At 36.1% G+C, this 110,264-nt stretch overlaps 7 protein-coding genes across 8 annotated transcripts in view; 3 read left to right on the top strand and 4 right to left on the bottom strand.

Annotated features, from left to right (window-relative positions):
• The first annotated feature begins 8,384 nt into the window (after window positions 1–8,384).
• On the top strand, window positions 8,385–29,062 carry LOC108664677. Its single transcript, XM_018151342.2, has 7 exons — window positions 8,385–10,021; window positions 11,060–11,205; window positions 19,998–20,165; window positions 23,288–23,422; window positions 25,357–25,496; window positions 26,422–26,498; window positions 26,922–29,062. Exons 1-7 carry the CDS (start codon window positions 8,599–8,601, stop codon window positions 27,635–27,637), a joined length of 2,805 nt encoding a protein of 934 aa, XP_018006831.1. The 5' UTR covers window positions 8,385–8,598; the 3' UTR covers window positions 27,638–29,062.
• A 6,747-nt stretch (window positions 29,063–35,809) lies between these two features.
• LOC108664676 (transmembrane protease serine 9) lies at window positions 35,810–51,497 on the top strand. Its single transcript, XM_018151341.2, has 14 exons — window positions 35,810–36,082; window positions 40,067–40,191; window positions 40,981–41,127; window positions 43,004–43,139; window positions 43,874–43,998; window positions 44,753–44,844; window positions 45,446–45,554; window positions 45,995–46,091; window positions 46,486–46,582; window positions 47,608–47,791; window positions 48,412–48,577; window positions 49,374–49,588; window positions 50,011–50,219; window positions 50,740–51,497. The coding sequence occupies exons 1-14, from the start codon at window positions 36,045–36,047 to the stop codon at window positions 50,905–50,907; spliced, it is 1,908 nt and encodes a 635-aa protein (XP_018006830.1). The 5' UTR covers window positions 35,810–36,044; the 3' UTR covers window positions 50,908–51,497.
• A 682-nt stretch (window positions 51,498–52,179) lies between these two features.
• Window positions 52,180–63,667, bottom strand: LOC108664672 (putative ammonium transporter 3). Its single transcript, XM_047884770.1, has 10 exons — window positions 63,430–63,667; window positions 62,985–63,264; window positions 59,971–60,128; window positions 58,442–58,583; window positions 57,830–58,005; window positions 56,887–57,018; window positions 55,553–55,609; window positions 55,033–55,145; window positions 53,961–54,141; window positions 52,180–52,361 (listed from the first exon to the last, which is right to left on the bottom strand). Exons 1-10 carry the CDS (start codon window positions 63,665–63,667, stop codon window positions 52,180–52,182), a joined length of 1,659 nt encoding a protein of 552 aa, XP_047740726.1.
• Window positions 63,668–67,720: 4,053 nt separating this feature from the next.
• LOC108664671 (putative ammonium transporter 3) lies at window positions 67,721–75,152 on the bottom strand. Its single transcript, XM_047884769.1, has 10 exons — window positions 75,130–75,152; window positions 72,993–73,186; window positions 72,314–72,593; window positions 71,680–71,808; window positions 70,730–70,905; window positions 70,324–70,455; window positions 69,886–69,981; window positions 68,884–68,972; window positions 68,536–68,716; window positions 67,721–68,022 (listed from the first exon to the last, which is right to left on the bottom strand). The coding sequence occupies exons 1-10, from the start codon at window positions 75,150–75,152 to the stop codon at window positions 67,721–67,723; spliced, it is 1,602 nt and encodes a 533-aa protein (XP_047740725.1).
• Window positions 75,153–75,215: 63 nt separating this feature from the next.
• On the bottom strand, window positions 75,216–85,120 carry LOC108664670 (putative ammonium transporter 3). The gene is made up of 11 exons (XM_018151335.1): window positions 85,117–85,120; window positions 84,307–84,543; window positions 83,829–84,108; window positions 83,476–83,633; window positions 82,993–83,134; window positions 78,720–78,895; window positions 77,691–77,822; window positions 77,249–77,344; window positions 77,048–77,136; window positions 76,282–76,462; window positions 75,216–75,520 (listed from the first exon to the last, which is right to left on the bottom strand). The coding sequence occupies exons 1-11, from the start codon at window positions 85,118–85,120 to the stop codon at window positions 75,216–75,218; spliced, it is 1,800 nt and encodes a 599-aa protein (XP_018006824.1).
• Window positions 85,121–89,583: 4,463 nt separating this feature from the next.
• LOC108664673 (WD and tetratricopeptide repeats protein 1-like) lies at window positions 89,584–101,228 on the top strand. 2 transcript variants are annotated; one of them, XM_018151338.2, is made up of 10 exons: window positions 89,584–89,703; window positions 90,654–90,880; window positions 91,953–92,083; window positions 93,628–93,739; window positions 94,173–94,360; window positions 95,359–95,566; window positions 96,260–96,347; window positions 98,377–98,568; window positions 98,759–99,080; window positions 99,519–101,228. In XM_018151338.2, exons 2-10 carry the CDS (start codon window positions 90,656–90,658, stop codon window positions 100,489–100,491), a joined length of 2,439 nt encoding a protein of 812 aa, XP_018006827.1. In that variant the 5' UTR covers window positions 89,584–89,703; window positions 90,654–90,655; the 3' UTR covers window positions 100,492–101,228. The 2 variants fall into 2 exon arrangements, with proteins under 2 accessions (XP_018006827.1, XP_047740724.1); XM_047884768.1 differs by lacking the exon at window positions 89,584–89,703 and adding an exon at window positions 89,821–89,833.
• Window positions 101,229–102,303: 1,075 nt separating this feature from the next.
• LOC108664674 (hypoxia-inducible factor 1-alpha inhibitor) overlaps window positions 102,304–110,264 on the bottom strand; it is a 9,962-nt gene continuing 2,001 nt past the window's right edge. Inside the window, exons 2-6 of the mRNA XM_018151339.2 lie at window positions 105,332–105,576; window positions 104,801–104,949; window positions 104,474–104,619; window positions 103,901–104,071; window positions 102,304–103,615 (exon numbers count right to left, since the gene is read on the bottom strand). Coding sequence (XP_018006828.1) covers window positions 103,109–103,615; window positions 103,901–104,071; window positions 104,474–104,619; window positions 104,801–104,949; window positions 105,332–105,576 — 1,218 coding nt within the window. The 3' untranslated portion in view covers window positions 102,304–103,108. The remainder of the gene's footprint in view (window positions 103,616–103,900; window positions 104,072–104,473; window positions 104,620–104,800; window positions 104,950–105,331; window positions 105,577–110,264) is intronic.

The following is a 110,264-nucleotide window of genomic DNA, read 5'->3' as shown; positions in this document are numbered from 1 at the left end:
TACAGACGGACGGACATGACGAGCACAATAGTGCATTTTTTCCATAAATGAGAAAATGCGCTAAAAATGTCTTTATCAATGTCCAATATTGCCAACTGAATCCCAATATAATTAATTTTAACACACTTAATTGGGTTTTTTATTTGATGAATGAAGCAAGCAGTGCTGAGTAGCATGGCTACAAGCCGAGCTCGAGACGTGATCAATATAATTATGAAGAACTGACCATTTTTCAGGTAATGTTCCTGGTTAACACAAAGAGGTTAGCCCAATTAGACTGTGTTCAAGCTCAAGGTAAAACTCATGCTCGTATATAATTATGCTAGAGACTTCAGTTGTTAGGGTTATGATCAGTTGTGGCGCAACGAATTTCTGCAACATGAATGAATTATTTACAAATTTCGGTCTGATATGAATTTATTTAATTTTCAGGTGTCTGAGTTTTTTGTTTGTTTCAATTTTGAATGCAAGGCATGATTTGAATGGCACCCCATATCGAGATATTAGTGTCATTTATGACTCATAAAGATAAAATTTGTCATGAGATATATCAGTAAATTAGGTACATGGAAAAAAATTATTTGTAATAGGAGCCAAGGTTCTATTAATGCTATACATGGATATTTATTACAAAAAATAGAACACATTGCCATTTCTTTCCTTCTTTAAATGATGTGTTTTTATGTTGAAAACTTTGAAATTAACCATTGATGAACCGAATTTCTACACCTATCATGATAATTACTCATAGATTTTCATTACATTTTATCATAGAATTGTGCTAATAATATTAAGAGTACTTCAAATACACATATATACAATACGTATCTTTCTATTTATTTATAGAAATGGAACAGCATGCATTTTCTCCTTGTGAAAAATATAAGACCACTCCCAACTGTCGCCAGGAGCTAAGCTCACACTAGAGTTGCATTCAGTTACCAAAAATCAACTCAAAAATATAATAGTAGAATTCAGACTTTTTTATAAACATAGTACTATTTTTTATTTTTTATAGTGCCAGACAAACAGGATTTGAGGATAAAAATTCTGTAGAAATCTTCAATGTCTCGCGCAGTTTGATTCTTGCTTCTTGTCAGTCCCAGGCATGCAAATGAGTCTGCTTGGTAGCCGAGCAACGTCATGCAAATGACAGAGTGAAACGACATGTAATTTCAATGGTGGGAACACATAGCCTTATTGCTACGATCCGGACGATTCCTTAGCATCGATATGCCTAAAGCAGTGAGATAATTTATTTTTAAAACTAATTCTAGTATTGTTATTGTGTTCATTGTTCATTTTTAATGAATAATACCAAGACCGGGATCATTCATTGTTCATCACCGACGATACCGATCTTGGCAGAACTAGATTGTGCACTCATAAGACTACCATACCCTCATAGTTATCAAATAGCATGCTAGCCCGGCTTTGACTGCGAATAATAATCCTGCAATTTTTCGGTCCCATTAGCCCGATTTTTCAAATAAAAATAAAACTTATGAAAATTAGAAAAAGCCCTCTTTAAACTCATATTCAAATACTATTTATTCAAATACTCATATGCAAATGTAGATCTCAAATTTGCCTAACGCATGAAATTAATCAAAGCTTATGAATTCTTAAAATAAAATGTATATTTATAAATTTAAAAATAAAATTAATGTATTTGGTCTAATCCATGCAATGGTCTAATCCATAGTTCTGCAATGTCTTATCATTCTCTCACAACTTTTATATTTTCAGCTCCAGGTTATATCGCGGCACGATGAGTATCGCGGATACGGGCTCACAGTGATGATATAGAGAAAATAAATAAATTCGATTTTAAATAAATACGCTATGCATTTTTAATTTTAATTTTAATATTTTAACACGCAAAATAGCCAAAACCCACATTATTTTAGCTCAATATTTTAGAGAAAATAATGCCGATTTTAAGTAAATACGCTTTATATTTTTTAATTCATAGCGTAGTAACTGCATCATCATTACGGTGTCAAGCTTCAAATACACACAAATACAGAAACAAACTTTGAAAAATACTCCGTACATGCAGGATATAAAAAAACAGGTTAGTCAAAATGATGTCAACCGAATATTTTCTAAGATAACCTTAGAAAATCAGTTTATTAGACATTATAATAAATAAATATAATTTATTCTAAAATATAGTTTCACATACATTATAATTAAGTTTAAATAAGTTAAAAAAAACTGTATGATTTTCTGACAAATTTTTGAATACGGCTGAGTCTGGAAACAAGCGCAACGTTCATTTCTAGAATTTAGTTAGCTGCAATTTTCCTATTATTTATCATAGGTTATTTTGACATTCGCTACAGGACGAAATATAGTCAACTTTTCTTCAGTCAAATCAGAACGAGAACACCACGACCCAGTTATGAGGGAGTTTTCTCGGGAATCGATTTCATTCAGCGTATCTAGGGCCAAATATGAGCTCTATTCCACTCCTGGGCCACTGCAGTGTTACAGGCAAAAGTTCCCAGTAAGATGGAAATATTTGTTCATTTGATTGTTGCTGAGGGAAATTACCGAGGGTCTCTTCATGTTCTCTAAAACTTTCATTACTTAAGCACTGCTCACTCAGGCAAATGAATTGCGTGGCGCAGTGGGAACTGAAATGCGCGCAGAGAGACTGCGCACTGCACGATTCTCTGTGCGCAGAGAGACTGCGCACAGCACGATTCTCTGCGCGCACAGAGACTGGGTATGCTGGGCAATCCTGTGCATCGCTGGCTCATTTTTGAGAAATTTAAAAAATTTTGCTTTCGTGTGCCGCTAAAATTCAGCTAACATTAAAATTCGGTAACATATTGTGAACGACTAGAAGCGCGTCAAAAGTAATCTATCGGGTTGTGGAGAATATACAGTAATAAAAAGGAAATTAACTAAAATAAATAATTGTACATCTATATTTCGTATTCATTTTCAAAATGATTAAATGGTTCGACTAAAACCAAATTTCGTTCACATAACGCAAGTATTGTTTCTACCTGCAGAAACAAAACACGTTGCCTGTCGTGTAGCTTTTACTAATGTAATAATTAGAAGGTAATTAACAGTAATCACTCGAATTATCGATAGCTTGTCAATGTCCATGTGTGGCTGCTGCTAGCCCGTCGATTAAAATAATGGTATATTGGAAAGTAAAGCATTGATACAATTACACGCAAATTAATTATATTTATTCTGAAAATTCATATATAGTTCATTTCAGCTGAGTTTTTTTTATTAGGATGCAAATTTTCAGGTTAAATCCACTAATATTTTACGCATCCACGTACTTCAAAGTCACTAGAATTGTGAATGAAAGAGTTAATTTTTTGTTCCGTGTCGATTAAGCATACTGTGGTTATATAGTTCGTCTTGGTTACATGTATGGCCTAATTTTAGAATGTACATGGAATATACTGAAAATTTTGCGCGAGTTTTCATTCGTGTGGAATATCAAACTACATTAAGAAGAGCCTTCTTTTCTGACAAACCTAATATTCAGAACGAGCCTCTCCTTGTAATCCAAGCCGAGCTCTTCGAGTCCATTGCAAGAACTCGACATAAAATGTAGAGACCTTATTTGCAGCTTCCAAACTGGCATCTTTTTTAATACTCTGCATAGAGAATTTGATCGAAATTTGTGAGAATATACCGGACTCAATTTCCTAACGCATAAATCGTTGGGAATAAGGACCTCACTAACATAATAATCTTATTATGCTTCATGTTCAAATTTTTAGGAGAAAGTTCAAGCTTATTTAGGATTTATAAAACTTAAAATTTGTTTCAGTAGCGTCTGGAGGGGCAATCGATGAGTTAAAGTTATTTTTCTGAAGCCCCACCACTGATAAGCATTTGACAAGGTTCTTTTAACTGAAAATGACAACATTGCGATCCATTCAATTAAGACGCTGTAGTTATTACGGTAAAATTATTTAAATATTAATTAACAAATCATTTCATAATTTAATAATTTATTCAATTTACATACATAATAATTCATATGTAAGCAACGTATATTACAAACAATCTAACTACATACGTATTAATCATATTAATCATTTGAAGTTCTGCAATGATGAGTAAATCGTACACATTCATGGGCGTAAAGTTGAAGGACCTGAAATACAAATCTGGTCTTGAGTCAATATGATTGGTGCCAAGTTTACCCAAACTTCCACACAAAAAAAAAGTTTTTACTGGTCATGAATTCTATTGTGTATTTATGAGAAACGATAAGTTAAAGAAGTTTTGACTAGATTAAGATGGATGGAAATGTTTTTCATATAGGGAAAACTATTCATATTTTTATATATCTAGGTGTTCTCTTGACTTTTCTCTTGAATGATTTGCATATAACTAAATATGCCCCTTTTGACCAACGTTGATTTTATTATCCAAAATTGAAAATAATAAATTTCAAGTTGATCAAAAAAATAATCATGCAGCCTCATAAATTTTGCGAGGTCTGAAGCGACACCCTGAACTGATACTAACACAAAATAAAAAAAAAAACTCAATTAAAAACACAAGTTGGAATTTGTGCTGCCTACAATATAACTGCATTATAATATAACTTGCATTATAACTGCAAAAATGCTCAACTAATATTTAATATGCTCTAGAATCGCATGATAATAATTCGCTATCAAACGTGATCATTATTTCGTGACGCGGACTTTTTTGTGCGCTTATCTCCTTATCTGCTACTAATATTTCAGACCTAATTCTACGCCAAAAATATATTTTATTTCTTACTCAATGATTGATAAGCTAACAAATTCTTTACGTGAGAATGAAACTTGGTATAACTAAACCAGCAAAACACGTGGGCGCTGTCATGAGTTCAGAGCTCCATGTGTTCGTATCGCTCACCTCATTTCGCGAAAATTGCAGTGGAAGACGAAGTCGCTTGTTCCACTTTGCCATTGACATGATCTTCACAAAGTCACGCTCCCGAACACAAAGAAAAACAAGTATTTTTCTCGGGTCAAGCGCACGAACTAAACGCNTAAAATATTCCTGCTTTATTTGTCGGTGGGAAAGAAATAGTCTTGCATGCCCCAATTTTGTTCTCGCAACAAATGAAGATCATGCAACAGCTGCGAAATGAAGATCATGCAACAGCTGCGAAATGAAGATCATGCAACCGATGCGTGTGTTCAGACGACCCATTTGGACACCGCGGCCTGTTTTCGTCTTCTTGAATTGTGGACAAAGAAAAATCATTTTCAGAATTTAAAAGGCTAGTCGGCGAGCCTTGGAGCGAGAGATGAAAATTCCGAGGCCAAAAAATGATGTAAAATTTGGCGGGTGGGGCAAGGCTGATGTTAAGTGGCCAAATAATGAAGCCTCAGTTCAGCCCCACGAGAAATACGCTCGTGAAACTTCGAACTATGCGTGCCTAACGCAATTAAAAGCACGATTAGCTCTAGGGACTTCTGTTGGGCTCAAATTAATATATTTAATCTATTATTTGTCTAGTGCCATTTGGTATTGCACTTTTTGGGTGGATGTTTCTTCAGCTGATTCAATTATTACTTTAATTCCATGCGGTGTTTTATTGTGTTTAAAACGCACCTATCACTGAGGAAATTGGATGGGTAGAGAAATATTGTCATTCATGACTTTGATGATATAATCATCGGTAATTTTTAAGCAAAGAAGAAAATTTTTATTTTCTCTTATACACATAGTATAAGAGAAAATGTTTACGTACAAGCGTACAAAGATACTCTCCCTATTCCAATGCGATCGTCCCTAGTTTATCAATATAGTTGTACGCAGCGCGCATCTGCGTATGTCGCTATGATATCACGCAATATTTATGCTAGGGTAGCAGAGCATAGAGGTAGGAGTTATAAAACAGGAAACTTATTTATGCATCCCCCTTATTCAGCCTTACAAAATTTTCAGAAAAAAGTCAAAGGGCAATGTATTAAATAGTTGTGCTGTAATAAGTAAAAGTGTAATGAAAAAACATTGATAAATTTGAATGGTTTGTAATGCCCGAGCATGCTCGATGAGAGCGGTATATCGAAACTCAAACACGCACAGGTAAACTTTTAAGCTATTCAATTCTCAGTAAATTTCAATAAAAACTGTAGGAATCCCTACCCTAGTCAGTCGTTAGCATTCTAACCTCAGAAAATGGGCGGAATTTTCAGACTGCTCACTTTACCCTACGCAGATTTTTTCGGATTTTTTCCGAGTGAAGTACACAGAGAAAAATATCAAGAATTTTACACAGTTAAATGATATCACCCAGTATTTCACTATTTGATCAATAAATATTTGATTAAATTTGCGCTCTATAAAAAAAATTGAAACAGATATGATTTTATAATTTAGAAGCATTTGCTCGAGTTTTTTTCGAAAGTAATTGGAATTTTTCGAGTCTAGTGAAGTGCAAAGCAAATCTTCAAACCTAAATTCCCAGGAAAGGAAGTTGGTTTCAAAGTCGTGTGAAAGTTGGGTAATCAGACTCCCGGAAAATTTTATGGCAAGTTCCAGAAATTTTATGGCAAGTTCTAAAAATTTTATGTCAAGTTATCGCCATTGTTTGCACTGTCACTTGCCTCCATTGAATGGGTTTTGTTCTTGTTTATTATAAAATGAATGAATATTTTCAGCAAGAGCTTTGACAATTGCAATAAACACTCGGTTGTCGATCTTAAGATAACACGTTTTATCGTTTCAAGACAGACTCATTGCTGAACACTGAGATGAATTTATTCAAATTTTAATAAAAATACATATATTCAAATCTAGTAACTTTCATTAAAGATAGCGTGAAAGTTTCACGGTAATGGGTATTGAATCAACAATCAATTGGAACATGCCAGATGGAAAATGCGAATCTGTCACTGCGAGTTAGAATTGAAATTGTAAACTTTAATTTTTTCCAAATCATTAATTATCAGTAATAATTAAAGCAGTTGTTAATAACGTAGGTGAGTAAATATTTCCTGCACATATTTTTCATGCACTTATTAAAATCTATTAATGGAACCGAAAGCGCTCTGAATTCTTCCCCTAAAAATTTTCATCACTTCAAAAATTGTCCTCCACAGCATTAGCCCGTTCTTTCGCTCATAACTTTAAATAATAAAAATACGTCATTTTAAATTAATAGTTCGTTTTAATGTCTTCACGATTCAGCAAATGAAAATTAATTATTAATTTACTCAAAAATCACATCCGTTTTATTTAATTTTCCATCACTACCGAAAGCGCTCTGAATTCTTCCCCTAAAAATTTTCATCACTTCAAAAATTGTCCTCCACAGCATTAGCCCGTTTTTTCGCTCATAACTTTAAATAATAAAAATATTCATAAGTGATACTTATATAGTTTACCGTCATTTTAAATTAATAGTTCGTTTCAATGTCTTCACGATTCAGCAAATGAAAATTATTTATTAATTTACTCAAAAATCATATACGTTTTATTTAATTTTCCATCTCACTAAAAATTATATTCGAAAAGCCATCGAAGCTCTCTATCTATGACAAAGAAGAAATCGAAAGTATTGTATGCATTTTTTAAAATCTCTTTTGAAAATTTAAATTAAAAATGTAGTAAAATTCTTACTTGGATGAGTTATTATAATGGCAAAGACGGTAATATGCTGCCTCGTGAGTTGCATAATTCAATTAAAATAAACTATTTTTATAATTATTAGAGCACCCTTAATGTGATTAGGTGGCGTTAAGGCTCTTAATCAATTATTAAGAGCATATGACGATGAAAAAATTCTGACATGATGCACTGTATTTGGTATAGCGGTTTATCAATACAAAATGTCGTGATTTCTATATGCCTAAGTGCGAAACAAAAACAATACAAATTGAGGAGGTTATGAATTACTTATGAAATAATCTTGGATGCTTAATTTAAACCTTATGTGCAGTTACGATTTATCTAACACCAATGCAGAAACTTATTTTTTCACGTCTGTGAAACTTATCTTCCTGAAAATGTTTTTGTGCAGGTACCGCGAGTTTAAATCTGTAAGTAATGAACGTGCGCGTCGTAAAAATATTGCAGTAAAGTTTCGAGTATCAAGAACTTTGCACTAGATTTACAGAATAAGAGTGATACAACTAAAAGAATGTGACTTTGAATCTCCTGAAACGAACAACTTGATTCTGAATTAAATTTTTTGGTGCGGGCAAATGAATATGTTATCTCTGAGTTAATACAAAAATTTTACTGGTATGTGCAAGTTTAATTTTGAAAGTATTCGAAATTTGGAAAGGAAATATCTCAGACTGTTTGAGAATAAATTTTATAACAATTGTCATGAATTTGATTACAAAATTGATTTTGAAAAATTCAAGAAACTCTCATTAATCTTTAAACTGAATTTAGCATATTGACAGGTTTACCTTGTTTATGAACATTTTTAAAAGATCGAAGTTTATTCCGGGATCCCAATTTCACATAAATAAAAAAAAACAGGAATACATTTATATTCACAAAAATCTAAAAGGAATGGAGGTTTTCTTCGACTCAAAATTTCAGATCCTCGAAAGAGCCGTTTGCCGATAAATTCCATCCGGATAAAGGATTACAATGTTAGGCGTTCACGACAATGACTGCAAAACGAGAAGTTCGGCGATTCTAGAACCGATTTCCCTTGGCGACGCCACAGCCACGCTCGTGAATGTTTCCCTGACAAAAATGATCAATGAAGTTCAACCTTCCTTTAGACCAAGTGGAGTTTCAAGAGACGTGAGTTTCCGAACTCGAAATCAATCCGGAGTTGAAGACTGGAATGACATTAATTTGAAGGAATCACCTATTCTCAAAACCCAATTTTTTTCAGACGTCGATCCATTAGTTGAATTATTTATGCATACAGAATATACAGATGCTGAATTGACAATTTATTCATGTTACAAAGTATGCTTCGGAGTTTCAAATTTAGCTACTTTGCAATTATCATTGATCACCGATAACTTGATCGAAATTTTGAAAGAAGTGCATGAAATGGATAAGAAGGTGCTGGATAAAAACGATTTTATTACGACAGTTTCAACCGACAAAGTTGGCTCCTCAGTCTCACAGAGTTACTTGATGAAAACTTGCCCTGCTAAGAACAATATTTCAAATAAGATCTTCTCACGCACCCCAAGTTTGAAGAGCCTGTTTGTTGCTGGGAAAAATTCAGTTCATGAAACGAGCTATGCACCTACCAGTTCATTCATCCAATTTACACCTCAGAAATCACTTTGCGAAGAATTACTAGCTGACCAATACAGTGGACACTTGGAATCAACATCCAATTCAATTGTTGTCAGTCCAAATTCATTCATAATGCCTAGCTATTCAGAGACTGGGACTCAAATGTCAAATGGAAAGGCCAGAGATTCATTTCCACGTGCACTAAAAAATTCAAAGCAATCTTCAAAGGCTGCTGACTCAAAAACAGTCGGCCCTGGTGACTCAATTACACATAAGATACTAGTGCATGACGAAACCGGATTCAAAGTTCCAAGTGCCAAAATTAAAGAGAAAGTTCAGCAGCATGAATTTTTCAACAGTGCCAACTCACGACATTGTGGTGTTCAGACAGACGCTATGAGTAACAAATTCATTAAAATTGAAGCCCAATTGGACGAATTCCATCGATATGAAGTCTTTGGGAATCACTTTCCTTGCAGCAAAGTAAAAAATACCACGTTCACTTCCACAGCATTTCGCGGAAACGATAACCGTTCTCCTGAAGCCATTGAAGGCCAAGTCAATATTACTGAAGTCCCTGCAAACCTACCCTCCAGCACCACATCGGCTGCAAAGGTCATCATCGAGAGCCGGAATCCTCCAGAAGTAATCAGCAAGCGGGCAGTGAAGGCAAATGTCAGCCCCAAGAACTATGTCTCGTCAGCCGTCAGATGGGCCGAGTTTAAGACGGTCAACACGCCAGCTTTTCTGCTCACGTTCTTCTTATTGACGTCGCTGAGTTTCAACGGAGCCATGGCGAAAATTCGATCTAGTAAGTATTGCATGACGAACGCTGAAGCGTGCCTTGAATTTGAGATTTGGTTAGTAGCCAGCGAAGACAATGGCATTCGCAGGGAACATCGGTTCCGTGTTAAAATTGAATGCTAATGATTTATTGCACTCTAGTGTTTGAATTATAAATTTTGTTGAGCTAAATTGAAGTAAAAACTTTATTAGAATAACACTACTTCGGTAAATTTGATGAATGTGCGTTTCCCTGACGCCGAGAAATCTTTTTCCCTGAGTAAATATCCTCTACGCTATAATGTTGATAATAATTAATTTCATATTGTTTTATTGCATTCATTATGCAATTAAGCAGCGGCTATATATAGCCCGCCCCCCTCAATATAGTACCTGAAATTGCAGCGAAACTATTCTCTCAGTTTTTCTTCCCTGACAACACAGTAAATTTTATCTGAGCTAGCAAGTAATTACTGAGTAAATTTAGCGGAGGCTCCCAGCTCTTTGCCTGTTATGAGAGCCATTATATACTGTGGGCCAGATTACGGACTTCCTCACGCAACCTCTTCGATAATCATCTTTATTTGCTATAAACTTTCTCCCTAGGCTCACTCTCCTGTAGATACTTGCTGATGGAAAGGGAAAGTAAACGAAAATTTGAATGGGAATGATTCCTTGCTAGAAATAAAAATGGTCATAGCTTGATATGCACTTTGTGGATTTTGATACGGTATTGCTACTTCACGCCTATTTGAATAAGTCTCGGCATGAAATATCTGATTTTTGTATTATCTGTTTTTCATACTACCACTCACTGCCTTTAAATTTAAATTAAAATTTTCAAGTATTATACAAATTACCTGAATTAAAAGATGCAGAATTTACAACGAGATTAAGAACCAACCGTAACTTACTACCGGTATATGAGATTAGATACAGGAACCACGCTATAAATGCATTACCTGCACTAAAACACGTATTGCAATAGTTTGCAATGTGTCGGTTACCATTATACGGCACGTATTGTTGTAGTTCCTGCAAAATAATTCTGAAATTATTTAACCAGGAGACGACAGCGATCCAGTGAGCAACATACGACACGTTTTGCCGGAGTTGGAGCTCGGCAACAATTCTGTTACCGACGTTCGCTTCAACGAAGGTTCTACGGCCTTCTTGCCTTGCCGATTTCCAACCTTCCCTCGGCATCACGAGGTAAGAAGAGAGGCAAGACAGCTGTAATTTTGGCTTATTATATAATTTTTATGTGGCATGTAGCACAACTCGCATTAATTGCCTCCAAATGAAATACAGACTTTGAGACAAAATTTCGCATGATTTTTTCTTCCAAAGCAGAACGTTGTATCGGGATGCAAGTCTTTGGCTTGAACTAGTCTTGAATTTCTCCTTTTGAAAAATTCAATCGAAAATATCAATTTAAATAGAATTGAAATTGATATTCGTCACGCACTCACTGTTGTTTTGTTTCAAACTAAAATTCGTTTTGCAATATGAACGACTCGTGTCCCGAACGACTCAAGAACTGCAATCTTCCATCAAGCCGAGAATTTCAACGACAAGGCTAAAAGGTTATCACATCGCAGACAATAAATCCTTGCTGATCCTTAGACCCCTACAGGATTTTTCGCCTGGGTTCCCTGACTGGACTGGAGATCGCCATAGACCCTTTATTTTTATCTACGAATATCTGCTAGCCCCTACAGAATTTTTCGTCTGGGTTCCCTGACTGGACTGGAGATCGCCATAGACCCTTTATTTTTATCTGCAAATATCTGCTAGTGGGCGGGGTCTATACATCTCCCTCAATTTAGAGGCTGGAGCATTTCCGACGAGCTCGTAAATTTCCATATGAATAACTCGGGGATTTGCTATGTGTTCGCGCTGGCTGAGCCTTGACCTTTTCCGTCAATGTTTGTAAGCTTGGATTTGCTAGAGAAACAAAAAAGAATCTGAATTTGCAATTGAGGCTATGAGTGAAACGACGTTTTTGACTCTGAAATACGATTTTAACTTCACCTTTTTTCTTTAGCATTAACTTCAGCTACACTTTTTTCGATACAAAACAACATTGCGGAATAATTTAGAAAGGCTCGTGTCCCAACTCACTAAAATTTCATTATTCTCTCCCAATAAAGAAGCTCTCGTATTCGTCCTATGGGCCTCAAAGTTCATTCACTCGATCATGTTCGACGTGCAACATGACATTTCATGTGTGGCACGTTGAAGGTCAAAGCCAATAACAACAAAATTTTCTTACAGAATACCACGAATAGAAAAAAATATAACTCAGTACTCACTGCAGTGAGTGACAGAGAGCGCATTTTCTCGAAATTTACGAAAACGTGTAGTCACGGACAGACGGACAGACGGACGGACGGACATGACGAGAACAATAGGGCATTTTTTCCATAAATGATAAAATGCGCTAAAAAGTGGAAATAACTGCGATTTTACCGCCCAATGATTAATAACTGGAAGATTAGTCGAAAATATTTAGCCACTGATATTAGAGCATGCATTCTGTGAATGAGCTTTTGCAGTGATCATAACCAAATCGCAATGATTTGAAGCCAATTACACTATAAAGTTTGCGATTTCAATGGTCAGACTCAAGTTGATGGTAAACATTAGCATCGATGTGACCACTACCGGTAGTGTTTGTTCAACGTAATGTCATCATCAATTGGAAGGCATTGTTCAGCGAATTGGTTCCCGGAATTCAACAAGGAAAAATATTTCGACAGTTGCATGAACGCGGTTCACATGTAAAGTAGAGTCAGCAGAGCTTGATCATAAAATGAGCGATCGCTGTAATCATTTTATTCATATTTAAGTATATAGACGCTACTCCTGAAAGATTACTTCAATCATAGAATTATTGCAATGATGTCATTGCATTTCATTAAGCACCATTCATAATTTCACGATTATAATTCCGTGCGACGCATATGGGTACTTATACAATATTTTTAATAAACAATGTAAGTAGGCGAAAATTTTTGATAGTTTTTTTCTGCATTTCTTTGGAGAATTTAAATTTATTTACGAATATTAAACTACTGGTTGGTGCATTCTATGTGAGAAGATCGTGGTGAGAAAACTTTCTCTAGGAATAAAACTTCCCAAATAAGAATATAAATTTCAAGTTACAACATTACTGCAAAAAAAAATACACAAGTATTTCAAACGAGAGGCAGCCACGATTTTTTTTCTTTGATCCAATGAACGGAAAGCTTTTTCTAACATGAATTGAAAAAACTCGGAGGTTTCCCGCTAATCGAATTTGAGGCTTTCAAGGGGATGAAATTATTGGATTCTTCTTGCTGTACAGAGACAACAGTTTGCTTCATGAATTTTTAAGTAAAAAATCCCGCAAGGGAGCGACTCTTTCGAGAAAGCGAAAAAGATATTGAATAGCGATCGTGAATTTTGGCTTTTGTGCAGAACGTTATTGGACCCGAGCCTTCGTATCTCACTTACAAAATTGAATAATGTAGTGCATTTCAATTGAATTTAAAGTCTATCTTTAGCTAGTGCTTTAAGCGTGTGGGAGGGGAACACATAGTTTTTCATGATATCTTTGAACATTTACGTCAATCGGAAACGATATAAAACGCTTGCAATTTATAGTCGTCGCAAAAACAGTTGCATTCTGTTCGACTTTAGATTATCTCTTTTTATGCAATTAATATCTCTCTATCTGCTCTCCTAGGAGCATATTCGCACAGCCATTTTCAGCAAGAAGCAGAAATCGGATGATGAATTTTGAATTTTCTTAGCCATTTCCTAGCAATCGACGCGTTTCTAAACTGACTAAAGTCTTTCCATCATTCCAATGTGTTCCAATGATCACAAACAAATTTAATTTAAAAATGCAAAACCCGACTATATCTCATAATTTTTCTATTGTGAAAACTTTTTTTAAGCTTAATTTTCTCCCTAAAATAAACGATGTTTACTTTCGTTCACTACTTTCACTTTTAACGATCACTTACTTTCAAACGATGTTCACTACCTTCATTTTTATTTTTGGTGTCATTACTTAGATTAAATTCAGCGCGTTACTTTACCCACAGATTTCGTTCCTCATGGAGCTAAAGCATAATAATTTTGAAAGTTGTTCTGCTTCTAGATTGAGGGAAGAGTTTATGTCTATTTCAATAGATGTTTGTCATCTTTATGATTATGAATCAGATGTAAAAGTTGTTCTCGCGCCTTCCCTCATTTGCTTCATTTAAATTCAGAATATTTTTCCCGGGAAATCTCCGTAGAAAAATTTGAATATGATTAAACAATTCGCGATCGTTGACTATTTATGCACAAAAGATAATATTAGAACACTTGATTGAATTTCCAAGCAATTAAAATTTCGAGTCATTTTTGTTATTGGAACGATTGATAGGAGGAGCAATCGGGACGTACAACAAAGTCTATGAAAATGTTGTTAAATAACGATTAAACCTTATGCGACAATTTATGAATTGTAAGTTTTAACTAAAATGAATTGCAGCTGCAACATTTCTATAAGATTTTTTAATAGGTGGTAATGAAACTCCAAGCTCCAATTCAACAAATTCAAACACTTATGAACACGAATAAAATTTCTAGTAAACTTTCAATGGTATTTTTCACTCTAAAAATTTTGTAACAAACTGATGGTATCACCAACTTCATAGTAAATCCCGTTTATGGCCCACTCCCAAACTCCCGAATGAATATCGAACAACGTGCAAAGTTGTACGACATTGAATGAGCTTTTGCATTGATCATAACCGAATCGAAATGATTTGAAGCAATTACACTTTAAAATTTTACATTTTAAAGTGTAAAATTTTACATTTTTAACATTTTAAAATTTTTAATTTTTTAAAATAATTTTTTAACATTTTAAAATTTTTTTACACTTTCAAAATTTTACAGGGCATTGACCTATCACCATTTCCAGCAATGAACACTGGAGGTTTGATAGAAAAGCGATGGATAAGTACAGCTTTGAAACAGAGACTTGACTAGTACAGTGGACAGCGCTGTATCTTTGTCATCATTTAGAGCGACCGTCATACTGACGATGCCTGGTCACCTAAATACCACCGGCAGGGAAGAATAACAGCTGTAACAAATTGCTGCGCGGAAGACATAGTGTCATGCGACAGGCTTTTTATTGGGTTTTCATTTCCCAAAGGAACCATTTATGACCTCATAAATCGTGATCTAATGGATTTAGATTACCGCCGAAAACGTATCTTCTCAAAAACTTTTCTGTACTATATAAGTAAGTTAAAAAATTGTTGACATTTCTGCTCGATTTCCTTTTTTTTCGTTTCGATAATTTTATTCCATCATCCTGAACTTGAAGTGTATTAATTACTGAACCCGTCAGGCACTACCACGTTTTATACATCACAAAGATGCTGCACATGACAAGTTGACAAGTTAAAACGATGCATTCCTTCCGGTATCTGCTAAAAGATTCATGACTTATCTTTGTGCTCCAACAACAATACATTCGTAAATTTACTATCATTGAAAATCTTGGGGTATAAATTATGCTGTTTTCTCTGAAAAAAAAAACTTTCGTAAAAGATTTTAAAAGAAATTTCAATATATTCTCGTCCGCTTGCTGATTCTCAGATAGCAATTGAAACACAAAAGCAATTTCTCATTTATTCGCAATTCCACTCGCATACATCCGCGTACTTTATTCAAGCATTGAAAATCATTTATGAACTCGAGGGCAAAGCAATCACTGAACGTATAATTGCGCGTTGGCGACTCAATCATAATTTACCGCAGATGAACGTGTCTGAATTTCAGTTCATTTTCCATCTCCAACCGATGGTTAGTATGGAAGGACTCTGCAGGCGGCGGAGCGTGAATACTCTGAATATTGCGAGAACGTCATCGCAATCAAAGCTCGTGCGATTCTCACATCGTCGCATCGAATAAAGCTTTGCGGAAAATTTCAAATATACTTTCATGAATTTGAGCACTTATTGGACGAGAAACAATACAAAGAATAACATGTATTTTAATTAGGCGAAACTTCAGATTTTTAGAAGAGGTTTAAGAAACTAACTATAAAAACATTAACAATTACACCAATGATTTAAAATGTGCTTTCATAGAGTCATACGCCTGGTAAATTTTAACAACGATTTAAAATATTTAATATATTTACTGCTTTTATTTTTTTAAATTTTATCAAATCATTAATTATAAAATAAAAGGTTATCTTTTGATTATTGCGTTCAGCGAAGTTATTACTTTTGGACTAATTTCCATCTCGCTGTATTATCCAAAATACGCCGAATCCTCAGCACTACTCTGGGTCTCAGAAATTCGATAATCTCCTTTGGCAAATATTTGTTATCTAATAACACCGCTGTCGCCCCCAATCGAATTCCGTTCATCCATTTCCGTTGTTTACGCGTCGTGAGTATTTTAGCCATGTTTGCGGCTCAAGTTTATCCGACACATCTTTTGTTTGTAAGCGTTTAACTTTGTTGCGGAAAGACTCAAGTTTCGTTCCAGTTTCCGTGAGGCCGGAAGGTGCATATCTCACGCCCGGGAAGTAAAGCTGTGTCAAGTTAGAGGTTTGTGGTGTCATGAGGATACCTAAGATTCGCGATAACAAAAGCACTGTAGGAAAACAACGACTTTGGAATGGCAGTCGTTCTCCGCTAACACGGCCGCGTTCCCGGAGCGTTCTTGACAGCCAAGTCGTTCATTTGAAGGACGCTCCACTTTGCCGACATGCGAGAGCTTTTCAAAGCGATACTCTAGCACTGCTTACACAGATACTCCAACGAAGGCGTAAGTCCCGAAAAATAAAGAATTAACGCAATAGATTTTGCTTACAATAAGATTAAACTGGATTGCACTGCGTATCTTTTTATGAGCTTGGGACTCGTAATTTTATAGCTTTTAACGTTCCAATGAGTTTGTTTTTCGATCAGCAATATATTTTGAGATATATTATGTAAGAATTCATTCAATCAGTCATTCATACATTCAAAATTTTTAACTAGAAACAAAAAAGTTAAAAACAAACTAAAATTTGCAGCTCTGCCGCTAAAGTTCAACGTGAGTGCAACTTACGCTCCTCTTAAATACAAATGCAGCGCATTTACCTCAGCCGTTTTTACCACTCTGAACATAATACGGCCTCCAGACCCTAGCTCTTCCCAGGTAATAGAAGCAAACAAGGCGGTAAAAATATGTATAAAACCTAAGCGATAAAATTGGGTGACCGAGAGTTGAAAGCGTCGTATGTACCTAAAATATAATATTCATAGAGGCTATAGTTGTAAGGTAAGATGTTTGCGTTAGGAAAGCATTTTCTGTCTAATTCATTACTATAAGTCCATGGGTTCTCAGTTCAAGTTGAAAATCGACGAATGAAATAACTATTTCTTCGGTAGAGGCATGTCCAAATAAATTTAATGAGTGGGTACCTACACTAAATTTCATGCACAATGTCATGAAAATGTAAGAAAAACAGAAGAATTTGGCGTCTGAAGATTCTAAATTTTATCAGATTAATAAATTCGGAACAACTTCTTGGTACACACTTTGATAAAATGACGAAAACAGATCATAAATCGGACAAGTCATTTGAAGCTTTCTCTGTTAATGCTTCGTCGGACCACGACTGCGTTTGCTTCGCCTCGTCGCTTTAGTCCTGATCAAACAAAGACTAATTTGTTGAACTTTCTGGTCAATATACGGAATACCGGAAGCGTAAAGTGATCATTATACAAATTACGGGACCATACAAGGCAAAGAAATACATGATTCATTCAAACGAGCAGAAGAATGAGTAGAGTTACATTGATCAGTTCAAGTGATCAGAGGAATGAGTAGAGTTGCATTGATCAGTTCACATGAGCAGAGGAATGAATAGAGTTACATTAATCAGTTCACATGAGCAGAGGAATGAGTAGAGTTACATTAATATGTTCACATGAGCAGAGGAATGAATAGAGTTACATTGATCAGTTCACATGATCATTGGAATGAGTAGAGTTACATTGATCAGTTCACATGATCATTGGAATGAGTAGAGTTGCATAGATCAGTTCTTTTTTGCAAAAGAACAAACAGAATTGCTCTGAACAGTTCTCATATGCAAAGGGATGGAATGAGTAGTGTTTCATTGATTAGTTAGTCTGCAGAAGAGTAGAGTTGCAGTGAACGGTTCTCATAAGCAGTGCAATGAGTAGAATCACATTGATCAGTTCTCATGAGTAGAGTTATGAGAAATCTAATTTGGACTAAATATAATCAGTAAGCAAGTGATCTTGACAATCTTTACATTCACAATACGTCGGTTGTGACGCTTTCTTCTTCGTTTCTCAAGTAGGAAGCTAAAGAAACTTAGGATTAATAAGGTCAATAAAGAAGAATTTATCAAAATGAAAACAACAATGGGACACCATCATGATTAATGGTACGCCTGCCAGGTATCAGGCGATGTATTGATCGCGCGGTAATTTTCCCAACAATCGACAGAAAAAAAACAACGAATCAAGAGGATGATGGACTCGGATAATGCTTAGCCATGAGCACTCAAAGATGTGTAGGGATGGTGAAGTAGAGTGAGTTAGGGTGTAGGGTGCTCTTCAGTGATGGTGCGGTGGGGTGAGGTAGGGTATAGGGTGCTATTCATGCAGGGATGGTGCGGTAGGGTGAAGTAGTACCTGAGACTTCTCAGTACAAAAAAAAAAAAGAATTATTGTTTCTTAACGTCGCAAAAATTATTAGAAGAAACTATTGCTTGATAAATTCAATAGTTAATTCACTGCTATATTTATATATTCGTAATTATTGGAAATTTATTTGACGAATTTTGAAGATTTTAAATGATTTAAAAATTTCATAGTACGTAGCTTCTACCAATAAATTTAAACTTAAAATATCTGATGTACCAAAATTAAACAATCGGATGAGCTTTTAAGGTTCATACAGTCCTGGGGCCATATTTTCAAAAAAGTTAAGAGATCGTAAGTTCATCAGCCAATCACTGACGGCCTTTCAAGCAAAATCCACCAATCGTGGAAAAGAAAATAGTGCGTAAGTACTTACGTTCACTTAGCGAGTTTTGAAAGTATGGCCCCAGTAAATCAAAGCCTATAGAGTCGCGACAGTGTGAGAAATATGCGAGTAATTTTTTTCCCAAATTGTGACACGTGTACTGCACGTAGCACTGATACGATCGGCGAAAATGGGTCTGGAAAACACTCAAATAGATACAAATTCATCGCTATTTGACCTGAGTCTCAGTCATTTATAACAGTGTTTCTTGGCCTCCAGGCAGTTGATGCTAATCTCTGCCCTGTGCTACCGGCATGATTTTTTTAATACCTCGTGAAAGATTGCAATCGATGGCGTATTTATGACCCATCAATGACGACGGCTAATTATTGGTAAAAGAAAAGGCTTACGTGATCAGAGGCCATTGGAAGCTTATTACTCACAAAATTATGTGGGTCAATTTGTTCAAATTGTGGAACAGTTCCAAATCCACAGCACGAGCACAAAGCCAAATTCACAAATTCACAGCACAATTTCCCGAGGCAAACTAGGTCAGGCCAACCCACAGAAATATGAAAAAAGTTGACAATGTCTCGCTCATTTCTCTGTGTGTATGGACGTCGGTTGTGCCGAACATGCCACCGATCAAGTGACTGATTTTATTCTCTAAATCAGTATTAAATAATAATACAGCATTACAGTTATTAACACAAAGAAATAGTAATGCCGCATTAATTTGCACACCTCATAAAATTTTTTGGTATTTAATTTATTGTTTTGAATATCATCAATCCATGTATTCTAGTTAAAATAATTTTATTTACTAACGACGTTATTCATGAAGTAATGAAAATGTCCACTTTTGTGAATAATTTCGTGAAAAGAATACTTAATTCTTCTGAGAAAAAATTCCTCACTTATAGTTACATTGACACAAGTCATTTGATTTACAGAACCGCGTATCTTGGATACGTCGCTGGGACTGGAACATTCTGACGGCAGGAATCTTCACCTACACAAACGATGATCGATTCGTGGTGTTGCACAAAGATGGTACCAACGACTGGACTCTACAGATCAAGTTCTTGCAGACTCACGACAACGGCACCTACGAGTGTCAGGTAATGCTGAGTCATCCCAGGCACCGGACGTTGAAATGACGTAGATTAGAACGTTTTTTTAATTATACAAAAATCGTGCCAGGCATCGGACGTTGAAATGACGTAGATTAAAACTTTGTTGCGTCTTGCAGACTCACGACAACGGCACCTACGAGTGTCAGGTAATGCTGACAGGCATCGGACGTTGAAATGACGTAGATTAGAACGTTTTTTTATTTATACAAAAATCGTGCCAGGCATCGGACGTTGAAATGACGTAGATCAAAACTTTATTGCGTCTTGCAGACTCACGACAACGGCACCTACGAGTGTCAGGTAATGTTGAGTCATCCCAGGCACCGGACGTTGAAATGACGTAGATTAGAACGTTTTTTTAATTATACAAAAATAGTGCCAGGCATCGGACGTTGAAATGACGTAGATCAAAACTTTATTGCGTCTTGCAGACTCACGACAACGGCACATACGTGTGTCAGGTAATGCTGAGTCATCCCAGGCACCGGACGTTGAAATGACGTAGATTAGAACGTTTTTTTTTTATTTATACAAAAATCATGCCAGGCATCGGACGTTGAAATGACGTAGATCAAAACTTTGTTGCGTCTTGCAGATTCACGACAACGGCACCTACGAGTGTCAGGTAATGTTGGGATCTTCTCAGGCATCAGACGTTGAAATGACGTAGATTAGAACGTTTTTTTATTTAAACAAAAATCGTGCCAGGCATCGGACGTTGAAATGACGTTGATCAAAACTTTATTGCGTCTTGCAGACTCACGACAACGGCACCTACGAGTGTCAGGTAATGCTGAGTCATCCCAGGCACCGGACGTTGAAATGACGTAGATTAGAACGTGTTTTTAATTATACAAAAATCGTGCCGCCAGGCATCGGACGTTGAAATGACGTAGATCAAAACTTTATTGCGTCATGCAGACTCACGACAACGGCACATACGAGTGTCAGGTAATGCTGAGTCATCCCATGGCAACGGACGTTGAAATGACGTAGATTAGAACGTTTTTTTTTATTTATACAAAAATCGTACCAGGCATCGGATGTTGAAATGACGTAGATTAGAACGTTTTTTTATTTATATAAAAATCGTGCCAGGCATCGGACGTTGAAATGACGTAGATTAAAACGTTTTTTTTACAAAAATGTGCAAGAAATCAACATTTTTCAACGTCAATTGGCCTAAAGGGATGTTGCTCGATCTTATTTTCTTATTTAAACGAGAATTATGCATTGGTTGATGATTCAAAAAGAGGATGATTTAAATTGAGTCATCCCAGGCAACGGACGTTGAAATGACGTAGATTGAAACGTTTTTTCTACAAAAATCGGCAAGAAATCAACGTTGTTTCAACGTCATTTGGCTAAAGGGATGTTGCTCAATCTTGTTTGATTGTTTAGAAGAGAATTATGCATTGGCTTGATGATTCAAAAAGAGGATGGTTTAAATTGAATAGTTTATATTCGAACTGCGAAAGCGAAAATACTGTGTAATGCCAAAAAACTGATGTGTGCTGAATGGTGACGAATGGACTTGTTTGAGTACACCGACTCACCATTACGATCGGAAAAATAATATCTATTTCTTAATCAATTTCATACTTGCGCAGATTGAACAATAAGGAAACTTGTTATTTCATTAAGAAACGGAATATATGAATCTTTGAATATTTTAATAGACTGCGATAATCGACAAACTAAAAATTAGAATTTCAGGTGCATAAGTGCAGTTCACTGGAAATGCTCAGAAAACATTACTAGCAGCGCCAAAAGTGAAATGAATTTTCTGAAACAAGAAGATATCAATTTAGTTGCTCCTACATGCAGAGTGCTTCACTCTATGAGGGTGATATTCACTCTATATGTCATCTAATCCCTTTAATATGCGTCATAAATAATTTGCATTCAGGTTCTGCGATGAACACACGACTGACACGGAAAAAAATATGCAATTATCGTAGTCGCTAAAAAATTATTTAATTGAGATGTCAAGTAATCATTTAAGTAGGTACTCCCGATCTAATTAAACGCTGCTTCCCTTCATTAAGCAAATTGCCGTCATTTGATGAAACGTCGCTGTCAATGGTTAATCAGGTGCCAGTGAACAATCATCGTTGGTAAAAATATTATCTTTACTGCCTAGAATAGAATATTTTTCACAACTTAATGCAGTTTATTTCTTCCTGTGAACTAAGATGGAACAGTGAAAATGTGTGCAGTCCCTCATATGTTAATATTTTAATATAATAATACCCATGCTTTATTATATCAGTAAAGCGCTTCGAGAATTAAAATAGATTAAGTAAGCCAAGTAAAAATTTGCTGTTTTCCCCTATATTTTTTTTCGCTGTCAATGGTTAATCAGGTGCCAGTGAACAAGCATCGTTGGTAAAAATATTATCTTTACTGCCTGGATTAGAATATTTTTCACAACTCAATTCATATTATTTCTTCCTGTGAACTAAGATGGGACAGTGACAATGTGTGCAGTCCCTCATATGTTAATATTTTAATATAATAATACCCATGCTTTATTATATCAGTAAAGCGCTTCGAGAATTAAAATAGATTTTGCATGACAAATTTACATTATCGAGGTAATAGAGGTGAATGATTGATTTATATGCAATCGATGCTCACGTTTTCAAGCTGTGTAAATCACCTAATATCATATTAATCAGGATGAAATGGTGTATCGTTTTCTACGAGAAGTTAATGTCTAGCGATTGGGTTAATGTCGGATAGTTGCTTCATGTTCATAACATGCTAATCAATGTGAACGACTTCCACCAGTTATACGCTTGGTCAGGGCTTGATTTTATCGTTCACGTTTAATTTGTAGTATGCCGATCAATGTGAACGACCGAACCAGCACGCACTAGGCTGGATTATGTCGAATATTCAGGTAGAATCTTTATAATACCATTTAATATGCATGACATGCTCCGAGGTCTGCACTGGTACGGGGTTCATGTCTAATATTTAGGCTAATCCCTATCAGGTCATTTAAATGAACGACATGCTCCTGGTCCACACTGGTTCGGGGTTCATGTATAAAATTTAGGCTAATCGATATCATGCCAACTAATGTGAACGACCTGCAACAGGTCCACACTGGTTCCGGGTTCATGTCCCAGTTCGTGAACCTACATGTGATCACCCCGCGTGCGGTGATCTTGGAGCCCAGCGAGTTCACCATCGAGACTGGACAAGACTTTTCCCTAACCTGCGTCATCCAGCAGGTGAGAAGAAGGGGCGAGAAACTGCGTCATCCAGCAGGTGAGAAGATGGGGCAATAAACTGCGTCATCCAGCAGGTGAGAAGAAGGGGCGAGAAACTGCGTCATCCAGCAGGTGAGAAGAAGGGGCAATATAGAAAATAAAGGGTAAGAAGCTATATCATCCAGCAGATGAGAGGAAGGGGGCGAGATCCTACATCATCTAATTTGTGAGAAGAAGTGGCGAGAAACTGCATCGCCCAGCAGGAGAAAATAAGGGGTAAGAAACTACATCATCTAGTAGGTGAGAGGAAGGGGTAAGAGACTGCATCATCTATCTAGTGAGAAGAAGGGGTGGTTAAACTGCGTCATCCAGCAGGTGAGAAGACGAGGCGAGAAACTGCATCGTCCAGCAGGAGAAAATAAAGGGTAAGAAACTGCATCATCTAGTAGGTGAGAAGAAGGGGTAAGAGACTGCATCATCTATCTAGTGAGAAGAAGGGGTGGTTAAACTACGTCATCCAGCAGGTGAGAAGATGAGGCGAGAAACTGCATCGTCCAGCAGGAGAAAATAGGGGGTAAGAAACTGCATCATCCACCAGGTGCGAAGACGAGGCGAGAAACTGCATCGTCCAGCAGGAGAAAATAGGGGGTAAGAAACTACATCATCCACTAGGTGAGAAGACGAGGGGAAAGAAGCATTCTTCAGCAAACGAGAAGCGTCGAGAAAACACATAATAATTTAATGAGAATATTACTATCATCATCCGATAACATGATATGTTTCTACCTATTGTAGAAAATTCAGGAGTCTTGAAAGCTTTCGAATAAATCATATAGCTAATGTTCATCTCATTCAATAATTGTTTACAACTGAATTAAGTGGAATAGGAAGACTGGAAGGGCGAACAATTTTGGTGTGACTTTCCACGTCTTCAATGGGAGATTTCCAACTGCCAACTTAATTGATTAATCTATTTTTCTATATTTGTCCTAAGCTTGCAAATGATGGGCGTTTTCCTCTTTGAGTCTTCCTCAGATCCATTATAGGTGTTTCTCTCTTGATGGAACTCAATTGTTAGCATTTTTTATGACATAATCAACCGTGTCTATTATCATATGCTGATATGCATAATCTCAATCCATGGGGCTGTTCTATCAAAACTTGCTTGAACACTCCTAGCGGTCGATTCTCGTCTTTGCTTGAAGGGTTTAACGTGGAAAGACATCAGTTATTACCTGACGAGTAGGAAAGGCGTTGATATTTCCACAATTACGGCTCAAAATGGCTTTTAAGGGGACCGACTACCCTAAAATTTTCAATTTCTGTGGAAATTTAAGTATTTTGACGCTCATGTCCCATCCAATAATAGTTTTCGCTAAAATTGTGTTTACTGTGGAATTATCTTCAGTATTTTGATATTCATGTCCCAACCTAAAATTGTTTTTACTAAAATTGTGTTTGCTATGGAATTATCTTCGGTATTTTGATGCGCATGTCCCAACTTAAAATAGTTTTTACTAAACTTGTGTTTTGCTGTGGAATTATCTTCGGTATTTTGATACTCATTTCCCAACCTAAAATAGTTTTTATTAAAATTGTGTTTGCTATAAAATTATCTTCGGTATTTTGATACCCATGTCCCAACCAAAAATAGTTTTTACTAAAATTGTGTTTGCTGCGGAGTTATCTTCAATTTTTCCATGCGCATGCCCCAACCAAAAATAGTTTTTTATAGTTTTTACTAATCTTGTGTTTGCTGTGGAATTATCTTCTGTATTTTGATGCTCATGTCCCAACCTAAAATATTTGTTACTAAAATTGTGCTTTGCTATGGAATTATCTTTAATTTTTGATGCTCATGTCACAACCAAAAATAGTTTTTTATAGTTTTTACTAAGCTAGTGTTTGCTGTGGAATTATCTTCAGTATTTGAATAGCACCTCCCCACCGTACAGAGTCTGGAGCCGCCGGTGTACGTCATGTGGTTGCACGGCGGCGTGCCTGTGAACTACGCGCCAGATCGTCCCCGGCTCGACGTGCAGCTCATCGTCAAGGGAGCCACGTCGCGCTCGGTCCTGAGCGTCAAGAATGCCAAGTCAGATGACAAGCCACAGCATAATGCTATCTAATTCAGCCTGTCAAGCCTTTGTTTATTACTTGATAGTGATTTTATACGTATTTAAGTTATTTAATATATGTTGAATGCATAGAACACTGCGCGGGAGATTAAATTAGCAAGTAATTGTGTAAATAGGTAGTAATTATTAAAATTAATTTCAGTTAGACAACTTAAATTTCTAATGCGATTTCAATGCATTTGAATGGAGTATAATTAAAGCGTTCTTTTAATCGCAAAAAGTTTTTCATGCGAATCTGTAACGCCGTACTTCAATAAAAGAAGAGAATATTTTAGAACAACCTTCAATATAGTATTTTAATTTTTTAATAACACAAATCCCTCTTAAACCACATATGTTTACATCAATTGGTAATCAGATAATGAATTATAAAACTATAGAGCCCAAAAACTTACTTCTAAAAATCATACTAAAAATTATTATATATGTTTTCCGTCAGAGGTTTATATTATGTTATATTATATAGGTTTCCGCCTCGTGTCGGTATAACAGGTTGATCTAATAAAAAAAAGGCTCTGAACCCTATATTATATCCTAAAAAATCTTCAGTGCACCAATATTTGATATAAGAGGCCTTACATTAACAGACGCATAATATCGCATTGGTTTCCGAAATTAGTAGGAGTCCTTCACTTCAAAATGTTCTCATATACATATATCGTAAACACACCTTAATTTAACAGCAAGAAGTTTTGCCTGTTTTAGTTGTGCGCCATCATATAGTTACAATTCGTTCTCATATATATCGTAAACACACCTTAATTTAACATCAAAAAAATTTGCCTGTTTTAGTTGAGCGGCATCATATAGTTACAATTCGTTAAGAATTAGTAAATAATCTTGATTTATGAACAGTTTGATATCTCGCCATGCCTCCCCCAGGTACACGGACTCTGGTAATTACACCTGCACCGCCCCTAACGCCGTCAACGACTGGGTGCTGGTCTACATAACTCAAGGTGATACTAGGGACCAAGTGCAACATAGGGAACTTCTTTAGTTTTTGGTGGGATGATTTTTTTTTGCTTGGTTTGGAAGACAGGTTATTAAGTTCACGAAAAAAAATTTCGTTGCTGCTGGACAGTTTTTGACAGGATGATTTTGTTGCTTGTTTTGGAAGACAAGTTATTAAGTTCACGTTCAATTTTTCATTGATGCTGGACAAATATTTTTTTTCGTCCAGATACTATAACTTTATAAGAGGTAGTGGTACAAATTTTTTGTGTTCAATCCATTCGATCTTAAGCGACCTTGTTCTTCATGGTGTTTTAAGCTTATATGTAATCGTTTCGAAAGAAAATTAGAGCGCACTTCTTTTGCACATTAAAAATTGTCTATTAACAAAATATTTGAATACTAAAACCATCTTTACCTAAAATTAGGGGATACAGTGGCAGCAGTACAACGTCGACAACCAAACTCATCTAAAACAGCAGAAGTGGAAGGAGCCCCAGCCCTTCCCAGCATGGCTAACGCGGCTCAGCCACTTCTTTCTACCTTCCGAGTGTCCTTTAGTAATGTATTTCGGCAACTTCCTGATGTTCTGCAGCCATTTGTTGATATTCTGAAGCTATTTACTGATGTTTTGAAACCCTCAGCTAATACTTCCAACCCATCCTCAGAAATTTCGCCCATTTTTACTGGTGTACTCCCATCACGCATCGGCTTTTGCGAAAAGTCTGTCCGTCTAACAGAATTAACAGGGGAAACGTATGTCAACGTACAAATTCAGCAACATGTCTTCGAGACTCAATGCCTTCACGAGCCATCGAAGCAAGAAAAGTACTCAGTTCGATCTATCTTAGACACGATTAATTATATTCCTGTTCGTATTCATCCATCCGTAAGTGTGAAACGAGATTATACTTACCAACGCTACATAATAGACGTAATTCTTAACGTCAGTCTATACTTATTTTTATTGCAACTTTTTTCTTTGGTTCTTTTTGAGTCATCTTCTCTTGGGTCGTTTTCCGTAAGCCAATTGAATTTGAAATCGAGTTGTCTCCTTCGTCCATGTTCAACCAAATTTCAAAATAATGTAGTAAATGAAAAGTCTCTCTCTGCTGAAGTATGTAGGGGTGCAGATAGAAGATAGCGATGTGTACTTGTTCAAAGCTTGCTTTGTATTGTACCAAAATACGAATACAACCATAATGATGTAAATAATTCCACCTTTTTAGTATCTTCATAAGAATTTGTTATCCTGAATATAACTGTAACCTCACGAACTCTATAACTTGAGAAGTTTTTCAAGGATTCTTCATCATAATTCTGGTGCTAATGTTTACGGCATTTCAGACCTTAATGTTCAATTAAATTATTGATTTATGATTATCAAGGAAATTGAGTTTCCAAAAAAAGTGTTTCAGCAATTGCAATTATGTTTCTTACTGTTATCGTTCAATTAAGTACTTCTTTGTATAATTAAAACTCTTATTGTATTACTTGGAACAGATATACATGTTAATCACTGAAATAAAATTTTCCCTATGTAAGTGTACCCTAATATTTCTAAAACAATAGGCCCATCCAGATTGTAAATACTTATTTCAAGATATATTAACCAAGCGACTGTACCTTCAGGACTTTCTTTATTATGCTTTTCAACTCCTTACGTTTTAAGAAGTTGTTACGTGTTTTGTACGTGTTTGACGGCCTTTAAATATAAGTCATTATATCGTTACGGGTTATGAATTTTATTCAACTATGTCGAAGAAAGTGAAAATTTATTGAACATAGAATGAAAGTGAAAATGTAAGTAGTCACTATTCTGAATTTCAACCCAAACTTGAGAAAATATTCATTGAGATCGAACGGTATTTTTTTTTCTCGAAATTTCAAAGGTTTCTGATATGCAACCTTACATCATTTTTTAAGATACCTAATGTTCTTTTCATTTTTCAAATGGAATAATGTTTTTAGAAATTGATGATATTCAATGTCTATTTATAATTGGACTGTTGGCAATTATTCATTATTATTATTATTGTCTATTAATCAGATATTGGTTTAGACACATTTAAGCCTTTTGGGTTCAAACCTCAACAAAACATATGTAAATATGATTTATAAAATGAAATAAAGGTAATGCGAAAAATAGAATATTATCTGTGGAAAAACTGAAATCTACAACAGTAATTCTTCCACCATGTTCATGCCTATAGAATACATACAGTATATCGCCTGGAAACTATGCTTTTTCACTGCATTGCTACTCGATTTAAAAAATTCATCGAAATTTAATTTTTCCATTTGGATCAGTGTGGTAGAATGAGAAAGTGCAAATTCGTGGCCCATGAAGGCATTAAAATAATCAGCTATTTAATGGCAATGTGAAACATGTTATGATTATAAAATAATAATTTAACGAATACCAGAGAACATAAAACCAAAAGTTGTAATGAGTTAAGGAGAACCAGAGAAAAAAATACCCATCTACAAAATAGCTGACTTATTTATAACCTAAATGTAATAAATGTTTAGAATTTGTTGTTCAACCAAATACATATTTATGATCTAATGGGAAATTACTGTCCTTCCTACGATTTTATTTTCATTGACCGCGTTTTTTCCCTTGTCAAAGGCTGCTTGAGGATAGCTAAGAATTTGAAAATCAAATCCAAAAAATTTGCCATCTTTTTATTTGAAACAAAGTAGCGTGAAGCATACGTATGTTTTAAAAATATCAAGCAGTATGAATTAGAGCGCTATTCAGACAAGGTTTCATTTTAAGGTATTGCAATAATTCCATAATCTTCATATCACAAATACGGGAACTTAGAGCTATAATCATACAATTTTCGCTTGCATGCTTTGTTGCGTATAGTTGTGCGCAATGCTTATCAGCATAAGTCGAAATGACTTCATAATTTCTGCATGAGATTCGCCGAAACTTGTAATATATTTTATTTCAAGTCACTAGCAATTTTTTTATTTTAGTGACAAATTTACATAAATACTTACTAGCAAAATGGGCATAAAATATTAAAAATCATGCGTCTGAAGCATCGTATTAATCGCGAGCCACGTAATTTACTTGACAAAAATTCCGATTTTTTTTATGCATTATTGCTCCGTGACTTTCAAAATGTTATCTATGAAGCTATTTACTATCATTATGAATTTAAATAAAAAACTGGAAATATCTATGCGCATCGGGCCTCGTTAATTGCCTATAATATCGTTAATACTTTCGTCCCTTCTATAAAGCTAACAAAGCTAACGGAGTTGATCTCAGTAGGTTATCTTTTCAAATAAATAAATAATATATTTATTTATTAAAAGTTGTTAAAGAAATAATAATCTCCATCGGTACTCTGATTTTCGATTTAGCTACCAGTGCCAACGAAAAATGTTGTTCAATCTATTGAAAAAAACTAATGAGAGGATTGTTAATAGAGCGAATTCTCAGGTCTTCAATGAAACCTGCTTTTAAGGAACAACTTTTGCCAACCTATACAAATAAATAAATCTTAACTTCAAGATTTTCCGCGTACTCATTCCTGCTCTACGGCTGCGCCCAATCAATTCCTGGAGTTGGCTTGGCATTTCCTGTATAAGATATATCGCGGACATAACCTATATAGCATCGAATATTTTTGAAAATATTTGATTTAGCAAATTGAAGATACCACTGTTTGACACAATATTTCTATTCTATACAGATGGATTATTAGACAATTAGTCTAATGTCGTTCTTAAAAGGCCAAGTTTACAAGACTTTCGTAAAATTAAGGAACTAGAAGTCGACGAAATACGTATGTAATTGAAGACTGCATTGAAAGAATGATGAATATTAGATAGAGAATTGATAGAACATAATAAAGAATGATGAATAAGTTCTGCATGATCACAACAGCTTAGGAATCTCAACTGCATCTCTGTTTTCTCTCGGTGTGAAAGCACAATTCCTCTCACGGATACTGAACCTTCTCCGCAATTTCCGGTCGAGCAGATTGTGATTCGCATCAAAAAATGAAGTGGTTGTAGTGGTGCAAAGCTTGACTCAGGCATTTCCTGGTAATATACCTGGTTACGTGCCTGATTCTGTACCTGGTTATATGTCTGATTCTGTACCTGGTTATTTACCTAGTTCAATACCTGGTTATATACTTGGTTATATACCTGGTTATGTATCAGGTTATATACCTGGTTAAGTATCTGATTATATACCTTGTCATAAATCTGGTTCTATACATGGCTGTAATCCTGGTTCACAGTTAATGCAAGGAAATGTAACTGGCTTATATAATACACCTTTCGAAGTTCACTGGAAAAGCTAAATCTGAGTAATTTTTTAGAGCCGATCTTTTTTAAATATTCAATTTTTCAAACCAATTCGTTTATAAATCTAAACATTTGTTTTATCTTAATTCATTTAATTATCTTAATTATCTCCAAAAATTTTTAAACTCTGTACTCGTATATATTATTCTATATTATAAAAATTGCATGGTAATATTAAATATGTAGTGAACTCCTCCCTTAATGATTTCGAGAGTTTTTTTGCAATGCCTGAGCTCTAATTGCGTCCATCATAAATTCTTTGATTGTGGTCGCCTGCACCCTGCATTGCCGGCGGGGAATACCCTTATTTAATTACCGCATAAGAACAGGTTCTTAATAACATTCTTGTGGCACGGTCACTGAACTGAATCCTAGTCCCTGGACTTAAAGGGTAGATAGAAATTACCGTTGTAGTGGAAGCGTTACGAGGACTAAAGTGTAGATAGAAATTACCGTTGTAGTGGAAGCGATACGATGACTTAGGGGTAGATAGAAATTACCGTTGTAGTGGAAGCGACGCGATGTCTAAAGGGTAGATAGAAATTACCGGCCATAGTGGAAACGATACGATGACTAAGGGGTTGATAGAAATTACCGTTGTAGATGAAGCGATACGATGACTAAAGGGTTGATAGAAATTACCGTTGTAGTGGAAGCGATGTGATGACTAAAGGGTTGATAGAAATTACCGTTGTAGTGGAAGCGATACGATGACTAACGGGTAGATAGAAATTACCGTTGTAGTGGAAGCGATGCGATTACTAAAGGGTAAATAGAAATTACCGTTGTAGTGGAAGCGATACGATGACTAATTTTTTTATTTTTAACCAGGTGATTAATTATGTCTTCTTTTCCATCCGAATAAAACCATTATATCGTTGAAGTATTTGTCCGTAGCGTTCTTCACCTGCCCCGCGGCTCGGACCAACGGAGGCTGTGGCCAGCCTTTCATTAAAAGGTTAAACGCTCGACGCGGTGGTCAATTTATCATTTAAATAAGGCCAAGACTTCTAATTTGTGGGGATAATTCAAAACAATGAAGAAATTCCCACAAAGAATAAAGCTGAGAGGAGTTCGGGTAAGTTTATTTATCTAGTTCAAATAATCAACTTATAAATAAAATAAAGAAATATAATAATAATAAATATAAATAATAATCAAATATATAATAATAATCAAATAATAATCAAATAATAATTAATCAATCAAAACTTTTCTGCTAAACATGAATTTTCAAGTACATATGCACGTGATTTTCTGTCCTTTTATTCGTATCCGTTGTTAACTATTGGAATTTGAGTGCATATAGGGGTTAGCAAAGTGATGTTTTTTTCCAGGTCGTGATGAGCAATGACAGGTGTCCTGAACGCAGAAAAAATGATAGTTTTAAGTTCACACTATCAATATTTGATTCAAATGAATTCTCGTATAACTGGTGTTCTTGATCTTTTCCATTATTAGCACATTTTCAAATTTATGAAAAAAAGCGCTATTGTGCTCGTCATGTCCGTCTGTCTGTCCGTCTGTCCATGACTTCACGTTTTCATCCACGAGAAAATGCGCTCTCTGTCACTCGATCATTGCAGTGAGTACTGAGTTATATTTTTTTTATTTTACATTCACATGTTCTTAAGATAATTTTATAAATTTTATATGCAAGTATGCTGACATACCTCTCTCGCGATCGGATCATTATCAGCCTTCTTCATCTGTACGGAGGAGAATCATTAAGGACGATGTCTTTCGGAGCAATCTTTTGTCGTTAAAGAAAGTCCACGAAAAACCAGTTCAGCTTGCCCCTTAAAGCAACTGCAATGTCATGGCTGCATAGCTGCGAAAATTGATTAACAAGAAGATGACCTAAACGAAATTGTCTGCACAAGAAATAAATTAAGATCGTCGGCAGCGTACGTTAATTGTCACTCTTGAATCTTCTTTTATCTTCTAGTCTTTTCCTAATGTATTTTTTAGCACAATAAAGTGCCATATTTACCCCTCTAAATTTGTATATTTATACCATCAGTAACTACACACATAATCAACTCAGCTGATCAACGCGATCTCCCATTGCTCAAATTTTTTGGGGCTACAGTCAAAACGTAAATGCATTTTGCAAATAAGTTTTTCTTTCCTACTCCGGCGAACCGAACAACTTTAATGCGTAACCCAAACTTGTTGTATTGTTTTTGTGTTGTCTAAGAACGAGCAATGGCTCGTGATGTATTTTAAGAAAACTAAGATTAAGACCCCCAATTATCACCAGAACTCATTTGCAAATTATTTGATACAACTCAGTATGAGCTTGTTGTGTTTTGTCGAAGAAAGATTTTTGTTGGATATGGCAAAAAATCTTCTCTCTGGCTATATCAAGTACATTTTCTGCTAAACTTAAGTTTCGTAATTCCCCCATCATTCGGATTATGCCACGTTCTTTCTTTAAACCTGTTGAAAGTCACATTCGTAATATATGCGCTAAAAAACTGGTTTAGGAATGGAAAAAGTCTATAGCCGGACATTCTGTTACACACATGATAGAAAAATTTAAAGATAAAAATAAAGTTTATCAATAAAATCATATAAATTTCTGTTTAATGAGGAACAGAGAAATAAACCTCTATCACTTCTAAACAACAGGACGGACAGAATGAAAACTTAAAATATCACTTACATAAAAGTAGGGTACGCCATTCAATAATTCCATGGTGTCCCGTTATTCAATTAGCGGCATTATAAAAAGTGATCTCAATTAATTATCCTTGCTTCCGAACGAAGCAAATTGACCCAGGACGCTGGATGACGCTACTGATGATGTGTAAATGCAGCGCCACATCAGTTGAGCTTGTTTTTAAAGAAAATTTTGATACTTTTTGAAAATATTTTTTATCTGAAACATTAAGGATTTGCTGCATCTGCATTAAATTTATTCAAAGCCACACATGAAGTAAAACTAATAAAAAAATAGCTTAGGATTTCTTGCTTGACTTATCAAACATATTTGGACAATTGATTTAGTGTGTTTCCATTTTTAAACTTTTTAGGCATCAAGAATTTACCAAATTGCAAACTTAACAGAAAATTTTTGAAGACGTAAAAAATTTGAAGTCTAAGAATCGAGTAAAAATTCAAGAAAATCAAATGGATGGTTCGCATATGCAAAACCCTTTTCAATATTCATCTCTTACGTCTAAATATTTTGAAATGATCCCGTACGGTTAAAATCCTCATTTATTTATCACTTTCCGAGCGAGTTATAACAGTTTAGTTTCATGTACCATTGTATCATACATAGCATAGAGCTTCGCTATACTGTATACTGCTACAATTTTTAACATGAAACAAATATTTAAATGAAAATATAACTGTAAAGTTGCAGATTATTAGCGCATTTTCTCTTTTATGGAAAAATTCACTATTGTGCTCGCCATGTCCGTCTACCCTATCCGTCTGTCCGTCTGTCCGTCCGTGACTTCACGTTTTCGTCGACGAGAAAATGCGCTCTCTGTCACTCACTGCAGTGAGTACTGAGTTATATATTTTTTATGATAGCATTGATCGACACTGCTAAATAAATACCATAGGGAATAGTGATGGGGAAACACCGTCTCGTGCTCTACTTATGTTCAGGACTCATCGAACAACCGGATAAGAGATTACGCAATCTCATTGACATATCCTGAGTTATAGTCTCCGTAGGAACTGCAAGCTCGACCGTAATACAACCTTATAAAGCCTACTGTGGTGATCCTTAGGAAGTAAGATTTATTTGGTAATTCTTTTTTATTAAAGGATATAAGATTTATTTCCTATGAAATGAGGTCGCATACGGAAGGGTCATGTGGACATTTCTAGGATTTATCGCTGGAATTTCTACTTCGGTTTTCATTCAATTCCATATTTTTTAAGACGCAAAGAAATATTGATCAGTAATAAGACATGAATATAATTATCTCTGATTTTTTAAACAAAGACGATGAACTGAAGCGATGAAACTGAACTGATGAAACTGTGCTGGGGGACTACCTCTTTATAACTATCTCAAACGGTCATGAAAGGGTTTCAGTTGCGATAACACACTGAGTACTCACACTGTATTTTTTGTAAATCACATCGGTACAATTGTGTTGCGCCGTACGGCAATCCTTCCCAGCTCGTGACTGAAAAATCAATAAACGAATCCCGGATGTTTACATAACCTATATAGCATCGAATATTTTTGAAAATATTTGATTTAGCAAATTGAAGATACCACTGTTTGACACAATATTTCTATACTATACAGATGGATTAATAGACAACTAGTCTAATGTCGTTCTTAAATAACTGATGAAACTGAACTGATGAAACTGAACTGATGAAACTGCACTGATGAAACTGAACTGATGAAACTGAATTGATGAAACTAAACAGATGAAACTCAACTAATAAAACTGAACTAATCAAACTGAACTGATGAAACTGAACTGATGAAACTGAACTGATGAAACTGAACTGATGAAACTGAACTAACGAAACTGAACTGATGAAACTGAACTGAAATAGAACAGGAGGCCTGATGCCTGATTTTCGCTGATGGTATAATTTTATCTACTGCGCCGGTAAGCTGTGCCCGTTGTAGTTTCCTGACTCAACCTGTGAAGGAGAATTGATCCACTTCATACATCCTCCTTTCATTTCGTGGATTTCATGGAAATAGGTTACTCGTAGAATTGTTGAGGTAGATTAGAAAAAGACAGTCTCATTAGTGTATCTTCTCTAAAAAATATGACCATGAAGGCGAGAATACTGTGCAGCAAAATTACAATAACATTTTTCAATTCATTAGCAGGATATTTCGGTAGTTAAACTGAAATGAATCAAAATCTGAGGTTACGTAAATTCCGATAAAAACAATAACACACCCGGATAAATGAGCACCGCTTCCAAGGAGCAAAGTTGACATAAATAGGAGCGCCTCCGCTGTGCCCGCTCATTGCGGCTTGTGCTGCTGTCGAGGAAGCGTGCAAGGTGTCATCACGCTCTGGTGAATAGCTCGGCTGGAAACTATTGTGATAACCAAAAGTTGAACGCAAACTTAGGAGAGCTTATTAACAAAGTTTTTTATTTATATATCATTTTAGTTTACAGATTGGAGTGGAATTAAATAATAAGCGCAGTCTGATTATTAAACGAATAATTGCAGTGTCATTATAGGACTAGCCGGAGGTGCAATCTGGGGCATGGATGTGGTGGTTCCCTGCTTGCTCTTCCTCGCACTGTAAGTATAAATTTCACTTTAAGTTATTTCGCAGTTTATTTATTTACTTCATGATTAAATTGTATTACTTTTATCTATGTTCCTTTTTTCATCCATATACTGTAACCGCAAACGATGTTGTCGCCAATTTTTTGCTATATCTCTGAGATTCAGATGGCTCATCCAAGAAATTAAAATTCAAATTACTAGAAAATATATCTGGTATAGATTTTTAAAGAGGATTTAGTCCAAGAATGTATGGTTTAGACAAGGAATTGGAAACGTTCAAGCAGTAGAGAAATTAAAATAAAATCAGAACGATGTAAAAATCAGCAATGCAGATTCATTAATTTTTTTAGAGAATATTATGTGAATAAGCATTTAAAGTAGCTTATATCATATCTTTTCGAGGGTTAGAATCAGAGTCTCCCAGTAATCTCAAATTCGTATCACATTCTCTGAGATCTTTATTTATTTTGAACAGACGTTGATGCCATGGTCTCCCGAAGGCGTCCTATTCACTCGAACTATTTTGATTATTTTTTTATGAACGTATAGATTTTTAAAACGGCGTGAGATGAAGCGACTTAGATGAATGAGATGATGACTTTGTAGCGACTTTGAGATGATGATGATGACTTTTTAGCGTGAGATGAGAGCGACTTTGTAGAACTTAATCGAGGGCCAAATAATAAGATTGTCTACCCCGTATATTACTCATAAGGTTGCCGAATAAACAGCAAAGGTATACACGACGCAAGCAAGCCTCTCACTTTCATTGTTGTTGGAACTTTCTAACGCCTTCGCAGCCTCGCTTTCTTGCGTTACCGACTGGCCCCACTTTCTCTTGTAGCTCCATGAAGACACAACAATATTACTCAAATTATCAGATTACGCTAATTGTGAAGTAAAGGCCTACTTTTCATTTATACAAGTAAGCTTTTAAACGCTGTAAAATGTTAGCGCTTGGCAAGGCTGAAAATATAAAATAAAAGTGAAATAAAAATAGACCAAAAAATTCATGATTACTTACATATGGTTAGTGTCATAGTGAATTTTATTCATATATCAGATCCTCTAAGATCAAATTTTTCACAAGATTCTAGCCGTTCCCCGTTCTAAAAGAATTACAAAGCACCAACATCATAATTAAAATGTATAACCATTAAAATATAGCATGAAATAAACGTCTTATACGATTTTTAAAATGACCGTCACTCCCATAATTGTCGAGTTCACATAACTCGGATTTTTCGCCTCAAATTAACCATATTATTCCAGTGATACTATAATATGAATTCCTGCCTGACTGTCAAGTATTCATAATAAATCTAACGAGCTCAGCGTGGCGTTAAAGAACAAATGCTATGCTCAAGACAACAGGGAGGAGTCGTATCTTCCTTTTTTGTCGCTTAACCCTTTCCTACCCTGAATGTAAACGATTCTGGTAAGAATAACCTTACGAAAATCGAGCATCTGCCTATCTTGGGCCGTGAAAGGTTAAATCGGAGCTGCCTTTCCCTGTGCTGAGATTGCAGGCCTAACCCACAGAATATATATTGATTACATCGCGGGAATTTATAGAGATAATATATTAGGAATATATAGAGATGATATAACATCGAGTAAATATAGCGGTGCTAGGCCAGGCAGGATGTCAGGTCACTGACACGATGGGCACTGACGACAGCTGCTCTAACACTTGCTCCTTTACAGTTTCCTGAAGGATCATTTGCCGGACTCGAGCTGAAGAATGTTATCTATTTGAATATATTAGCTGGAACATGTAATAGTGCATTTATGGTGAAGTCGATACAAATGAATCATCATATTTTTTCAACCATATCCTGCCATCAAAATATTATTAGGCTACCAGTGTGAATTAGAAAATATATCATAGAGCGCTTCTCAACGTACAAAAAATGAAAAAAGATGACAAACCAGGCTATTCTAATATGCAAAATATTAATTCTTCGCAGTATAAAATAATCAACAATTTTAATCTAGAACTTTTTATGTTAGTGACATGACGTGAGCCAGTAGCGACCGCACAGAAAATGAAATTTCAGGTAACTGGTTACAGCAGTAACTGGTGCGTGCACTCTCATATGTTCGTATCATCTAAAGATTTCAGTAGATTAATTCAACTCTTACTTTGTTAGCTAGAATTTATTTGAAACTAATAAATTAAAACTTATTTAATCTAATTTTCGATGATAAATTCTCCAATTTCCACTCATATAATATAATACAAACAAATGGCACGTAAGATTCAAAAAATTACCAATTGAATAATATTAAAAAATTCTATAAAAACGTGAAAATATATTTAAATCTCTCGATGACCCCACAACATAATACTAAAAATTCCCCTTTAAACGTGAGAATATGTTCATATCTTTCAATATTACCACAACATAATGCTAAAAATTCACCCAGGTCCTAAGCTGTATGCAGCTCTTGGAACTGGTTTAGGGACAACGTTCGAATTTCCTTATATTTTCTCTAGGGTAGTTTCTATTTTGCGGGACGGACAATGCGGGCGCGCTGGGCCGGCGAACATGTATAGCATTGGAAGCAAACCTGCAGCTGGTTTCAGGGAACGGTCATTGTCCACTATTTTTAAAGAGACTTTAGAAAGCTGCATTGTTTGCCAAGATGGAGAACCCCCAATGTATTAAGCAAAATTAAATTTATGTTCGTAACTTACGAATTTAATTGTTGAGAAGTAAATTGATAGTTTTACGCCAGCCAAATAATTTTTGCGAACACTTTATTTTCTTATTGAATTTCTAGTTGATTTTAGGCTTTACGATTCATAATTTATTGATGATAAAATCCGTCAAATACGAGTAAAAGGTTTTTGATTGAAATAAATATTAGGAATTTACGTAATATTTCGATTTCGTACATGCAAATAAGGAGTCTCGATGGCGTGAAGCAATTGATATCAATCCCCAATTACGGCGGTTCCGCGACAAACAACTTCCGAAATATCGTACGAGCATGCAATAACGTTAAATTTTCAAGCAAATATTTGCTTTCGATTCCATGACAAAGAATTAATCTCATTCGTCCTGCCGTGTGCGGAGCGAAATAATTTTTTTAGACCTGCAAGGACAGGTTATGTCTCCACGTAATTTATTCATGATATTCATGACTCACAATAGGATCTCTGATGCCGGGAATATCTGGGGCATCATCGGGAGAATTTCTCCAGCAATAGAAAGCTTCAAGCACAATCGAAAAGGTCGGTGATTTGCACATGCTGCTTTCGATTGATCGAAAAAAACCTTGCATTAGGAAAGGGTGTTCAGAAATTAAAATCACACAAATTACTTTAAATGCAGAAATTTTCAGAAATTAGTTGATCGTCTGTCAAAATTTATTCTATATCAAGCTTATGTTTTTAAATTCATTTATTTTTTTTTTTCGTCCATGGGGCGTATTCTTTAGAAAATGAATAAACGTACTCTATTTTTTGCAGCGAAAGTTTCGAAATCGATTCAAAGATGTATCAATTTAAATGCTTATATTCACGTCTTAAAGTTCAAATAAAATATAATATACTCATAAATATCATAAATTAATAATAAAAGTTTTTTTACCCCATGACAAAACTTTTCAATATTAAATTTGCAAAAGAAAGAAAATATAATAAAATAAAGGAAGGAAAAAGGAAAGGAAAAAAAACTAATTAAAAATCACTTAAGAAAACGCTTATTTTCCTCTGATTCACAAACATTTCAACATTTATAGCACAAAGTGACAATTCCAGCACAAGGAGGCTGCCTAACAAGGCTCTCTAATCTGAGCGTCAGGATAAAGGACCTTCGCCATACAGGTTCTATGTCCGTCTCTCTAAGTGGACCGGCGAAAGCTGATAATGGTAGCAGGGATTATTTTTTTAACTCTAAAGCTCCCATTATCTTGCGAGCTTCCAAGTCCAGGATATTTTATATTTAATTATATTATATTTTATCATATTTCATCACCTAACCACAGGTTGTGTGGGGAGGTGTCAGCGGACTCGTCTGAAGAGTTCGGCGTGATGTCGTTCGAGCAAGAGTCTGGCGAGTACTCGGGCTCGCTCATGGCTGCCGCTGCTCAAAAATCTGTCGCTCCAAGACGTCAGTTAAATAATAGTTAAATGCATGTCTTCTACAATACCTTTGTTTTCTGAAATATTTAGTTGGATTTAATGTTAAATCAGTTCGTTGTTAAGATATTTGATTGAATTTTCTGACATCGATTTTCATTTTTCACATTTCACAAATCAATCGAATATTTCAGTTCATTGTTCTATTTAAGCGGTGTTATCTTATATTAAATTTAGTTTCACCTCATCAATCAATGTAATAATGTTCTCTCTTGTAATCTCGCACCTTTTATCGTATTGAAACTAATACTAAAGTTATCGGATTAGGAATTTTTGTATAACATGTTTATGAATATTATTTTATTCTTGCATTATTTCATCTCATGTTACTTAGCTCAACTAAATTATCAATACTATAACGTCAGTCATTACTATTGCCAAAATATTCAGCGACTATGGTGTCTGAGTCATTAAAATGACGTTTTGTTCTATACGATACAGCCAACATTTCAAACAATTCATTTTTTTAAACTAGCTTAACTATTGCCTAATGTCATGTATTTTGATGAGAGATTAGTCCCCCGAAGTGACGCTTGACTATTTAAACTACAATATCATATATTTTAATAGTCATCTGATCCTTCGTAACGACGCTTGACAGTTTCCATTACATTATCTTGTATTTTAATGAGCGTTTGGTTACCCGCAGTGACAATATACAGTACATAGTCTTGTATTTTGATGCGTGTTCGGTCACCCGTAGGCACAATTTGCAGTACATTATCTTGTATTTTAATGTGCGTTTCGTCCTCTTTTACAGTGATTTTGAATCCGTTTAGCGTGTTCGGGAACCCGAAGTGTTTCTACAACGGCGACGAGGGAAGATGCTACGGAGAAGTGGAGTGCCTTGCTCTGGCCGGCAACTACGGGGCTTTCTGCCCTGGGCTGCAGGGTCTCTGCTGTCTCTGTGAGTGTTGACAGAGAGGTGGTGCAGGGTCTCTGCTGTCTCTGTGAGTGTTGACAGAGAGGTGGTGCAGGGTCTGTGCAGGGACTCTGCTGTCTCTGTGAGTGTTGACAGAGAGGTGGTGCAGGGTCTCTGCTGTCTCTGTTAGTGTTGACAGAGAGGTTGTGCAGCGACTCTGCTGCCTCTGTTAGTGTTGACAGAGAGGTTGTGCAGCGACTCTGCTGCCTCTGTGAGTGTTGACAGAGAGTTTGTGCAGGTTCTCTGCTGTCTCTGTGAGTGTTGACAGACAGGAGGACCGAAAGATCCACTGTTATTGAAAGAGCGATTGACAGACATGTAGAATGATTAGGACTAGACATTCAACAAGTAAATAGACGGAAATAGACAGGCAACATCTCAGAAACAGTTGTTCAGCGACAGATATTCAGCTAATGACAGGAAGAAATTTATTTGTGCAGTATTGACAGAGGCAAAGTACTTGAACACGGCGACAGTAGTGGCGGCCATTTAAACTTTCAAATACTAACTACGACTAATTATCACGCTAATGGCCTTCTGTAAAAATTTACTGTATCTACCATGACCAGTATCGTCTATATACTAGCTCATAACGCGTTAAATAGGAGTGGTTCGTGTTTGAAAGTTGTACTAGCTGCTACCACTGTCCCTGTGTACTTACACTTAACCTCTAGATAAATAACGTCAAAAAAACATTAACGTTGATTACGAAATGATTTCGTTGAGAAAAAGTTAAATCAGCGTTATTTCGCCGTCTGATGTCTTGTGACGTCGAAACGACGTGCAAATGACATTTAAGCGACGTTAATTAAGTGTTGATTGCGTTGAGAAAACGTTGAATCAACGTTATGTCAACGTCAATGCCTGGTGGGTAATGGTCATTCTGCCATGAGTGGCACAGAGCCAGACTCTCAGGAGTCAGGTAATGGTCATTCTGCCATGAGTGACACAAAGTCAGACCATCAGGAGTCGTGCCAAGCTTTGGTCCCAGTGTTTGCATGGCGCTGAACGCAGTCTTTCCTGTAATGCGTGGGTAAACAAGCTCTCCCACTGGAACCACTTCAATGGACAGCATAAATAGAGTTTAGGCAGTTAAAAATTGGAAATTAAGTGATGGCAAATACAGTGGACTGAGGGAAAAATATAACTCAGTACTCACTGCAGTGAGTGACATAGAGCGCATTTTCTCGTCGACGAAAACTTGAGGTCACGGACAGACGGACGGACAGGCAGACAGACGGACGGACGGACATGGCGAGCACAATAGCGCATTTTTTTCCATAAATGAGAAAATGCGCTAAAAATAGCAAAAAAAATACTGTTTTTTTTGTGTAACTCTACACAACTGTTATACAAATCGAGTGCAATTATGCGTACAATTATTGTTTATGAAATATCGAAACCACAAAAACGCTTTCAAAACCTTTTGTATTGGTAAATCTTTGATATTCTTGCACTTTTGTTTCAACTGAAGAGATTCATTGCAGAATTTTGCCTATTTTGAATGATTTTTGTTGACTGTGGAACTTTTTTTAATATAAATTTCAATCATAGCCAGTGACAGAGAGACAGGACTTCATATGAATAACATTTAAAACTATGTTTCCATTAACTTCTATGTTAACTTTGATGCATTGTTAATTGATAAATCTTAGTTTGATTCCGATTTAATTTCATTCATAAATCATAATTCTAACTTCGACCGATGTATCGAATTTATTTATTAATTTCGTTAATACTATATTAGAATAGAGCCAATTGTATTGTAATTTAAACCTATAATATTGAAACCTGCGTATTTATTGAAATCAGTTGTATTGAAACTTATTGTATTAATTGAAATTTATTATACTCTGAACAGTTTACCGCGCATGCCACCAGCGGACGTCTCAAGAGGTCTCGTATTTCCGCAACCTACAGTGGCCGCTGGAGAGCCCCGTAGGCGGAACCTGTGCCTTCAAAGTCATCCGCCGCTCAGACGACTTCTGCGGGCTCCAGTACGTGCTAAAATTATTTTATTGCAATTTCTGAACGCGTCATTGGCCGTTAGCATGCGCTAAATAAATTTTCTTGTTATTTCAAAGCGTCCAAACGCTTTTGCGGCATCCAGTACGTGCTAAATTTATTTTATTGCAGCTTCTGAACGCGTCAGTGGCCGTTAGTATGCGCTAAATTAATTTTCTTGTTACATCAGAGCGTCCAAACGCATTTACGGCATTCAGTACATGATAAATTTAGTTTATTGCTTCTTCTGAAAGCTTATGAGGTCTCCAGCGAAAATCATAATTCATTTCATTCATTTATTTCATTGGCGATTCAGAACGCATCTCTTTGGTACAATTCTGTGACAGTTGTAAACATTCGTTTGACAGTTTTGTACAATATTGTGACATTTGGACATATTCATTTTACAGTTTTGTACAATATTGTGATATTTGGACACATTCGTTGGACTGTTTTGTACAATCTTGTGACAGTTGGACACATTAGTTTGACGGATTGGTACAGTGTTACGACAGTTGGATACATTCGTGTGACTGTTTGGTACATTGTTGCGACAGTTGGATACATTCGTCTTATTGTTTGGTAAATTGTTACGACAGTTAGACACATTCGTTTGACTGTTGGGTACTTCATTTTAAAGGCTACGTATACTCTGGAAAACATTAGATGAATTCTGGTTCATGCGACAGTTATTAGATCATGTAATTCATTGATGCGTACTACGCAGGGTGACACCAGAGAAGCTGGAACTCATGGCGGACTCCCGGCACTGCGAGACCACGGAGGTCGTCATCAAGGGAGCGGGCAACCGCGCACCCTTGCCGCTCTGCAGGAGCGCCAAGGCAATGACGTGTAAGTCATCCGTTATAACATAACATAACATAACATAACATAACATAACATAACATAACATAACATAACATAACATAACATAACATAACATACATAACATAACATAACATTATTAACATAACATAACATAACATATTGATCTCGGCGCTGAAGTGTTGGCCTGATGTGGTCTGTCGCCGATTCTTTTCCTTTTCGTGCCTTGTTCGCAGAAGATCTACAATCGTTTAATTTGACCGGATATTTTCATAACTGATGATAGTTTCAAGTAGATGTTACGATGTAGTGAAATTTGTGAAAAATTATTACGACAGTGTGATATTTATGAGGAATCATTACGGCCTTGGAATTTTTATGTGTGATTTTTAAGGCATAGTGAATTTTATGAGCAAATATTACGATATATGGAATTTTATGAAGAATCACTACGACATGCGTCTGCATAAAAATGAAATTTTCCGCTATCAAAAATCTATGGACACTGTAATTAAATGAATGAAACTCACCAGCGAACATTTTCTGTCGTGCTTTCTTAAAGCCTAAATTTGTACTTACTTTGAATAAATTGCGTGAATTCTTTAACCCAATACAGGAATTTCGGGCTGACAAAAGAATTGCCCTTTACAGCGTCCATTGTCTTGAAGTTCCCAATTTGAATGTTGAGTCCAGTATAATTGAGTATATATTGCATAATTGATATATTTATGATATTTTGTTGTATAGATTGTTCTTTAATTTAACTTAATCTCCGAAACAGACAATATCGACTTCAGCCGCGTGAGTGAAGTTTATGTTGAAGTGCAGTCGTCATCTCGGTCAGCCGCGGCCTGGAACATCAAATTAACTCAGGTGAAGAACAATTTATTTTAAAAGTCAGTTTTTCACACAATATATCAAAAAACCTCCTACTTAAATAATCGGAAAATAAAAAAGTTTGATTGCGGGTATCATAATGACATCAAAAATATAAATATGATTTCCTAGAAAAATTTTTAAATCCCTTTGCAATCAAGATTAAGCGGTGCAATACTCTCCATTTACTTGAATGAAATGTTAATAAAAATGAAATAATATTACAACTGGATAATAATACCACAATTGACAAAAAATTTATTTTAACAGAAAATTCTGAGCGCTGCTAATAAGTAATTATAGTTGTGTCATCATCTCACAATATTATGGCAAATATGTAAATTCATTTTTCGCCACGCTGTCGAACGAATATTATTCAATTGTTCTCACTGGTTGCATTGACAACAAGAATATTATTGAAGATCTATTCATTATAAAATAAATGTATTATTTTAGTAATTAAAGTGTGAAAGTGGTTTTGAACTCCCATGTTTGCATTTATTATTTTGCATATGAATACATAATCCAAATGATTAATACTCCGCGGTCTGAATTATTCATGGCTGATTAGTTTTGAATTTTACACCCATATTCACAGGTGCCGTGTTCAGAATTCAGCGGCGAGTCTGTCGACACAGCCAGTGGCCCAGTGGGACCTCCAGTCTCCAGCGGGCCAGTGGGTGGAAGTGGAGGAGGTTCAGGGGGAGGTTAGTTGAGTTGTGCTTTAAGTTTTATACAACTCGGTCGCCTGATTATGTTATGATGATTGAAGTGAACAACATAAAATTGTTAAAGTTTAAATTTATTCCCAACCTTAACGAATTTACATAATTCCTTTGAAATAATTTCAAGGATTTAGTGCTTTTTACCTTCATAGTCAAAATAATTTGTTATCTTTAAGGTTATGCAATAGTACTTTAATATATTAATTCAAGAAGTAGGTATTCTAGTTTTCAATGGTAATAATCACGCTAATGGTAATAATAAAGTGTTCTCCAAAATTTGTATCAATCACTTAAGTTCTAAGGTAATATTGAATATTTTCTACACAATTTTAATAAGCAATTATATGAGTTTTGAAGTCTTTGTCTTAACTTATTATGTTTAAAACTTTACCTTTTGTAAACCATCTTGTCTCCCCACACAGGGTCGGTGTTCCCGGATATAGTTTTCCCCCCAATATTCCCCTTCCTCAAACCCACCACGACGCGCCCCTCTACATCGCGTCCTATCACTACAAACAGGTAAGTATATATAATGAATAATCGGATTAACTTATTCAATAATCATTAGAAAATATCTCCTTCTGTATCATATCTGTGACGAATTGAATAAAGACAAATAGCAAAGTGTATATGAGCAAAAATAACAATAATTACGATGAATGGATCGGTTGTGATTACGAATTAGCGCAAGACAAATGCATTTTAAGTTTTCTAATTCGAAATACACTTCAAGTACGAGTGCAGTGAAAACTGTAAACCCTATCACGAATCTATAGAAGTACGGGTGAAATCTAACAAAAATTATGGAGCTCACAGTAAAATTTGCAGTCTATACAACATATATATTTTAGTTAATGAATTATATATTTCATTATTTCCTGCAGTTTTGTTTATATATATCATTTGTCTCCAGACCTCCCTCACCTCAGCCTCCTGCCCCGCCCCCAACCAATGGCGGGTTCCGGGGCTGCGGAATCAAAGGATCTGACCGCCGTAAACGCGATGCTAACGTAATTACAATTATTATTTATACAAGTTAATTATTTACAATATTTTTCTAATATTTATATTATAAATATTTGTATTCATAATATATATACAAGTACAAGTTATTATTTATACAGTCATTATAGTATGACGGTTTTTGTCGTAAAACAATAGATTCACGACAAGTTTTTAGAGAAAAACAATAATTGTGAAGTAAATTTTGATGTAAATACATTAGTTGCCGGGCGATTTTTGACGTAAATTCAATGATTGCGGAAGAGGTTTCGTCGCAAATACAATAACTGAAGGGAGAGTTTCAAAGTAAATACAATAAGTGTCGGAGAAGTTTCGTTGTAACCTCAGAAATTGAAGAATAAGTTTTAACGTGAATGCAATAATGACAGGACGAGTTCTAAGGTCGTATAATATCCTATAATAAAATGAGTGATAATATTTTCGAGTAGCATTAAATTTTATCGAAAAAGCATCCAGCTTCTTCTCTTGCTAAGAACAGTGAATAAAATGTTCACATAACTCTATCTTTCATCATTTTATTACCGGTCATTTGCAGCGAAAAGTATGCTTAATATAGAAGTGCCTGTTAAAAAAATTACCGTTAACGGTATCACCGGCGTTTCAGTGGCCGGTCGGCATGTGAAAAGAATTACCGTGTCGCCATTTTTATTCTAATTTAACACTAGTAATCCGTAAAACATCTTATAAAAACGGCGAAACAGTTTATTTTCACGGGGCGACCGGCCACTAGAATGCCAGTGGGACCGTTTTTTCACCGTTTTTTCCTAACAGTGTAGAGGGCTTGTTGTAACTTATATTTTGCTGTTGTAATGTAAGGCTTCTATTGAATATATAGGTAACAACAGTGTGAGATTTAATAATTGCAATTATACGCCGCAGATCACCGTTGTTTTTTTCTAAACAGTGTAGAGGGCTTGTTGTAAATTATATTTTACTGTTGTAATGTAAGGCTTCTATTAAATATATAGGTAACAACAGTGTGAGATTTAATAATTGCAACTATACGCCGCAGATCGCTGCCACACCTCACGACACTGAGAGCAGAAGCTGGTGGACAAGCCGAAAAACCTCGGCCGCGGCCAACTCTGTGGCAAGCGATCGTAGGAACCAGCCTGCCGTGGTGGCCAGAGACAATCCGTTCATCAGAGACTTGACATTCGAGGGACCGAATGTGGAAGACAGTCACTTCAATTACTGTGAATTATTTACTCACATCATAACGTATTTAAATTCAATTTTGATTGGAATTTTGATTTCATTATGCTCATATATGAAAAAACATGATTATGTTTAAGATTGTTGACATAATAAACGTACGTGTCGGAGGCAATGTCTCCGGACGCTGGCCTTTCTATGGAGCTCTATGAGGGTAAAAATCTACCTATATGAGGGCATCTATCTAAACATTTATCTATAAAGGGGCAAAAATTCTCTGTTACAAAGAAAGTAAAATTTATCTTGGCAATGATTCCGTCCCTTTTTTACCTATTTCCTTCACTACTGCAAATTTCTTAATAATTAATTAAAAATAATAATGTATGCCACGGCCAAACAATTTAATTGTTATGCCAAGGCTAAACAATTACCTCCAAGGCTATACAATTTTCCTAATATGCACAAGAAATTATATTATATGTTACCTATCAATGATCCAAATGTAAACACTTGAATCCTCATTTTCACTCATTTTCACTCATTTCTTAAGAATCCTCATTACCAGTGTCAATGTCACTGGTACATAATCCTCATTTCTTAAGAATCCTCATTTTCACACATTTTCAAAATGAATCCTCATTTTCACTGCCAATTTTTGCAGGGAGCGGAGCTGCCACTAATATCACGTCACGCATCACGTTCGGCAGGCCAGCAGGCCTACGGGAGTACCCATGGCAGGTGGCGATGTTTGTAGGTGGAAGATACCACTGTGGTGCCTCAGTTATCGGTGATAGATACGTCCTCACCGCAGCACATTGCGTCATCAGGTGCAGTAATGCGTGCTTTACATAAGCACCTTTTAAGTAAGAATTTAAAAGCAAAGAAAAGTCCACAATAGTAATAATTCTTAGTTAATTTGCGATTTAAGCAAACAAGTGATATATATTCATAAGCACCTTTTAGTTCATAAAATTGGATAATTTCTGGTTGCACGCTGAGTCCATGTTTCAGCTTATGCGATAATGTTGTCTACCCAAAATTACTGTTCCTCATGGTAGGATTTCTGTCATCACGCTCCACTTTAAGTCTGAATAAATGTCATTGTTTGTTACCATGAAAAAAAATCTAATAACGAGAAAATGATCAGAATTTTCTCATTTTTGCTTAGACATAGCATTCCTGCATGCATTCCCACAGTCAAGTCTGCCTGGCTAAGCAGAAAGCACAATTAACTGTAAAATCCAAGATGATGAGTGCAATATGATGGGTGATATTCATTCCTAAATTTATTAATTGGCATATTTTTCGTCAGATTTGTCAGTGTTGAAGTATTAAGAAAGCGCCCTTCAAATTTTTGATACACTGTTAGAAAAAACGGTGAAAAAACGGTCCCACTGGCGTTCTAGTGGCCGGTCGCCCCGTGAAAATACACTGTTTCGCCGTTTTTATCAGATGTTCTACGGATTTCTAGTGTTAAATAATTAAGAATAAAAAAAGCGACACGGTGTTTCTTTTCACGTGCCGACCGGCCACTGAAACGCCGGTAATACTGTTAACGGGAATTTTTCTAACAGTGTATTATACGTCGACGCTAAGATCATAGAACTACTTTTCTCATCGCAGCTATCGAGTCAATCCCGCTCCTCTACGATTAAGCTTCGGGGACTGGGACGTTAGTAATAACAACGACGGCCCTTACATCGAGGGCAAGGTCGAGAAAGTTACCGTGCACGAATCGTACTCAAGAAGTACTCTACAGAACGACGTGGCGGTACTCAAACTCACGACACCTCTGCAGTACTCAGATAGAGTGCAGCCCATATGCTTGCCAACCTCAGGTGTGAATATTTATTTATTTCAGGTGTTTGCCAACCTCAGTAATAGGAACATTTTAAATATCATATTTTCTAATTCTATTATAGAAACCATAAACTGGTCGTACGAGAAAAATTAATCCTGAAAAGATTATTAGAAATAATTCGAAGACCCTATCTGATTTATTCCTCTAAAGTGGCCATAAATTTATCATCTGAACTAGAAATGAAGTAAGCTTATCCATATTTCATCAATGTTAGCGGGCAATATATTTTGCCTCCATCGGTTTTGGTATCAATAAAATGTAATCTGTTTGATTAATCGATTATTTCATTTCGCAAGCCAGAACTCGATTCCCGGTTCTTAAACTCTAAATCCCAACTTTAACTTATCCTAAAAAGTTATATTCTAGTCATACAAATGAACTATGTTTATGGATTGTCAGATATTCCAACGGACGGTGAGTTGCAAGCCACCATCACGGGCTGGGGCCGTGACGAGAGCAAGCAGCTGAAGACGATCTTGCAGGAGCTGACGTCGACCATCACAACAAACAAGTTGTGTGGCGAGCGATGGAACAAGAATGGCGCTCCGTCCAGCTTTATTGTTGACACTATGATGTGCATGGACGCTTCTGACGGAGATTCGTGCAATGTGGGTTCACGAAAAAAACGATCTATTTGTTGTGAATAAAATTTTTATTGTGTAATGAAAAATTATCTGGCTTCACTGCTGAAGGAACGCATGTCTTTACATCACTATCGAAGTATAACTAATGAATCCTAATGACAATTTGAGCGGAATTTTTGATGGCATGATTATCGGTAATATCATTTGATTGTTTCATTTATGTGAGCATTTATATTAGTGAGAATCCTAATATAAGGTGACGCGATTTCAAGTGATTTTCTTAGAAACCAGACATTTTCACTGCAGGTGAATAAACTGGGCAGACCCTGAAATGAACCGGATTGATTTACTTGTATTACTGCTCTAAAGTGATATTTTTTATTAACGGTTGCGTGTGAGGTTGACCATGAAATGCATCTAATTGATTTACAATTATCCTATGCTTAAGTTTTATCAGCTTCTTTTTATTTTTATTAAGTTTAAAATTAAGTTTTATCAGCTTCTTTTTAAGAACCTATTTAAAATGGCCGCATTAATGTTACAGGGTGACAGCGGAGGCCCAGCGGTCATGCAATACCCAGAAGGCTCTCAGAATTACGTGCAGGTCGGCATCGTGTCGTTCGGCTCAGGGTCGTGTACAGACAAGGACTTGCCTGGAGTTTACACGAGAGTCTCCAAGTACCGTGACTGGATCAGACAACATATGAACTAAAACTAACGAATGAAGCCAACGTTTTCAATTGTATCAGTAATCCAGAGCGTTGAGCGTTTAATTTTGAATCGTGAGAAAAACCTTATACAAACTGATGACGATGACCGAGGATGGATCTTCCTACGCGTGGTTCTCGATTTTGTATTATCAGCCAACTAGAGCTATCGCAAGCGCAGAGGGGTGCATTTCACTTTATCATGATCACTTATATGCAGAAATTCGATCCATTATAGATTTATAGGTTATTAATTGCTTCTGAATATATCTGGAGAAGCCATTTATAATGTCCAACCATACAGTTCGTTATTATTTTCTTTTTTATGCTGTATTTGTGGCAGCCATGTATAATGACTTTCGCTGCACTTCATTATGATTGGCTTTTTTAATGTGGCTTAGTGGCAGCCATATATTATGACTTGTCATAACCCTAATTATAATTTACAGTTTTAAACTGTAACTGGATTGCAGAAAGCATTTTGTGTTGTAGTTAGTAAGCCTGTTACTTATTTATTGGAATAACTTATGCTAACTACGCAACTTCATGATGAATAATATATGTAATTTAGTTATAAAAAAGTCACAGGAGTGACTACGTGTATTTTATTAACCACAATAATAATAATTTTCAGCAATTTAAATTGTCGTTAATGAACGAGAATTTTATAGTTAGCGGCAATGTGGATGGATTCATAAAGCTTAACTAGGAACCAAATACATGACATCACAAAACATTACATGACATTTACTACCAAAAAAGCTTTTTGCAGACTTTTTCTGCCAATCTAGGTCTTTTTCAAGAGCTTCGATTGATTTATTATTCACTGCATAATTTCAAGCGTTTCAAACTGCTTCAGCTCAACCAAAAATTTTTCGACGTGAAATACAACTTCACTTTAAAATTTTAGTGAATCGGATCCCACAGCCGACAATTATTCTTAAAACTCACATTTTTATACAATATACGCGAAAAGATTTGGCTGCAATTTGCAGTAAAATAGAGTATATTCTAAAATTGTGAAAGTAATCACTCGCCCATCTATATTAGAATTTAGTAGATGGTTCAGATAAATTCAACATAACTTAAATAATGAAAATGTACGTTGTACAATAGTACAATAAGTACTATACTACATTGTAACGGTTAACATCATTTATTCTACATTGTACAATGGTAGAATAAGTACTATTGTACGTTGTACAATTGTAGAATAAGTACTATTGTACATTGTATAGTGTAGTTAATAGTACAATTCATGCGAAGAACATCTGTTCTTAGGGTGTACATGGTGCCACCCTTCGTTCGTTAGATGTAGCACTCGTCCCAGCCGCTGAGCTCAGACCGCTCTCGCCGGGCAGCTCCGCGATGCGATACACCGGAGTTGTCTTGTCGACCTCCAGATCAGATACTTTACGCCGCTTGAGTCGCTTGAGCCGGGTCAATATATTCTGGTGGTCTAAAAGACTCGAATGAGATAATTATTATGCATGTGTTATTTGTTTTAAATCAAAGTTTATGTTATTCCAAACATGTATCATTTGTTTTAAATCAAATTTTATTTGCCCATAGCTCAAAATAAACTTCGATGCTCTATTATAGCGTGTAAAAAAGTCACATCGTATACCCATATATATTGCCCAGAATAAAAGTAACCTTCAGATGAGACGTCGACACAGAAAATGCCGCTTACGTGACTTGTCAGGAACAGGAAATGGTTGCCTGTTCGAAGCTAAAACCTACTAACAAAATTTACAAGTACTCTAGAACATGTTATATAGAGTTTAATTCCAAGTTTAAACATTGAAAGAAGTGAAAAGTAGCACACAAAACGTGGAGTGTCTGCCAAATTAAAACATATCGTTAGCACACCATGCCGTGAACCTAAATGATTTTCGATAGAAACTGCCTTACAACAAAGAGCTCCACTAAACAGCCATTACTTGAACTTGCCTCGCAAGCACAAAGCCCGGCAACAAAGATTTTTGAATGAATAGACGTCGACAAGTTCGTACGTGCGTAACTAAAGCTCGTGGAAGACGTGTTAAAAAAACAATCCAGTTTCATGGAAAACCGCATTCATAGCTAAATGTATTCAAATCAGGTCAGAATCGCACTCTCTATTATGCAGAAGGCGTAGAAAAGTTATGTGCGACGGTAGAATAATCAAGGGTTTATTACTATGGGGCCAGCAGTGTGAAAGTCCTGACTGCAAATTTAGAACATTACAGTGTACTGTTGACAGTGAGGTTACGGTACGTGTAAAAAGTTGAAGTAAAAACACAATAAATAACTCTGGTGTCGCACCGTGTTTTCTAGCGCAGTGTTGAGTCAGAGAAGTGTTTTGATAAGGGCAAATGAAGTATTGCTGCTGACAGCACATTTGTAACCATGATATGCATAGGATGGGCTTTCACTCCAGGTCCATGCAAAAGTTTACAATCTGCCGATGCATGGTTCACTTTCAAAAATGTTATTGTCTGTACCAGACACTAACCTAATTTGAGTACTGATAAAGACCAGCCACTTTGGTAATGTACAGTGTATCACTCACCAGGGTTATCTTCAATCACAAGAGATAACCCTTACATTGTACATTGCACAACGATTAGAGCCGCTAGCTCTAATCAGTAGGTACATAATACATACATAATCAGTATATAATCGCTAGCTCAGGAGTAGGATTCGACATATTAACACAACAGTACAGTGTAACACTCACAAGGGTTATCTCCAAGCACAGGAGATAACCCTTACAGTATACATTGCACAACGATTAGAGCCGCTAGCTCTAATCAGTAGGTACACAATACATACATAATCATTATATAATCGCTAGCTCATGAGTAGGATTCGACATATTAACACAACAGTTCAGTGTATCACTCACAAGGGTTGTCTCCAAGCACAGGAGATAACCATTACAGTGTACATTGCACAACGATTAGAGCCGCTAGCTCTAATCAGTAGGTACATAATATATACATAATCAGTATATAATCGCTAGCTCAGGAGCAGGATTCGACATATTAACACAACAGTACAGTGTAACACTCACAAGGGTTGTCACCAAGCACAGGAAGCACCGGGTTCTCCACTTGTTCAGGCCGCATGCCCAGCACGGAGGTGGCCCGAGTGATGCCCACGTCTTTCCTCCGGATTCCATGCTCAGCGAAGTCGGCACCCACAAGCTCCTCCCACTCGCTCATGCGGATCGACACGATAAACTTGTCGATGCTCTGGCGAATCAAACATAACGGGGTGGTGATGATAAAGTTGTCAGTTTATTATCATATATGCAAATGAAAATTATATTTAATGTGCACTTTTCACATATACAAATTAAAATTAAAATAAATGTGGACTTGTCATATATACAAATAAAGATTTTATTAAATGTGGACTTGTCATATATACAAATGAAGATTTTATTAAATGTGGACTTGTCATATATGCAAATGAATGAAAGTTATATTAAATGTGTACTTGTCATATATGCAAATGAAAGTTATAATAAATGTGGACTTGTAATATGTACAAATGAAAATTATATTAAATGTAGACTTGAAACTTGAATTTAGGACAGTGGAAATGTCTCTATCATGAACATCAAAAACATTTCTATAGCTCACTAGAAATGTTTTTGTATTTGTACACTATTAATTGATGCGTTTACAGATTTTGTAATAAGTTGCAGTGACAATAATAAACACTCGAATTTTTAGAACGTTAGATTACAATTTTATAAAAATGTGATACACCGAAGTTAAGAAAGAAAGAATGTGAAAGTGTTTGAAAGAAATATTCATGAAAACAAAATAAGGGAAAATCTAGATCTTATTCGGAACAAAAATGCTAAAAATTTTCCCAGGTTGATATCAAATACTCTGAGAAAGTAAAAGAAATAAATCGATACAAAAAAACAATAAGACAAACGGTCTGTGTGTTGAATTATTTCATTAAAGAGTTGTAAAGTTATAGAGTTAAATACTTGCATTACATATACATGATTTTAATTTACACACAGTTATATTGAGAAGCTCGCTACTGAAATTCAAAAAGTAAAAGTGTATATTGCAAAAATTAATTTAGGTTCAGAAATTCGCCATGAAGATGTACATAACACTCACCTTTAGTATAACAAATGTCACTGAACCTGACCAAAGAGCCACCACAAGGCAGGAGAGTGCCTGTACGCCCAGCAAGTAGAAACCTCCTCCTGAGTGAACGCGAACAATAAACACTGACGTAATACTAACCGTATTCTCTGAACGTAATAATTGTTTACATAAATTACCATTTCAAGGAGTTCAGTAATGCTGAGGATAGTAATTGTTCTGAATTGCATTTAATTTTCATCATCGATAACGAGGAATGATGTAGTTGTGCTTGTCAAGGATATAAAAATATATAAAAATATATTAATTTCATGCAGGGACTTTTTGTAATAATGAAAGTCGATGCGGCTCAATACTTAAGCTGAATTCAGATCGAGAATAACAAGAAAATTAGCTTAAGCGCATAATCATAACTTAGAAATGAGTTCATTCATAACTTTTCTTTATAGTTTACATTACAAATATAATAATCACCATCAATATGATTCTCATTCAAACTGAACGTATATGGAAATTCTGTATCACCTCGAACAAGTCCATGCCTTGACGAATAGACCTATACTCAACATACCCCACAGACCACACAAACCTGGAAATTAAATGAATATTAAATTTTTTTTCAATCGAGTACTATGTACATGTGAACGGCATTGTCTTCCACTAATTGATCAGACTCATCATACAGCGATGTAGATCTTAAAGGAACACAAATTATTATTGAAAATCAATTATTAATTTTATATGCGTTCGAGTCTCCAACGAATGACTTCAAACGAAGCTAAGAAACCAAATTATACGATTTATGAGTGAATTTTTCGATTATATTCAGTTTGCACTATTTACGAATCATGTTGAGAATATAATTTATCATTATTCAAGAAATATATTTGTTTAGATTTAATGTGAGATGTGTGCTAATTGTACACCAACAGCAAGTAAAAATTATATAAATTCCACATCAAATAATGCATCGTGGTGTTTGAAACTTGGTATCATGACTACATAGTACCTCATCAGCTCGTATAAGAAGTTGATATCTCTGAAGTTCATTCCAAAAGCAAGCACTGGGATGGTACACACATCAACATTTTTGGTTCAGGACTTTCTCACGGAAAATTTTGTCTCTGAGCAACGACAGTTTAATGAGTTACATACCATACATGACATACCATACAGTATTGCCAGGTTAGACAACACAAAGTATGAATTATTTTCAATATTTCTTTCTATTTATGCAATACCTGCAGATCAGCCCGTCGTAAATACCTGAATTGATAAACCGCAGCAATTTTAGAAGTCCGTAACCCTCAATCCTGCACTCCCTTATCCCGGATTGACAGTAATTAACCTAATATTTGCTAACTAAAGGAAGAAGCGTTTAAACTCACATCACACATAGTAGGTAGAATTGTCATTTGGCTCATGTGTCAAAATACAATATGAAAAAATTTATATCCTTTAAATTTTCACTTCTTAATTTAAGGACTATAATTAAACTTTATCCAATATACTCCTCTCAGTTTTGCAATGCCGCTCTATTTCCCCATACATTTTCAGGAACAGGTAATATCCCGACACGATAGGTTCCGTCCATGGCAACCTGATCAGCCCCTATAAATTTGCGGTGCCGGGATTCAAACACACAAGCAACCCAACAAACACATATTCAAACCCCATACACATTCAAACCCCACATACAACCTTACACCAAGCGTCATAAAAGTCTCAACGACCACGAACATCAAAGCTTTTGAAATAATAATAAATAAAAAATAAAACAAATGAGATTGATATTAGCAACTTCCTTAAGTTAATTTTAATAAATTCATAACAAAATTTTAATTTTATTACGGTAGCCTCACTTACCATGCACGGCGACCGCACCAACAGGATCATCAAGCCCGGCTTTTGCAATAAGAGGCGTCGCTAGAACTGCGATCGTACCTCCCACCATGCCAATCAATAGGGCTTCAAAGGACGTGTAGAGTGAACAACCGCCTGTTTATTAGCTTGTAGTTAAAGTATTAAGGTCACTTATTTGCTTATATTGCAAGTTGACTAAAAATTTAAAAGCAAAGAATAGTGACGAAGAAAAACGAACTGACGATGGAGCTGGACTCCGAAACGTTTTCTATAAAGATATGAATTTTTGTGGACTATTCTTTGCTTTTAAATTTTTAGCTTGTAGTTATAGTTATTTTAATGTTTTTGAAGTTAAGTTTTGGATTGGTTGGTCACTATGGACAAATACTTGAAGAAAGATATAACAATAACTTTTAAACATTTTACTAGTTTTTAGCGCATTTTCTCATTTATGGAAAAAAGGTGCTATTGTGCTCGTTATGTCCGTCCGTCTGTCTGTCTGTCCATCTGCCTGTCCGTCTGTCTGTCCGTCTGTCCGTTCGTCCATCCATGACCACATTTTCGTCAACGAGAAAATACGCTCTCTGTCACTCACTGCAGTGAGTACTGAGCTATATTTTTTCACGGAGTTTATGTTTCAAAGAAATTATTGAAATACTCGCACGTCAATAACTCATGATACTGCCAGAGCGGCAGTCCATCATCTGTGCATCTCTGTACGAGCAACCCACGAGAGCACAGCTGGTAGTGAAACACAATAAGTTGCACGGCACGTATACTGACAACGCAGATAGAGCAAGATCTGGATAACTTAGTCTGATGCCGATAAAACAGATACTAAACGTGACGTATTGCTATAGTATACATCGGCTTCCGAAGGCACGTAAAGGTTCGGACGAGAGTTGTGCACATCAACTCTACACAATCTCTGTTCTAATCAACTGACCTGTGATAGAAACCAAAGACCCGAGGATGCTGCTGATGACGTCGGCTACGTAGAGTTTTTTATTCTTGAACCACGAGATGGACATGCCTGTTAGGCCGCCACCGATGCTGGACTGCAGTGTCGTGACAGCCGTGCGCGCTGCATATTTCCATTTGTGGCCTCGTATACCAAACGTGCTGTAAAAATTTCTCGTGTTTAGAACTTTAATTTTTAACTAACTATGTATGATATTTTCACTACTAAAAATTTTGTTTTATGCATCCCCCTGAGAACTAAGTTTCAGGATATCAAACTTTCATGCTAACTACAAGAAAAAGAAATAAGAATTAAGGGCCGTTGAACTTGGAAGATTATGATGATTCTTGGTGTGTTAGTTTTTAGCTCTGTTTAAGAAACTTTCATACCTACAAAAATATTAATATAATAAATATGATACAAATAATTAACATTACTATAATACGACAAAATTAAAAAAACAATCAATGTAATGAATATCTTATTCGATGGAATAAATTTTGTAACGTAGTTTGACGCGAACGAAATTGTTCTCAAAACAATTATTGCAAAATTATTCTTCTTAAATTTCATGTAAAATATTTCCCTTTGTCTCACCTGCCGCAATTGAAGCCCAGCCAGCCCCACCAGAGCATAAACATGCCCAAGATGGCGGTGGTGGGCGACCCCATAGGAAGAGGAGCGTCCGAGTGATCGTAGCGACCCAAGCGGGGCCCCACCATTACGGCAGCCAGGAAAGCTGGATTTGAAGATGAAGTAATTATGAGTATCTATTGGTAATCTTAGCGCAAAAATATCAATATTTGTAAAGTTATTTGATAAATATTTGTTGTTGCAAACGCGAACAAATTTACGAGTGTTCACGAAATTAGAAATAATATTTGAATTTTGGTTTGAATTAAAAGTGAACTCAATGCTGGAGTTGTAGATAAATTCTGGTTCACCTAAATGTTAAGAACACTAAACTTGGGTAATGAATTAGTTGTTCAATACATGAAGGGGGTTGTGAAATTTGTGGTCGAAAATCAGGTACGGATGATTGGTAAAACGCAGCCAGATTGCAGCAACGAGTTTCGGGTTCGATACCAAAGCTAGCTGTTCATATTTTTCAATGTCTGAAATCAGCGACAGACCAACCCTGGCCAGTTAATCAGCGACCGCACCACTATTATATCCCTGAGTAACAAAAGTTATTTATAATTTAAAATGCATAGAGAATTGAAACGAAAAGCTACTGAATATTCTTCAATTAGAATCAAAGGTTAGGTAGAGATGCATGGAAAAGGACCCACATTAGTTACAAATTAAACGATGGGGCCTTCAAGTCCTATCAAATTTCTTTTACTAGACCCGCTTTACGTAGCTCAGAAACTGAGTTTCGTATATTTATAATTTTACAAGTTTGAGTAAGAAGAACGCCAATTTTGTTTGTAAATTATTTAGAATTCAGTTTCTTTAGCTGTCTAGTAATTGGGACAGTAGTAAGGCTAGCAAGTCTTAAATTGTCAACAAATTAAATTATTGTAAATTCATGCGAAGCGTACCGCTGATCACTGAGCGACTTCAGGGTGTGAAAGTGAAGCAGATGAATGTACGAGGAGCTATGTGGATGGCTGCAGGAATGAGACTAAATTGAAGGAGTAGTTGAAGAATGTGCAATGTTCCTGTACAGTCCAATGTACCGTCGTTCTATTTGTCGAGTTCAAACTTCTATTTTTGAAGTTTCAAGGTTTCAAACTCTAAAAAAGTTCTCAATGAAAAATTACCTTATTTCTAATCAAACTAAACTAAATGAAAGGCTCTACCCTCAATATATAAATTTTTATTATTTTTTTCATTTTAAAGAACTATAAAGATTAAGTATTACGTTTCATCCGTTACGTTACCTAAGAACATTTACTAATATACCTAATATGAAATTAATTCCTACAATAAATATTGAACATTCTGTAGAAATATTTTATGTCCACTCCAGCTAAAACAGAATATTCTTTTAACAATTCCACTATATCAGCCACTCAATGATCCCAATAACCCTAACAAAATTTAGAATCGCCCCAGCTTCTAATAATCCAAATCAGAAGCTGCCGCGTCTGCAAATTTTCACTGCGAAGAAACTCTCTGACCAGATGCTCCTCCACAAAGATGGACGCCGCATGATCCTGCTATGTCGATGACGCCCATCTGGTAGAGGAACCCTCGCTCTGCCCACAGCCATCCCGCTGGTATGCAGTACACGACGGTGTTCACTGCGCTGAAGATTACGTACGCCACGAAATTGAACCTGGTGAGCGAAAAAGAAAATGTCTTGTACATTTTATTCAATATTTATCTTCTCGACGGGAGATTACTACACATGATTGCCTGGTACAGTGAGGAAAAATTTATACTATCCAAATTCGCCGATCAGCTTCAATTTCGAATTGGAATTAAAAAAAGATATAAATAATTATCTGGAGGGGGGAAGGACTCAATTCAAATCTATGTAAATATCTTGAAATGGCCTCGTTTTGAGGACCTTAATTGATTTTCTGCTGCCCGAAATTGTTTCATTAGAAGTAATTCACATTTTAAAACCGAGTTGTAGTTCATATCTTTTTATGATAAAATGAAAATTCACACTCGCCGCCGGTCCCACTATACAGCTGGCGCATATGCCCATATATTATTTTTATTCATATTATTCATATTATGCCCATATGAATTTTTATCAACCAACGTCCACTGAAGAATATTGTTCGATCCTGAAAATTTAAATCAATGATATCTCTGGTCATTAACCACTCGTGTTTAAATAAGCTTATTCTGCTATCTTATAGTAATATATTATTTTATGTACCCATAGCAGGTGCCAATATATTATTTATGCAGAGTGTATAAAATAATGAAGTTACCTCTCAGCTATAGCTCCTAATTAAGGGCCGTTGAACTTGGAAGATTATGATGATTCTTGGTGTGTTAGTTTTTAGCTCTGTTTAAGAAACTTTCATACCTACAAAAATATTAATATAATAAATATGATACAAATAATTAACATTACTATAATACGACAAAATTAAAAAAACAATCAATGTAATGAATATCTTATTCGATGGAATAAATTTTGTAACGTAGTTTGACGCGAACGAAATTGTTCTCAAAACAATTATTGCAAAATTATTCTTCTTAAATTTCATGTAAAATATTTCCCTTTGTCTCACCTGCCGCAGTTAAAGCCCAGCCAGCCCCACCAGAGCATAAACATGCCCAAGATGGCGGTGGTGGGCGACCCCATCTGCATCATCTCATCCCCGCGGTCGAACCTCCCCAGCCGCGGACCAACGAGGTACGCAGCGACCAGTGCTGACGATATCAACTGAATGTGATGCTGACGATATCAACTGAATGTGATGCTGACGATATAAACTGAATGTGATGCTGACGATATAAGCTGAATGTGATGCTGACAATATGTATTGAATGAGCTGCTGTCCTGTTGACGATATGAACTGAATGTGATGCTGACGATTTGAACTGAATGTGATGCTGACTATATCTACTGAATGTGATGCTGACGACATGAACTGAATGTGATGCTGGCGATATGAACTGAATGTGATGCTGACGGTATGAACTGAATGTGATGCTGACGATATCAACTGAATGTGATGCTGACGATATAAACTGAATGCTGACGATATGAACTGAATGTGATGCTGACGATATGAACTGAATGTGATGCTGACGATATGAACTGAATGTAATGCTGACGATATGAACTGAATGTGATGCTGACGATATGAACCTGTCTCTTATACACATCTAGATGTGTATAAGAGACAGNGCTGTCTACACCGACTTAGTTCACTGCTGAAAATATCGAGTTAGTTTAATTAATTAATGCAGTCAATATGCATTAAGTTTAATGCAGATAATAATGCAAATGAATTTAATTAATATATAAATAATTGCCCGATTTTACCCCAGCTGCTCAGTACCAATTATTCAGATAATCAGGGTGTTATAGTTAAGCCGAATCTAAAAAATTATAATTTCAGATTTAAGAAAAGCCTTGCATTAGCCGAATTATGAATACCTTCAGTAAAGTTTTGACGATTTTTTCTAAAATTTTGTAATCGACAGTTTATTTCCATTTGATTGTAATAGAACGATGATCTAAACCTTTCGATGATCTAAACCTTTTTCATTACCCTATTTGAAACGAATTACTTATTATGAAGAATTTTGTTGTGCCGATCAGAATTCAATATATTGCTCCCGTCAGCTTCGTGAAGTAAGATGCCTAATGCATCCCTAATGCATCAACTGATTCATTGTCTACTTAGCTACAGACATTTATATTTGATATGTTGATTTGTGAATTCGCGTTCCCGAAACTCCCCAAATAATTACTGGGTACATGGAACTCAAATAATTTATTTACATGAAACAACCCAAATAGTTTGTGTGCCTAATACTCCCCTAACGATTTGTTGACATGAAATTCCAAAAAATCTTGTGTGCCTAAAATTCCACAAATAATTTGTTTACATGAAACTCTAATAAAAATCTAGTTTGCCTAAGAGTCCTCAGATAATACGTTTACGTGAAACTCTACAAAAAATCTTGTCTGCCTAAAATTCCTCAAATGATTTGTTTACATAAAACTCTCTAAATAAATAATATTCCCCAAACTCCCCCAAAAATTTTGTGTACCTGAAACTCCTCCACAGATGTGGACCGCGCAGGAACCAGCGACGTCGATCACTCCCATCTGGTAGAGGAACCCGCGTTTAGACCACAGCCACCCCGCTGGTATGCAGTACACGACGGTGTTCACTGCGCTGAACACAACGTACGCCACGAAATTGAACCTGTAACAGAAGCCCTTTGTATTTTAAGAGATTTATATGATAGAGGGAACACACACATCATTGAATAATTCAACATGAACGCAATAACAGTTTAAGATCACGAGGAATTTCTATGTGACTCGAACAGTAGTTGTTCTATCAAATAAAATATTGCAGACCAAATTGCAAACGTTTCATTTAGAGTACGCCTCGGTCCTGCAACTGAAAATTTTCTTAGTTCAAAAGCTTTGAAAAAAGCTCCAACAAATTTATTTCAGTTTAATCGAAAGACTCCTGTAAACTTTTACCTCTCTGCTACAGCTCCTGAAACGATTGTCGTAGCAGTTGTTGCAAAAGACAGCTGGAAGAAAAAGGTCGTATATTCTTCTCCCATTTTGTCTTCATCAGGATTCAAGAAAAACTTTCCCCAGCCGCAGAAGGGGTTCGACCATGCATCAGTTCCAAACGATAAACCATAACCAAACATCCAGTAGGTAAGGCCGCCCAAGACAACGTCTACCAAATTCTTTGTCATGATGTTGGTTTCGTTCTTCATGGACACGCAGCCTGCCTCCAGCAAGCCAAAACCTAAAGTTCGAAAGTCCGGATGTAAGAAAGCCTTATTTCAATGGAGCAAAATTTAAAATACTCCAAGCGGTTTATTAAACCACCAAAACTTCGAAATTTCAATAGTCTAAATACACCAAACACTTTGCAAATTTACTTCGCTAAGAAGTACATAGTAATGAGCACCTGACTGCATGGTGAAGATAATAAAAGTTGCCGTTAGTATCCATGCTGCATCGTCTCTCGTGATGGTGTCGATGTCAATATCTGGGTCCTGGTTGATGACTCCACCACCACGGTTACCGGTAACGTTGGTTTGTTGCCACCAGGTACTTTGGTTGTCTTGGTAACCTAACGTCCCAGTCAAATTATCACAGTAGATGCAATTGAAATTCAAGTATTCGTCATCGAAGTTATCCTCCATTGTTTCTTATATACCTTACAGAAGCAATACACACCGATTTGAGTGCAGCAATCGAATTCAATTGTACTCTGTAGCTACTAATTTGCGTTAAAATTTCTCAATTTGATACAATCTTTTTAATTTTTATAAACTGAGTAATTGACTCCATAACTTCTATGAAATTGATCTAGGAAGAAAGTCCGATTGTCAACGCGTGAAGTTGAGAGGAACTAAGAAGGAGAGTAAAAATTCCTAAGTAAATAACTGGATAAATTTCGAGTGCTTAGTTTCCATTTTCCAAATAAATTCAAAATAAGTTCGTGTGGAAAATACCAATAAACATGTTACAAGTGTCTAAATAACAACTTCAAATATAAAGTAACATCTTGGAGAAGTTGTTATATACTGATCAAGGCAGATGAAACTTTGATAAATAGCGACAGTACAAATAGTATCAGAAAATGGCAAATAATAACAATAATATCACTCATTAATATTGAGATGAGCTCTTCGATAGTCTGAGCAATTGTAAAATTTAATCACCATGATAGTTAAAAACATTAATAATTATCTAACATTAACTGTACAATTCATTAAAATATTTTCTTTCGCGTATAACAACAACAGGAAGTCAATGTGCAAACATATCAAATAATCACTGTGTTCCTGATCGAGTGTCCTACTATTTTTCAATATATTAAATGAGAAATCTCTGCAGAAACAAAGTCTAACCAGAAATTTTGGTTAACAATTAATTTTGAAATGTTTTAATTCTGGTATTCATTACCGTAAATCCAAATTAAATATTGGCAAAACGTCTCAATGGCTCAAAAACAATAGCAAAAATTCTACAGAATAATTTTCATACATCCATTTGGAAGATTTCCATTAATGAGAGAACCCCCTAGGACACCAACCATTTTAATCAGTCGTTATACTGCAATCAATCGTTAATAAAATTGTTGCTTATATTTCTACATGAAGCGTCTCTTGATGCAACAAGAGACAGCAACACACAAACAACATGTCTCGTTCGCAGATAAAAGTCAAATGAGAGACTTCCAGGTTGGCTGCGAAATTGTTGTTTTTCAGTCTCTTTCTGAATGTCCTGAGGCGTCAACATAAAAGGTTAAATGACGAGGAGACCGAATGGCTCAAAACATGTTTTTGATTAAGCGCTCTTCAGACACGACTTTTGAAAGCGGCTCCAGTTATAGGGTTTCAGTTCTGACCTTTCACATGAGAAATCTTTGAAAGGTTTAGATTTGAAGGACATATACATGAACTTTATTTTTAGCATCATAACATGATTGAACATGCACGAAAAATAGCAGTAAAATTAATACTTCTTTTTGTCATAGTAGAAAGGAAAGTTTTGAGGCTTCAAATCAATTTTCCATCAACGGGGAATATACTCGTAGTTCGTTACACTTTGCACTTCATGCATGGATCGGATAAAATAAATTGGACTTGATTGAAAAGACTTGTTTTTCCTTCATAATAATTTTAGGTATGGAATAAATAATTTGAAAAATAGTGAAAAATGCATTAATAATATAATTCACTGATGTAATACATACATTTCACTGCTTTAAGTAATTTTTTCCCCGAGGCATAAATTCAACGCATATAACGTGAAAAATTAAATGCAAACAATAATCAATGTAAATTGCAACATCTAATATTTATGTAGAAATTATTATATCATGGAATATGTGGATGCGAAGCTAATATGATAAAAATCAGAGAACGGTTGAAGAAATCCAAAACAGATTCAAATTGTATAACAATTTGAATTCAAAGGTTACGTGTTTCACATCGATGCAAACAATAATCAATGTAAATTGCAACATCTAATATTTATGTAGAAATTATTATATCATGGAATATGTGGATGCGAAGCTAATATGATAAAAATTATAGTGCCGACTAATTTTTCGTTTTTTAGCGCATTTTCTCATTTATAGAAAAAATATAACTCAGGTACTCACTGCAGTGAGTGACAGAGAGCACATTTTCTCGTTGACGAAAACATGAAGTCACGAACGGACAGACAGACGAACGGACGGACAGACGGACATAGTGAGCACAAAAATGCAATTTTTTTCATAAATGAAAAAATGCTCTAAAAAGGCGCTACAATGCTCGTCATGTCCGTCTGTCTGTCCGTCTCTCCGTGACATAACGTTTTCGTCGACGAGAAAATGCGCTCTCTGTCACTCACTGCAGTGAGTACTGAGTTATATTTTTTTGTATTTTTTATACCCCAGTTGTCTAGTTAAATTAAAAACTACTATTTTCACCTACGATACTCACCTGCTAATATGGACATTCCCTAAGAGTCATTTCATCAGTTCTTAGCATGATTTTAGTATTTTGTACTGTGTACTCTGATGCGATTCAAGAATTTAGGAATTCTTATAGACAATAATTGCTAATTTAGCAATTATCGTCTCACCTGGAGCCAATTTTTTATCATGATACGCTTTTACCTGAACCAGAGAAATTGATCAACCTCCAGTACGAATATTTATCATATCACAAAAAAATTAATAGATTCATTTTGTTCGTTTAGATGACACCGAATAATATCCATGACTATCTAGACAGTAGCTGTAGAAATTATTCTCCCCAACATTCAATTGAATCAATTTAGCAAGCATGTACAGGATAATTGTAATAATTTATTGTAACTTTCATCGGTAAATAGATTCGATAATTTTCTTTGCATCTTTTATTAAAAAAATCCTATAATTCACAAAAATTCAAACATTTTGCAAATTATTCATGTTCAATCGTAGCATTGAGGAAAATTTCGATCGATCATCAACATGAATAAGTAGAGTTCATTTCATTGCGTGTAAGTACAATTCATTTGCAAAAATTGTAAATAAAATGAAGAAGAGAAAAGGACAATTGTAAGGGAAAAGGAAGAATAAAAACATCAAATTGAATTATATATTATGAAAAATGCTACTGTGCTCTTGTTTATTATGGTTTGATTATATATGTATATTCTTCGGTACGAGACATTTAAGATTGTGCTTGTAGGTGAAAATAATGCGCATCAAGCGCACGGTGCTGTAAATCAAAAAACCCACAAATATTGAAAATATCACTTCAACCACATTCCAAATATTCTTATTTTATAGAGGAATAGTGTGCAGGGACGTACAAGAATTTATACTACATCGAACTCTCTAAAAACTCTCTCATTGAACTCTCTAAAAATTGTGTATGCAAGCCTGGGATCGTCGAGCATAGCAAGGCTTCATCAGCAAAACAGCAACGCCGGCCCCTGGTTTTCCTAGCAGTTGATGGTCTTGTATTATATATGAGACCAGGCATCGCATGAGTGCAACTCTCAAATTTAACAGATAAAACAATAGCAGCTCAATACAATACTATTTTATCGAAAAATTGCAATAGCTAAAATCCGTTTTCATTAACAGTCCAAAAGTTAACTACACTAATATAATGTTCTAATTATTAATTCATTAAATAATAATTATTTAAAAACTGATTACAAGTACATCTGCAACAAACGAATGATTTCAATTTTAATTATTTTATGATTATATGCTAAGTGGCTCAGTCAATGGTTTTATTTGATTGATTTACGAAAATCTGGCTTGTATTTCTTGAACTATTGAACCTGACTAAAAATTCCATTTTTACAATTCGCACCTACGTCTGTCTCTGCTATATTATTGAGAATCTTGCAAAATTTATAGACTTTCCCACATTCGTCATGGCTGGGATTTTGCATTCAGTTCTCAACCTTAATTTTTTTAGGACGTCTTCACAATCATTTTACTTCGACCATCCACTGAAATTTTACAGATTTGTGATAGTTAAATTGTGTTTTCTAATTAGGATGAAATTTATAGGCGCAGGTAGCAAATTTCGCTCGAAAATAAAACATTGGCTTGAAGATTTTCACATATGGACGAAGTAATTACGTTTGTTGCAATTAGGATGTAACTAGGATGTTAGGATTAGAATTACGTTTGTTGTAATTAGGATGAATTTTAAATTATTTGATGATGTGATATCTTTCTTTTCTGCACGAAATCAATCATCTACAAACCAAGCTCGACGCGCCGCACCCGCAGACATTGGTGACGTTCGAGCAGTTCCGATTCTTCTGTTACTTCTGGCAGAAGATGGTAAGGATTCTACAGCGTTCTCGTCTGTGTCTTGGATGAAGTTGGCAGTCAGGCTATCTTCAGTCTTGGCTCCCTGTTTCCTCACGAAGCGGTCTTTGATTTTTCTGGTAACTGCGTGCAGCCGTGTTACTTGAGCGAGCGCCCCGGAGAGTGTCGACCCCCTTCGAGACTGGAGGTCCTCCAGCCTTTGTAGCACCGAGACGTGGCCTGAGAATGAGGCGAAAATTGTCTACTGGATCTAAATAAATATATTTTTGTTATCTTTAGATAGAATGACAAAAGAATAAGCATCTCTAGGCATTCGCCTTAAATATCTTAACTTTGCGCAAAACCGTTCGTTACACCAGCGTATAACATTAACGGCTATATTTCCGAGCCTGAAGTTGACCTGCAGGCTTCAACTACATGGAATACATGTGAAGTATCTCTAGTTATAAGAATCGTTTTGCTTCAATACTCTAAATACAAGTCGTTTGCTTCAATACTTTAAATACAAGTCTTTAAATACAATACTTTCAATATGAGCAACTCAAATATCTTAAATACAAAAGCAATTTCCTGTGAACATCGTCTAGGTTGACAATAGGACGCTATATTGAGTGTAGTCGAGCAGATCGCCAAAAGAAATTAATAGCAGAATAAAGAAAGTTCATAATTTCAATCCATTCAGGCTCTCGAAAGTTGCCTTTACAAAAGCCACTCGTATTAAGTATAGCTCACAAGGGTTGTCCCCCTGCACGGGTATGGTGGAGTAGTCGTGGCCGTGGTGCTGGAAGCCGAGCACGGAAGTGGCTCGGGTGATGCCTGCACCTCTCCTCCTGAAGCCGTGCTCCGCAAAGTCGGCACCCACAAGCTCCTCCCACTCGCTCATCCGGATTGGTACCATCAGCTTGTCGATCAACTTGCAATATAAAACAATCGTTTATTTTCATTCAGACTAAATTTTGAACCATTACATATATAGTAATAGTTACTTGGGGAAAATGATTCCCATGTAATTTTTACTATGAAATTTTCTAGCTTCAAGGTTTCCAGCTTAAACAAATCCTATAACAAAGAAAATTATACCTTGAGCAAGATGAAGGTAACTGACGTCGACCACAGCATAACAACGACACAAGCCAGGGCCTGGATACCGAGTAAGTAAAATCCTCCTCCTGCAATGAAATCCAAAGTAATTTCTCCACATGATTTGGTTGGCATGCACAACAAATCCTGAATGAGTCGCCGAGGGTCAAGTGAAAAATCACGGACACAATGTTTTGAAATGAAAATAAAATAAAAATTAAATGACTTACTAGATTTCAATACAGCGTAACAGATCGAGAAAGATGGCAGGAAGATGTGAACTAACTCTAGGCTAGGCAAATTTGAAGACAGCACAACTTCTTTACCAATGTCCTTAAAGCGACTCAAAGATACTGAAATGGAAAACTTGACGACATAATCGTGGAGGACAAAATTTTATATATTGTAAGAAATTGCGCACGTATCATATGATCCTCTAATTCATCACTGCTCAAACCTCGCAGCTTAACTCGAGACCTCGTCACATGCTCAGCAATGAGAGCCTCTAGGTTTTCGCCAACATGCATTTCATCAAACCTTAGTTAAGTCTGCTTTCTGCGCACGGAATTTCTGAGTTATCAGCAGTTCCATATTAGAGCTTAATCAGCAGGCGTATAGTGTGTGTACATTACGGCTGTTATATAGCGGTTTCAGTGTTTATTAGGCCGTAGGCCTGTCGCCGATTCTTAACATCGCAGAACATCCACAGCTTGTTGCGGGCTTGAACTCACAACTCACTGCTTCAAATTTTCATTGCTTAACCGCCCGGCCTCCTTGCCGACTCTGACCAGAAACTGGCGCACAGAGCTGGGATCGAACCCGCGCCTCTCTGCTCCAATCCTGGTACTCTGAACTGTAACCACTGGGCCACCCCACCTTATGACGAAATATCGCATACGTCACCACTGACCATGTGATATCGGATTGGCCAATCATTAGGCAGTTCATTCTATGGTATTTATTCGAGCGGGAATTATCGCTATGATTATATATTATATTCACCTCGGAAGAGCCCGGAGCGACCATGTGTCATGCCAAGAAGAGTATCAGCTTTCACGAAGAGCCCGATGGCAAGCATCGCCCATATCCCGCATAAGCCTGCGGTATCCGCAAAATGACAGCAAGTCAAGTGATTTATCTTGACTACCGCGTCGAAATATTAGATTAACACAACTATTGTTATTTTCTCTAATGATATGTAAAACCTGGGTATATATTTTCAAACGGTAACTATGTACGATGAAATTTATTGGACAGTTAAACTGATATTTTAAGATGACTTTAAAGAATTCCGTATCTCTCACTAAATCATTCGAATTTGAAAACGCTCTCTATTGAAAATGTGCTAGAAATTGTGAAACTCCCTCGCAAATCTGCAAGAAAACTATACAACGGTTAAAAAATATTATGGTTAACTGAAGCCAGCAATTGTACCCTCACCATGAACGGACGTCGCTCCGACAGGATCATCCACGTGAATTTTGTCCACAAGAGGCATAGTGAGCACGGCTATGGCTCCCCCAACCATACCCACCAACAGGGCTTCGAATGTCGTGAACAGAGCGCAACCAGCTTAAGTGAATACAAAAATATATTTGAAAATTATTTTTATATATTATTAAATATATTAAAATATTATATATTAAAATTAAACAGGGAATGTAGATGAATACAAAAATTAAGGCACAATATTTTGGTAACCAAGGGAAATTGCAATAATAAATACTCACAAATCCCCACCTGGGATGGGCATTTGATCAACGAACAACAAGCATTAGAACCAAATTAATTCAAATTTTCTATTACACGAACATAAAAACCTCGTGAAACCTCGTGTTTCATTCACCTGTAATTGAAACCAAAGCTCCGAGGATACTGTTAACTACGTCGCCAATTTCGAGTTGTCTGTTCTTGAACCATGAGATGCTCATGCCCATCAGGCCACCACCGATGCTGGCCTGAATTGTCGTGACTGCCGTGCGCGCTGCATACTTCCATTTGTGACCTCTGATCCCAAACGTGCTGCAAAAATTTATTTCCTGTTTAGAACTTTAATTTTTAACTAACTAAGTATGATATTTTCGCTATCAGAAATTCTGTTTTTTTGCATTCAAAAATTCTGTTTTTTGCATCACATTCAAAATTTTAATAAAGTTATTACAATTTTAAATTTTTAGAGAAATGGTTAATTAAAGTTAATGATTCACTATAGATCGTGAATGAGATTGAATCAATGTACATTATATTTTCAATAATGTATTATTTTTTTTGAAAACCGCAAGTGAGGAAGAGACAGGAATCGGCAATAAAATTTGAATGACCGATGAAAAAACTAATAATATTTTTGACAACTCTAATAGTAATTACTTGTCACGTGTGTGAGATGCGTTCAAAATATTAAAGAACAAAAATACAGTTCTTTTTAACACTCCAAATGTAGAGTAAACTGAGAAAAGAATACAAATTTATAATATAAAATGTCGCCGGCAGAAAGCCATGGACATTTTTTCATTAATCAATTTTACACTTAATTACTTAAGTGATTCAACAGTCAACAAGTCAAGAATCAATCAAAAACTACCATTGAAAATTCTAAACTTTTGATGCATTATTTTTTTTTTTTTGAACCCTCAGGGACAATAGTGCTCTCAGTTACAGGACTGAAAAATGAAGACTGTCGGCGGTATACAGGCATGAATATTGAAAAAAAATTATATCTGACTCCTTCTGCTTGCCAACCCAGCATTCAGCAGACGTTTTCTCAATTTAGAAGACAAATAAATCAATAAAAATCACCTGCCGCAATTGAAGCCCAGCCAGCCCCACCAGAGCATAAACATGCCCAAGATGGCGGTGGTGGGCGACCCCATAGGAAGAGGAGCGTCCGAGTGATCGTAGCGACCCAAGCGGGGTGAAAAATTTATACTATCCAAATTCGCCGATCAGCTTCAATTTCGAATTGGAATTAAAAAAAGATATAAATAATTATCTGGAGGGGGGAAGGACTCAATTCAAATCTATGTAAATATCTTGAAATGGCCTCGTTTTGAGGACCTTAATTGATTTTCTGCTGCCCGAAATTGTTTCATTAGAAGTAATTCACATTTTAAAACCGAGTTGTAGTTCATATCTTTTTATGATAAAATGAAAATTCACACTCGCCGCCGGTCCCACTATACAGCTGGCGCATATGCCCATATATTATTTTTATTCATATTATTCATATTATGCCCATATGAATTTTTATCAACCAACGTCCACTGAAGAATATTGTTCGATCCTGAAAATTTAAATCAATGATATCTCTGGTCATTAACCACTCGTGTTTAAATAAGCTTATTCTGCTATCTTATAGTAATATATTATTTTATGTACCCATAGCAGGTGCCAATATATTATTTATGCAGAGTGTATAAAATAATGAAGTTACCTCTCAGCTATAGCTCCGGATACGACAGTGGTGGCTGTCGTGGCGAATGAGAGCTGGAAGAAGAAGGTCGTGTAAACATCGCCCATGGTATCTTCATCAGCGTTCAGGAAAAAGCTCCCCCAACCAAAGAGAGGATTTGATCCCCGCGCCGTTCCAAAAGACAAGCCATACCCAAACATCCAGTATGTGATGCCTCCTAGCACGACGTCAACCACATTCTTCACCATGATGTTGGTCTCGTTCTTGATGGACACGCAACCTCCCTCCAGCAGCCCAAATCCTGTGGAGAACATGCATTCAAGAACAATAATCCATAAACTTCAAAATTTCGACGTAAAATATAATGTACATGAAGTCGTCTAAAAAAAATTTGAACAGTAATATAATTGAATAGCATTTTATATTTTTTCACATGGGGATTAAGGTGTAAGTTTATTGATGAAATTACAACAATTATGACAATCGGTCTCCTTGAAGCGCTAAGCTGAAGCAAACTTTATTATAAGTTAAAAAGCATTTCTCACGCCAATTTTTAAAAATATTAAGCACTGTCAACCCCGTTTCAAACCAGTATATGACCTCAAGTAGCAACAAAGATTTTTGTCATGGATAGTCATTGAAGGAATAATTATCAGCAAATTCCGGGTAACATTTGTATTTGAATGTAAAGCATTCTCACCTGACTGCATTGTAAAGATGATGAACGTGGCTGTGAGCACCCAAGCTGCATCGTCCAGTGGGACTTTGCTGGAATCCTGAGGGGTCTGATGAATAACTCCACCTCCTCTGTTCCCGGTCAGGTTGAGGTGCGGCAACCAACTCCAAGTTCCATTGTATTCATAGTGAGTTTCATTGAAGCTGATTGAAGTATTGCTGGCGTTTACACCCGTCGAGTTTAGTAACAATAGAAGTAAAACTTGACTGGCATTTCGTACCGCTGAGAGCAAAGTCGGTTTAAAATGGAGCTCGTGCGAATAATTTTTCATATCCACTCTGGTATTAGGAATTATATCCGTGTAAAAATATGTAGGCATCCGTGAGCTATAATGTTTTGAGAGCGATATGATCTTAGCTAGGCGATTCCTACTTGATCAAAATTTAGAGGTTCAGTTCAGGTCCGTTGTTTTCCAAGACAAGATACATTATTTGTTCATCTTGCAGCTGATCTTAATCATCTTTTGGATCACCGAGCAAATACTCTGAAACTCTACTGTTGCTGAACCATCGTTCAAGAATTCTTTTTTTTTTTGCACACAGATTTCCAAATTTGATTCACTTGAACATAATTTCGTTTATGTACTAGATCCCCTGCAACAAAAATTTTGCCATTCAAAGAATATTAAAATGACAAAGATTGAAAAGAAAGCCTTGATCAAACTAAATCTACAGATTCTTGGGCAGAAGCAAACTACTGCATCTTTAAAATTTAGGTGAGTGCTAGTCCAGATCGACCAAATATTAGTATTTTGAGAAAGCAGATCGACCAAATATTAGTATTTTGAGAAAACATCATACATAATCAAAAGCGATTCGACCAGCTCGAATCCATGATTATGTGTGAACAAAATGTACTTATGACAATGTCTCGATTATCAAAATCAAACATGTATTCAAAAAATTAAAATACAGTCAAAAAATCCAAATTTCCTCGAGTTTTGGCGTTATTTATATCTGTGAACGGCCTAGTACCAGCTTTTAATAAGCTTAATCGAAGGAAAATATACACAAGATACGATGAAAGTGTACTAAGCTACTGGTGCATATAGTATATTACAAAGAGTTTACGTCAAAGCATTGAAATATTAGAAATTATATGACGTGTTTACATTGTTAGCAGTATATTTCAGTTGCATACATTTTTTACGTGACACAAGTGCGTATCGTTTTCGCTAGTGTCTAACGTAATGTCCATGATAAAGGAAGTTTAATAAAACCAAGTTGATCGAATTCGACGACTTAACATGATTATGAACACGGTGAGAATCTAGGCCGAGCTGATAATGTCTAATGAGCACAAAACGCAAAGACCATGCACGCAAGCGAGAACTTCTCACTATCAATCCATGCAGTTAATTATTAGCTACATGACATTAATCAATAGTGTGGAAAACTGCAAAACGTTAGGTTACATAATATCAGCGGATCCAGGTTACACACTAGGAAGTGACTCATACCTGACTTTTTATTAGTTTCATACTAAATTATTTTGTCTGATGTCCTCTACTCTATGTGCATGCCTCTATCTAAGTGAAGGAAATATATTAAATATGATTACATTACTTTGAAAATTAAGTTTTCCTCGTGGCTCTGAGAAGGACTTTTCATTATAAATTGGAAATTAAAATATCAAATGTTCCGTTCTGAAAAACATTAATAAATATTATTTCATCAAGACTCACGAGCCAACAAATCAGGATGAAGCTCTGTTAAATTAGAATCGACACATCAGGGCAATTTCAGATTATTGTTATATGTACAACGTGATTAACAATAATGAAAGTTCACTCAATCAAATCCAAATAATTGTCCTTCAAGTGTTTTCAAAGTTCATGATATTTTAAATGTACAATAAATGTGTCAGCTTCAGCTATATAAACATGTTTTTATATTAAATCTCGGTTTCCAAACAAAAATTTCCACTCATTTTTTTCTACATCCAATTTCCATCCGTTATTCTGTTAAATTCGTTGTTTTAAATTTCTCAAATATATACAACTTGTTTTGTCACTTCATAAACTTCAAAACAGAGTCATTTCTCTATTCCTAAATCATTATTAATGTTTAACTAGAGAAAATCTACGTTGAAGAAATCTCACTTCATAAACTTGAAAACAGTCATTGCTCTATTCCCAAATCATTAATAATGTTTTACTGGAGAAAATCTACGCTGAAGAAAATCCTTTTATGGGATCGTTTCCGCATCAAACCACACTCTAGAACCAGAGCCCGCCGAAGAAGGCGCGTCACGCGCTGACGTGACTCTGCGGTTGATTTCCAGCCGTGAGGCAGCTGGACCCAGGCTGCCGAAGGGATGAACGAAATGTTCGGGTATTTCATCTTCATCGATGATGCTGATCTTGTTAGCAAAGCGATTTTGGGAATCGTTTGTTGATATAATTCGTTTGGATATTTTCGCGATTGCTGAAGAAAGCCTAGAACCAGGGCGAGAATGGAGGGCGCTCAGCCGCTGCAAAACTGAGACATGGCCTGTAGAAGTAGGAAGAGAAGGCGACGTATCAGCCAACGGCATTTAATTAAATTTGAAATGGCTTGATTTACTGTTCCCATCAAGCTATCATGATTTCAAGGAAATACTATGCCACCACAACATGGAGGAGAAGCAAAATAAGATCGATTGATCAGAAAACAATTGTGTAGCAATACTACTTAATGCATCACGACAGCTTTTTAGAGGTTCACAAAGTTAGTAATGAAGCTCATCGATTTGTGAGGCAGCTCCACATTGTTTTAGTTAAATTCAACGAATGCAAAAATTAAACTGAATGCAGTTGAATGCAACGAATGCAAAAATAACTGAATGCAGTTGAATGCAACGAATGCAAAAATAACTGAATGCAGTTGAATGCAACTAATGCAAAAATTTAGCTGAATGCAGTTGAATGCAACGATACGAATGCAAAAATTTAACTGAATGCAGTTGAATGCAACGAATGCAAAAATTTAACTGAATGCAGTTGAATGCAATGAATGCAAAAATTAAACTGAATGCAGTAGATGCACTGAATGCAAAAATCTTCAATGATTTTCATCATACGCGTAACCAGAGCTCACAAGGGTTGTCCCCCTGAACATCGTCTAGGTTGACAACAGGACTCAAGGGAGAGTAGTGAAGCAGATGGTCAAAAGAAATTAATATCAGAATAGAGAAAGTTTGTGTTTTCACTCAATTTAGGCTCATGAGAGTTGCCCTAACACAAACCACTAGTATTAAAGTATTAAGTACTCACAAGGGTTATCCCCCTGCACGGGTATGGTGGAGTAGTCGTGGCCGTGGTGCTGGAAGCCGAGCACGGAAGTGGCTCGGGTGATGCCTGCACCTCTCCTCCTGAAGCCGTGCTCCGCAAAGTCGGCACCCACAAGCTCCTCCCACTCGCTCATTCGGATTGGTACCATAAATTTATCTATGATCTTGAATTGGAAAAAATATGATCGAAATCGTTTTGATGAGTGTGATGATATTTTCATACACGAGTGTTGGTCCACCTAAGTCAGTAATTAGGAACTTAATTATTACCTGGAATAGTCATAAAATAATTATCGTAAAACTATAGGACAATTTTATGTATTTTGGTCGGTCATCCAGGTTGGTTTTGAACCCGAGAATATAAATTGAAGAGTGTACATTTATTCTGAATTTAATCTCGATTTGTGACTTTTTTTGTTACGAGATCGAATGAGTAATGCCTAACTTTAAATAAGATTACTCAATATATAAGATCGATTTCAATATCATGATAGATTAACGGCATTTCTGGATTACTTCTTGTTTACACGAAAATTAGAAATCAGATGCTCCTGCCTAGCGACAGTTACTGGTTCTACGTTTGCGCGATCTCTCTACATCAGAAAAAATGATTCCCGAAAACAAACTCTTTAGATGGCTTAGATTTAAATTTCTTCATATTCTAAGAATTTAATTTCGTACTTCAACCGCATAATTTATTACAAAATAGAATTATGATGTGATGCGCAGGAAAAATTTTCTAATCTAACCTTTAACAAAATGAAGGTAACTATCATGGACCACAAGATGACGACCAGACAGGCGAGGAGCTGGACTCCAAGCAGGTAAAATCCTCCTCCTGCAAAAAATAGTTATAAAGTGTGATTCATCTGAAAAAAAATATTGTAGTATCGTATACAATTTTATCAATCAGCTTCAAAATTCGTTTATTTAGGATTAACTTTAGATACCTCTTAGCAATCCAGATCTGCCGTTAGTCATTGCAAGTAAGTTGTCAGCCTTGACGAAGAGTCCAATTGCAATCATGGCCCACAGTCCGCATAAGCCTATGAGAGAATAGTTTCACATAAAAATATTTTAAAATATCCCTTAAATATTTTGTAAGCAGCTGACCAGAAAGAATAGTATATAATTTACATTTGTTAAATATACATTTTCATTTATATTATGCATCTACGGTATAAGCAGCACGAACTCGACAGAGTTAGTTAAATATTCTTACTGAAAACCGTAGACTTCCAGCGAATGTGAATCGTGTCTATAATCTTGCAATTTTCTTAAATTTAGGAGTATTTAAAAATGCCGTTGCAAGTTGATATCGTAAAAAAATTGCTCATACCCTTGTTTTTATGTATTCCTAATGATGTCAGTTTCAAATACTATAGATCTCACCATGCACAGACGTGGCACCAACAGGGTCGTCAACGTGCAGTTTGTCGATGAGTGGCATGGTGAGGACAGCTATAGTTCCTCCGACCGTGCCTACCAATAAGGCTTCATAGGTCGTATATAAAGCGCATCCCGCTGTGGATATTATCAACAATATGAGCCGCCTATTTATCAGTCGTATTTTATCATGTAGGGGGGTACCAGTATTATAGAAAAATTGAATGCCAATATCTACATAGATATTGTTGGAATTTGTCAACGCCAAGCTTAATTAAATTTCTGGTCGACAATGTTGCAATAATAAACTCAATATACCAACGCATACTCTTAAGTTCAGTTAATTCAATAGATAAAAATTACAATTGAGAAGGTAAAACGATGATGTTAATTAATGATTATATTTGTTGCTAATATTACTTTATAGTTGTTGTTCAACCTCTATTATTGATCATCAATATTTATGAGAGTTATGTTGTTTATCATGTGTTGTTCACAAGTAATTTTCAATTTCACGGCGGGTATCGAAATGAAGAACCCTTTTGCCATGTCCAGGTGTACTATTGGCATGAAAAGGTTCTAGCAAATGTCATAGAAGCTCAGAATTTTCACTGCCGATTAAAGGCGATGTATAATTACAACAAAATATTACTAAATACTAAAATATACAAAAAATTTTGTGAACATACAGTAATTAAGACAGAAACCGGTAATTGCTTAGTTGAAAATTTTTATTTAGTTATAATGATGATCATATATGAAGAAAACATATCCAAAAGTTCCTCATTAATAATTTAGAATTACTGCAGCAGAACGAGATTTACTGTTTAGTTACCGATGCATTATGACTAATCATTATAGTGTAATGTGAACCAGGGGCCATACTTTCAAAACTCGCTAAGTGAACTAAGTACTTACGCTATATTTTCTTGTCTATGATTGGTGGATTTTACTTGGGAGGCCGTCAATGATTGGCTGATGAACTTACGATCTCTTAACTTTTTTGAAAGTATAGGCCCAAAGCTTTATTCGTACCAGTGTTGGAGACCAGCGCTCCTAAGATGCTGTTTACAACGTCCCCGATCTCCAGCTGCCGGTTCTTGTACCAAGAAATGCTCATGCCAGCAATCCCTCCTCCGATGCTCGCTTGGATCGTCGTGACGGCCGTTCGTGCTGCGTACTTCCATTTGTGGTCTTGTATTCCGAAGGTACTGTTGTGATTAACAACAGCTGCTATCAATGATTGTCTTAGGTTTAAAAAATGGGAATGAATTAGGTTTAAATTAGGTGTAAAAACGGTTTACGACCTGAATTCATGATGAATGACGGAATGAATGAATTAGATTTAAAAAATATTCCTCGGTACTCACTGCAGTGAGTGACAGAGAGCGCATTTTCTCGTCGACAAAAATGTGAAGTCACGGACAGTCGGACGGACAGACAGACGGACATGACGAGCACAATAGCGCCTTTTTTCCATAAATGGAAAAATGCACTAAAAAGCGGAAGAGCAATAACTTCACCGCAAGTAGGTATAAAAGCAAGCTATCATTACAGTTTGCATAACCAGCTTCAATCACATGTCACCGACCATTTACTCACAATTTTATTTCGAATCTTGGCCATCGAAGTTTGATCACTTTTTCCGATCAAAAACTTGATCATTTGCCTCCGACTGACCTTGCACTTTTTTAACCGAGAACCCGGGACTGCAAAATTGCAAATTATGCAAAAATATTACAATCGATACTCCAATTAGGCCGAGAATCATTGACAACAGTCTTGCCTTTGTGTCTTCCACTCGTGTTTGATTAAAACAGTCTAAATAGGCAAAAGCATTTGTGACTATCGTGCAGAGACCGGCACATACATGATACAAGATGATTACACGATCTCGCGATGTGAGAGTGAATGGCCATGAGCAACTCGCAATTTAAACCTTGAAATGTTCTGAAACCCCCCTTCACGCCGGACAACTCAACCATTCTCGTCTATATCTACCAGTCTACTGTATCCGAAAGTTGAACTGAGTTATATTTTGCTCCAGTGCAATATTAAACTGCAAAATAGTTGCATTCATCATAGAACATAAAAATTGAGTTGTAAATACTCATGAAATTAAGAATTTAGACCCACCCGCTGCTACGTGTGATGATTATGATGAAATATTTCGTATTTTATTTGGATCACAAAGAATGAAATGAAATCAAAACATGACTCTGTGCTTAAGGAGCAGATGTTTTATGTATATTATTTTATTCGTTCTGCGAAAAAACATTATAACAAATACGTATAGGGAAGACGAAGCTCAACCGTCCAACATCAATAACCGAAAACATAGGTATCTCTATGGCTCATGCTAATAAATTGAAAAACTCGCAAAATAGTCACTCCCTCTCTATGAACTCTGTGAGATATCTAAGTGTTTTACCTTTGCTTTTTTTTTTAATTGAATTATATTTTCACATTTGGTATTAAAAAATTCAATGTTGGTGTTATCCCAACAGAGTTAGGGTATACATTTTTCTCAGACTTAATTCATACCATGATGCACTTTTCTAAGCTTCAAGCAATATTTTTAATTTCAGAGTTTCCTCCTCCGCAGTTCCACCAACCTTCCAACACTGAGCAGTTCCATCCAGCAGTTCGGTGTTGGAACTCAGTTCCAAGTCACTGAACAATTCACTGAACACTGAACTGTTGGAACTCAGTTCCAACACACCCAGCAATTATGAAGGGAATAAGAGATTTAGCTAATATAAGGCCCGTTAACTCCACCTCTTCAGTCCAACACCTGCAGCATCCAGCAATTATGAAGTGAATAAAATATTTAGCTAATAAGGCTCGCTAACTCAAGCTTAATTCAGTGTAACAACCAATATTCTACATCGAATAGTGGTTCAAGGCCAGCGTATTAATGCCATCTGCTAATATATGTCCTTTATCATAGTTGCCAATCAGTGTGATCTTATTTCCTTCGTATATAATTCATGGTTAAAAATTTGAATATTATACATTGTTTAATAAATAGTGTACTTATTCAATACTCTCTTATATTCATCCGTGGTCGTATTTCTTTCAATTACATTTCTCTTTATACCATTAGCTTTTTAGCTACATACATACATAACATTTTGTCCGATGACAATACAACATTGCTCGAAGGCCAACAAATTCTTTAATGGGAAGGCCGCTTTTTTCATTTTTCATTTTAGCGATTACTTTTTGTTCTGGTTTAAATATAGAAAATGATCTTTAGAATAAATCGGTGTATCAAATATCTTGATTATTTTTAATATCTTCATAGAAGCCGTCGGTTTTGGTGTCCTAGCAGAATAAGTCGGTATCGGAGAACAGAAGCTTTGCTCTATCACCATATTTTATCTAATGAAGTCGTAATGCATGTTACACATCAATGTTTTACTTATATTTGGAATGCTCATTCCTACATACAATGCTGTACTAAACTTTAGCTTTTGTTTTTTTCATGCGACAGGCTATTAGGTTTTCTGAAAATATTTTGAACCTTTTAAAATTAGGTTTGTTAACTAATATCCTCAATTCTTGCTTAGTCTTGACCACTTTGACTCGGTTTCTAATGTTCTCCATTGTTTTCCTGAATACAGAATTATATATTAGCTTAAATGAATCTTCATCAAAATCTGATTTCGCTTGTTGTCGCCTTTCTGTGTTCTGATCTATGTAGGGCGTTATCCATGGACTTTCATCAAATTATAGTATTCTACGGATTTTCTCTAATTTCAAAACAAGTTCCTCGTACCGCTTCAAATATCATTTCATTTTTGGTGTTAGTTTTTGATGAAATTGCTACGGAGAAAAATCGAAATCACTCTGATAGTTTTTACACCAGTATAAGATATAATAAATGTAGTTCAATTTACTTATCCCAAAAATATTACATATTACCAAGACAAACCATGAACACGAATTCAAATCGATTAATTCTATTCGAGTTACTTTTCATCGATATGAAGAATATTCACAGTAATTACATTCCTCGCGATATGGCCTTGGCAGATTTTCATGAACTGTATAATAAATCGTATAAAGTATCATGTATTTAATTGTGTGTTTATCAATAAAGAAGAGCAACCCGACACAGGAAAGTTTTTCAAAAATCTAAATCAAGTTTATATTTGAAAGAAGTATCTACCATCGTTACGCTAGGTCAAGTTAGGGGTTCTCAGTTAAAAAAGTGCACGGTCAATCGGAGGTAAGTGATCAGGTTTTTAATCGAAGAACACTGATTAAATTTTTGATGGACAAGATTCGAAATAAGATTGTGGGTAAATGGTCAGAAACCTGTGATTTAAGCTGTAAAGGCAAACTGTGATGATGATCTCGCTTTTTTACCTACTACCGCACTTTATTGACGCTCTCATATTTTGATTTTTTTGTGCTAACCTGTCTAGCTTTGAGGCGGGCAGCCTCAGTATAACAACAATAACAGATGCGAATAATCATCACCTTAGTCGTTCCCTCTATCGGTTAGAGATGACAATTTAGAGGGGGCGACTGACATCCTCGCCTTCATATTTTGGCGAGGATGACATTTGCATCATTCCGTTCTGTTCTCATTTAGATTTTTTACACATCGTAATACTCCACTAATGCCACTTTACTGAAATTATGTCCTCTTTGTTAATATTTTTATGTTCATTTCTGCACGCGTGTAATTTAAATTTTTACATGCTACGCTAATTTCTCAGGTTGCCTATTCAATGTCAGTAATAGAGTTATTCTTAAGCTTTTGCGAGTGGCAAAGCATGCTTAAGGTTGTGTGATTGTACGAATAAAAATTTTGTTTAATTACTGTCAATCTTTACGTGATTTGTCAATCTTGAATCAAGATTCACTGCATACCAAAGAAACATTATTCATAAGCGTTAGCGCCATGAATGCCTTGAACATTAGTAAGTTAATAGAAACATAAGAATGAAATTTTATTAGCCATTGCTTCACGGCGAGGAGGCCATTGATTGATTAAAATTATCCGAATTTGATGTAAAATAGAATTAAAAAAAACTCTTGACGGCGCTACGCCTCTATTCAGGGCGAATTATATTATATTTTAAAACATGTCTTACTAACATTCTATTTTTTATTGTCACATGTTTTCAACAAATTCGTGAAAAACTATGTTCAACATCGTGAAAATTTGAAATCGTTAAAAAGTGTCCGAAAATAAAATAAATTGCACACGTGAGGAAACAGAATAGCATATGCACGCAATCCTAAGTAAATAATTACTTATTTTCAATTGAAAAATAGGTACGCAATTTCTTACCTGCCGCAATTGAAGCCCAGCCAGCCCCACCAGAGCATAAACATGCCCAAGATGGCGGTGGTGGGCGACCCCATAGGAAGAGGAGCGTCCGAGTGATCGTAGCGACCCAAGCGGGGGCCCACCATCACCGCAGCCAGGAAAGCTGGATTTTTAAAAAATATAACTCAGTACTCACTGCAGTGAGTGACAGAGAGCGCATTTTCTCGTCGACGAAAACTTGAGGTCACGGACAGACGGACGGACAGACAGACAGACGGACATGGCGGGCACAATAGTGCATTTTTTTTCATAAATGAGAAAATGCGCTAAAAATGAATTAATTTTGAGTATCTCATAATAATCTTACATTGATTTATTATGACCATTAAAGAATATAACAGAATCATTGCGTTGTATGGCGTTTGATAAATAGAATATTGTTAAATTACATTAATTTATATTGTTGTCTATTCTTGTGTATATCCATCGTTGAGCTGAACTCACCAGAGGCGCCACCACACAGATGAACGCCGCAAGATCCTGCGATGTCGATCACGCCCATCTGGTAAAGGAACCCTCTCTTGGACCACAACCAGCCCGCAGGTATACAATACACAATCGTGTTTACGCTGCTGAAGATCACGTACGCTACGAAGTTGAACCTAAACCCAAACATTATGATTACTAAATATCGGTCGTTAAATTCTTCTTTAATTCATATGAATGGTCTTCGATCCACTATGCATAAAATTTATAATATCATTTTACAGGTTTCAATTTATATCGCGATTTAATTTATAGCACCATGGTCAGGCTTTATGCATAACTTATTCCATAATTATTTGCCGTCTATGTACCTCTCCGCCACGGCTCCGGATACGACAGTGGTGGCTGTCGTGGCGAATGAGAGCTGGAAGAAGAAGGTCGTGTAGACATCGCCCATGGTATCTTCATCGGCGTTCAGGAAAAAGCTCCCCCAACCAAAGAGAGGATTTGATCCCCGCGCCGTTCCAAAAGACAAGCCGTACCCAAACATCCAGTATGTGATGCCTCCTAGCACGACGTCAACCACATTCTTCACCATGATGTTGGTCTCGTTCTTGATGGACACGCAACCTCCCTCCAGCAGCCCAAACCCTGTGAGACGAAAATTTTTTTTGGATTTATGCACCAAACTTTCTTCAATCGTGCCAATTTAATTTTGAATGTAATTTAATTTGATTGATATATATTCGTATGAGTTATTTTTCTTTGCAGTGATGGATACAGGCAAAAAATCGGTATATCACCATCAACCTAATTATACGTTTCATTTCAATTTCGGATTAAACTCACCTGATTGCATTGTAAAAATGATGAATGTAGCAGTGAGCACCCACGCTGCATCGTCTCTACTGATTGATGAAGCTGGATCAGGTTCGGTCTGGTGAGCGACACCACCTCCTCGGTTACCAGTTAAATTCAAGTATGGGAGGCTCGGTATCCATGTCCAGGTTCCGTTGTGGTGAATATGCGTGTCATTAATGAAATATGAAGCGTTCTTGTCCAGCAGGCCGGTCGCATTGAGGTAAGCTGTTATGAGGACTTGAGAGGAGTTCGTTATCAATGTAAGCATAGACGGCTTGGTTTCTACGAAGCCATCAACGATGGATGAATTCGGGTACGAAAAGTTATCGGGAAAATCAGTTGTAATTGAATCGGAAAATCGAAAGGCCTTTGCTTGCTCTATCGACGCATAACTGCTCGGTAATTGTTCAGCCCTCACTGAATTATGATGGCCAAAATAAAACTCCTCAATATTGGAAGTATAATTCGGATCTCCTTTCATCCAAACCATTTTGCAATGGAAGACTCGTCGAAAATTTTAAGTATTAAATATATTCGAAGACTGAAACCTTCTGCTCATTTGTAAAAGAATCACGGGTTGCAGAAGTTGCTCGGGCGTTATAGTTTGAAAAATAGTTCTATATTTATACAAAAATATTAGTCCGAAAGACGTTAACAAACCCACACCCTCGATATGTCAGGGACTAATGGACACTCAATAATTTACATGTTTTTATGATGCTGAGCAGATGACTGATGCAAATTTCATGATTGACCATTCCCGTTAATAAATAACTCCCATGTACCTAAAATTCAAACCCATATTCATATTTTCTTGCATTTGATTCGCAATTAGTTAAAAAAAGTATATGAAATGCTTGCATTTATATTAGGCGTAAAAAGTTGATCTTCAACTTTGCATAAAATTTGTTTTATTTAATGTTATATTTTTAACTACACCTCAGTTAGTCAGTCGTTACTAAGCGCAAGTCATTGCTCTACTGAAGCTCGATGTTGGGCATAGCCTTGCCCTGCGCCATTCTACCGTTCTCTCCCCCAGCCAGTTCACATAGAATATTCCCAATGCAGTTCAAATTAAGGTCATCGTTCTTCCGATAAATCTGCCGCTGGCAATTTCTTCCTGGTCAGAGTTACATGGTCCCACAGTCTTGTTTTGATTCTGGCTTGTTGGTGTTCATCACGCATTGGGTCACCAATGTCTGGTTTGACATTCAAATGACACATACGGTCATTAAAAGACTGAGGAAAAAGTTGGACGGCTTTGGTAACTCTAGAAAAAAATACAAGGCAACAGCAAGTGAAAAATGAAGGCTCAATGTGCACAACAAAATTTTCATTCATGTTCCATTTATATCATTTATGATGACGGCACTTTGAGGCACAAGTGGACAATTCAACAAGTGTAATTTATTATCGATTTAAAATACGTATAAATGGCGCAAAAGATAATGCTAGTATCAAACAATTTAAATTTGATTTTAAAATCGGAGACATCTTTATTTTGTCAACATGAAGCAATGAAAAATATCATGCCCCAAACTACTGAAATTATTCATCTTTTATTGGTAGTATATGCGTATTATAAGTTGAAGGTTAAAAGTAAGCCTTGCAGGTTCGTGTTTCTTATACGTAGAAGGCCCCAGTTCTTTATTTTGGCAATGATTTCATCATTGGGCTGCAATCGTTCTCAACTTTTCAGGAATTGAGCTAAGAAATTTCATGTTACTGTTTCAATAAAGACTGACTTTATTTACCAATTTTCTATTAAGCAAAACTTTGATCGTTGTTCTCATCCACGGTTATACCCATAACAAAACTATCAAAGAACTCCCCACGATTCTTTTGAATTATATTTAGCGTTTACGATTATTGATTCAGAGATCGATTTGTCATCGACGTCGTTGCGTGCAGGAGGTTCAAAACAAAGTTGTTATTCAAAGCTCTAGCTATGAGGACATGCACGTAACTGCAGTCAATGCGAATTACGGCCTTAGTTTATGGTGATCACTTTACTGTTCATGCATGGATTATCGAAAATTTGAACGGCGTGATGACAGATGCCTGAATAATAGAGTACATGTACGAAACAACGCGTTGCTGTGGAAGCCCTTTAACCTGGCCTGAATATCAGCCTAGTAACGAAAAACACTGAGGGTTAATGGTGTATTTTAAATTTTATACCATATATAGGGTAACATGGGGCAGCGAGCCCACTTCGGGTCACGGGCCCATAGCGGGTTTCTCGCTAAGTATGGCAGATATTGGTCCGTGTTCTCTACCGCCGGTCGACAGTTTCACTGGGATGAAGTATACGGATTTACGTTTTGATAAGTGTTTGCTGTTATAAGTTATTTGTGAATAACTGTTTTAGCCCAGATAAAAAATTTTTTGCTGCCAAATAAAACTGTTTTCGATTCCTGTAGATGAAGCTTTTGAAATTACCGTGAAATATATTTTGAAAGTTATATTTATGGAGATAATTTTGAGATCAAGTTTAGACTATTAGCTTTTAAAATAAAATGTTGACACGATATAAATTGAAATGATACCTATAGTGGGGCAATGGGCCCCACGCGTGTCACGGGGCAAAGCGCCCATGGTGAAGCCTTGTGTTATACATCATTAGATTTGTCTCAATGACCTTTTCAAAACTATGACTAGTTTTTTTAATTACAAACTACACTTCATATTGCATGATTTTTTATTTGCCGCCTCAAGGCAGCAGGTTTAGTTTCTAGTTGTGCGTTTTTTATGACCCCTTATCGAGTTATTGACTCTTGCCTTGCCAAAAGTTGATTTCAGTCAACACCAATGAGCCAAAAGTTGATGAGTTTTTATGGTGTCACGATTAGGTACGAATTCTCTGCACATAATATATGGATTATGGACGAAACTGAAACGAAGTTTTTTTTTCTGATCAACTAAATATACTTTTTCTAGTCAAGGATACATTTTTTTAGGTCAAGGACGAATTTTTTATCGCGAGAATTTATTTTTCAAGTCAAGGATGTATATTTTTATGTCAATGAAATATTTTTCTTCACGTCAGTGATAGATTTTTAAGCTCGGCGATACAGACCGAATATAAGGAAGTGTGAAATCAAGAATGACGGTAAAACGAAAAAAAAGTCGCAAACGAAGGTAAAATCGAAAATTTTTTGAAGCTAAAAAATCACCGTTTGGTAGTTAGGTATGTATATTCAAAATTTCGTTCAATTTCAAAATTTCGTTCAAATTATTTGATCACTGCGAATTTTGGCCTTTATCGCAATATAACTCACGAATGAAGGTGAAATTCAAAAATTTTTTACGAGCTAAAAATCACTGTTAGTTTCTGATGAATACATGTTCCAAGTTCAATTGAGCTGCTTTCATTAGTTTGGGAGATATTACTTGATAATTGAATTTGGAGATTGGTCGTGCGACCGGCCACGAGTCCGGCAGTAAATTTGCCCAAGATGTCCTAGGTTTCTAGTGCTCAAACAGTTAAAACAACTTAAAACATATTGGTTCACTAAATGGGGTTCTATTTGTAAAAGACACATTTTTGTTTAACCTTTATCTTCTAAAATTGCAGCGTATTTAATTTCAAGAAAGAGGCGTATGTTTTTATATGTGTCTGTGGGGGGCGATAGAAATTCACTAGGGAGCCAAAGGGAGCGCCAGCCTGAAAAAGTTTGGGAACCACTGGACTAGACGAAGCTATGCAGCAGCACATGATCAGTCTTAAAATGCCTAGCAAATTACGGACCTGGCAATAAGTCTAGCAGCTATCTCAATCAATCGTCAGTTATGGAAAGATAGTGTTGCAAAGGCCGGATCCCTTGTGAATCAAGTCACGAAAAATTCAAAAATCGGCAACAGGCAATGGGCTTATTTCTTCAGTGCCGACACTTCTATTCTAATCTATTCTATTACTTTGCTTCCATAAAGTTTCACTGTCTATCCAAACATTTCCGTGTATCTTAAACATTTTTTGGTATTCATCTGCGCAGGTTTTAAATCCGCCGTTATAATTTTAACAACTTGCGTTGATATAATAGTATATTAATGGATGAATAGCAGAATTGATCGACTTAATGATACTTGTTGTCCGTTTTAAATGCAGAATCGCGATCTTTGCACACGCTACAACTCAGCGCTTCAAAAAATCGAAGCGGAAAAAAAATATGACAACGTTTGCAGGAGCAAATTGGAATGAAATAGATTCGTTGTCGATTGCAAAGATAAAGATTGTGCTGTAAATATTTATCCCAAGAGTTATTCCGTGCGGTGGTAATTGTACTGGGTTTCACGGTTAACGTTCAGCCGCGGCTGTTGATAAATAGCGTGTTGCATGAACTATGTTTAGCATGAACGGTGTGTGTTACACAAACTGTGTGTAGCATAATCTGTGTGTTGCCTGAACTGTGAATGGCAGGAGTTGGACGTTGCAATAACTGTGTGTTGCATGAACTGTGTGATGCATGAAGTGCGACTTGTATGATTTGTATGTTGCAAGAACGGCGTGTTGCATTAATCAACTGTGTCGTAGTAACCGTGCGTTGCATTACCCGTGTGTTGCATGAACAGTGTTTTGCAAGAAACTTTTGTTGCATGAAGTGTCTGTTGCATGAACTATATGCAGCATGGAAATTGTATGTTGCAGGTTTTTTGCCCGCATTCACCATCATTATGTCAAGTGCCCTGCTTTCCTGAGTGAGTAGAGGTGTCGGGCACCAGCCGAAAATCCCACTTCTGTCTTTTGCTTTTCCATTGACAATCATGCAACAGAATATAATAAAAAATTTATCTTCTTCTAGTATTTTAATGTAACGTTATTTCATTTTCAAACCACATTGAAAAAAATTTTCGAGTTGAATACTCAATTTACCAACAGAGCGGAGGCGAGGCCAAAGCACATGGCCAAAGAAATCATCGCTGAATTATGATGGTTATAGATCTCGAGATGAAAATACCATATTTACTTGCACTTTGCAGTCCATTTTGAAGGCTTGATTAGTATTCAATGATTTGATGATAAATCTTATGAACCCATAAATTGAAAATAATTGGATGATGAAACTACGATGTGTGAATAAATGTAACGGTTCTGTCTCGACTAAACTTATAGGTACGTACTAGCCGCCAATTTACTGTTCACTAAATTTTTACCATTGAGAATCACGTTTCGGACAAATTTACGGTCATCTTTGAATGAGAGTGTTGTTATCGTGCCCTGAATGTACAATTGTACATTAGATCGCAGTTTGTAAATCGACGCAGTGAAGGAAGGAAATATTTTTCGTGACAAGGCTGCGAATAAACTCTCCTCTAAAGCTACGAGTACGAACGACGGTCAGCGGGTCGACGTCGTCTCTGTGGACGAGTGACAACTTATCTAAAGTGAAGTTTATTTACATAGATATGCTATTTATAATTTGATGATTTTTCCATACCTAATTCCAAAGATTTACGTAATTAGCTACTGGAATTCATTACTCACGGTTAAGTGACAGCTACGTAAAATATACTGGTACTGTGGTACACGACCGAGCATTATCATGATTATAGTTAAGAGGTGCAGTCTGCCCCCTGCACTCTGCAGTCAACGCAGTGCATTGTAAACTTGTCGATTATCATCTGTCATCGTTTCTGCTGCTACATGTAATTCATAATTGATTCTGGGCCCCTTTTCTATCGCTTAAGTTCCTGATGATAAAATTTGTTATGATTAGTTCCCATTTTATTTGAAATAACGCTGATTACGGTACGTACGTCGTGCCCGTGGCGGTGGTTCACTGGTTGTACGTGACTAGGTACTAGCCTACCTATTAAATTTCTCGCCAGTCGCAATACTGCTGAACATCCCAAGATTCTGGCCTACCTATAATATGTAATTAAGTTCATGTGTTCTCTTCCAACTCTGAATTCCAAGATCTGCCTATATCTTAGTTATGGCCATGAGATTGAGCTTGAGGCATAAGGTCCCGACGTCCCGTATTTCTCTGAGTGACTGACAGACTGAGTCTGGGACTTGACTTGTTGGTGATATGCTTATGATTCTTATCTCCTCCAGCCTCCAGGCTCTCACTACTATCACTTCACTTCTGAGATCTGAGTATCTAATTTAGACTGAGTCTGACACTGAAAGTTAGTTGTTATTTTAAGTTCTATGCTAATTCTATTGCCACACTGTAATAACACAACGTAGGTAGGCTATTGTTTAAAATTTCAGTTCAAACTTCAACAACTGTTCAGTAGACTGCACAGTGCAGTGACAGACTGACAGTGAGTGCACTGTAACTGTGTAACTGCATGCAATTTAATTGCAATTTTGCACCCTTGTTTCACAGCAATGAGTGGAAATATTCCATATGAACCTGAGTTACCTGACTTGAGTCAAATCCAAACTGACTGCATTAAACTTTCAAGAAGTCAAGATGAATCTTGGGCTGGTGATGAAGCAAGAAAATATTTTGAAAACTCTTCAAGTTCAAGATATTCTTCAATGCTGCCTCCTGTGCTATTACGAAAGAAGCGTGAAAGTTTGTGCAAGTTGCAGGTGGTCAGGGGCATTGGGGTAAGTCTGGTAGTGGTAGTAACCAATGGATTGTTGTTTTATGAATAAATTTCCCTTATCAATTTGTATTTTTTGTAACTACCAGTACCAGATAACTATAATTTAAATATTATATATTTAAATGCCATTGTTGAAAAAACAGACCAATAATACAATACCTATGCTATGTAGGGCTCATTTCTCTAAAAGTCTTTGGTGAAAACAATTTTTCTTTGGTAATTGTGTAAAATAGCTTCCAATGTATTGTTGAATCTTGAATACTCTATATTTACATAAGAATTTAGGCAAGGGATAACTTGAAACTGAAAGTATGGCCAAAACCCAAAATTGTTAACTCATTCAGGCTATTTTAGCCCATTCCTAGGTGCCGGCTTATGCAGGCTTACTGGGCTTAGAATATGATGTCTACTTTCTGACCTGTGATTAGAGCTTTCTTGCCATTTTTCATGATGGGAGATTTCTGCTAGATGAATTTTCTCCTATCTAATTCTTATCAAAAGTGGGCTGGGGCTGTACGCCTGTACCTGTAAAATTACTAATGTACTGAAAAATGTTACTTTGGAGCTGCAATATTCCAGTTGTAAGTAGGAAAATCCTTATCATGCCTGGCTTGCATATACATTATACATACTGATAGTGATACTGGGTTAGGTGACCTCAAATTTTATATTTTCTTAATTACCTAGCTGGTATTTTTTATTTTAGCCTTTGACACAGCTGGATCAATGTTGAATATATGAAAACTCATTCCTAGAATTCCACCCTGCTAATGTTTGCAGCATAATTTCTTAATAAATGTGATGAAATATCTCATTGTTTTGAAATAATATTTTCTGGAAATATAAATAAATCTTTCTCTTTATGGCCTATACATGATTATTACATTTTTTGACCTGGGTATTGTGACACATGACATTTATGTATCTTTTTATACAAATTGTGATGCAATACAGTAAAACTTCTGGTCTCTTGGTCAAGTATAGAAAATATTCTGAAGAATTATGATAAGAAAGGCAAAAAAATTTTTTTTTGGATGGATTATTTTGAACAAGCTGATTTTTTTCTTCAACAGCGCACAACTCGCCATGCAGTGCAGCGTCACTGCCAGCTCACCTCTGAGCTGATCAACAGACTGGGCTTGTCTACTGAATTGCATGGCCATCAAGGCTGTGTCAACTGCATTGAATTCAATGATAATGGCAGGTTTGTGAATTTTATAGTTTTTTTAAAGTTTTTTATATATAAATACATATATTTTATGCCTATAGGTACGGTATATACCTAATATCACCATATATGGTATATTGACCATATACCATATACGTACGCATACAGGGTCATCAATATTTAGCGTTTACATTTTTTTCAAAATCATTGTTCATAATTGTCCTCGATATTTGTCATTTATTTACACCTTCTCATTAATCTTTATCTTTATTTATCATTTATCATCTTTATGGTGTCAAAAAACACCAACTGTCTGCTCAAGTTGTTGACAAACGCCTCCAAAGATCCAAGATTATTCTTTCCTGCATTCATGATGGCACGCTGCCAAACCTTGTTTTCAGTGATGAGAAGATATTCAAAGTTGAACACCACTTCAACTCCCAAAGTGATCGAATTTGGTCGAAGAATGGGGACGAAGGATCCCGTGTGGTGACTAGGAAGCAATGCCGGACCTCAGTTATGGCCTGGGCAGCCATAACAGAGTCCTCAAGGAGTCCCCTCGAACTGCCTAACAGAGTCTTCAAGGAGTCCCCTTGACAAAGGGGTGAAATTAAATCAGAAGAATTATCAAGATGCCATCCTTGTTGGTGCATTGTTGCCCTGGGCACAAAAGCACTTCAAAAAACGTCCATGGTCGTTCCAGCAGGACTCTGCACCATCCCATGGGGCCAAATTGATTCAGGAGTGGCTGTCCGAGAATGTTCCCCACTTCATTACCAAAGATGAATGGCCCCCATCATCACCCGATATGAATCCTCTGGATTTTGGGATCTGGTCATACCTTAAGAGTAAGGTTTCGACTGTTCACCATCACAGTTTGGATGCCCTAAAGGTCAAACTGCTGAAGAAGTGGGCCAAAATCCCACAGAGTGTCTTTCGTGACTCGTGTAAGGCTTTCTCTAAGCGTCTACAACTCGTTATTGATGCAGATGGTGGACATCTTGAATGAAATTGTGGGAATTGTATCTCTGAATCTATGCCTACATAAATACATTTTCAAACATTCACAATTGTCTTTCATTTCATAGTTCTAACCACTCAAAGTTGTAACACTAAATATTGATGACCCTGTATATTTTTCAAATGACCTCCACTAAATAAATTTCACTAGGCTGCTAAGCATGCATTTATAGAATGTAATCATAATGTGTTTCCAATCTACTAGTCAGCATTATGTTTGCATTGACATATTAACTATAGGTACTGTTGTATAATTTTTTTTCAAATTTCAATCCAAGTTTTCAAATGATCTCCACTTGTTGAAAAAAATTAATTGGTTTTAAGGTCTTTCAAACCAAACATTTTTTGGCTTTTAAAATGTTATTGTATATGGTTGGAAATCACCTTGTATGCTAAACTATTTTTAAGCTCTATTGACATGAATGGTTTTATATTGTATAACTATTGATATTTATAAGGCAATTATGGGTCTCAAACTCAATTGTGTTCCACCCAAATTTCTTGTCTACTATTTCCCTCACCACAACAATTTGTCTTCTTAATTTTCCCTATTTTCCCAGATTACTTGTATCAGGTTCTGATGACTACCAATTGATGCTGTGGGATGTGCATAGTCGTAAGAAATTGCAAGCTTATACAACATCACACTCTGGCAACATTTTCTCTGTGAAGGTTGGTGCTTAATTTATGTAGGTACCTAGTGTGTTTCAAATGATTTCGAGGTGTATTGTAAATCCTTGAGGATATTGTTTATCCTATAGCTAAAGTAGAGTAATTAATGAAATGATAATTTTTTAGAAAAGTGATAGAGCAATGCTGACCTTTCTGGAATCTTTCAGATAAATTTATTTTTCCTCAGTATTTCAGTACCAAGCTTGCTGTGTTTTCAACTTATGTTTGTCTATATTTGCAATAAACCTTATCTGGAACAATGAGAAAAGAATGGGCTTTATTTCTCCCAAGTAAATATTGCATTTCAGACCCTTGTGATGGCAAGACAAGGATCTGAGTTTATTTATCACTAGATATTTTATTTCTTTCATGTATTGACTCATTCGGTTTTTTAAATGAATTATTTTAATAATAATTAACATTTTTGCATTAGTTTTTGCCCTCTTGTGGCACTGGACTTCTGGTGTCTGGGGCTGGTGACAAGAAAGTGGAGGTGCGAGACATATCAACCAGCCGACTGCTGCACTCCTGCACATGTCACTCCAGCAGAGTCAAGCGGCTTGCCACTTCACCACATCTACAACACACTTTCTTCTCTGCTGCTGAAGATGGCACTGTACTGTAAGGCTCTATCTCTTTACTGGGCTGTTCTTTTAAATCTTGATAAACCTTACGGTACCTACGTAAAGTTTTTATTCCTAACTTCCTAATTCTTTTGTCATCAATAATTGTGATGTCTGTATTTGTAATCTTCTTATTTATTTGTTATAAATTCTAGGCTATAATTTGATCTGCTTTTGCTGCACATAATTGGTGCTATTTTCATGACTCAGACAGCTTATAACCATCATAGGTTGGAGCCTTCAGGGAAAATAATCAATAATATGCGAACTAACCATAAGCCCCCATTCAGGGATACACTGACAGGTTCTCTAGGCTATAATTTCCATTGTGTTTGTAGAATTGCTAAACAAATTTTAACACAAGGATGTAGTGTGGTAAACACAAAGAAGCATGAGATTTATCTTGTATATCAATATCCTGAGTGTCCTGGACTAACAAATTTCTATATGAAACTCGGTACTAGATGTATAAGTTCCATGTGGCGTGTGCAAATTTTTGACCTGCTATTCTTCCATCATGTTTCAATTTGAACATTTTTTTGCATAGGTAATTTTCGTTTCATATCGCTCAATCCAGTGGTTTTGCAAAGTAAACAAGTGGAAACTTTTAAATTAAAATAAGATTGCAATTTATCCTTAGCTTTCCCAATAACTTTCTGTTCTGCGATAATATACACAGCTCAATTTATTTAACAATATTTTTTCATGTTCCATTTATATCAATTATGTGTCTAAGTGTTAAAGTTTCTATACTGTTAGAAAAATTACCGTCAATGGTATTACCAGCGCTTCAGTGGCCGGGCGGCACGTGAAAAGAAACACCGTGTCGCCGTTTTTATTCTAATTTAACACTAGAAATCCGTGTAACATCTGTTAAGAACGGAGAAACTGTTTATTTTCACGGGGCGACCGGCCACTAGAACGCCAGTGGGACCGTTTTTTCACCGTTTTTTCTTACAGTGTATGTTAGTTAGTATGAAGATTATGTTTGTGCAGTCAGTACGATCTTCGGACTCCTCATCAGTGCGATCGCTCGCCCTGCAATGTTGTCATTGACCTGCGATCTTTGGCCAGTCAGGGCCATCCAAATGAAGTGAAGTGTGCTGCTATCAGCCCACGTGACCCCAACCTGCTGGCTGTGGGAGCCAATGATCCGTTTGTCAGGATTTTTGACAGAAGAATGATAAAACTTTCCAAAATGCAGGTTATTTATTGCCCAAATATGGCCATTAATGTTGATCTTTTCTCCGTGATGTTCGAAGCACATAACATTGGTAGCATGCCTTTGGAACAGCTTATTAATAAAAAATAACATGCCTATTCTAAATTTTCATTGATTATTATTTTCAGTATATTAACCATTCAATGCTCAAGTGAATCATTTATTTCTACATGCACATTTCTTTGACAATTTTTCAAGCTCTTATCAATTTGAGTAATTATTTACAAAGAATTGTTTAAACTTGTCCTTGACTGTTGAAGAATTATCAACTTCCAAAAAAAAAGAAATTTTAATGAACTTGAATTTATATTGAAGAAATGTTGCCTATATGAAGATTGAAAGAATATAGGTACTACCTATGCATAACTTTATTTATTGGTAGAAATGAAGATTAATAAAAAATCGGTTAGCATATTTTTTACTATTGTGGTTGTGTGTCATTATCTTTCAGAGGCATCTTATGATCACTTGTAGTTTCCAGTCAAAATCCAAATAGTTGAATATTATTTTTTGTAAATTTATTTTGAAATTTACATGTTTGGAACCAGCGTTTTTCTTCCAAAAAGAAAAAAATAAACAAATAGTACCTAAATCGTTCCTGAACATATACACTCGAAAGAGATGCTTAATTTTATTAATAATTGATGATAATAATAAACTGGGTATTATTCACAGAGTGGGATGCCACCAATGGGGATGCATGGAGGAGGTGCAGTGAATGGTGACATGCTGCCCCTAGGTTGCTGTCAGTACTACGTTCCTGGTACGTGATGTGCAGGAAATACCTGGCAATCTTCACCGTATTTTGGTTAAGTCATGGTTTCTGTTTTTGGGGTATGCAACTTTTTAGCGCATTTTCTCATTTATGGAGAAAATGCACTATTGTCCTCGCAATGTCCGTCTGTCCGTCCATGACTTCACGTTTTCGTGATATTTTATTCATTCGACGAGAAAATGCGCTCTCTGTCAGTCACTGCAGTGAGTACTGTTATATTTTTTAAAAGCGTTTTTCAAGTTGGATCACAATTTTTACTTTGATTTATTTACTAATTTACAATTTTTGATATGATAAATGCATCACTTGGTATGGAAGAATGGTTTAGCAAAACTGGTTTTTTTAATAATCACTCTTTTATAGAATTCTGTTTCCTTAAATAGTTTGAGATGAAAATAAGAATTTATTTGCATTCTTTGATCGAAACTCTTGTAGAAAAAGAATTTTCTACTCCAATCAATAAGACTTTTTCCTTGATTGCCTTGGTCTGCGTTCTGGTGTGCGTGGATACATAGGTAACTGTAATTTGATGCCCCTAATTTTTTGTTACTATTTAGACTCTTTTTGCTTTATAATCCTGTCGAGGTAAAAGTTCCTTCATTGATTTCCTGAGATTGGTGCAATCAGTTTCATGATACCGGTAAGTTCAACAAAGTTGAGTCCAAGTGTTTCAATGACTTCTATGCTTCCATCAATAATTACCTGTATGCCTCTACAGAAGGAAATTAATATCTACCGTTTTAACTCTTTTAAGGTTATAGTCCATTATAAATATGTTTAATTCATGATTAGAATTTACACACATGTGATGCAATATGTTCTTAGCCCATAATGCCCAACGTGACATTCGGCGCGAGATAGCTTAGCAGCTGAAGCGCTAGTAATCATAGGGTCACTAAACTAACTAACTAACTAGAATTTATACTCAATTTTTTTTAATACTTTTTGTTTTAGCAATATACTCATGTAAAATATGGTTCAGCTTTGTCGTAGTTTCACATGTAACTGCGTCCAAATTCTTTCCCATTCACTAGCCCTCTCTCAATAACTCGATTCAGGGACTCTTCCGCAAAGAATGTTCAATTTTTTAAATTGTCTTGCAAAACCTCACTTATGTAAAAATTCTTTAGGGTATTGGGCTATATAATGTAACTATCAATTATGAACATCTATTTATCTGGTCACCTCTGAATACTAAGTATTAAAAATTTTGTTTGTAGAGAGCATTAAATTATGTAGCTCTGGAAATCTTTGAATTATGAATTTCTCTCACTTAGGGTATAAATTTAGCATAATTTGCCTTAACTTATTTGGAGAAAATTCAATTTATATTAAAAGACTTAAGTTGTATAGGTATGTATCTAATACAGAATGATTCACGGAAACTTCCTGATTTGAGAGCTGAATTAAAATAGAACTAGACAAGATATCATTATAATAGGTATTTTATTGAATAAGACATTACCCGAATTTTTGTGTCAGTTAGTTTTATAGATGACATCGGACAAATGACGGCCCCAATTTTCAATGCATTCAGTTAGTCGATTTTTGAAGATCCGTTCAACTTGCTGAAGCATATTGATGGGTATGTTGGCGATGGCTTGGCGTAGGTATGTTGTTTTTCAAATGAGGTAGGGTCCTTGGACAGGCATTGTAAATAATTGATTTAAGGTGACCCCATATAAAATCACATGGAACAAAATCGGAGGACCGGGCCGGCTAAAAAAGGTCAACTCTCAAGGAAATGAGGCCCTCTGAAAAATATTGTCTCTGACGGAGACAACTCTGCGAAAGTACGCCTCGACAGAAAACGCATGCTGCTCACTTGTCCAATGCCTAGTGGCTACTGACTAGACGAGACCCAAAACTTTATGACTTTGCCTTTCATATGAAATACTTCCCACCCTTTTCCTGCAACATTTGGCTGCTTGGCGAAAAATACAAAACAGGAAGTTTCCCTTAGTCACACTGTAGTTAATTATTGATAAAGTCAAAATACAGCCGTTATGTCCCACAGGTCACTTGCCTCCGAGCCAACAGCGAGTGCAGCGTCGAATTAGGTCGTTGGCCACCACGTATCTTAGCTACAGTTCATCAGGCCAGTATCTGCTAGCAAATATGGGCGGCGAGAACATTTATCTCTACGACACCTTCAACCCTCTGCCCCCTGTGAGATATGCGCCTCCTACACGCTCCTGCTTCTCATCTGGTTAGTTATATTCTGTACTCTTTTTTTCAAGCTTTGTGTGCTATTTACTGTCAGGACACAGTATACTCCTTGTCAATGCTTACAGTACTCATAACTTTCCATACGGAGTTAACTCTTCGTGCACGGTGAACAAATTTTTGCAGTTTTAAGTAAAGCAATTTCTTTTCTACTTAGCCTGACTATCTTTCAGATGAGAAAGGTTCTTGTGACCATTTAACGGAAACATCAAATGGCGTCAATGCTTCTTCTTCAAATGGAATGTCAAGTTCATCATCAAATGGGATAACGGCCTCTTCTGCTAATGGAGTTTCGAGTTCTTCAAACGGTTTCTACATGCCTTCTACGACTCCTCCATCCCCACCTTCCCCAACAATTCCAGAAGTTCTTCCTCCACACGTAGAGGCTCTGAAGGAGAAGGCCTCAGAGCTCTGCAAAACCGAGAACTGGGCGGCCGCCGTTATGACGTTCAATGAAGCTTTGCAGGCTGCCCCGGAGTCAGCGCTACTTTTCAGGTCATTTTAGACTCAGTTTTCCCACGTTTTAATGAAGTGATTTCCTAATATCTCTTCTCAGATTTTATTTTTGCCTATCGACGGCAGAGAAATGTTACCCCATTTATTGTTTTCTAATACAATTCCTTGACTCAGTGCCACTTGAGTAATCAAATTGCGTTAATATCTTCATATGCAACTTCTGATACATAATTCCCTGCTCAATTTCGAATGACCAGGCCGTAGAAAATACGATATTGATGCACTTTAACATTTAAGGTGATAGATTTCAGTCGATTCCGCATAGAGATTACATATAGGTATATATGGACTATCTTGATGTTGAGATGAAATGTTATGATTTGATTTTCTAGCGATAAGGTTCATAGATTACACTGAGCGTGGTATTACTAATAGTTTACATATTTTCTCACTATTGTCTTTCATCATCCATTTCAGGAATCGCGCGGCCGTACTTATAAAACGCAATTGGGAAGGTGACACTTACGCCGCACTACGTGATTCTTTCCGCGCAATGTCATTGGAACCCAATCATCCTAAAGCCTATCACAGAATAACCAAATGTCTCCATAAACTGTGTCGCTTTGACGAAGCCAAGTATTGCATGGATGACTTCAGGAAACATCACGCTGCATTGAGTCGCTCGCCGTCATATTGTGCGCTATATACGAACATTCTCGATGAAGTCTTTCAAAGCTCAGTTGGAAATGAAAGCAGTAGCAGTAAGAACGAAACTCATGGAAGTGCCTCTTCGCAGGACCAAATCCCCTCAAATAATTTATCGCCGGAGCAACAGCGGAGGTTGAAAGCATTTGACTACGTTTCATACTACGCTGGTCATTGCAATACCACGACAGACATCAAAGAGGCCGTGTTCCTTGGCCAGTCGGGTGAATTTGTGGCTGCCGGCTCAGACGACGGTAACATGTTTATTTGGGAAACGGCGACCGGAAATCTCGTTCGCATCATGCCGGCCGACGAGAACATAGTCAACTGTGTTCAATGTCACCCTAGCGCCAGCATGGTCGTCACAAGTGGAATTGACCACACGGTTAAAATTTGGGAGCCTTTAGGGGAGTCTCAAGTTAACACTGACGCTGACCTGGTTTACACGACCGGCAGAAATCAGACCCGCATGAAGGAAGATCCACTAGAACTGCTGTTCATGCACATGGGTGACTTGACGCACGTCTTCAGCAGCAACGAGCTGGGGCGCGGTATCTCCAGAGGGAGCCGAGCATCCTTTGGTCTAAGTTTATTCAGACGTGAAGCAGATGACGACGATGATGATGGCGAGGTTCCTCAGCACGCCTTTGAGTTCCTCAGGATCCCGCGGCCTGACGGTGGTAGCGATGGTAGTGGTGGTGCTGGGGGTGCTGCTGGATCGGATGTCCAGTGTAGAACTTGTTGAAGTTGTTATATTTTATTCATTCGAGAATAGTTGTTCACTCCAGCACATGGCTATTGTGAACGAAACGGTAAAGTTATTAATCAGGATGTGTATTAATGCAGAGATATGTACAGGAAATTATTTGCCACAGCAGCAGGGGATATCGGTAGTGCATCATTTCGATACTCTCTCAAAGTTAGATGAATCCCAGAAGGTATTGTTTAGCTGTTAACGCATTGCATGCAAGCTAAGTGTTAGCGAGTAAGTATTTCCTGATATAGTGTGAGAAAGTGGAAATAATGTAATAAATATTTGCTATCATTTTTCGTTGCTTGGTAAAATGGAGTTCTTTTTTGCACTAGCGCGGATATCTTTTGATTATAATTTACCTGAAAACAATTACTTCTTTGCTGATGATCCTTTGCATATTCTCAAATGTACATAAACCAGAATCAGCTTCCGGGAAGTAGTATTCAAAAATGGTGCTATGATTATTCACAATTTCGCATTCTTTTTTCTATCTAAAGATTTTTAGCAGGTAAACTTGTTCTGAAAAATTGTTTTCAGCGGATTTTTTCTTCACTCAGATTGTACGTAGTCAGTCATTTTCAGCGTTAGGATAAAAAAATTCGCGCGGCTGTTGCAGCACTCGTCAAAAAGTTCATATGCGTGCCGCCCTGAATAGATCCAACACCAACTCATCTGTGAAATTGCTAATTTTTTCAAAATCTCTGGAGCAAATTTTTTGTTTGCTCTGTACGTGAAATATTTCATTGATATGCTCAGTTGCGTTAGGAAATTTTTGATAAATGATTATTATTTCTTGTTGTTAGTTCATTGCAGCCAGTGCAATATTAAGAATTACGAGCATTACTTATACGGTTGAATTAAGCCATGCTTTTGAAATGCTTCCTTTAACTTCTTTCGCTTTTTGCGCGTGTGATTAAATGTATTTCCCCATTTAATTAAGATATTAGAAGTATGTTCTTGATATATTTTGTCTTTCCTTGGAGTTATTTTCTTCTGGTTATTTTGTTCACTTCACCGATTCTCTAGGTTAAGGTCGGAACTCTAGCATCCTTCAGTTTCGATCTTACTTTAATTTAGGCCGGCGTGACTTAAAATTTTCTTCAGTGTACACTTATTCCTTGCCTTTTCTTCTGGTTGTAATAGGCGCATGGTGTTATAATGCATTTTTCCAAAAAATGCAGCATATAATTAGTACGACTGTTATTCTCACAGTTGTTTGTTTACGCATACTATGCGAGCGCAGTGACCACAGTCTTAGCTTGTTTTTCGTTTGACTTTGTCTATGTATGAATACTTATGGATAGTTTGATATTTATTTTCAAGTTAAGCTTAGGAGCTAAAGGAACATGAGTTTTTTGTTAATTTTAGTTGATTTATTTTCATTTTACGCAAGTCGTGTCTACATCATGCCAGTGTTATGACCTATTAATGCTTTAATAGATTAACATTGGAGCCCAGTTCACGAAAGGTATCAGTTTATTGCAGAATTTTTGTATTAATGACGAAATGAGCATGTACCTATTCTCCTATTTCTTTGCATCTCAATTATACTGCCTATTCTGTATGAATATTCTTCATTCTGATCTATACAGGAACTTATTGGATGACATATCAAGTGTTTGTTTTTGATTCACATCTACAGCGGTTTTCTAAAACTTAATCTTTAATCAAATTTGCCTAAATTTCTTTTAGTCCTAATACGATTCTTCATTTACTTTCAATAATTGAAAATACCTTTTTTTCTGTCCATATGTTGCTGGTGAGAACCAAGTAACGTGATCGTTACCTTGAGCAAATGCATGATTCTATTATCGTCATTATATATTGCTTGTCAAAATATAAACGTGAGTCATTTGCCTTAATATATCTAGCCAATGTAATTATATTAGTACAATTTGATCAGGTAAACTTTACTCGAATTCAATCTCAATGTGACAACAAGTATTATTACCAAGACACACGATCACCATTTCTATTCTAAAGCGTACTTCTTAAAGATCTATAAATTGTAGTCCTTCATATATCTTTTAATGAAAACGTTGAATATATTTTCATTATCATAAGTTGAGTTATACTACATCACATAATTATTTCAACATCCGTAGATTATTTAGGAATCCCAAGCATACAGACTATAAAGTTTTCTAATTATTTCCTCGTGCACTTATCAATACTTGTAATTAACTTTAAGGGGAAGGGTATGAAAGGCGCATATTTGCTAACCCAGTACCGAACACTCTGTAAAATTGGCTCCAATAAGTAAAATAAAAATTTGGAACAAACATGAACACCATAATGATTTAGAAATAGGGGTACCTACATTTGGCCGTGCTTACAGCATGCTAGCAAACGTCCCGAAAGGATTGAAAATAGTTCGCATTTGAAACCATACAGCACCGAAGTTGCCAGCGTGAGATTGCGTTCCTTCAATTCGATTGATAAATGTACCTAATACTAAAGGCATGACATAGCGAAGCAAATCTTGCATAAGCAGCCTTCGGGTAACGCAGGTCTACAGATATCAAACACTTCAAGTTTATTTTTCATGCAAAATGAGACACATATACAACCATTCATACGGTTCATCTTGTCAATAATTGCATTATCCTTACGAAGACTGGGAAGCATGAGAATAATTCTTGCAGAGAGAAGGCGAACTGGAGCACGACGAGCAGCAGGTACACGAGGGACTCCCGTTCTCGACAACTGGATTTGATGTTTCATGACAAGAACAAGTCGAATTAGTCCCATCCTTAGCATGAGCAGAACCTTCTCCACGTACATTTGCAGAAGAATTTTTACCGACTATCTTTTTCTTCCTCGCGCCTCTCGCTTGAACTCCTACCAATTTATCAGAGTCTTTGCTGGGTTCTTCTCGCTTTTGGTCATTGAGATGTTCTTTGGAAAATAATTCAGGATTCATTAAGCTTGCCGAAAGCGTAGCAGGGACATCGGCGCCTTGCACGGTGTATCGGCCTAACGTCAAAGACTGGAAGAAATGGTCAACTTGAGAAGGCTCTTTGAACACGTCCACTATCATCTTCTCTATGTTGCGCATGATCACAACTTCTTGGCGTGGCAGTAACGGGTAGGAAATGTTGTCAGCGGGAGGTGCCTGTGAAATCAGTCAAATGAAGGTAAATCCGAGAAAAATAAATAAGCTTTGTTCTTAGGTCGAACACAATCGCCGATGTCAACGATAAGTCCGCTGTCTGCAATAGTTGGCAGCCAATTGATGACCAGTGAGGCATACACTAACAAAAGCTGTATTATAATTAAAAAGATATAGGTACAGTAAATTTCATGCAATTTCAGAATATACTGGTTTACAATACCAATTCAATTACTAGCTTTGACATACCCATTGCATAAAAGTCAGATGCTAGTATTAATCGCTCACCTTGTACCAGAAGTTGAGAGAGACAGTGTATGGGTGAGTGTTGAGGGACTCCACTTGATGCCACCAATAAATGGGAATATAAAGCACGTCACCCGGCCCCACGATTGCTTCATGACCATGTAAATGGCGCAACCCAGGGTAAAGGGAGAAGTTGGGCTTTGAAAGGTCCACCTGTGAAGTGTGTGAGAGGAAGTTATGCTTTGAGAATAAATTTAATGTAATTCAGAGATGATGATAGAAAATAACCAGCTCAGTATAAATAGCAATATGGAAAATATAAAAAAAAATAATCGAATTAAATGTATGAATGGAATGGTCATTGATTTGATGTTCCAAATAACAGCCAGTGTGACTAACAATCAAGCTTAAGAGAATAATGAGGAAAATCTTACAATGAGAAAAAAAAATTGTAAGCATTGTTAGAAATTGTTTCAAGATTAGGTATCTAAACATTGTAATTCACCACATAAAAACTCCAATATTTACTTAGACTACCTGATAAAACATAACGCAATGATACCAATACTATTACAGAGAGATGCAGTAAAACCAGACAAAGACTTGCAGGCTTACTTGACTTTGCCTGTCATGCGGGTGGTATACTGGATGAGGATAAAGGCGATTATGGTGCTCTGGGGAGAACAACGTAACTTTCTTCTGACCAATCAACTGGCAAAATAGATTTTGCTGCTCATCATAGTGCACGGGAGTTAAGCCACCTAGGATAAAGAAATAATATTTGATTCAGCTGATTAGTGTGTGCTAAAAGATGAATCTCCATAGTTGCAAGTGATTCATGTAAATTGAAAAGAACATAAATATCTGTGCTAATGGACAGATGTTTTAAACAGAAATTAAAACAAGAATAAATTTAGAGGCAATCACTCCACAGGTACTAACCTTTTGCAGCAATAAGCAGCAAATTAGAGGTTAAAGCTCCCCAGTTCACTAGCTTCTGTAAATTTGTCAGCCAAAGCCAATTGAATGACACAAAATCAGCTGCCACTTTAGGTCCTACTGTGCTGGATAGACTTTGTTGCAGGTACAACCTGGAAATATTTTTTTTTCAGTAGTGGACTTAAAATGGCAATAATAAATATTCAACAGTTTAAATTTAAGAGCATTATCAAATTGCTAAATTGTAGAAATAATGCACTTTGCTTGTGTAATAACAATGATATGTCATTAAAGTCAGTTGATAATTCTATAAAATATAGGTGCCATATATACAGTTGAATGAGTCATTACATATAAGCATAACAAAAATTGCATATTATTTTGTGAAAAAATTCCTAGAACAAATAAAAGCTAAATGTAAGAAAAAAAACACAAGGCAAGAGATAAGTCATCATTTTAAAAACTGAAACAAAAAATTTGAGTGAAAAATAAATATTAGAGTTCTTAGGTTTTATAATTTGCATCCAAATTTACTTTTTTTCTCCAGGTTTCCAGTTATTAAATCTCTGGTAGAATTCTTTGAAAGTCATTGCTAGCTTTTCAGTAGGCCTTTCAAACTGAGGACAGAATTTAATTTTTTGGTCATCATAATATTTGAAGACATTTGAGCATGATGCAAACACAACATGTTCTGCATCACCAATATGCTCTAGAAGATATTTGAGGTCCCACTTGAGAGCAGGCTCACATATATGTGCATGTGTGAGAACAACTGGTTTCTGAAAAAAAAAGAATGGACATAATAAAGGTTACGGTATGCTTAGAGAGACACATACAGAGAATATTACTTTAGTATTTTAAAGAAAAAATTTCTTGAGCAAGAGCAATCTTGATATTTTATTCCAAAAAAGTGGCACATTCCAATCCTGGGCCAACATGAAAATGAAAACTTTCAAGCTCAACTGCAATTAAGTAATCAATTCTGCTTTTGACTTAAGAGTGTAGCAACAATCTTTACAAGAGACAGATAATTTCAACTACTAGACACAAATTAGAAAGTTGAAACAAAATAATAGAAATCATAGGCAGGAAAATGCTTCAAAATTCACAGGTCTAGTGATCACAGTAAACAAAACTATATGATGGAAATACTTCAATTCCATAATGAAATATCAGTTTGCTCAAGACCAAATGGCATCAGCTTACATGTAGGATATTGTGAATTCAGTCATGTTGTGATGTCACAGTCATTCCTTCACCACAAAGAAGAATATTAACACGTTAACTGCCACATGTACCACCAGTGGCACAAAACAAGCTTTCAATGAACGCCCTATGCTGGCAGCTAACGCATTAATAATAGAGTTTTCTTTTTAAAAACCTTTTGCAAAAAATAAATTCAAAAAGGCAATAAAACCTAACAAGGCTGCCTAATTTCACATAATTTTACCTGGTGTGGCTTACAGTGGCACCTACTTTCCATGTGGTCAATAAGGGACTAAATATAACATCATTGGCAAAATATTTCAATGATGACAATCTTTGTGCCACTGAGATCTTGGAATATTTGCTCTCACACAGCATCATGGCTAGTTCACAGAACTAAGATGAACAAAACTAGGAGGAATTGTAGGAACAGTGGTCCACGAGATGATGCATGTACCGTCAACAAGGGCTACTCGGGACGATTTTAAATGTTTATCATTCATAACTTCTTACCATGAAACATTTCATAAACAAGTTTAGGATCAGTTCAAAGCTCTTTGCAAGGGCTATCACATGGCTTCTCCAAAAAAAATTCCATATGCTATTTGTAAGGTGCCAGAAGCAAAAGAAAAAGTGTCCCAAGTAGCCCCGTCGAACGGGGCTACTCGGGACACTTGGAGTAAAACTTAATTTTGAAACATTCAAAGCATGCAGAGTGTACTCATCCATTACTAACAGTCCTCTGAAGTCCTCTTCTTTCATTGTAGATGATGTAGAGGTAAAATAAATGAGATTTTCTGTGATTTTTACTTGTTTTTTCTTTATTGATATGATATTACCATATACATTAAGATGCAATATTACCATATCCATGAACAGGCCATTGAGCATTTTAACTACCTTGTCCACTGCAAGCTTCATATCAACAGCTTTATAGCATTTTTTCTGTATCTGTAAGCTTACAGGACGGCTTGTAATTTCACACCATTTTAATTGGGTTAAGTGAATTTACTATAAAAAAAAGATTGTGAAAAACATACCTGAAACAGAAAGGAATTTTTTAGTGACAACCATTATATGTTTTGCAGAAATAAATCATAGTTTAGGTCAATTACTTTTCATTCTATGATGCCTGGTGCACAATTCTATATATGACATTCTATGCACAATTTTGTGATGACCGATGATGCACTAATTTTTCGATAAGTGAAATTTTTTTGCCAAGCAAGGTAAATGTAATCAATATTCTTTGTTTTTATTTAATTTTTTTCTTAACTGGAGCCTTTGCTTACTGAGGTTCTACTGTAAATGTGTTTTTGGGGGTGTCCCGAATAGCCCCTGGGGGGTGTCCCAAGTAGCCCCGCTGTGTGGAAATGGCTGCCATTTTTTTTTTGGATTGAGGTATGTAAATTCTGCAAATAAAGTTTACAAGCCAACACCTGGGTGCAACTTTTATGTAGGTAAAATTTTTTAATTCGGCAAATATTTTATTTACTACAGACCTTAGCAGAAGTAATTTTTCAAAATAGCATTTTTTGCCATTTTTCAGGAATTTTTCAAAGCTAGTATATGTAGTATTTTTTTGAGTTCCTTTATACTACATAGAAAGGAAAAATGTTGATGTTTACACCACTATATTTAGTTTTGCAATATTCCAATTAGTTTTGCTACTAAAATAGTTTTACACCATGTCGGAGGACTGTCCCGAGTTACCCCGCCAGTCCTGAGTAGCCCCGGTTGACGGTACCGCAGAATCTTACTTCCATTTTGACGCATAGTAATACACTTAACTATTAATATATAGTACTACCGTCAAAGGTGGTAATAAGGGACGGTTTTGAGCGTTTTCTGTTAATAACTTCTCACCATGAAACATTTCATAAACAAGTTTGGATTCATTTTAAAGGTCTTTGCAAGGGCTATCGTAAGGCATCTCCAAAAAAATTCCATATGCCATTTGTAAGGTGCTAGACGCAATATAAAAGCCTCCCAAATTAACCTGGGAATCATGCTTCAAAAGGTTTGAATCATGCTTCAAAAGGTTTGAATCATGCAGAGTGTACTTACTTATCCATTACTAACAGTACTCTGAAGTATTCCTCTACCTTTGTAGATGATATAAATGTGGATATGTGTCTTTATTGATATGATATTACCTTATCCATACATAACTGTATTATTGAGGTGATATTACCATATCCATGGACATGCCATTGAGCATTGACAATGACCTTGTCTACTGCAAGCTTCATATTAGTAGCCATATAGCATTTCTTCTGTATCTTTATGCTTACAGGACGGCTTGTAATTTTGCAAAATTTTAATTGAGTCACGAGATTTCATTACAACAGAAAATATCACAAAACACACACCTGAAACAGAAAGGAATGTTTTAGTGACAACCATCATATTTTTTGGAGAAATGAATCACAGTTTAGGTTGATTATTTTTCATTATTTGTTGTCCAGTGCTCAATTCTATCTATGACATTCTATGCACAATTTTGTGACAACTGATGATGCATCAATTTTTTGTTAAGTGAAATATTTTTCACTGAGCAATGTAAATGACTAAATGTAATCAAAATTCTGTCAAAGTTGATAGTTGACCTTGTTCTACCATATAGTGATAAACTGTTTGTGTAGAAAGAATATTATGGTTTGAGACTCTTAAATAAGTCTGTGCATTTATTAGGAATCCTTCATGTATACTTGTATTTGCTGATTTGAAGTGGTAAATAAATTAATAGATGATCAAGTTGAGCAACGGCCAACGGTTTTAGACACATAAAAACTAATTCCGACACAGCTTGGAATCAGACACACACAGCTTGTTCCGAGCTGTGTCCAAATATTAAAATTTCCTTGATTAAAAGCTTAATGGACCAGTAGTTAGAGTTCAGAGAACCAAGATTGATGCACTAGAGAGGCGCGGGTTCAATCCCAGCTCTGTGCGACAGTTTCTGGTCAGAATCCGCAAGGAGGCTGGGCAGTTAAGCACAGCAGAATTGTAGCAGTGAGTTGAGAGTTCAAGACCTCAAAATGCTGTGAATGTTCTGTGATGTTGAGAATTGGCGACAGGCCTACGGCCTACTAAATGCTGAAACCGCTATTATTATCATTATTAAACCACTATAATACCTCTTAATTAAAAGCTTAATTATAAAATTGAAATTTATTTAATTAAGCTCCTTCCAAGCTGTGTCAAATTCCGATACAGCTCACACAGGGCTTTGGAATTCCAATACAGGGCGCCGGAATTACAAATTTAATAGAGTTTGAAGTGCTGCCAGAATTAGTCTCACAATATGCCAAATTTAGTCACACACAGCGTCAGAATTCAGGGATTTTGTAGGTTTGAATTCTAAAGGCTTTTAAATAAATATGGCAACAGTTTGTGATGTTTCATTGTTGCTGGCACGTAGTGTGGGGTTTTGAGAGTGATGTAAAGCAACCAGAACTTGAGTTGTGCATACGGTTATATTTTAATAGCCGTTCATTTCTTGCTACGTCCTTAATGTGTTGGAATATACCTCATTTACCCTACAACATTTCTACAAAATGTTGGAGTACTGTCCCTTTTTACCCCACCCAAGCATGGAATATATCTTTTTGGCAAGCCGCGACTGAATTTTTTGAGCCATGGTTTAATGGATTTGTCAGCCGTGATTCTATTTCTTCAAGCCGTGATTCCATTTCACTGAGCTGTGATTCCATTTCACTGAGCTGTGATTCCATTTCACTGAGCTGTGAATTCCATATCTAGGCCATGAAAAGCCATTTGCAAGGTGCAAATTTATTTACAAAGTCCATGCACATGTTACCCCAAAACTCTAATTTTACCCTAAAACAGTCAAACAGCAGCAATATAATTTGTTTTTACTGTAAGTTGAACACGTGTTAATGCAGTCTGACGCTCTGACCGCTTTGATGTGACCACAACTATGCCGTCTATGCGCAATCTTCAACAAAACGTTTAGTTGTTTTGTTTACATTATGATGTTTACGTTTTTTCTGACGGATATTTTGGAGGGAAGGGTGCAGAAAGGGAAGGTTGCAGAAGTTGAAAATTTTATGAAATGACAGGTTTGTGAACTAGTGAAGTGCAAACTGCAATTTTTCAATCAAACAAAAATTTATGACATTCGAGCTGCAAGATTTCATACCTACTGAAATTATATGATATTAGAGCCATGATATTTCAGACAAAAATAGGACTTTTCCAGCCCTGACCCCACCTGTCCCTTTTTACCCCATTTGAC

Source organism: Hyalella azteca, unplaced genomic scaffold (assembly GCF_000764305.2).
Source record: "Hyalella azteca isolate HAZT.00-mixed unplaced genomic scaffold, Hazt_2.0.2 contig16144, whole genome shotgun sequence".
In the NCBI taxonomy this organism is placed as follows: domain Eukaryota; kingdom Metazoa; phylum Arthropoda; class Malacostraca; order Amphipoda; family Hyalellidae; genus Hyalella; species Hyalella azteca.
This window is presented reverse-complemented; position numbering and strand designations above follow the sequence as displayed.

Excerpts from the sequence above, each read along its gene's own strand:
- LOC108664672 (XM_047884770.1), bottom strand. The coding sequence starts at position 63,667 with ATGGAGGATAACTTCGATGACGAATACTTGAATTTCAATTGCATCTAC. Across the intron at positions 55,610-56,886 it reads TGGTGCGGTCGCCGTGCATG|GTTTGTGTGGTCTGTGGGGT; the intron begins GTAAGTGAGGCT and ends TTTAATTTCCAG. Across the intron at positions 52,362-53,960 it reads TGTGCTTGGTGACAACCCTT|ACCACCAGAATATATTGACC; the intron begins GTGAGTGTTACA and ends CGAGTCTTTTAG.
- LOC108664671 (XM_047884769.1), bottom strand. The coding sequence starts at position 75,152 with ATGACTGTTTTCAAGTTTATGAA. Across the intron at positions 73,187-75,129 it reads ACTGTTTTCAAGTTTATGAA|CAATACTTCAATCAGCTTCA; the intron begins GTGAGATTTCTT and ends TGTAAACGCCAG. Across the intron at positions 71,809-72,313 it reads TCCGGAGCTATAGCTGAGAG|TATAAATTTTTCACCCCGCT; the intron begins GTAACTTCATTA and ends GAATTTGGATAG.
- LOC108664676 (XM_018151341.2), top strand. The coding sequence starts at position 36,045 with ATGGATGTGGTGGTTCCCTGCTTGCTCTTCCTCGCACT. Across the intron at positions 43,999-44,752 it reads GAGCGCCAAGGCAATGACGT|ACAATATCGACTTCAGCCGC; the intron begins GTAAGTCATCCG and ends TCTCCGAAACAG. Across the intron at positions 50,220-50,739 it reads CTGACGGAGATTCGTGCAAT|GGTGACAGCGGAGGCCCAGC; the intron begins GTGGGTTCACGA and ends TTAATGTTACAG.
- LOC108664677 (XM_018151342.2), top strand. The coding sequence starts at position 8,599 with ATGTTAGGCGTTCACGACAATGACTGCAAAACGAGAAGTTCGGCGATT. Across the intron at positions 23,423-25,356 it reads TAACCTGCGTCATCCAGCAG|AGTCTGGAGCCGCCGGTGTA; the intron begins GTGAGAAGAAGG and ends CCCACCGTACAG. Across the intron at positions 25,497-26,421 it reads CTGAGCGTCAAGAATGCCAA|GTACACGGACTCTGGTAATT; the intron begins GTCAGATGACAA and ends TGCCTCCCCCAG.
- LOC108664670 (XM_018151335.1), bottom strand. Across the intron at positions 77,137-77,248 it reads CAGATCTGGATTGCTAAGAG|GAGGAGGATTTTACCTGCTT; the intron begins GTATCTAAAGTT and ends TATTTTTTGCAG. Across the intron at positions 76,463-77,047 it reads TTACCTTCATTTTGTTAAAG|ATCATAGATAAATTTATGGT; the intron begins GTTAGATTAGAA and ends TTCCAATTCAAG.
- LOC108664673 (XM_018151338.2), top strand. The coding sequence starts at position 90,656 with ATGAGTGGAAATATTCCATATGAACCTGAGTTACCTGACTTGAGTCAA. Across the intron at positions 98,569-98,758 it reads ACGCTCCTGCTTCTCATCTG|ATGAGAAAGGTTCTTGTGAC; the intron begins GTTAGTTATATT and ends ACTATCTTTCAG. Across the intron at positions 99,081-99,518 it reads GAGTCAGCGCTACTTTTCAG|GAATCGCGCGGCCGTACTTA; the intron begins GTCATTTTAGAC and ends CATCCATTTCAG.